We start from the raw sequence: 135,485 nt of genomic DNA, 5'->3' as shown, positions 1-135,485 counted from the left end.
TACAATGGTGAAACCGATACTTCACCAAGGAGAAAGTTCGGGAAGGCATGTAAAAGCACTAAAATTCTCCTAGGACAAGGCCAGCCTAAATAGAGGGAATCTGGCTACATAGAAAGTTCAAGGACAGTCTAGGCTACACGTGAAAACCTGCTTCAAAGAAGCAGAAGCAGCATGGTGATATGGTTCAGCTAGTAGAACACTCGTCACACATACTAGCATGTGTGAGTCCTGGGTTCGGTTCCCAGTGCTGTATAAAAATGGTCTTGGTGGTACGTTCTATAATCCCTGCTGTAATCAGGAGGAAAAGAGTCTGGGGTACAAGAGACTGTCTCAAAAAAAAAAAAAAACATATAAACAGCCGGGGAGCCGGGCGGTGGTGGCGCACGCCTTTAATCCCAGCACTCGGGAGGCAGAGGCAGGCGGATCTCTGGGAGTTCGAGGCCAGCCTGGTCTACAAGAGCTAGTTCCAGGACAAGCTCCAAAGCCACAGAGAAACCCTGTCTCGAAAAAAAACTAAAATAAAAAAATAAATAAACAGCCGGGGATATACGTGGGTGGCACAGCTCCTGAAGCATGAGGTCTCAGATTCTATTCTTAGCAAATCGAGAGAAAAACATAACTCTTATACTTCATCAAATTTTAATTGACCTCTTAGTAGCTGTTAGGGACTGTGGAATATAGTGGAGAGAGAAAACTGAAAGAAACGGACATGATTCCATGGAGGCTGGAGAGATGGCTCAGTGGTTAAGAGCACTGACTGATCTTCCATAGTACCCAGGCTCAGCTCCCATGGCAACTCACAACTGTCTGGAAATCCATCAGGTTACCTGAAACTTCCCAGGGCAAAACACCAATGCACATAAAATAGAAATAAATAAACAACTTAAAAAACCAAACATGCATGATTTAGACCAACCCCCGGGTGATTTCTTTTTTTTTTTTTTTTTATTTTCAAGACAGGGTTTCTCCATAGTTTTTGGTTCCTGTCCTGGAACTAGCTCTTGTAGCCCAGGCTGGCCTCGAACTCACAGAGATCCGCCTGCCTCTGCTTCCTGAGTGCTGGGATTAAAGGCGTGCGCCACCACCGCCCGGCAAGTGATTTTTTTTTTTTTGATCACTTTTCTTTAGATGGGTTCTCGCCAGAGCTGGCATGGAACTCACTATGCAGACTGAATTTGAGGCACTCACTCCTCCTGCCTCAGGCTCCAGACCACTGAGATCACAGAGCTGTGTTACCATGTCCTGCTTTGTGAAAGCTACTTTTTTCTTCTCGTTTGCTTGTCTGTTGGCACAGAATCTTACATAGCCCAGCCTGGCTTCACCTCCAACTCTGTATGTAAGATAAACCTTTAACTACTGATCCTCCTGCCTCCACTTCTCAAGCATGGGAATTACAGTCTTGTGGCTCCATGCCCCCCATATGTATGTATGTATATATATATATATATATATATATATATACACACACACACACACACACACACACACACACACACACACTCTGCTGCCGACAAAAGACTCAGACATTCTATGGGCTGGAGTTCTTGGCTGAATAAAAAGGAGAAAGTGAGGGGCCTGGAGAGATGGCTCGAGGGTTCAAAGCATTTGCAGTTCTAGCCAGAAGGCCCAAGTTCAGTTCTCAGCACCCAGGTCCAGTTGCTCTCAACGCCAGTAGCTCCAGCTTCCGGAAATCCAAGTCCTCTTCAGAACTCCAAGGGCACCTGAACATGCCTTTAGCATACACACAATTTCAGCACCGGGAGGGCAGCAGCAGGAAGTTCTTTGTCTGAGGCCAGCTAGGTCTACATAAGAAGTTCCAGGACATGCTGGGTGGTGGTGGCGGCACACACCTTAATCCCAGCACTCGGGAGGCAGAGGCAGACGGATCTCTGTGAGTTGGAGGCCAGCCTGGTCTACAAGAGCTAGTTCCAGAACAGGCTCCAAAGCTACAGAGAAACCTTGTCTCAAAACATCCCCCCCCCAAAAAAGGGGGGGACGAATGGGGGTAATGGGGTTGTGGGAAGCCACTAGAGAGGTAGCTCAGCTGTTAAGAGCACTTACTGCTCTTCCTGAGGACCTGGTTTGATTCCCAGCACCCACACTGAGGCTCACACTCCAGTTGCAGGGTTTCACACACCCTCATCTGGCCTCCTCTGGGGAACGAGGAACACAAGCAGTGCAGACACGCATGCTGGCGAAACATCCACACATATACAATAAAAATAAAAGGACGACGTGCTGGACGGTGATGGAGCACACCTTTAATCCCAACGCTCAGGACACAGACGCAGATGTGGATGAGGAGCTCCGAGCTGGAGACAGAAGCGGACACAGCTGTGGAGCTCCGGCTGGAGACCAGCCTGGTCTATAGAGTGAGTTCCAGGACAGACAGGGCTACACAGAGAAACCCTGTCTCGAAAACAAGCTAACATAAATGCAGTGAGTATAAGTGTGCCCTGTTCCCTCCTGTCTGTGAACGTAACGAAGGCTGCTGCCTCTTGCTCCCACTACCACACAGTCTCCCCTGCCATGGAAAAAGAAAAGCCGGAAAGATGGAAAAGTCACTTGTCCACCAAGACCGATCTGAGTTTGATCCCCAGGATCCACCGGCGGAAGGAGAAAAACAATTCTCACGGCTGTGTTCTGATTTCTGCTCAAGCACACACACACAGCAAATGTAATAAAAAAATTTATATAAAAAGCTTGGCTAACTTCTCTCTCCACTCTCCTTATTTGGAGTTAAAAAAAATTAATATAAAGGAAAAACAGGGAATAAAAAAGAGGTCACTGGGAGTGAAATAAGGATTTAATTTAGGGTGAGGGAGATGGCCCAACTTCTGTCTTCTATCCTCAGTGATAGGTTTTCTTAGCACTCACCTGAGATAAACATACACACTGACATCCACTACAAACACCCCATGAAGCTGCACTAACACACACACACACACACACATACACACACACACACCAGGAAGCTGGAGACTTCACTAAAAACACACACATCAGGAAGCTGCACTAAAACACACACACATACATACACACACACACCAGGAAGCTGGAGACTTCACTAAGAATACATACACACCAGGAAGCTTCACTAACACAAACACACACACACATACACACACACACACACCAGGAAGCTGCACTAACACAAACACACACACATACACACACACACACAACAGGAAGCTGCACTAACACAAACACACACATACATATATACACACACACACCAGAAAGCTGCACTAACACAAACACACACAACAGGAAGCTGCACTAACACAAACACACACATATATATACACACACACACCAGAAAGCTGCACTAACACAAACACACACAACAGGAAGCTGCACTAACACAAACACACACATACACACACACAACAGGAAGCTGCACTAACACAAACACACACACACACACACACACACCAGGAAGCTAAAGACTTCACTAAGAATGAGTTTGAAGCAATTAGAAAGGAACACCTTCCACAGTTGGTAGCAAGACCAACTTCTAGGAACTCAGCCAGATGCCACGGCTTCCAGGGGCTCTGGTCTTTTCTTCTCACCTGGCCTCTCCTTTTTCCCACTTCCAGAAAATGTGTAAGTACAGGTCCCCCCCCCCCCCCCCTTCAACTCGTGGGAAATTTCTCAATTGGACTGTAGAGTAACAGTTCTAGGAATAGGCAGGCCTCCACAAACCTCAGAAGTACTTCTACTGAATGGAGCAAGTGTTGGCACTTAATGCTACTGACCCAGGGCACAGCGACAGACCATAAAGGCCCGTCCTGGTGGGTTCTCAATATCCCATCCCCTCCAAATTCACCCTAAGCTTCCCAGCTGTTTCCATAAAGCCAAACTTTAGGAGTCTGATCTGTGGTCTAACCAGATAGGAAAAGACGAGGGAGCTTCCTCCACGTAGGAGTGTCTTTAGATGCGGCCCTATCACCCTGTAGCATTCCCCCAAGTCCCGGCAGACCCTAATGTCCTGGCTCTTTTAGATGGCCATGCAGTCCTTTGGGCCTTGGGGCAGGATTCCCATTCTCTGCCTCGCCATCTCCCTGGAATTTTCCACTGCAGCTGCCTCCGCTCCCAGACACCCCTCCCTGGGCAAAATTCCCGGCTCCCTGGCTCCCTCCGCCTCCCCTTCCCTAATCACACCTCATTCCCACCCCCAGGCTTGAGGCCCAGCCCACAGTCCAGCCCACTCCCCATGGTCCGTCCCACACCTCCCAGTAACTCTGGCGGCCCCATTTAGAGAAATGGGAAAGTAGGCCCTTTATGTGAAGGTGAACTAGAGGGTCCCACATCTCTTTCCTAGGCTGGAGAGAAACGACAGTGGAGGGGTTCGTCCCCTGTTGGGCTGGAGTTGGGGGAGTGGCCCTCCTCACATCCCCTTATAAGGCAGGGCAAGCAGTTAGGCTCCTGGATTGGCTGATTCAAATGAGCATTCCACCTGGCAACAGGGTTTCCATTGGTTCTCAGGAAAAATAGGAGAAGGTGGATGGAGGTTGTTGGTGGCGGTGATTGGAGGGAGGGGGAGGGGAGTGGAGGTGACCGGAGTTGAGGGCGGTTACCAGGGCAACAGGGTAGGAGCCCAGCAGGGTGTCCGAGACAGCAGGCGGGGCTGGAGGTGGAGTAAAGAGACCAACCCGGAGGGAGCGAGACGGGGCGGGCGGGGGGGGGGGGGGGTTGGAGGGGGAAATAAATGAAGCCAGAGAGGATACAGAGATGGAATATGGTGAGAGGTTGCTAAAGACATCACTCACTGAAATCTGAGAAGCACATTGAAAAGGGGAAATGGAAAGGTATCAGAGAAAAGGTGTACCGATTCCTGCCAGGAAAAACCAGGGTGGGGCTCCCACGATTTATGAGACCAAGACGGAGAAACTGAATAGTCAGAGAAGCCAGGAGGTGTGTACCAGGGACCAAAAGATGGTGTGTGTGTGTGTGTGTGTGTGTGTGCATGTGTGTGGTGGCTCACCCACATGCTAATGATGGCGATGGAGATCAACGATGGCTTCTTTCTTTTCTAAATTTTTTTTGGGGGGCACAACAATATGTCTCACTGTGTTGCCCTGGATGCTACCAAACTAATGGCAATCCTACTGCCTCAGCCTCCCAAGTGCTGGAATAGGTCAACTGGTCAAAAATGTCTTTATTAATGAAAATGATTTGGAAAGGTGAAGAGGAATGATAACAGATAAGAACGGGTGCCCCCACACACACCAAAGACAATCTTTTCCCAAAGCCCGGCCCTCTGCTACATCCACCTTTCCGACCTCGAATCCACATCCCAGCCCCTGCCGCCCCCTTCTGAGATCCCAGGGTTCTCAAAATGATCCACTGCTGCTGAACCTAGGGGTGAGGAGCTGAAGACGCGAGCCCTAGGGTGTGGCGGAAACTCCAGGTGTTTGCAAAGGAGGCCGTGAGAAGACAGAAAGGCTGGGGAAAAGGGCAGCAGAGGAGAGAGAAAAGCAAAGCGAGGAGGATAGAAAGGAGATTTGGTAATCAGCTAAGTGTACAGGGGCAGGTGACTGAGTCAGGCAAGACAACGGTGTTGTCTAGAGAAACGCACGCACGCGGCAGAAGGAATGAGGTGTAGATGGTTGGTTGTAAGGGAGGGGTCTTGGTCAGTAAGAATGAAACAGAAGGACCAGGCAAATAAAAGTGAGATGAGACATGTGACAGGTAAGAAGACAGAGAAAGAGGCAGTAGAGATCAGATGCCTCTGGCTCCCCTCAGATCAAGGAAACAGACGGGAAGAAACCCGCCAAGGACCACAAAAGTCAGGTCCAACCTATGAAAGGTCCGGGCTGTCCTTTGCATTTGCCCTTTGCTCCTCAAGGCCACCTAGAGAAAGCGGACAAGAGCGAGAAATGGAAGTGGCTCGGCAGCCTTGTTCCCCTTCTTTCCGCTTTTGGTTTCTCAAATACCTGCCCAGCTTTTCCATCTGCGCCTCCCCCCCCCCTACATTATGCCCCCTCCCCCGCCCTTTAGTAAAATTTCACCCGCCCTTTAGTAAAATTTCAGGGCTTCGAGGAGGTCAGCAGGAGTCTGGCCACCTCTCCAGTACGCCCCCAGGAGTCAGACTCCAGCTTCGCAGGCAGTAGTAGGCTGGCAATTGGAGCGGTGTCTCCCCGCTAGAACCCCACCCCTTCCCACCTCCTCGCCCCACTCCGCTCTCTCCCGAGCCGTCAGTCTCTCCAATGCCCCCTCCCGGTCTTGTCCTTCCTCCCGCCCCGCTCGCTCTCCCGCCCTTCGCTTTCATCCTCCTATCCCCACCTCTCCACCCTCCTCTTTCATCCCCCTCCCCTCTCCTCTCCTCCCCGCTCCCGCCTGCCCCACCCCTGGGAAGCCCCTCCCGTCGGGCAGCGCCGCCTTAAAAGCGGGTTCCCTTGCCGGGGGCGGCAGCGGCTGGTCGGCGGCAGCTCTGCTGGTGCGGGGGCGGCTAGCAAGACCGAGCGACCGCGACCGGAGCGCGCCGGCCACCGCCCGCATCACCCTCCCGCCCGCCCTCCGGACGGCTGCAGCTCTGCGGGTCTAGCTCGGGACCTACCCCCGCCCCACCCCGCGCGCCTCTGCCGCCTCTTGCAGCGAGCCTGCTTGCCGAGCGGCCGTCGCTGCCACTGTCGCCGTCGCCACCGCGCCAAGTTCCGGCCGCGGCCACCCTCCGCCGTCCAGGGCCCCTCCGCCTCGGCCCCGGGATCCCGGCTCCCCGCCAGCCCCGGCCCCGGCACCATGTCGGAGAAGAGCGTGGAGGCAGCGGCCGAGCTGAGCGCCAAGGTACGGGCAGGGGCGGCGGCGGCCCGGAACCCCAGCGGCCCCGGGATCGGCGCGGTCGTTCTCGCCCGGTCGCCCCCGACGGCCCCGAGCGGCCCTGGCGCCGGGTCCCCACGGACCCCGCTGCGCCCTCCCCCCGCTCGGAGCCCGGCGCTGCCTACCGCGCTCGGCGCCTACCAGCGCCCTCTAGCGGCCCAGCGCGCGTTGGCTCGGGCCTCGCCGCCCGGCCCCGCCACCCCACCCCTCTCGTGCCCCGCCGCGGCCCGGTCCGCCCTCCCGTCGGAGAGCGGGTCCCGCCTCCCGGGCCCGGTGTCCATGCCGCGGCTCCAGGTCTCTTAACAGTATGACCTCACCTTTCCTCCGCTAAGCGGTTTGGGATCCTCAAGTGTAAACAGGACTCTCGGGGGAGGCTACTCCTCGGCCCCTCCCCTCGCGGCCGGACCGTCTGTGCTCGTCCCCGGAGGGCTGCGCCTCTCCTGCACCCTCTTTTCTGCCCATCCTCATTCGTTCTCCCTCCACCACCGACTTCCAGTTTTCTCTTTATTGCCTCCCCTCATGTCGAATCCCTAAAAATCAAAAAGGTGGAGAGAATAGCCTTCGAAAAAGCCGAAGCTCAGCATCACCTGACCATACGTCAAGCTGTCTTTGCTCTCAGCAGCTACCTTTCCCGGCCTCATCCCTTTACCCTTGTCTCTCTTCCAGCCTTCCTCTAATTTCCCCAGGGATACTGCGGAGTGTCGCTTAGGGAAATTAATGCGGCCAAGCTTGGGGGCTGGGAGCCTTGTCTCTTTTTTTGGGGGGGGGGGGAGGCAGTATAGTTCTGGAGGCTCAAGTGGAAGCGGGGGATCTAATAGCATGAAAGGCAGTGGGAGAGGGGACATGTGAGATTTGACAAGGTGTGCCTGTGTAGCCCTCCGGTGGGTTGTGCGGTGGCATGTGACTTCACTGAGTAGGCGTCTTTGTATGTCTGAGATCCAGCGAGTGTGTGGGACTGCCCGTGTCAGTTACATGTGTGCATGTGGAGACTGAGATGTTCCGGAGGCATGAGGCCGCTTTGTGAATGCCGAGTGGCTGGCTACACTGTGGTCCTGTGAGAGTGTGCCAGAATGCCCAAACATTGGGCCATGTGTCTCTAGAGCGCGTGGGCGCTCCCCTGTAGAGTTGGTGTTAGCCTGTCTGAGCTTGTGTACCCGTGTAGAGGTCAGAGAGCTGCTCAACACTGGCGGCAGGTCTCATACCCTCCTGGAAAAGAGATCATGGGAGGACAGTGACCAGAAGGACAGGACCCGGGAGCAGAGGGGCCAGTCCTGTGGACTTTGGTCTCTGGAAGTCTCCCTTCCCCTCACCCCTCCCTCAACCCCGATGGGAAACTCAGGCCAGGGCCTGACACAAGCTATGCTGACTTAGTCCCTGCCTGGCCCAGGATGTAAGGGAAAGCTCACCTGGTAGAACAAGTGCCAGATCCACCATGTGACAGAAATGACAGCAAAGCAGAATGAAGAAGGAACCTGCCTGGAGCCAGAGGGCCAAGCGTTCTTGTGCTCTGCTCTCCTAGAGGGAGAAGAGAGCCGAGTGTCCCCAGGCCGGTCATTTGGCACCAAGTCCCTCTTCTACCCCAGTCTTGTTCAAGAAAGGACACGTCCTTCTGGGACGATCTACTTGTGAAAACTCCGACCCACTTGGGATCCTGCACCCTAGAGTTGCATACTAACATGAGATAAGATCATAGGAGAACGTGTACCTGCCAAGGAGTGTGATGGGGGAAAAGCAGAGTCTGCATGGGATAGGAAGGCTCCTCTGTCCAGAGGGGCTTACCCACCGGAGCAGTTCCCTCTGTCGGGGCACCTGCTGGGATCTCAGGATGAAGGGGAGGACAGTGGGGGGGAGGCTCTCTATAGGTAACACCCACCTTCCCATTCGGGCACAGACTTCGCTGTGCTGGCTCCTTCCTGTGTCTTTCTTTTACCAGACTTTCCCTTTATGCCCACTGAAAATGGCCACTTCTACTCACCCATCCCAGTGCATAGCCCATGAAGGTGGAGAGGAGGGGACACCGAAACTGTCCCGTTGGGGATAGGAACCGATGTGGAAACATGCTAGGGTGATCTTCACACCCCTGTGCTGCTTGGCCAAGTAGGAACGGAAGGATTAGGGAGACACAGACAGGGAAACAAAGACCTCAGAAGCTGAAGAGGACGCTGGGAGGGTGCCCAGGGGAGAGAGTACTTAGGCAAAGGCCCCTGAGGAAGACAAAAGGCAGAGCAGGGCAGGCAGAGAGGGTGAAGGGGGTGGAGCGTCGAAGCTGCCAGCAGATGGGGATTTGCTTTGTGGAGCTCAACTCTTAAGCCAGGAGAGGTCTGGAAGAACTTGACAGGGTGGGAGCTTCAGTTACTCCCCTTCCCCGTTTTCCAGCTCCCCTTGGGTCTTGGGGAAGAAAGTCTGGTACCAGCCAATTACGGCCCTGAGGACTTGTGTTTTGCCTTAAACTGTGGCCACTTTTCACTCAACACCTTTGACCTAGCTGCAGAGTTTGAGAAACAGACTGGGGGGGACTCAAGGTTGTGCACCCTTAGTGCTGAAAGGTGGCCTTCTGCCTTGCAGGACCTGAAGGAAAAGAAGGAGAAAGTGGAGGAGAAAGCTGGCCGGAAAGAACGGAAGAAAGAAGTAGTGGAGGTGTGGAGACCGCAGGCAGAAGATGGTCCCACTTTGTCCCAACGTCCTTCCTACCTTCTTTTGCCTTCCTGGGGGTGTGGGGGGTCCTGCCTTTCTCTTGATTCCCCCCTCATTCTTTCCCTACCCTGAGTCTTTTTTATCACCCAGTGGGTGGCCACACTGCCAGCCTAACCACTCTCCTTGTCTTGGTACCCACAGGAGGAGGAGAATGGAGCTGAGGAGGAAGAAGAAGAAACTGCTGAGGATGGAGAAGATGATGATGAAGGAGATGAAGAAGGTAGGGAGGGGCAGGGGAAGCTGGGCTGGAAAAGCTAAGGCTCATAGGAGCAGAGGCAGGGAGCAGTTGAAGACCAGAAGTCAGGCTGAGGGGAACTATGGATTGGTTGTGGGTCTGTGCCCGGAGCCGCCCATCTTCCCCATTGACTTGTTTCTGGCTCTTCAGATGAGGAAGAAGAAGAGGAGGAGGATGAAGGCCCAGTGCGAAAGAGAACTGCTGAAGAGGAGGTTTGACTGGGTTGGGACCCGAGGGACTGTCAAGAACATAGCAGGGCCCTTTGGAGTCGGACCCAGGTCCTTGTGGCACAGGCAGGGGCTGGAGCAGGGCCAGCAGGAAGAGGGGGAGGTCCCCTTTGTACAGCAACCTCAACTCTTATCCTTTCCACAGGATGAAGCAGATCCCAAGAGGCAGAAGACAGAAAATGGGGCGTCGGCATGAGCCCCTGCCTGTGGGCTTGGGGATGGGAGGCCCCTCAGGTCCTGGAGGTGGGGCAGGAACACACACATACAGGCCCCCTTCTCCTGGCTCCCTGCTCTGGCCCTGCCCCAGAGCTGTGACCCTTGTCCTTCCACCCAGCCTCATTTCCATCTCTCCAGACACTGCTCCTCCACCCTCACTGCCATAGGTCCAGCTCCTGATCCGCCTCACCTGAGCTCCCCAGCCGGCCCTCACTTGCTCCCTTGCATTCCTGGTTCTTCCCTGCCTCCCTCACCAGCCCATCTGTCCCAGCCCCTTGCAAAGCCTGTCCTTACCCTCTGCACCCCCAGCCTCTCAACCTGCCCTTCTCTCTCCTGCCTGATCCCTGGGTCTCCCTCAGATTCCCTCTCAGACAGCGCCAGGCCGGGGTGGGGCCGGGGTTGGGGTCAAGCCCCGAAGCTGCCCCCCTCCCCTTTTTGTATAATTTAATAAAGAAACGGTCGCGCTTCTGTTTTTAACCTGTCTCCTGATTTCCTGTGGTCCACTCAGTGCCTGAAAGGGTAGAGAAGGGGTGGCTGACCCCATATCCGGATGGCAGAAGATACAACTAGCCCTCCGGGGTGGACTAGGAGCCCAAGGTCGTCTTCTAGGGGCTGACCTATGGTCTGTTTTGGGTTCCTGGGGATGTTTCTCCTCAGCAATGCACACTATCACGTTAGCCCACACAAGATCTAGACACTGCTGAGCCCAGTGGAAACCTACTGGCTCTGTTGTGCTGAACCGGGCAGATAGAAACAGCTCTAGAAACAGGAAGTCCCGCCCCAAAGGGGAAGAGGCTGGCAGGCTTGGATTTCAACCTAGGGTTTGAAAAGAACTACCAAGCAGGGACATGTTTTGACAAGTGGGAAGTAGGGTCCTCTTAAGTCAAGCAGGGGATGGCTTCACAGTTACTTATCAGGTCTGTCTCCTTGTCACCTCTGATTTTCTCAGCTGGACTGAGCTGGGGAGTAAGAGTTGGCAGATTCCTCTAGTCCTGCCTCGGTTCCCATTATTTTAAAGCAGTCTGGCTATGCAGCCCTGGCTGGCTTCAAATTCACAGAGAACTGCCTGCCTCTGCCTTTCAAGTGGGAGAGAGGTCTGTTGTTTGTGGTGTTGTTGACACAAGGGATACCTTGTGGCCCATGATGTCCCTGAATTCACTAGGTAGCCCAAGCAAGCCCAGAACCAGTTCTTCCTGCCCCTACTTTCCAAAATGTTGGGTCACAGTTCAGTACTGCCATTCCTGACTCCTCAGTTTTTTCTCAAGTTTGCTCTGCTTCAAGATTTAGGCATTATTCCGTCTCCATAAACCCTTGCCTTCATTTTTTTAGTACAGAATCATTAGGCAGGGGCAGCTTTGAAGACGGCAAAGTATCATATGGTCAGAGCTGGAGGGAACTATCTGATGAACTCATCAGTTATGAGTACCTGCTGCCCTTCCAGAAGACCCGAGTTTGGTTTCCAGCACCCAGGTTCGGCAGCTCACAAGCCACCTGTAACTGCAGTTCCAAGGAGTTTGACACCCTCTTCAGACCTCTGGGCAGCAATCACCATCACAGACACATAAACAGAAATAAATCCTCAAAACAAGTATCCATTGTCATTCTCTTCCTAGAAGATGAAAAAAACCACTCCAGTAGTGCCAATAGTATCAGGACTAGGGCATGCCTTCATGCCCCCTAACCCTGGCAAGTTATTGAATGCCTGTGAGCCTCAATTTCCTCTGTATTTTCACAAGTTGCTTTATGGAAAATGTATAATACTATAAGTAGCATAGACTGAAGATTACCACCATGTAGCTACTATACTGTGCCACCAAACCCTTCCTTGTTAGATCTGCTAACTTGTGGTTCGGGGGTATTTCCTGTGTACCTGCCCAGGAGATGCGGAGTTCTCCTGGAACAAGTTCTTGGAAAGTTTATGGGAAAGAGCCCGTGAAGAAGAAAACGTGACTGCGGGGACATAAGAGGCAACTTAGAGATAACAGCTGTCGTTCTAGGCAGACATGCTTGTCAGAGAACCCAAGAACCCGGGAGAGGGGGGCAGAGGGGGAAGAGGTGAAGAGGGGGCGGTGGGGAGACCCGGGTCTGAGGAAGTAAACAAGAGGAGTACCACAACAGACGGAGGGCTCTGCTGCTGGGAAACAGCCCCCTCACACTTTCCACTGCGAATCGAAACCCTGAGCCCTGGGCTGGGGGGCGGGCAGTGGGGAGGGGAAGTGGGGAAGGTGGAAGGGAAGCAGAAGGACTTCAGATGCAGATGAGCATCCCAGCTCACTGCGTGGCCTTGCGTCTACTCTGCTCTCTGCCCCAGCCCTGCCCTGTCCCAGGGGTGTGTCTCCCTCCCACCCCCATCTAGCCAGCTTCCTCTGGTCTCCAGCGTCTGGTCGTTGGCCCTCCTCCCTCTCCAGACCCCCCACCCCCTCCTGGGGGTCGTCTTTACCCTACATTCTTTCACCCTGCCTCACCTCCCTCCTTGTAGAACTTTTGTTTTTCTTCTCCCAGGACCCCTTTCTGACCTCTCTTGGAGGGCTAGGGAGGCCCAGGCCATAGAGGAGATGAGGGAGACTCTGCTCCTAGGCCTTCTGCTTCTGAGACTGCTGTGGGAAGCTCCAGGTAAGATGGGGAGTGGGGAGAAGCCAGCAGGGGCCTCTGTGACCGGGTCTCTTTAGCACCATGATGGGCTTCTAATGCCTTGTTTTTTAAAAGGACAATCCTTCCAATCCTAAAGCCACCTCAGTCTCCCCTTGACAGGGAGGAATGATATTTCTCTCTCGGAACGCCGAGGCCTTTCTCTATTCTCAGATCTCTTGACTCATAGCCCGTGGTCTCTCTGTTGCTCCCCTAGCCGTGGTTTCAGAGCCTGGGAGAGAGGACTCCGTGGTGTGGGCCCAGGAGGGGGCCCCTGTCCATCTTCCTTGCAGCCCCCAACTCCCCCACCGGAATCCCGACCTTCTACGAAGAGGAGTGGTCACTTGGCAACATCAACCAGATGGGTATGCACCCCACGGTCGGGCGACAGAACCTCTCAATCCAGTTCTAATGGCATTCTGATAAAACCCCGTCCGATGGCCAGGCAGTAGTGGCCTTTAATCCCAGCACTCAAGACGCAGAGGCAGGTGGATCTCTGTGAGTTTGAGGCTAGCCTGGTCTGCAGAGTGAGTTCCAGGACAGCCAAAGAGAGAAACTGTCTCGAAAAAAAGAAAAAAAAAATCCAAGCCAGTTTTGTCCGCTCTGTGAGTCCCTCAGAAGCCAGTTGCTCGGCCTCTCCACACAGTCTTTTAGTGCCTTCTCTGCAATCTGTGGTCCATAGTCTGCCACCTCTCCAGCAGCAGATGGGGTGACTGGGGGTGGGAGGGGGAGGCTGCTAATGGTCGAGTGCTCTCTTAGGCGGGTTGCTTTATCCTCAAGAGTGTGTTTAGAGTGTATCTCTTTACGGCTTTTTTCAAATTGCCTCGGAATTCCTCAATCCTATTTCCCACTCCGCCCCTGCCCTTGACCGTCTCAGGGGGAAGCCCTTGCCTGGGAGGTCGGCCCCCCATCGCTACACGGTGCTGAGCGTGGCTCCGGGAGGCCTGCGCAGCGGGAGGCTGCCCCTGCAAAGCCGCGTGCAGCTGGACGAGCGCCGCCTCCAGCGCGGGGACTTCTCGCTGTGGCTGCGTCCAGCCCGGCGCGCCGACGCTGGCGAGTACCACGCTGTGGTGCGCTTCCCGGACCGCACCCTCTCCTGCCGTCTCCGCCTGAGCGTCGGCCAGGCCTCGAGTAGGTGGGGCGGGACAAAGGGAGAGGGGCTGGGAAGCAGGTCCCCGTCGCCCCAAGACAGGAAGAGCCCTGGCCCTCCCTGAGGGCCTCCAGAAGTGTTCAGGAAGGGGTGACCGCTTGATGGCAGGGTGGAAAGTGCCCCCCTAAAATGCATGCCTCTAGGCGGGAGTGAGGGGGCTACGGAGAAACTGTATCACATACCCCAGCTCCTTCCTCCGCCCCCCAACCTACAGCGGGAGTGCCCTCCCTAGTGGAGGTAGAAGAGGGAGGGCGCCTCTTCTTTGGGGGTCTAGAGTGACTCATTTAAGACATCCATAGCTCATCCTCAGGCAAGGTCTGCCCAAAGAACAGGCCAAGTAAAGTAAGTGAAGGCAGGAGACTGAGGAGTCCTGGGTCTCTTGTTAAACATCCCAGGTTTCAAGTACTGAGCTAGAATGGGAGGCTGTAAGGATAATCTGAACACAGCGTCCCTGTTTCCATGAGTTTTCAGCTTGCTTGGGCTGGCTGCATTGAGAAAGTGTTTCCATCTAGTCCACTGATTGGTCCTTTTTACTTTCTCACAGTGATCGCCAGTCCCTCGGGACCCCTCAGGCCGTCTGATTGGGTCATTTTGAACTGCTCCTTCAGTCGTCCTGACCGCCCAGTCTCTGTGCACTGGTTCCAGGGTCAGAGCCGAGTTCCTGTCCACAAGTCCGCCCATCACCACTTAGCTGAAAGTTTCCTCTTTCTCCCACAAGTCAGTCCCCTGGACTCCGGGACCTGGGGCTGTGTCCTCACCTACAGAGATGGCTTCAATGTCTCTATCACACACAACCTCGAGGTTCTGGGTAACTCTCCCAAGCTGTCTTTACTCTTGACCCCTTTCTGCCGCCCACCTTTTCTGACTCATGGGCCCCCCAAACAGGTCCTCCGCTGCCGTGTCCTCTGTGGGAGTCTTTTAGCTGCCATCTCTACCCTAGTTTGTCCCTTGGCTGCCCGTCCTTTGGTATCCTGCTGGCTCAGCACAGTCTGCGTTTTCCAGCTTCCCTAGCCTGTCTGTTTCTTTATTCTGTTTCTTTGTGTGTTACTCCCAAGTACCTCCTTCCTATCGTTCTCTGCCTTCCTTCCTCGAAGTTCCTGCCCTCTGTCCCACTGCATACCCACCCCTGGGCACTGATCTTGGCGTTTCCTTTCCCCCCAGGTCTAGAGCCCCTAGCTCCTCTGACAGTGTATGCTGCTGCAGGCTCTAGGGTGGAGCTGCCCTGTCATTTGCCCCAGGCTATGGGGACCTCTTCTTCACTCACTGCCAAGTGGACTCCTCCTGGGGGAGGCTCTGAGCGCCTGGTGACCGGGAAGAGTGGCAGTTTTGCCCTTCGACTTGAGACTGTGGGTCTGGAGCAGGCTGGGACCTACACCTGTAGTGTCCATCTGCAGGGGCGGCAGCTCAGTGCTGTGGTCACTTTGGCGGTCATCACAGGTCAGCCGCAGGTGGGAAAGGAACAGCTTTTCCTCTTCAGGGGAGAGTGTTGTTGTCAGAGACTGTGCGGATGGGCTCCATGATGCTGGGCCAGTCCACTCACGCATGATGTCTTCCCTTTTCAGTTTTTATGGGGGGGGGGGGGAGAACAAGCATATGATGGCTGCGTGTCCCTCAGCACATGTGGAGGTCACAAGACAACTCTGGAGTCAGTTTTTTTCCACCCACCTTTTTTTGGGGCTCTTGGGACTGAACTCGGGGTGCCAGTTTGCCTGGTAAGCGCCTTTTCTTCCATGACCCAGACTGCTGTGGCTTAGGCTTAGGATGACTTTGAACTCCTGATCCTTCTTCCGCTTTCTAAGCACTGGGGGGGACAGACAGATACTACTGTGCCTGTTAAATTATGGGCTCATTTCTTGTTTTGTTTTGTTTTTTTTCTTCTTTTCGAGACAGAGTTTCTCTGTGTAACAGCCCTAACTGTTGCTGTCCTGGAACTCACTCTGTAGACTAGGCTGGCCTCAAACTCGGAGCCCCAGCCTCTGTGTCCCAGAGTGTGGGAGTTAAAGGCAAGCACCACCGCCACGCCCGGTTAATGGGCTGTTTTTTTTCACCCCCATGATAAAACAAAAGAAAAAACAAAACCGAAACTGAAAATCTCCCCTTGACTCACAAAATAAAAATCCCACTTCTTTTCTAAGGGACTCCCCTACTCTGAGCTGGCAGAAGGTTGAGGAGTTAGAAACAGTAGGTAAGATTTTAAATGGTTCAAAGGAGGCAGCATATATTCTCAATTCCTTGCCTGCTTTTGGCCTGGGACTTGGTTAAAGCTGTGCGAGTTGACCTGGATTCCGAAGGAGTTAATAAATCAGTCCCTAGTCAGCAAATATTTGTTAGGGTTTTCCAAGACAATATAAAACAAAAACAGGCCAAAAAAAAAAATCAGAAAGTACGTGTTCATTGATTGGCAGCTACCAGCCACGATGATTAGCTGTGTCTGCAGTGGTCACCTGTGGCCGTCAGCCACATAGTAGGTGCTTGGTAGTGTGCACTGGAGCCAGACGTGGCACAGGGCTGTAATCCCAGCCCGTGGCGGCAGGCTCAGGAATTCAAGTATGTAGTGAGTTCCAGACCAGCCTGGACTACTTGAGATCCCGTCTCAAAACAAGAAACAAAGAAATATTGATTACATGACCAAGTAAACAAATTAACAAACAACATATCTCTAGGCTGTTAACCCTGAATCCCCCTCACCTTATCTATAACTCTGTCTGGACATATTATCTACCCCTCAGCTTCACTGGGAACCCCGTCTTTTCATGTCAGCCCTTTGCTAACTCAGTCTATGGGTAAGTCCACTGGAATTCCACACCCCCCTAACTCTTCTTTGCCGCATTCAGTCAGTCCTCAAAACCCACCCATACTTCTGCCCAATGCTAATGACCAGTGTCTTACTGGCTAAATATCTGCGGTGCTGAGCTTGGCCTTGAACTCCTGAACTCTTGATCTTTGGGCCTCTACCTCCAAGTGCTGGGGTTACAAGTATGACCCACCATGCCTGACCTCCAATGTCCCCTTCTTCCTTCTTCACTTCCTTCTTTTCTCTTTTGACACAGAGTCTGATGTATCCCAGTTTGGCCTGAAACTCACTACATAGTGGAGGATGGTCTTGAATTTTTAATTCTCCTGCTGCCATCTCCCAAGTGCTAGGATTATAGACAGACGAACAGCTACCACATCCAGTTTCTGTGGTGCCGGGCACCGAACCCAGGCCTTCATGTTGCCAGGTAGCTCTATCATCTGAGCTAAACCACCAGCCCTCCAGTGTCTTCTGAAAGATCAGCTGTGTTTAGCCACTCGGGGGGGGGGGGGGGGGACGTGATACTGTCATTCCTGCTTTACAGAGAAGGCGTGGTCTCAAGGTGGTACCACCGGGAGATGCTAGGCCCGGGTCTAAACTTGAAACATGGATGTCTGTGTCACCAAGTCTCCCACATGCTGTGCTCAGCAGGGTGCAGGCCCTTCGCCATTTGCCAGCTACCACCCTATTTCTAGTCAGCTTTGAGATGCTCTGCTTGTGCATCCAACAGTTGGTTACTTGTTTCTGTGAACATTCAGGAAGGGGTCATGATGTCCCCTCAGAGGTGGCACGGAGATGGCATTACTGGTGTGAGCAAAGTGATTGAGGCAAGGGAAGTTGTTGGGAGTGCTGGCGCTAATCCACCTGACTGATCATTGAGAGTCTGAGCCTTGTAGAAGACAGTAAGCTTGTGCGCATGTGTTTCTGTGTGAGTATGCACATGTGCGGTGTCAAAGGAGATAAAAAGAAAGTGTTGGATTCCCTGGAGCTAGTGTTACAGGCGATTGTGAGCTGCCAGGCGTGGGTGCTGGGAACTGAACCTGGGTCCCCTGGAAGCACAGTTAACTCCGATAACTTGGTAAGCCCTGAACCATCTCTTCCTTTTTATTTTCTTTAAAAATGTATTTTATAAAGCCAGGTGGTTGTGGCATACTCCTTTAATCCCAGCACTCAGGAGGCAGAGGCAGGCGGATCTTTGAGTCTGAGACCAGCTTGGTCTAGAGAACAGAGCAAGTTCCAGGACATCTAGGGCTAGACAGAGAAACCCTGCGTGAAACAAACAACAACAAAGGGATGGGTAGCGGTGTCCTATGCCTTTAATCCTAGCTCTCTGCAGGCAGAGCACAAGGATCTCTGAGTTTGAGGCCAGGGCTGTAATATAGAGGAACCATGTCTCAGAAAAAGAAAAGAAAAGAAGGAAAGGAAAAGAAAAATTTTATTATATGTGTATGTATATTTTTTTGGACTTGTACATCTGTGGCTGATGTCCCCAGAAACAGGAGGGGGCATCAGCCTCCTAGATCTGAGTTACAGACACGATTATGAGCTGCCAAGTATGTACTGGGAATCAAACTTGGGTTCTCTGGAAGAGCAGCAAGTACTCTTAATCACTGAGCCATCTTTCCAGCCTTGTTTTCTTTTAAAACCAAGGTCTCCTGTAGCTCAGCCTGACCTTGAATCCAGTGTGTACTGGATCTTTAACTTCTGATTTTCTTGTATCCACACCCAGTTTATGTGGCGCTGGGGACTGGACCCAGGGACTTCTGTATTCTGGGGAAGCATTCTGTCTGCTGAGGGTCAGCCCCAGCATGGATAATATTGCTCATGTGGCCTTCAGTACCAATCTGAGTTGAATATAATGTCTGAAGTGTTGGGAACATTTTGAGCAGGGGAAGTAATCAAACTAGAGTGCTGTTTTAAGATTCCTGTGGCCAGGTGGGACGTCCCTGTGATCCCAGTACTTACAAGATAGAGCCAGAGGATCAGGAGTTCAGGGTTATCTTTGGCTACCGTAGTAAGTTCAAGGCCAGCTTGAGCTATTTGAGACCCCAAGTCTCAAAAACATAAACAAAACCAGAGATAAATGTAGTCACGTCCTGTGACCTCTTCTCCTGAGGTTTTCCCAATCAGATCGCCAATGAGAGTAAGGTGACAGAGATGTGGGATTGTAACTTTGATAACCAAGGGGTCAAGACCCCCACAAGAGTTCTTTCTTCTAATTTTTCAGTGACTCATCAGTCCTTGGGGTTACCTGGCTCCCTGGGAAAGCTGATGTGTGAGGTGACCCCCGCATCTGGACAAGAAAGATTTGTGTGGCGCCGCCTGAACAATGGTTCCAGGAGTTCTCCGGGCCCTGGGTTGGAGATACAGGAGACCCGGTTCCTTGCTGAGCCTTGGCAATGCCAGCTTTTTCAGGGACAGAAGCTTCTTGGAGCAGCGGTGCACATCGCAGAGTCTAGCCCAGGTCGGAGGCTCCAAAATGCCGTGACCCCAACTCCAAAGCCATCACCTTGGTCATCTCCCAAGTCCTGTACCCCCACCTCTTCCCCTTCCCAGTCAGCGACCTGACTTCGAGCCCTCCAAGCCTGACCTGTTTCTGTCCTTAGCTGAACTATTCTGGACAAGTCCCTTAAACTCTCTGACCTCATTGAATCTGTAAAGGATGAGGGTGTAGCGCGGTGTCCTTTTTCATCCCCGACCCTAAGTCTAATCCTGCGCTTTCTTCATAGGTGCCCGCAGTGCAAGGAGAGCCTCAGGTGACCTTAAAGGAGACCATCTCTTTCTCCTTCTGATCCTCGGCACTTTCTCACTGTTCCTCGTGGTGACTGGGGCCTTTGGCTTCCACCTATGGAGAAGACAGGTGAGCCAGGGACACAGTTCCCTCTCCTCAGAGTGCTGTGCGGGACCCCTTCCTTGAGGAAGATAACCATGATGAATTCTGAATATACTCCCAGCGCCCTTGTACTGGGAATACCTTAGGGCTAGAAAGTTTAAAGGGGCCAAAAGGAGATCCTGAGCCAGATGGGGAAGGCTGGAGAAAAAGCGGTACGGTCAGGATTTGTCCTGTTCCTTCCTTCTCCTTCCTCTCCTCCTTCGTCTTCCATTGTCCTCTCTGTCTCTCCCCACAGTGGCTATGGAGAAGATTTTCTGCCCTAGAGAACAGGATTCACCCACCTCCCAGTCTGAGTAAGACAGAGGAGCTGGAGCGAGACCTGGAGATAGAGATGGAGCAGGAGCCAGAGCCGGAGCCGGAGCCAGAGCCGGAATTGGAGCAGGAGCCCCAGCCAGAGCCAGAGCCCAGGCAGCAGTGACCTGGAGCTGAGTGGCCAGCAGATCTCAGCAGCTCCAGCCAGAATAAATTCCCTGTCAGCAGCAGCAAGCCAGAGTCTGACTCTTTCTTGTCCAGGGACGGTTCCTGTCTTTCCCAGCCACTGGGGGCTCCCTTCTCCCACTCCAGCCGCCCAACCTACTTTTCTAGCCAATCTTTCTCCTCATTCCCTCGGCTGTCATTCCCTCTTCTGTTGCTTGCCTCTTTGTTTCTCTTCTCTGTTGCTCCCTTTCTCCCGAGCAATCCCTTTCCCCCACTAAAGCTCCAGAGATCACCCACGTCTTTTCCGTAGCCCTTTCTCCACGTTCTACCCACATTTTGTTGGCTGTCCTGGTCTCCTTTATGTGCTTGTCCCTTTTGCCCGACAGCAAGCTCAGCTGTACCTCAGCATTGTGCTTAGACTCCTAACTACAGTGACGGGAGACACCGGCAGGCAGACACGCACGCACGTGCACACAAGCCAGCCATGTGAAGTCCTCCAGGAGATGGGGGCCCCCTAATCTTCCTGGGTAACCAGCTGACGTTGCTACCTCTGCCCCATCCCCCATGTTTGTCATCCCTGGGTGACTTTTCTGGTCCCAGACATGACAACACACTGCCACCTAGTGGCCACTGCTTGTCACAACCCCCGAGGAGGTCCCCAGACCAACTGTCGCAGGCCTGACATCTAACACACTGCAGTAGGCAAGATGGAGCAAGCATGCAGGTGTGCTTTCGGGGTGTGCAGCACCGAGTGTGCTCACAGAATCTGTCACATGTCTTATTTATCCTGCAGAAGAGGGACTAAACAATACAAGTTTCAGGAAATACATCCCTGGTCCTGGCAAGGTTATAACCCAAGTATGACAACGGAAAGGCTCTAAACAAAGTCCGCAGGTAGGGATGGAAACAACCCACGAGGCAGCTGGGTGTTGCTGCAGCCGTGGGAGTCAGAGTCCTGGATTCTCACTCTCTTACTGCTGGTGAGGCTGTTGCAAATCTCTCTGACCCTTTTGTTTTCTAGCCTATTAATTGGGACAATGGCCAGGTACAGAGGGGACGGAGACAGGAGCATCCCCTTGGGTCCAGGAGTTTGGACAAACACTGGTAACATATGAGACCCCATCTTTAACATAATGGATGTAGAGGTGCCTGCCTATAATTCCAGTATGTGAAAAAGTTGGCTACCTAGTAAGTTTGAGACCAGTCTAGGCTACATCAGACCCTACCTAGTAAGTTTGAGGCCAGCCTAGGCTACATCAGACCCTACCTAGTAAGTTTGAGGCCAGCCTAGGCTACATTAGACCCTACCTAGTAAGTTTGAGGCCAGCCTAGGCTACATTAGACCCTACCTAGCAAGTTTGAGGCCAGCCTAGGCTACATCAGGCTCTGACTCAAAAATAAATTAATAGACTGAGTGGCAGTGGGGCACACCTTTAATCCCAGGACTCTGGAGGCAGAAGCAGGCAGATCTCTGAGTTTGAGGCCAGCCCAATCTACAGAATTCCAGGACAGTTGGGGCTACACAGAGAACTGTCTCAAAAAAAAACCCAAATTAATTAATTAGTTAATTAATAGAATCCTGGGCATGGTGAGGAATGTCTTAATCTCAACCCTTGGGAGGTAGAGGTAGGGAGATCTCTGTGAGTTTAAGTCCAGCCTGATCTACATGGTGAGTTCCAGGATAACCAGGGCTACACAGGGAGACACACAAACATATTTTAATTAAGAGATTTGGTGAGATGGGGCAGAGGGTAGAGGAGCATGCCTACAAGCTTGGTGACCTTATTCACCAATGCCTGGAACCCATGTAAAGAAGGAAGAAACAACCAGTTCCACGAAGCTGTCCTCTGAACTCCACACACAGCCACCTCCATATACACAGCGTGTGCGTGTACATAATATTAATAATAATAATAATAAATAGTATTAAGTAAGACAGTGATGGGGCTGAGGAGATGGTTCAGCAAATGCAGGGCAAGCCCGAGGACCTAGGTTCAGATCTGCATCACCCCTATTAAGACCCTTTAGGACTTCACTTTACAGTGTGCTCGTTCTTGTCCCTCCTTCCTGTGCCACTGAGTTCCCACAGTGACAGCGCTATAGTTCCAACCACGATCCTGAGTCTCGGGACCTCAGACTGCCCTAAATGGCTCATTATTCAGGCTTCGGGGCTCCCCCTCTCTATGACTTAACACAAAGTAATAGCTCTACTTTTCGTTCTCTGTCCCCACGTCTGTCCCTTGTGTCTCCATAGAGACAGATCTTCAACCTCCTGTTTGCGCACAGACACCCGGGAGGGTGTTTATGCCACGAGGAGCCTCCTGCAGGTGTGGCGCTCAAGCCCCTGACAAATAGGGTTATCTGAGGCCAACCCTGCCAGGAACTCCTTATTCACCACAGGGAGAGGTCTCAGCCTTGACCCAGAGACAGCTGCTGAGGTGGCTTCTCAGCAGCCCTGCCTCAGACCCTCTTTCCATGGTCTCAGTGGAAGCCACCATATTTTCACGGGGCAGGGATTTCCTGGAAAGTTCCGTGGGTGGCGTTTTTGTTTTGTACTAGGTAATAACCTATGCCCTTTGGGTTTATGAGAGTTGTCACAGGTTCACTGGGGTTCATGCAGGGACTTCCCCGTGTTCTTTCATGAAGGGAACAGAGGCAGAATAGAGGACCACCTGTTCCTCTGTCTCACGTAGAAGGGAGAGGAGCTAAGGCCTTGTTGTGGATAACAGTGCTGTGCTCTGGAGACTTTCTCAGAGGTGATGTTCCTGCTCGCATTCCCTCCTCACAAAGCCCAACCCTCTAGCCAGCAGGGTAACTTCTAGCCCTGTCTGTGTCCCCTTAATGTCTCTGGGAGCTGTATTAATTCGTTAGATGTCCCTGAGTGGTTGTTGGTTTATTTCCGTTTTTTATGGCATTGGGGATGAACCTATCAGTTCATCTATAAACTAGTGCTCTGGCCCGGGAGCCTGGAGAGGAAGGGATGTGAGGAGACATTTGCAGGGAGATTTAGGGAGTGGGTAGGGAGTCATCTCAGAAGCAAAGTGTGCATATTATAGCTATCTATTGCTACATTTAAAAAATCACCCCCAAACTTAGGAATCCTCCCTCTCACGGCCAGAAATCAGGCTAGCTGAATAGTTCTGGTACAGGCTCTAAGGTGTGGCCAAATCTGTGGTCAAGAGCAAGCGTGGCCTGGGCTGAGGGATCTGTTTCTTAAAAGACTCACTCAGGTGGCCAAGGGCCGGAGGCCCTTTAAGGCCCCTTCAGTGCCGTGGCAGCTGGCTCCCGTGTGACCGGCAGGGAGGATAAGACTAAAGCAATCCGTCTCATCATCCGATCTTGGAAGTGATAAGCGGCCACTTCTGCCCTTGTCTGCAGATCACACAGGCCAGCTGTGATCCAGTATAGGAAGGGGCAAGATAAATACGTGAACCAGGGGAAGTGGGATTGTTGGGACCACTTATAGCCCAGCTATCACGAGCTAGCTGTGCTTGGTTGACAGACAGCCTAAGAGAGGGGAGGGGCATTATTATCCATCCCTGGCCTTCTCAAGGACCTGGCAGTCTCCTCCCCCGTCAACTGTCCAGATGTGCTGGAGGCTGATGAAAGTAGAGCCTGTCAATCAGGAGGCTAGCCTGTAGACATTCAGGCCTTTAGCCGCTGCTTCTCCCACTCCTGAACTGGTTTATTGGTCTCCATGGGTCAGAATCAAACCAGAGAATTTTCTGCCCGATATCCCCAGCCAAGCTGAGGTGTTGGGGTTCAAATTTGAGCCCCTGCTGTGATCTTTCTGCAGAGAAGACAGAACAAAGGGCCTAGACTTCCTTCTGGGCCCCACCCGAAGATGGAGTCTTTTCTTTAAAGGGAATGAGGTTGGGGTGGGGTAGGTTCTAGCAACCCCACTGTGGCTGACAGTTTCTCCAGAGTCACAGGTGTCAGCTGGCTGAGCCTCGGCGGAGCCCCGAAATGTGTCACCCCTATCTTCTCATGGCTGGAGGAAGCCTCTGGGACCCCCCAGAAAGTGGCCATGGGGCTCAGGAAAATGTGGCCGGGGTGGAGGTGGAATGGGTCTTCCTAGGTACAGCTTCCAAAAAGGTTAAAAAAAAAAAGGAAAGCCTCTTGTAACCCCATCTAGGCCCTCGCTCATGCCCACCCGGTAGCTCTCTTACAAGAGTGTTTGTGGGACAGCAGATGGTCGCTGTAAAGAGGTCACCACAGGCGGCACCTGGCGCTTCACTTCTCCAGTGCTCTGGTCTCTAGAGCTGTCGGCAGCCTCTCTCTCATAATGCCGGGGCCGGGGGGCGGGGGCGGGGCGGGGAGGGGCGGGGGCTTCCCTTCTCTCCCTTTGGTTACCTCCCCATCTTTTAGCCAGGAAGCACAGAATCCAAGCAGCAAAAATAGCTCCCACCAAGAACTCGAGTTTACCAAAAACACGTGAGAGGATTTTCTACAGTTTTACCTCAGTGGGCCTGAGGATTGGATCCAACGTCTCATACAGGGAAATGCTCTTCCGCTGAGCTGTCTCCAGATGTATTTATTTATTCATTTGTTTCGAGGCAGTGTCTAACTAGGTAGCACAGGTTGGCCTGCAACTCCTGTTCTTCTAGCATGAGTCTCCTAAAACCTGGGATTACCTGTGAGCTACCCATCCGGCTTCTATTTTTTAGCTGATCTATCGAAACATTAAAAATGCGTTTATTAAGCTGGGTGTGGTGCTACAGGCTTTTAATCCAGCAGTCAGGGGGCAGAGTTGGCCAAAATCTGAGTTTGAGGCTAGTCTGGTCTACAGAGCGAGTTCTAGGACAGCCAGGGCAACTCAGAGAAACCCTGTCTATTTTGTCTCTTTAAAGACTTTGTTTTATTTTTTAAATTATTTTTTTCTATAACTGCCTATACCCATTTTCTTAAGCCTACATACATTTTTTTTAAAATACACTGTGACCTGTTTAGAGTCTTTTTTTCCTAAATCTGTCTTTATTGTGTATCTTTTATCATTTTCTGACCAGGAGAGTTTTTAAAATGCTAAGTGGGCATGACCAGGATCAAAACTGAGGCTTTGGGTGTTGACTTTCCAACATGGCGGAGGTACATTCATCACCCACTCTGGGAGCCATGCTCACTGCCCCAACTCCAGAGATGCAGCAGGTTCACATTGCCACCAAGAATCCCACTGCTGCCACCAAGCAGCTTGTAGCACATGGCCCACAAACCCCATTCAAGAGCCCCATAGCAGGACCTTTTGTTTCTTCTGCCAGCATCATCTAGGAAGAAGCTGTCTCTTAAAGGAGCCACACATCTGTTCACTGCCAGCAAACAGAGCCTATCTGAAAAAATGCAGCTATCAAGAAACTGTGCTTGACCCCCATTTTTGTGGATTTAGAAGCCCTCTTTTTTTTTTAAAGCCTTTTTAGGTCTTATGTGGATCCATGCCCCATGTTGGGTACCATTTTTAACTGGAGGCTCCTCTTCTGCCCACCAGTCCCAGAATATCTACCCTGAAGCTTAATATTAATTTCAATCTGTTTGGCTGATGCCTCAGGCTTATTACTAACTAGCTTTTACATCTTAAATTAACTAATTTCTATTACTCTACATAATGCCACATGTCTGTGGCATTTCCTCACATCTTGTTTCTCCAGCAGCTACTGTCATCTTCTAGACTCCGCCTTCTCTTCCCTTTATCTTTGCTAGGATTTCCTGTTTGGCTCTATTCTGCCTGGCTATTGGCCAAATCGGCTTCTTTATTAATCAATGGTGATAAAATATTTTCACAGCATACAAAAGGGCATCAACATCACAAGATAGCTTTGAATCTATGATAATCCTCCTGCTTCAGTCTTATGAATACTGAGATTATAGGCATGAACTGACATATTTGGTTCTCAGTCCAGTTTGTCTTTTGTGTATGTGTATGGTGTGTCTGCTTGTGTGTGCAGTGTATATGTCTGTGTGCCTGCTTATGAGTGCAGTGTGTGTATGTGTCTGTGTGCCTGCTTGTGTGTGCAATGTGTGTATGTGTGCCTGCTTGTGTGTGCAGTTACACATGCATGTACACATCAATATGAAGGCCAGAGGTCAACTTTGAGCATCTTTCCTTAGGAGCTGTCCACTTTGCTTTTGTTTTTTATTTTTGTTTTGTTTGTTTGTTCAACACAGTCTCACTTTATAGCCTTGGCTGACTTGAAGTTTGCCATCTAAACCAGGGTGATCTCAAATTTACAGAGATATAGCTGCTTTGGCTTTCCAAGGACTAGGACTAAAGGCATGTGCCACTATGATGAGTCTTACATTGTTTTCTGAGACCAGGTGTTGTACTGAGTCCTAAGCTTGCTTATTGGATTAGGCTGACTGGCCAGAGCCTAAGGGCCCCTTTATCTCTGTCTCCCTAGTGTTGAGGTTACACGTATGGGCTACTACACTAACTTTTCTTACATGAGTGAGCGCTCCAAACTTACATCCTTATGCTTGGTTGCAAGCTTTATCTTACTGAGCTGTCTTTCTAGGCCCCTCAGCCACAATTTTTTTTTATTGTTTTTATTGAGCTATATATTTTTCTCCACTCCCCATCCACTTCCCTTATACCCTCTCCCATGGTCCCCATGCTCCCAATTTACTCAAGAGGTCCTGTCTTTTTCTGCTTCCCATGTAGATTAGATCCATGTATCTCTCTCTTTGGGTCCTCTTTGTTGTCTAGATTCTCTGGGTTTGTAAATTGTAGGCTGGTTTTTCTTTGTGTTATGTCTAAAAACCACTTATGAGTGAGTAAATATTATGTCTGTCTTTCGGGATCTGGGTTACCTAACTCAATATGATGTTTTCTAGATCTATCTATTTGCCTGCAAATTTCAAGATGTCATTACTTTTTCTGCTGTGTAATACTCCATTGTGTAAATGTACCACATTTTCCTTATCCATTCTTTGGTCAAGGGGCATTTAGGTTGTTTCCAGGTTCTGATTTTGACAAACAATGTTGTTATGAACATAGTTGAGCACATGTCTTTGTGGTATAATTGAGCATCCTTTGGGTATATACCCAAAATTGTGTTGCTGGGTCTTGAGTTAGGTACTGATATCCAAAGGGGCTATACCAGCTTGCACTCCCACCAGCAGTGCAGGAGTGTTCCCTTTACCCCACATCCTTTCCAGCATAAGTTGTCATCAGTGTTTTTGATCTTGGTCATTCTTACAGGTGTAAGATAGAAACTCAGAGTTGTTTTAATTTGCATTTCTTTGATGGCTAAGAATGTTGAGCATTTCCTTAAGTATCTTTCACCCATTTTAGATTATCTGTTGAGAGTTCTCTGCTTAGGTCTGTACCGTGATGTGGGATTCCACTTTGTATGCAGTGAATATCATTGGTTAATAAAGAAGAAGATGTTTTGGGCCGGTGATAGGGCGAAGTAGAGCTAGGTGAGGAAAACTAAATCGAATACTGGGAGAAATCAGGCGGAATCTGGAAGAAGCCATGTAGCTCTGCCAGAGACAGACGCCAATCGGAATCTTGCTGGTAAGCCACAGCCACAGCAAATGGTGACGCACGGATGAGTGGAGATGGGCTGGTGTAGGATATAAGCCAAAAATATGCTTAAGCTATTGGCCAAACGGTATTGCAAATAATATGGTTTCTGTGTGATTATTTTAGAGATTATTATGCAGGCTCCCATAACAGTATGCCATTTTTTATTGGATCATTTTCTCTTTTGATGACCAATTTCTTGAGCTCTTTGAATATTTTGGAGATCAGTCCTCTATCTGATGTGGAGTTGGTAAAGATCTTTTCCCATTCTGTAGGCTGCTGTTTTGTCTTGTTGACCGTGTCCATTGTTTTATAGAAGCTTCTCAGTTTCAGGAGGTCTCATTTATTAAATGTTTTTCTCAGTGTCTGTGCTACTAGGGTTATATTTAGGAAGTGGTCTCCTGTGTCAATGTGTTCAAGTGAACTTCCCACTTTCTCTTCTGTGAAGTTCATTGTGGTTGGTTTTATGTTGAGGTCTTTGATCCATTTGGACTTGAGTTTGGTTTTTTATATTTTTATTTTTGTTGTCTTTTGATTTTTATTTTTTTTCCAAGACAGGGTTACTCTGTGTTGCTTTGGAGCCAGTCCTGGAACTAGCTCTTGTAGACCAGGCTGGCCTTGAACTCACAGAGATTTACCTGCCTCTGCCTCCCGAGTGCTGAAATCTATTTTTATTCTTCTACATGTTGAGATCCAGTTATGTCAACACCATTTGTTAAATATGCTTTTTTTTCCATTTGATATTTTTTGCTTCTTTGTCAAAAATCAGGTGTTCACAGATGTGTGTGACCCACCCAGCAGGTCCTAAGTTACTCCAGGGTCTTGAAGAGGCACTATCTGAAAGACATGGGAGGAAAGAGAAATGGACGCCAAGCAGTATTTTGTCAAGGCATCCGTTTATTGAAGCAAGTTTCATGTCTTAAATACTCCTCAGAAAGGAGTTGGGCAGGGGGAACTGAGGAAAGGGAGAAAGGAAGGAGGGGCTCGGTAGCTAGGCAACTAAGTGGGGCAGTTTGGCAGCTAAGCAGGGCAGTTGCAAGGTCAGTGGCTAGAACACCTGCTGTTAGTGATAAGCAGCAAGTCCTGAAGACGCTCTGTGGTGCTTCCCAGAGCTTGAGTCTCCACGGTCAGCACGTAATATTTTGGCTAACTTTAAGTTTTCTGTCTCAAAATTTTTACTTCAAGGCCCTGTGAGATGTGAGAAAGAAGAAGTCTGAAATGGCTCCTGACATGTGTGGATTGATATCCAGGTCTTCTATTCAGTTCCATTGGTCCTCCTGTCTGTTCTTATGCCAATACCAGGCTGTTTTCAGTACTGTAGCTCTGTAGTAGAGTTTGAAGTCAGGGATTGTGATGCCTCCAGAAGTTCCTTTATTGTACAGGATTGTTTGGCTATCCTGGGTTTTTTGTTTTTCCATATGAAGTTGAGTACCGTTCTTTCAAGGTCTGTGATAAATTTTGCTGGGATTTTGATGGGCATTGCATTGAATCTGCAGATTGCTTTTAGTAGGATTGCCATTTTTAGTATGTTGGTTCTACCTGCCCAAGAGCATGGGAGATCTTTCCATTTTCTGGTGTCTTCTTCTATTTCTTTCTTCAAGGATTTAAAGTTATTGCTATACAGGTCTTTTACTTGTTTGGTTAGAATTACTTTAAGATATTTTATGTTATTTGTGTCTATCATGACGGGTGATGTTTCTCTGCTTTTCTCAGCCCATTTATCATCTGTGCAAAGGAGGGCTACTGTTTTCTTCAAGTTAATCTTGTATCCTGCTACATTACTGAAGGTGTTTATGAGTTGTAGAAGTTCCTTGGTAGAATTTTTGGGATCACTTATGTAAACTATCATATCATCAGCAAACAGTGAGAGTTTGACTTCTTCTTTTCCATGTATCCCCTTGCTCTCCTTTTGGTGTCCTCTTGCTCTAGCTAGGACCTCAATAACTATATTGCATAGATATGGAGAGAGTGGACAGCCTTGTTCTGTTTCTGGTTTCAGTGAGATCACTTTGAGTTTCTCTCCATTTAGTTTGATGTTGTCTGTTGGCTTGCTGTATATTGCCTTTATTGTGTTTAGGTTTGTTCCTTGTTTCCCTGCTCCCTCCAAGGCATTTTCATGTTGTATTTTGTTGAGGACTTTTTCTGCATCTAAGGAGATGATCATTTGGTGTCCTTTTTTCCCAGTTTGTTTATATGGTGGATTACATTGACAGATTTCCGTATGTTGACCCATCCCTGCATCTCTGGAATGAAGCTGACCTGATCATGGTGGATGATTTTTCTGATGTGTTCTTGGATTCTGTTTGCCAGTATTTTATTAGTATTTTTGCATTAATGTTCATGAGTGAGATCGGTCTGTAATTCTTTTTCTTAGTAATGTCTTTGTGTAGTTTGGGTATCAGGGTAATTGTAGCCTCAAAAAAAAAAAAAAGAGTTTGGCAATGTTTCTTCTGCCTCTATTGTGTGGAACAATTTGAGGAGTATTGGTATTAGTTTTTCTTTGAAAATCTTGTAGAATTCTGTGCTGAGACCATCTGGTCCTGGCCTTTTTTTTGGAGGGGGGACTTTTGATGACTGTTTCTACTTCTTCTGGTTCATCTATATTGGGGTGTTCAAGTTTTGCTGTTGTGGAGCCACTAGTTTTTGTTGGCATCATTGTAATGGATTAAGTAAAATGCTGTGAGTAGCTGCCATGGCAGAAACGCTGCAGGTCCCCAAGCCGTGGCAGTGGGCAGTGGGTCCCGAGAGCAGCCAGTCCCAGGCAGGGATGGCGCAATTCCCAAGGGCTGCATTGGGCCATGAGGGGCAGCAAGTCCCATGAGGAGAGACAGACAGATGGGCATGCCATGAGACCACGCCACAGGCGGGCAGAGAGTCACATGGCGGGACAAGAGACAGAGACATGGATAGGCATTCCATGCAGAGTGAGGTTGGATATTTATTTAGTGGGTTATGAAAGGAAAGGGGAGAGGGTGTAGGGGGAGAAAGGAGGAAAGCAGAGAGAAAGAGAGAGAGAGAGAGAGACAGAGACAGAGACAGAGGGGGAAGGGAAGAAGTGGGGAGAATGGAGATAGGAGACAGAAGCTGCCTCTTAGTGGGAGAGAAAGAAAAGAGAAGGGACTCAGGTTGGAAGCTGAAGATCAAGAAGGAGGGGAGTGGGCGTTGCTTGTCTCTTAAAGGGACAGAGCAGACCATTATAATCATGTTGCTCTTTATGGTGTTGAGTGTGTTCTTACCTTTTCTACCCATCTTTTCCTCTGATTGGTGTAGTTGGGACTGTGTCTTTGATGATCAGTCTTTCAGGTGCCAGTGGATCCAAGGCCCAGATGGGGCCACTGTTCCACCCACCCCGGAGGTCACTTGTCACTCCCAGGGGTTGCTCTGCAATCCTGGAGTCGTCTGGGCCTGCTCCCATGGAGGTTGGTGGCTTGGGCCTGGTCCTGTGGAGGTTCCTGGCTTGGACCTGGTCCCACAGAGGTCTCTGGCTCAGAACTGCTCCTTGGGCAGTTGCTCCCTTGTAAGAGTGGGTCCTCTACCAAGGCTGGGCAACCACAAACTAAGCCTGTTTTTGTTTTTTGAGACAGGATTTCTATGTGTAGTCCTTGTTGTCCTGGAATTTGCTTTGTAGACCAAGCTGGCCTCAAACTCACAGAGACCCTCCTGCCTCTGCCTCTCAAGTGCTGGGATTAAAGGCAGGCACCATCATCACCTGGCTCAATTTTTAAAAAACTATCATTCTGCCCCCGTTTCCGTATCTATGCTTGGGGAGTAGTGCCCACGTCCTGCCATTTTTGGTGTTTTTTTTTTAAAGCTTTATTTTCATTTTATGTGCATTGATGTTTTGTCTGCATGTATGTGTGAAGATGCCAGATCTCCTGGAACTGAAGTTACAGACAGTTATGAGCTGCCTTGTGGATCTGGGATTCAAGCCCAGGTCCTCTGGAAGAGTAGTCAGTGCTCTTAACTGCTGAGCCATCTCTCCAGCCCCTCCTGCCATTCTTGTAAGGATTAAATAAACATAAATCAGCTGGGTGATGGTGGCCCATGCCTTTAATCCCAGCACTCGGGAGGCAGAGGCAGGCGGATCTCTGTGAGTTCGGGGCCAGTCTGGTCTACAAGAGCTAGTTCCAGGACAGGCTCCAAAGCTACAGAGAAATCCTGTCTCAAAAAAACCCAAAACAAACAAACAAACAAACAAATAAATAAATAATAGACATCAATCACACGAAACCTGTGGCTACATCAAGTGCTCACCACAAATCTTTCTTCCGCTTTTCTTGTCCTTTCTAGAAGGCCTCTCAGAGGAAACCAGCTTTCCTGTCCTTGACTCCCAGGAGCCCACCTGTCCAACCACTCACAGCCTATACCCCGGAGTCAGCCCACAGTTTGCGAACTGTTGGGTCTAGAGCTAGAGCCAGGCCTGAGAAAGCTTTGCTCTACCCAGTGGCCTTACAGAACACTTCCCTGTGGTCATTAGAATAAGAAGATGTTATAGCTGGTTTTCTTACTCTCCTTCAGAATTTTGACAGAGCTGGCCACTCTGGGCTCACATCCTGTCATTATGATATCAGTTATACTGCTGAGCAGGCCATGGTGGTGCAAACCTCTAATCCCAGCACTTGGCAGGATGATGGGGAGTTCAAGACCAGCCTGGCCTGGGGAGTGAGTTTCAGGCTGCACGAGAGCTTGTCGGAAATAAACTTCTGCTGGTTCAGCTGAACCTCTGAGGGTGGCTTCAGCGCTTCCTAGATGAGGTGGGTACCCCCTGACTTTCCTTCGTTCCCACCCCTCCCTATTACAGCCGGTTCATTCTCGTTCACTTCACTAGTACACCCCTAAAGGCGGTTAGGTGGGAGACCTACTGCAGTAGGCCAACCCTCTTCCGCTCACTCACTCATTCATCCATTCATTCGTCATCAAAGAGCTGGGACCTAGCAAGCCCCCCATTCGTGTGTGTGTATGTGTGTGTGTGCACATGGTAGGAAGTTATGGCGTTTCATGAGGACAGAGTTTAGGTGGGGAGCATGAGGAACTTCCAGCGATGGATGGTGGTGTTGATGATATTACTATGTTAGGGAAAAGTTCCACGCTGCCCTAATTTAACAACAAGGGCCGGGAGATGGAGAAGAGCAGCAAGGGAAGTCATTCAGCTAGCAACACCAACACCACAAAAATATCCTGCAACTCTGAATGTATCTGAATGAATATCAAAGGTTTGATATATACAAACAGCAGGTGGCTGACTGCCAAGAGTCGTTATACTTTAAATGCTCACATTTTCCTTCCTCTGCTTATAAAAATGCTTGCCAGGCTGTGGTGCCTGTATTCGGGGAGTAGAGGCAGGCAGATCTCTGTGAGTTCGAGGACAGCCTAGCCTACAGAGCTAGTTCTAGGCCAGCCAGAGAGACCCTGTTTAAAAATAATAATAATAAACAAAACAAAAAAACCTGCTCTTGGACAAGAAAGTTAAAGAAGGTGTGTGTGTGTGTGTGTGTGTGTGTGTGTGTGTGTGTGTGTGGACAGACTACAGTGATTGAGTGGAACCCCGTTATTTCGTATATTAAAATTGGGGGTGTGTACATATGTGTGCACACACACTGGTGTGCACACAGGTTAGATGGGCAATGTCAGATGTTTTCTGTGGCATTCCACTTAGGTTTTTGAGACAAGTTCTCCCAGTGAACCTAAAACAGGCCATTTCAGTTAGGTTGGTTGCCAGTGAGCTGTGGGGAGTGATCTCTGCCCCCAGCACTGGGCTTAGGGGTGCATACATACAGCTGTGTGGGTGCTGGGGATTTGCACCGAGTCATTTTTCTTTCCCGCAAGAGCACTTATCCACTGGGCCATCTCCCAGCCCTAAAGCTTTTCTCTTTCTTTCTCCCTCTCTTTCTTTCTTTCTTTCTTTCTTCCTCTCTCTCTTTCTTCCTCTCTCTCTTTCTCTCTCCTCCTCCTCCTCCTCCTCCTCCTCCTCCTCTTCCTCCTCCTTCTCCTTTTCTTCAGAGTATGATTCATACCTGTTCTAGCACTTGACAAATAGAGGCAGGAAAATTGCCATAATTTGAGATCATCCTGATCTACATAATGAATTCCAGGCCAACCAGAGCACTGGCTGTTTTTTCTGAGGACCCTGGGTTTGATGTCCAGCACCCAAAAAGCAGCTCCTGTTCCAGAGGTTCTGATGCCTCACCTGACCTTCGTGGGCATGCATGAACAGGTATGCAGGCAAAACACCCACACATATAGGATAATCCTTTACTATTATGATTATTATTATTTAGTTGTATATATATGCCACATGTATACAAGTGTTTGCTGGAAGCCAGAAGAGGGCGTCAGATCCCTTGGCGTGGGAGCTGCGGGCATTTGCGAACTGCCAGATGTGGATGCCGAGAACTGACCTCAGGTCCTCTGGAAGAGCAGCAAATGCTCTTAACCACTGGGCCATTTCTCCAGCCCCCCAAGAATTAAAAAACAGGGGTGTGGTTGCTCACATCTATAGTCTTAGCACTCACTCAGGAGGGGAGGAAGAAAGACCAGGAGTCTAAGGCCAGCTTGATTACACGAGAGTCTGAAGTCACATGAGATCCCGTTCAACAAAACAAAAAATGAAAACAAGTGATTTAAAAAAAAAAAAAACTTCTTGGCTTGTAAAGCCTAGTGAGTATATTTTCAAGTGCTGTTTAACTTTCCTCTGAAAGTCTTGAGAATGTGCCGTTTCCTAGCAGGAGTTGGTAATGATTCAATAAACCCTTTTATTTCTAGAATCTCTTGGTCTCAAGAGTTTTGCTGTAAGGTTAAATCAATAGAGCACACCTGTAAGCGCGGCACTTGTGAGGCCAAAATGAAAGGATTTGATCTTTTGTTTTGCTTTTCAGCAGGGTCTTTTGTTCAGGCTGGCCTCCAATTTTCTATATAAGCATAGGATGACCTTGAACTTCTGATGCTCCAGCTTCTACCTCCCAAGTAAGTGCTGGGACTTTAGGCATGTGCCACCATGCCTGGTTTAACAGAAAGAACTTCTGAGTTAGAAGCCTATATAGACTGTGTAGAGAGACTGTTGAGAAGGTGAAAGATTTCAGTTTAATATAGTAAATGTACTTAATTCCACAAAGGTGTGCATTTTCAAATAGTTTCAATGTGGGCTGGGATATAGCTGGGTGATAGAGCTCATAGTTAGCATGTATTCAATCCTCAATCCTCAGGACCAAAAATTAATATATAAAATTTAAATGGTGTAGAGCTGGGTATGGTGGTGCATGCCTGTAATCACTTGGGAGGCAGAGGGAGGAAGATTAATAGTTAAAGGCCATCTTTGGCTATGCATCAAGTTCAAGGCCAGCCTGAGCTACCTGAGACCCTTTTACCTACAAAAAAAAGTCATTACCACCACAAGAAAAACATTTAAATGGCTAAAATGGCGAATTTCATGGTATGTATGTATATATATATTATGTATACAATATTCTGTCTGTGTATATGCCTGTAAGCCAGAAGAGGGCACCAGACCCCATTACAGATGGTTGTGAGCCACCATGTGGTTGCTGGGAATTGAACTCAGGACCTTTGGAAGAGCAGGCAATGCTCTTAACCTCTGAGGCATCTCTCCAGCCCTCCATGGTATGTATATTTTACCGCAAGAAGTTTAATATCAATTTCATGTAAATTAATTTCAGCATATACAATATATTCAATAAATGATATAGATTTAAGCTATGATTTAGGAAATAATTGGTTGAGAACTTGATAAAACAGGGGCTGGAGAAATGGCTCAGTGGTTAAGAGCACTGACTGCTCTTTCAGAGATCCTGAGTTCAATTCCCAGCACACACATCACAGCTCACAACCGTCTGTAATTCCGGTTCCAGGGCATCTGACACCCTCACACAAACATACATGCAGGCAAAACACCAATGAACATAAAATAAAAATAAATCAATCCCTTTAAAAAAAGAAAAACTTGGATAAGACAAAGAGCCGAAAAGTTGTGGCCTACGCCTTTCGTCCCAGCATTCCTGAGGCAAAGGCAGGCAGATCTCTGAAATCTCGGCCAAATCGAGAAATAGATAAAAACAAAACAAAATCATATCCTGGCCAGAGTCTGAAATAGTTCTTGTCCAGATAACCCAAAGTCAAAACCTCATCCACTCAATATACAGGAAGTAAACGACACTTGGACTTGATTCTAAGAAAGTAGCTCCTAATTCTGGAAAAAGTCTGTTCCTGGGCTGGAGAGACAGCTCAGAGGTTAAGAGCACTGGCTGTACTTCCAGAGATCCTGGGAACATCGTCTGCAGACGAAGTTGCGATGGTTGCTGTGAGTAAAAGCGCTATATTCCTTGTGGGTGTTACAAGCCTAACTACACTTTTTTTTTTTTTTTTTTTTTTGGTTTTTTCAAGACAGGGTTTCTCTGTAGCTTTGGAGCCTGTCCTGGAACTCCCTTTGTAGACCAGGCTGGTCTCGAACTCACAGAGATCCACCTGCCTCTGCCTCCCGAGTGCTGGGATTACAGGCGTGTGCCACCACCGCCCGGCCTAACTACACTTTTAATATTTCTCTTTTATTATCATTATTATTTATTTTATTTTATTTATTTATCATGTATACAATATTCTGTCTGTGTGTATGTATGCCTGCAGGCCGGAAGAGGGCACCAGACCTCTTTACAGATGGTTGTGAGCCACCATGTGGTTGCCGGGAATTGAACTCAGGACCTTTGGAAGAGCAGGCAATGCTCTTAACCACTGAGCCATCTCTCCAGCCCCTATTATCATTATTTTTAAATAACTAATCTGTTTTAGCAGCCAGTACTCTTAACTGCTGAACCATCTCGCCAGTTCCTTACTCTATTAAAGTCAGCATGCAAAGTGATGGGTTTCAGTATGGCATTTTCGTACATATTTGTTATTATACTTTGTTTGTATCTTATTCTCCCCCCTCCATGCCCATCTTTCTGAAGTAGCCCCCTTTTCTCTTTTTAATGTGTGTGATGATATTTTGCCTGCATCTCTGTGCATCGTGTAAGTACCTGGTGCCTGAGATGAGAAGATGGGAGTGATCAATCCCCTGAAGCTGGAGTTACAGACAGTTGTGAGCCACCAGGTGGGTTCTAGGAATCAAACCTGGGTCCTCTGGAAGAGAAACCAGTGTGTTCTCAACCACTGAGCCACCTCTTCAGGCCCAGAACCAGCCAAATTTTTAGAGTAGGGAGTGGCCAGACCATATGTGCACCGTTTATAGTCAACACTCTGGCTGCTGTGTGGAACATGACCTGGAGGAAAGTGGGATAGAGCGCCATGGCCAGCCCAGCCGTGGGTATCAAACAGACCTGGAGAGAAAGGTCACGGTGGGCAGAGATCCAAGACTCTGGATTCACTTCAAGAATGAACAATTTTTTCCGGGCATGGTTGCACATGCTTTTAATCCTAGCATTCAGGAGGCAGAGGCAGGGATCTCTGTGAGTTGGAGGCCAGCCTGGTCTACAAGGCAAGTTCCAGGACAGCCAGGGCTATGCAGAGAAACCCTGCCTCAAAAAACAAACAAGCAAAAAGATGGACACTTTACTTTTCCCACCTTCGTTTGTGCACTGTTTCTTTAGCTACCAGAGACTGCATTGCAAGCAGAACTTGAAGAAACAGCATCTCTGCCCCTTAGATGAGTTCTTCCTTCTGCACTCCCTGCCCTGTGGCTTTGTCTTGCGCCAGAGGACATTCCTCCTAGGTCTTATCTGTAATTGCAGCTTTCCAAAGTCATGCAGTCAGGGGGCCACATCTGGGTCGGGGAAACAGCAACTCACTTGGACCCCAACGGGACAGATGGGAGACTGAGGCAGGAGCTACTGCATAGGGTGGCAGTGGCACCCAAGCCTGGAATGGTGGTACAGGGTGGCCTGGAGAGATTTTTGAAGGCATTTAGAAGGTGAAGTCACAGGATTCATAAATAGATACACTAGATACACGAGGGGCTGGAGAGATGGCTCAAAGGTTAAGAGCCCTTCCTGAAGTCCTGAGTTCAATTCCCAGCACCCATATCATGGCTCAACACCATCTGTATGGAATCTGATTCCCTCTTCTGGAGGGAATCTGAAGGAATTTTGCATGGAGGCAGAATGTTGGATCCATAATAAATAAATAAATAAATAAATAAGTAAGTAAGTAAATAAATAAATAAATCTTAAAAAAAATAGATACACAAGAGGGGTCACACACTGAGGAAGTTAGAGTGCTTTCAATGTGTTTGGTTTGATAGCTTGGATGGCAATGCCTTCGCTCAGTTTTTAACCTGGGACATCTGCTAAGTTAATCTGGAACTAGCCTGAGAGGTGTAGAAATTGCTACGTCTGTGTCTTAGTCACTGGTCCATTGCTGTGAAGAGGCACCATGCCCAAGGCAACTCTTATTAAAGAACTGTTTAATTGGGGGCTTGCTTACAGTTTCAGAGGATTAGTCCACTTTCATCATGGTGGGGAGCATGGCATTGGAGCAGTAGCTGAGAGCTACATCCTGATCTGTAGAAAGAGAGAGAGAGAGAGAGAGAGAGAGAGAGAGAGATTGTGTGTGTGTGTGTGTGTGTGTGTGTGTGTGTGTGAGAGAGAGAGAGAGAGAGAGAGAGAGAGAGAGAGAGAGAGAGAGACGGGGGGGGGCTGGCATGGACTTCTGAAACCTCAAAGTCCACTCCCAGTGATATATTTTCTCCAACAAGGCTCTCTCTCTCTCTCTCTCTCTCTCTCTCTCTCTCTCTTGTTTTTTTGAGACAAGCTTTCTCTGTGTAACAGCCCTGGCTGTCTTGGAACCTTGGAACTAGCTCTGTAGACCAGGCTTGAACTCACAGAGAGTCCTCCTGCCTCTGCCTCTGAGTACTGGGGTCAAAGGCAAGCGCCAACTAAAACCCAACTAAGATCACATCTCTTAATCCTTACAATCCTTTCAAATACTGCCACTCCCTGGTGACTAAGCATTCAAATATATGAGCCTATGAGAGCCATTCTTACTCCATCACATTATGGTAAACATGCAAGCGGAGATGTTCACTGGGAAGGCAGGTATCTACCCACAGAACTTAGAAGAGAGCTGGGCTAGAGAAGAGTTAGGTGAAATTTTGAAGGGAGCGGGCAAATGCACTTGGCCATTTGACTTCAGACTCCATTTTAGCTGTAGGGTGAAATAAAATTCAGGTTCCCCGGCCCTGGGAACTAAGAACTTTCCAGGGGCCGACCAACCTCTTCCCTAAATCACAAAAATAGTCATTATGCATCTTGAGTTCTCTAGAAACATGGCTATTCCTAACCACAGAAAGAACAAATGAATCTGATTGCTTGGACTGAACGGCTTGCATTATGTGTTGGTTGACAATGATGGAACAGGTGAGGAAAGTCCCTAATCTTTGATTCCTGATTGTCAAAAATTGTAACTGTAACTTGGCAACAAATGGTTGTGAATTTTGTGCTTACAAAGCCCACTTCTGCCTCTGTTCGAGGTTGTCAAGAGAAACAAAGTTCTCGAGTCCTAGTCTTGCAGCCCTGATTGATCACTTAGGTGGTGATTTAATAAAATCTTTGGAACCCATAAGTGTTATCTCTCTTCTTCATCTTGATGCCTAACAGGCTAGCAACGGTGTTAGCAACGGTGTGGTCCATGGTCACTCTGGTTCCCTCAGGCATCCACAGTGTGGTCATGGTTACTCTGGTCCTCTCATGATGTGGGAGGGTCTTCTGTTTTGTGTTGATTTCATTGGTTAATAAAGAAACTGCCTTGGCCATTTGATAGGCCAGCCCTTAGGTGGGTGGGGTAGACAGAACAGAATGCTGGGAGGAAGAGGGAAGTGAGGCAATCGCCATGCCTCTTCTCTCTGGGTCAGATGCCATGGAGCCAGCCACCAGGTCAGACATGCTGAATCTTTCCCGGTAAGCCACCACCTCGTGGTGCTACACACATTAATAGAAATGGGTTAATTAAGATGTGACAATTAGCCAATAAGAGGCTGAAACTAATGGGCCAGGCACTGTTTAAATGAATACAGTTTGTGTGTTGTTATTTCCGGGCATAAGCTAGCTGTCGGCCGGGAGCCGGGTGGCAGGAATGCAGCCCACTGCTCCTTTTACACTCTCAGGCATCCACAGTGTTGTCATGGTCACTCGGGTTCCCTCAGGCATCCGCAGTGTTGTCATGGTCACTCAGGTTCCTTCAGACATCCACAGTGTTGTCATGGTCACTCAGGTTCCCTCAGACATCCGCAGTGTTGTCATGGTCACTCGGGTTCCCTCAGACATCCACAGTGTGGTCCATGGTCATTCTGGTCCTCTCAGACATCCGCAGTGTGGTCCATGGTCATTCTGGTTCCCTCAGGCATCCACAGTGTGGTCCATGGTCACTCTGGTCCTCTCAGGCATCCACAGTGTGGTCCATGGTCACTCTGGTCCTCTCAGGCATCCACAGTGTGGTCCATGGTCACTCTGGTTCCCTCAGGCATCCATATTTCAACCCAGGCCTTCTCTGCCACAGTGGACCAGATACATAGCCCCTACTGTTCACAGCTCTGGAAGAGGCCACACTGCACAGAGGTGTGGAACAAGAATCCTTTTGTGGCATTGCCACAGCTGCTTTCAAGTTGTCTCTAAAGGAAGAAGGGTTGTGTTTGCCCACCTGTCCAAACACAGTGACCCTGCTCTTCCTGTCAGAGAGGCCGTGCAGTCTAAATGGCTTAGCCATACTTTTCCATAGAGGAGACACATACAATTCTCATGCTGTTTGCATCTCGGCAGCGTGCTGCCTACCCAGTCCCCAGGAACCAAGGGAGTAAAAACCAGACAAGTACTGCGTTTGCTGCTGTGGAGCCCTGGCTGTTTCCCTCCAGGCTCTTCGTCATCTCTTAACAGCTGACTCAGTGGGTTTATTGGGCAATATATAATCTCATCTAAATTTTCCACTGATTTAATTTTTGCTAACTTTTCTTTTTCTTACGTGGTATTACTATGTAACCTAGTCTGGCCTTGACTTTGTGATTCTTCTGCTAAATCTCCCCAGTTCTGGGCTTATAGCTATGTGGGCCCTAAGCCCTGCCTCGTGCTGGCTGGATCTGATTGTGTCGGCCTGTTTCTGGGCCCCCAAACAGACAACAGTGTCATTCCAGGCTCTGGCCCAATTCTGTTTCTCTGTTTCCAATGACTTTGGTCGTTTTAATTTGTCAATTTCCCCAATAGCTGGGGTGGAAGGGAGGGACTCCAGAGGGCTGGCCCACGTCTAGCGTGCAGCGGAGCCTCACTACCAGGCTTCCTGTTTCTTCACTTACGGGCATCTGTGAAGACATAGCAAAACCCTCTTCCTCAGGAGGCACCTGCTGGTAAAGCCTCTCCTCCTCACACAGACACACCTGTGCCAGAAGCTGAGCCTAGAAGGGCTGGCCAGAGGTAAGAGCAGCGCTGGACTTCATTCTGGAATGGGTGGCAAAGGTGGCAGCAGAGGCGCCGGAATGTTCTGGATGCAGCTCTCTGTGCCTAGCTGTGTTTCTCTCAGAACAGGTCAGGAACCATGATCTCCCACTGGAATCACGAGCTTCGAGAGGTTAAGCAGTAAGCCATGGTCATCCTTGCCCACCCACCGGGGCGGAACACAGAGCTCAGAGCAGCAGGCGCTCAGGGAAGCACCCTGACCAGAATGCAAGATCAGAAAGGCGATGGCCTAGAGAGACAAGGGAAGGCAGCTGGTGGGGGGTCATGGTGGAGAGGCGAGGCTGGGAAGAGAGAAAAGGCAGAAACAGTTACGGAGAGAAGGGAAGGCTAGAAAGCATGGACAGATGTTGAGTATGGAAGAGGCATAAAAAAGGAAAAGAGGAAGAGAAAAACCAGGACCATGTGCAATTTTTCTAAATTCTGCCCTAGTAATCTTCACCAAGGGTCAGACCCTCAAGAACAATTTAAACCATGCGATCTCTGCAGCCTCTTCCAACTCTTTTGCAATTATGTGAGCTCTTTAACGTTTGTCCTTCTCTGTGAAGGTTTAGGAGTTTGGTTTGTATTTTGTTTTCAGGTCTCACTCTGGTGTCGCTTTTGCCTCAGCCTCCCCAGTAGCGGGGACCAAGGCACATGCCACTGAGCCTGGACTGATATTTAGAATCTTTGAAGTGTCTAAGGGGAACTCTGTTGACGTTAGCTTGAGTTAGGAAGGGAGGAAGGGAGATCCTCAGAAAGTATTAAAGCTGGACTCTTGCTCTGGAGAGCGGCAAATGGATGCTTCTTTCGGTACACAAGTCGTCAGGACAGCTGATTAGACTGCCGACCCTGGTGCTCTTGGTGGGAAGTGGGCATGAAGCCAGGCTCTATTTCTCAAGGAGGGGTGCACTATCCAATTCTAGCCCTGTCTCCACACTTTCAGACCTTTCTCTTCTCTTAGTCTTGAAGTCACGCTGTGCCCCAGAAAGTCCTTCAGTTCATAGAGTTATTCCCAAAGAGGTCCCCTAAGGTTCAGTCTGATCCTTCAAAATGGAATAATTCAAAGACTTTACTGAGTGCACAGCACTTCCCAAATGTCCTGATCTTGAAGGGCACAGTGTTTTTTGTTTATTTGTTTGCTTGCTTGCTTGTTTCTGTTTCTGTTTTTGGTTTATTTTATTTTATCTTTTTGGCAAGCAAGGCTCAAGAGCCTGATGAGGGAAGACTGCTGTTATTTTTTGTTCTTAGAATTTCTGGTGCTGCCTTAGATTCTGTAGGTTTATACAAAATGGCTGCCTTGCACTGCTGACAGAGGGCCCCTGAAGAGCTAGAAAGGCAGGAACCACTTTCCCTTTTCAATCCTAGGCACTCTCAGAAGAGGGCTGCCTCTGCAGGCAAATTCTCCCCCACCATCTCCCAGTTCTCCGCAGAGACTTGAGGTGGCCTCAGGCCTTGCTCTTGGCCACAGGGGAGAAGTGGCAGCGCTTGGAGTTGGGTGGTCAGGTCTGGTACCCAACCTGACGCTTAGTAAATGCTCGTTGGATTGAATAACTTGGATGGAGATGAGAAATAAGACCAGTGTGGGGAGGATGTGGGCGTCGGGAGGGGGAATGTTGCATGCTGTTTACAGCTCTGTTTAGTGCTTTCAGAGAGAAGGGAAGGAAGGGGTGCAGAACCCCAATCCACCCTCCATCATGTGGGCATCTGAGGCAAAGGAGAGGGTGACAGAGGTTGCAGCCGCTGAACCACAAGGGTCGCTTAGAGGGTCGCATCTCTAGGAAGTGTGTATGAAGCCCGGCAGAGTTGAAGGGTTGTGTGGTAGGGGCCACTTCCCACGACTGGGCTAGAGTGGGCTGACTGGGGGCCGTGAGGGGAAGATAAAAGTGTCTGTGGGACCACAGACTGTCGCTGTGGTGGAGCTGTGCTGGGACCGTGCCCTCCTCTCCCGTCTCTGGGGGCCCTGTGAGGGTAGCAGGAACCTCAAGCATCCTGAAAGGTGTGTGGTAGGCATTGTCATTTTCATCACGTCCCTGTGTGAGCCCTCTCTGCATCTTTTGTGTCCCCTGCAAGCTTCTTGCCTCCCAGAATCCCTTCATGTCTTTGCCTCTCCTCTATCATTCCTGACAGGCCCTGTGTGCTTTGTGTGTTGGTGGATGCTGGGATGGGTGGCTGTTGCTTTAATGACCTCTCTGAGTCCTTTCTCCTTCCCTCGAGGCCTCTGTGCTTTGTTTCCAGAAAATCTGCCTACTGTCCTTTGTCCACTGTGTCTCTCCTACTCTGCAGCCAGTGCCTCTGCATCCAGTCCATCCTCTGCAGCTTTGCCGCACATCAAAGCTTTGGAAGACCCGCTGGCCTGCAGGAAGCCAGGCTGCTTGTTTACAGTGTAGAAAGAACTATATCTCAGTGGCATCTAGAGAGGGGAAAGAGGAGAAAGAAGAGACGGGAACTCCAAGAAGAGAACAGTGAGGACAATAATGGTTGCAACCCAGAGGAAGTCACCCCCGGAGCATAAGCATGGAAGAGAGAGATTCAGAAATGCAGATGTGAGCAGAGAGAGGGGGAGGGGAACGTTGCAACCAGTCAGTCTCTGCAGCTTCTCCCAGGGGTGAGGTACACAGGATGCTACCGCAGGAGGTACAGCACCCCTGGGGAGGCTGAGGATGTGGGAATCAAAGGCCAGGTCTCTCGGGTGGTAGCGGAAGCCTACAGCACCAAAGTAGGCTGTGGCTGGAAACCCACAGCCTCCTCCACTAAGCCAAAGCCCGGAGTGCACTGGGGTGATGCCAGGAGCTGTAGACAGAGATAGCTCTCTGCAGAATCTTGGAGTGAGGGGGAAAGAGTGGCTACCATCTGGGGAAGAGCCAGGAATGCCCTCATTCCTCAAGCATCTTTACCAGGACCAGGGGAGTTCCGATCCCGTGGAGGGAGAGCCCATGCAGACTGTTTCTCTGTTAGCTTCTCTTCCAAGGCCACATCTGCCGGGAAAGGTTCTCCATCTGGGTAGGGGGGCAGTAGGAAACCCTTTCGGGGCTACACTGCCTCTACAGCTCTCATCACCACACCCTTCCCTTAAATGCTCTGCAAGCCCCACCCCAAGCTAACAGAGCCAACTTGTAGGCACCCTCAGGACTCAGGGACAAGTTTCTTACTCCCCACTTCCCCAGACTCCTCTTCTGACCACTTCTCTTTCTAGCTCCTTGTTTTCAACAAAATGTATTCTCTCTCTCTGTCTCTCTGTCTGTCTGTCTGTCTCTGTCTGTCTCTCTCTCTCTCTCTGTGTGTGTATCCATCATCTATCTGTCTCTTCTTCTGAAGCATCTATTGCGTTTCAGGTTCTGGAGAATTCCTCTTTCACCAAGTGGAAGATCTGAACAGGGTTATTTCTTAGCTTCCCCCAAACCTTATTGTTGGATCAGCCCCAGCACCTCCTCTGAGTGCTGTATCCCTGTCAAGAATTATGTATTTGTGGTCAAGATGGCCCAGTGGGTGAAGGGTAAGTGTTACGACCTGAGTTGAGTCCCCAGCACCACTAAAGATGGAAGGAGAGAACTAACCCAGAGTTCCCTGACATTCTCTCCTCTCACTCTCCCTCATAACACAATAATAATTAAAAAATATGTGTTAGAGCCCAGCCGGAAACCTACCTCAGATGGTCCAGGGACTGCATAGAAAGGGAGTTACTACAGAGTCAGGGACAGGGACAAAGAGACCGACCAGCATGTTGAGGGGCACAGACACTAGCAACAACAGCGAGGCATTAGAAGCAGGAATGGTGTTTCTGGAAGCAGGAAGAGCCTAAACTGTGGATAAGGGCTAACAGACAGCAGTTGGAATGCGACAGGGTGGAGGGAGGGTGGACACACAGCTATTGATGGTGAACACACCAGAGCATGGAGAGAGAGAGAGAGAGAGAGAGAGAGAGAGAGAGAGAGAGAGAGAAGGAAAATACACTCTCTCTCTTGCTAAGACACTCCCATCTCCTTTTTGCATTTCCTCTGGGAAATGCCCCAAGTGGTCCCTAGAGGGCCAACCAGCCTTTCGGGGAAGTTTGGGCGTAGACGATGGAGAAGAAGAGCCTTTCGGGGAAGTTTGGGCGTAGACGATGGAGAAAAAGAAACTGCACGCTTGCAGATGACTTGGCTCCGTCTGGGCCAGGGCTAGGTGTGAATACACACTTAGTGACTGGCCTTGCTTCTCCTCCCTCCCTTCTCAGGTTCCCTTTCTCCCCCTTTCCTTCCTTCTTCATGGCTACATTTTTGTAGTACTGAGGATGGAACCCAGGGCATGCTGAGCAAATCTGTACCACTGAGCTACAGCCCAGCCTGCAATGACCCAGTTAAGAAACAGAATTCGTGAACTGCATGCAGTAAGACACAACAGTGAGTTATTCTCCTCTGTCCATCCTACGTGGCCTAAGCTACACAGGCGAATTATCCAGTCTCTGCGCTTGCACCAGCGCCGGCCTTGTGGCGGCTCAAGGCAGCCTGGCCTGTTCAGACTAGCGGGGAAGCGATTACATGAATCCTTCTATCTTAAGGCAGACGATGGGACATGGCCAAGAGAGCGGCAACAGGGAACTGAGTTCACAGAAGGCAGGGTACTGTGGAGCAACACAGGAAGGATAAGACAAGGGGAGAGAAAAACCAGGTTCGGGAGGAAGAATAATAAGAAAGTCTTCACGAATATCTTTTCTCATCAGCTCTGGACCAGATTCCTAGGGAGTTTCTAACAGTCACTTACTCCTCCCACCTATGTTTTAACCTATGAGGGCCAGCCAAGCCGTTTCTTTATTTTTTAACCAATGACCTTCCTCCATCATGAGACCCACTATAGCCTGGGCCCCTGGGTTGCAATTCGTGTGTGTGTGTGTGTGTGTGTGTGTGCGCGCGCATGTTGTGTGTGTGTGGTGTGCGTGTATGTGCGTGCACGCGTGTGCGTGTGTGCGCGGGTTGTGTGTGTGGTGTGCGTGTATTGCGTGCACGCGTGTGTGTGCATGTGTGTGTGCGCGCGTTGTGTGTGTGTGGTGTGCGTGTATGTGCGTGCACGCGTGTGTGTGTGCGTTTGTGTGTGTGTGTTTGTATGTGTGTGTGCACGCGTGTGTGTGCGCGCGTTGTGTGTGTGTGGTGTGCGTGTATGTGCGTGCACGCGCGTGTGTGTGCGTTTGTGTGTGTGTGTGTGTAATCAACAGTGGTTGCAGTCACCTCCAGAACAGAGCAAGTCTCAGCTCTCCTGGCTTGACGTTAAGATTGATTGTCAGGCCCCAACACAGACATCGTCTGTCAGCGAGCTCCCTGCACCTGCTGTCCCACGCTCTCTTGGTTCTCAGAACATCTGGCACACCCCACACTTCAGAGGCACTGAGAATGCTCCTCCCCTTTCTCCTCCACCTGAGTGTGTTTTAGGACTTGAATGTTCCTGGGTCTTCTAGAGGCTTGTGAACACGCCAATGTGAACCCCATGTGTCAGCTTTGGAGCCCTAGGTCTGGGGTGGCTCTGTGGATCTGTTTCTTACAAACACGGTTTCTCACCTGTTTTCCTGGATATGTGGCAGCAAAGAATCACTCTTCCTGCACTCGGGAGGCAGAGGCAAGCAAATCTCTGTGGGTTCAAGGCCAGCCTGGTCTGCATAGTGAGTTCTAGGCCAGCTGCGGCTAGTAGTGAGAACAGCTCTTACCCTATAAGGCTTTCTTTTTCCTCGAGTCTGTTGTCCTCTTTCCCACCTTCTACCTCAACTGCCAGCTTCACTTACAGGTGACAGTCCTTGGCTTTCTGCTGACCCAGACTTCATAGGCTTTATACGGTCTGTCTGTCTGTCTGATACTGACCAGGAAACGAACCTTCTGGGCATTTGTTTTGTTTTGTTTGTCTCTCGGCCCTACAAGTCCTTATCTTAAGACAGGCAAAGTAGTGGTACATGCCTGTAACCCCAGAATTTGAGAGGTCTGGGCAGGAGGGGCAGGAATTCAAGATTATCTTTAACAAAAAGAGATGAGAGAAAGAAAGAAAGAAAAAAAGAAAGAAAGAAAGAAAGAGAGAGAGAAAGAGAGAAAGAAAGAGAAAGACAGACAGACAGACAGACAGACATCAGGTCCCTCGGCTCTCTTGCCTTCCAGCCGTCTTAGGGAGGCTGTGCCCTCTGAGTGGAATCACACCTTGGCTTTCTCAGGTTTATCCTTTTTCCTGCAACCAGAACCACCTTCTCTGCCTAAAACTATCTCCTGGCTCCTGAGCCTCCAAGATCAAGGCCTAGGGTCTCCGCCTACACCCCGGGGCCCCAGCTCCTGGCTCTGTCGCCTCCGTATTTGCCATTTTCTGAAACCACTTTCTGTTTCCATCCACAAATAAGTCACTCTTGGCCAGGGCACAACATTGAAAAACATCTGAAGATTTTTTTTTTCTTTGAGACAGGCTTTTTCCATTGCTTTGGAGCCTGTCCTGGAACTCGTTTTGTAGACCAGGCTGGCCTTGAATTCACAGAGATCCACCTGTCTCTGCCTCCCGAGTGCTAGGATTAAAGATGTGCCCCACCACCACCTTACTTGAAGAAAATTTTTGACAGGCTCTTGTGTAGCCTAGGTTGGCCTCTAACTCTCTGTGTAGCTAAGGGTGACCTTGAACTCCTGATTTTCTGCCTCACTCTACCTCCTGGGCTGGAATTATTGGTATGCACCTCTCTGCACCGCAGCAGCTAGTACCGCTAATACTCCTGGTACTCCTGAACCCAGGGCCTCCCATACTAACTGAGCCACATTCCCCATTTTAATTTTCTGAATTTTTTTTATTAGAACATTGCCGTTCTCACCACAGTGATTTAGTGGTAGAGCACTTGACTCACGCGTGTGGCCCACCTTGATGGGGGAGAGTCTTCTGTTTCGTGTTAATTTCATTAGTTAAATAAAGAGACTGCCTTGGTCCTGATAGGACAGAAAATTAGTTAGGCGGAGTAAACAGACCAGAATGCTGGGAGAAAGAAGCTGAGTCAGGCAGTCGCCATGATTCTCCCACTCCAGACAGACGCAGGTTAAAATCTTTCCTGGTAAGCCAGCTCGTGGTGCTACACAGAATATTAGAAGTGGGTTAGATCTATATGTAAGACCTAGCCAATAAGAGGCTAGAACTAATGGGCCAGGCAGTGTTTAAAAGAATACAGTTTCCGTGTAATTATTTCGGATAAAGCTAGCCGTGCGGGCGGCCAGGTGCCAGGAATGTAGCCCGCCGCTCCTATTACAACAGAGTGGCACTCACAACACCACCTCAGCAAAGAAAATGAGTAAACCGGGCTAGTGAGAGGGCTTGGTGGGCAAAGTGCCTGCCGCCAAGCTGGCATTTGTCTAGACCCCTGAGCCCCCCACAGCGGAAAGAGAGAACGGGCACACAGGTCGTTTGCTGACTGCCGCACAAGTGTAACATATACAATAGATAAATGAATAAGTAAATAAAGTCAAAAAATAATTAATAACAAGCTTCCCTGCCCACTTCAGTAAGCGATGTGTTTTGTTTTCAGCCGGATGCTTTTCTTTCTTTCCTTCTTTCTTTCTTTCTTTCTTTCTTTCTTAAAAAAGTTTTCCTTAGACAATCTTGTACGTGTGTAGAATGCATTCTGATGGCTCATGCTCCCCACCTTCATACCTTTCTCCCGCCCCTGTCGAATACTCTCCTCTCCCCAGCAAGTCCCCTTCTCAAGTTGTTTTTGTTTTGTTTTGTTTTGTGGCCCGCCCAGTTTAACTAGGGTAGTCCCAGAATCGCTCTGGAGCTGCCTGTCCAATGCATGGACAAGGCACCAGTGGCCATGCCCAGAAACCATGACTGTCCCTCCTCCAGCAGCTGTCCGCTACCCATAGTTCCTCAGGGAGAGGCAGGGCCGTGGCCTCCTGAGCTCCTGCCCACCCACGACTCGGCCCAGTCTTGCACAGGCTGGATGGTTTAAAGATGACAGAGGCCTGGGCTATCAATTGCACTTGGTCTTTGAGCAGCTTTGCCTTTGGCAAGTAAACAGGAGATGCAACAAACCCAGAGGCCTGAGGACCCAGTTTAGTGACAGAGCTCTTGCCTAGCGGGTGCGAGGGGTTGAGTTGCATCCCTGGTACCATAAAACAGAAAAAGAAGCCAATGGTGGGGGGCTGGAGAGATGGCTCAGTGGTTAAGAGCATTGCCTGCTCTTCCAAAGGTCATGAGTTCAATTCCCAGCAACCACATGGTGGCTCACAACCATCTGTAACGAGGTCTGCTGTCCTCTTCTGGTCTGCAAACACACACAGATTGAATATTGTATACATAATAAATAAATATTTAAAAAAAAAAAAAAAAAGAAGCCAATGGTGCCGCTGGGTGCGAGGTCTAGCTGTAAACATATTAAATATTTGAAAATGACAGCTACCAGGACTGGGAGAGTGTAGAAGTGCTAGAGAGGTCCATGAGAGCCTGGAAGGGAGGATAACAAAGGTTTATTTATTTGGGGATAAACTCACAGTAGGGGTAGCCAGCCACAGTCCTCTGCGTGCACTGGGAACTGAAACCAAATCCAGCAGAGAAAGGACCACGCATGCTGTTCATCTGCACTTGTAGTCCATGAGACCACGCCCTAAGTAGGCCAGTATCTTAAAGGCTATTGGCTGAAGGAGCTCCCACAGCGGGAGAGTGACTCAGTAGTAGGACACCTGCCTACCGTGTGGGAATCTGTAGGTTCTAGGCCCACAGAGGAAAAACAAAACAATTTTTTACAGTATCAGTAAAGATGATACGGTTTGTAGGTGAAATAAAGCTACCTGGAAATGGTTTACCAAACTTTCTGAACCTGGAACTAAATATGTATACATATATGTATGTATGCATGCATATATATGTCTATATTATTTTATTTACATGAAATGAAATTGTCAGTCTATGCTTATACTTTAGTTTTATAATTTACTTTATGTGTATGGATGTTTTGTTCTCTGTGTGTGTGTACCATGTGTATACCTGGAGCTGCGGGCCTGAGTTCCAGACAGGCCACCAGTGAGTGCTGGGATTGGACCCAGTTCCTCTAAAAGAGCAGCCAGCATTCTTAACCACTAGGCCATTGCTCCAGCCAATGTTTATTTTTTATCTATCTATCTATCTATCTATCTATCTACCTATCTGGTTTTTTGAAACAGGGCTTCTCTGTAGCTTTGGAGCCTGTCCTGGAACTAGCTCTGTAGACCAGGCTGGCCTCGAACTCACAGAGATCCGGCTGCCTCTGCCTCCCGAGTGCTGGGATTAAAGGCGTGCGCCACCACCGCCCGGCCGCCAGTGTTTATTTTAAAGCCCAAGTCTAACCAGGCCAGAGATCTAAACTAAAAAGAGATGTTTCTCTATCAGAATCCAATAGCTTCTTTTATGAACGACTTGTCCAAAGCTCCAAATCATTCATAATATTGTCTCTCAAAACTAGATGGATGTGTATGTATGTGCAAGTATGTATGTTTGAGTTAGCATATGCGGGGCATGAGTATCCATGCCAGCTTGCTCCGGGGAGCCCCTATCTCTACCTCCCAGTTGCTGGGATTGTAGTTGCTGTCCTGGCTTTTAAGTGAGGTCTGCGGGTTCCAACTCCAGACCTCACATTTGCATGGTAAACATAGTATCCACTGAACAGTTCAAAACTAGATATTTCCATTACCTGTTTGATGGCTTTGGGGGAGCCTAGGCAGTTTGGATGCTCACCTTATGAGACCTGGATAGAGGTGGGCGGTCCTTGGGCTTCCCACAGGTCAGGGAACCCTGATTGCTCTTCGAGCAGATGAGGGAGGGGGACTTGGTCGGGGGAGGGGGAGGGAAATGGGAAGCGGTTGCGGGGAGGAGGCAGAAATCCTTAATAAATAAATAAATTAAAAAATAAATTAATTAAAAAAAAAAACAAAAAAAAAAACCCTAGATATTTCTAGGCTGGAGAGATAGCTCAGTGGTTAAGAGCCCTCTTCTGGCTTGCAGAATCTTGTATACATGACAAATAAATAAATATTTTTTTAAAAACAAAACAAAAACAAAACTAGATATTTCTGAAGCAGAAAGATCAGGAAGAATTATTTTTCTGTTTTGTTTTGATTTTTTTTACAGACAGGTTCTCTGTGTAGCTCTGGCTGTCCTGGAACTTGTTCTGTAGACCAGTCTGGCCTGAACTCAGAGATCCACCTGTCTTTGCCTCCCAAGTGCTGGGATTAAAGGTGTGTGCACCACCACCTGGTAATAATTATTTTTATTAAAAGACCAGTGGGGGGGCTGGAGAGATGGCTCAGAGGTTAAGAGCACTGGCTGCTCTTCCAGAGGTCCTGAGTTCAATTCCCAGCAACCACATGGTGGCTCACAACCATCTGTACTGAAATCTCATGCCCTCCTCTGGCATGCGGGCATACATCGAGGGAGAATGTTGTATACATAATAAATAAATCTTTAAAAAAAAAAAAAGACCAGTGGGTTCCTGACCTTTGAGACAGGGTCTCATATAACCCAGGTTAGCCTTGAACATGCTTTGTAGCTGAGGCTTGCCTTGAATTCTCTCTCTCTCTCTTTTAACTAAAAATATATTTTAAGGTTATGGGTGTTTGCCTGCGTGTACGAATGGGCACCAACTGAGTGCCTGGAGCCTGCTGGAGGTCAAAAGAGGGTATTGCATCCCCTAGGACCATAGGTAGAGATAGAGCCACCATGTGGGTGCTAGAAATCGAACCTGATTCTCCTCAGGAGCAACATGATCTCAACTGCTGAGTCGGCCCTCCAGCCCCTTTAATCTCAGTTTTGAGATGTGGTCTCACTATGTAGTCCTGGCTGGCTCTGGACTCTTGGTTCTCCTGCCTCAGTCTCCTGAGTACTGAGATTACACACGTGTGCCTTTGTGCCAGGGTAGGAGACTAGAACTCTTCACGGGAGTGCCTGAGATTGTGGTTTGTATTTGACACCCATGATTATACTGATTTCTGTGTATATGTAATACGCTGCTATTGCTTAGGATGTTAAAACTGCTATTGTGCACTGGGTGGTGGTAGTGTACAGCTTTAACTCGAGTACTCTAGAGGCAAAGGAAGGTGGATCTCTGTGAATTCGAGGCCAGCCTAGTCTGGAACAAGTTCCAGAACAGGCTCCAAAGCTACACAGAGAAGCCCTATGTTGAAAAACAAAACAAAACAAAAAATTGTTCTTATGCTACCAACATCACACAGTCTTAATTTGGCACTGAATATTGCGGTACATTACTGCAGGATGCCTGCTTCCTGTATGCAAATAAGGTTATGGGGCGAGTTACAAAGGCCCTGAGGGAGAGAGGGGTCTTGTATGTTCCACATCCAAGGAATGCCGAAGACTAATGACGTCTATCTGCCTCTGCCCCTGCCGTTTTTGCAGACTCCAGTCCCCAGCGACTCAAGTCCGTCGACCTCAGCAAGGCCACAATGAACCAAGGAGTCTCTTTTAGGCACTTGCTCCTGGTGCTGCAGCTGGGTAAGTTCTCAGACTTGAGGACCAGCAGCAGATGGTGCAGGGAGATGGGCAGATGGGAACACGCAAAGGGTGGGGCGCGGAGGGAGCCGGCAGAAACACTGAAGCTCGCCCTTCTTTCCTATCCAGCTCAGCTCCCAGCCGTCCTTCAAGGGAAGACTGTGGTGATGGGCAGAGAAGGGAACACGGTGGACCTGCCCTGTAAAAGTTCCCAGGGGAAGAGCATGTTCTTCATCTGGAAGCTCTCTGACCAGACAAGGATTCTGGGGAATCAGAATAACTTTGTGACTAGAGGTAGGATCCCCTGTCCCCCAACCCAGGGAGGAAAACAGTTGAGTGAACTTGCAGGAAGAAGCCCAATGTCCCGTGGTGGCTAGGGTTGACAAAAGTCTCAGTGGTCCTCTACTCCGGGATTTCCTTTCTTCAGCTGCTGCTGACGAATGGCTTCTGGTAGGATCTTTTGTTGTTGTTGTTCTTTTAATATTCATGACTTTAGTGGACATTGGAAGACTCGTCATAGAAAGTATATGATTTCAAGAGTATTATTACTACAGACCGCGAAGACGATGTGGTATTTTGTTTACTCCCATTAAAAGCAACAGCCAGTGACACAGAGTGCTTGCCTAGAGCATCTAAGGGTCTGAGTCCCCCCAAAAAACAAACAAAGAAAAAAAAACTCCAAAACCAAAGCCAAGTGGTGGTGGCATACACTTTTAGCCCCAGCACTGAGGAGGCAGAGGCAGGTGGATCTCAGTAAGTTCAAGGTCAGCCTGGGTACAGGGTGAATTCCAGGACAGCCAGGACTACACAGAGAAACCCTATCTTGGAAAACCAAAACAAGCACTCTCCCCCACCAAAAAAAAAGCCCACAAAATACAAAAACAATAGTTCATGTCCTCTGATCTTAGCATTAGGACTTAAGACAAGAAGGTGGTAAGTTTTAGGTTGTATACCAAGATTGTCTCAATAATAAATGCAATAAATTTATTTAATCTTAAAAGTGAACACATTCTGAGTGAGTTCCAGGACAGCCAGGGCCACACAGAGAAACTCTGTCTTGAAAAAACAAACAAAAACAGAACAACAACAAAAAACCCTGAACACATTCTAAGATGCTGTATAAAGTAGATAGATTTGGCTAAACTATGTGCGTTGTCCCTGCACAGCTGAAGTTTGAGAACAGCCCCAGTCCAGCCTTTACTGGTCTTGGTAGGCAGCTGAGGCCCCACCCCAATCTTTCATGCCCGTATAGAAGCAGAGCTGGGTCTGGAATGCTGGCCCCGGGGAGGGGGAGCTCTAAAGAGCTGTGTTCTAGGCAATGAGCTCCTGCTTGATGTCTAGACAGGCATTTTAAAGATGGCTCTGTATTCCAATGTGTATAAATACACGTTCCTGGCTGGTGGGATGACTCAGCAGGTTAAAGGCGTCCGCTGCCACTTCGGCTAACCTGACTTTCAGTTCGTGACCCACCTGGTCCGCAGTTTGTCTTCTGACCCCCGTGTGTTCTCTGTAGCTGGCTTGAGTGGGAACGCTCACATGCCCTCTAAATAAACTAGTAAATGTAGTAAAAAAAAATTAAAAATACTTATAAATATCTGAAGTAGATATGTATTTCTAGCTTATTTCTTTTCTGTAACTGCTAATTCTTTATTCATCTCTACTATGATTTATTTACTTACTAATCCCATATTGTTGGACATTTAGGCTCTTTTCAGCTTTGTTTTAACAAGAGGATCTCAGGGAATACCTTTGAACTCATTTTGCAAATACCTTTTTTTTTTTTACCCCCTTAGAAGCAGAATTCTTCTGTTGCCCTAGCTGTCCTGGAACTCGCTTTGTAGACCAGGCTGGCCTTGAATTCACAGAGTCACCTGCCTTTGCCTCCAGACAGTCCTGTGCTGGGAAAGGCCTGCACCATCACCCTTGGGCTCATTAGGTCTTTAAGGTCAGCATAATCTACTTCCGGGCTAGATTTGCATCCAGGACTCTGCTGGGTAGAGCCCTGTTCCCTTGGCAGAGGCCAGGTAACCTGTTGAGACCGAGATAATGGCTCTGAGGATCCCTGAATCGCTGGTGGGGCGATTTTTCTTCCCCTTGAAAACAGCTCGTATTTATCCCTAAGTAGTTCAACTGTCTACCCTTCAAATCAAGGATCCACAGCCTTCCTCCATTTGACCCCTTCCATCATTCTATGATCCCTTCCGTTCAAACCAGCAGTGTGTCCGCCCCTGAGCTCTCACTGACTGGAACACATTTCCTCATGTTTAGAAGTTGAGTAGACTGATAATCTTCCAGATCTTTAAGACTGGGTCCTTTGCGCTTAGAAATCTCTGCAGCTAAATATTCAGTTTTGTTATTGTGAATTCTACCTACACAAAACAGTAGAAAATTAGCACAGTTTGGTCAGCTCCTTTTTCACTTTGTAATAAGAATCATTGCCAACAATGCAGGCCTCACTTCTAAGATCTGGAGCCCAAAGCTTTCTAGACATGTGGAACAGGCTCAGTGAAAGACAGCCTTCACTCGCTAAAGACTAGAGAAGAAACCCAATCTAGAAAGACAGAAACCTCTTAGAAAATGACTGCCCTCAGACAACATCAGAGGCAAAACTGTGTCCCGTTCCCTAATGTATGGCAACACTGAGCAAGGAGCCACACTTCCTCCTCTTAAGACTGGAGTGGAGAGTCCAGACACCTCTGCAGGGACGGTGCCCTCGGAGGTGAAGGTGAGAGCTCTGAGAGCTCGCTGTTCACGCTGTTCACGGGCTCCTGCAGTGTTGGTAGAGTGTCAGAGAAACTGGCTCAGCCCGCCTGACAATCAAGAACACCACTTCCTGTAGGCGGAGGTGTCAGAGGAGGCCTAGTGGACAGGTAGGATTTCCATCATCCCCAGCAGCAATGGTACAGGCTAGCGTTTCCACTCAGTCCCGTAGTAATGAGGGACATGCCCCTCAACGGTCAACAGATGATGGCAGGAATTTGCATTTCTACCTATCTGCAGTGTTGAGGAGGTTCGCCACCTTCCCTGAACAAATGTCATCATCCAAAGGAGTCAAAATAGAAAGTTTAATACAAGCCACCCATCTTTTTGCTGTTGTTGTTATTGTTGTTTGTTTATTTATTTATTTATTTTTTTGAGGCAGGGTCTCTGTGTAGCTCTGGCTGTCCTGAAACTTGCTGTGTAGACCAGGCTGGCCTCACACTCACAGAGCTGAGCCTGCCTCTGCCTCCTGAGTGGCTGGGATTAAAGGCTTGTGCCAGAAAACCCAGAACAATACAAAATCTTAAAGAGTCCAACAACAAAGTACTTACAACACAGCACTCAAATCTCTAAATGTCCACATTGCTTTTCTCCCTTTCCTCCTTCCTTCCTTCTTCTTCCTTCTCCTTACACACACACACACACACACACACACACACACACACACACACACACACAAATGCAATGATTTTTTTAAAAAAAAAATGTTCAAACACTCGGAAGGCAAGAAAAGGAACACTGAAACAGGTGACTGAAGGACATAGATTGGTTGGTAGAGTACCTGCCTGGCAGACAGGAAACCCTGGCTAGACTCTTAGCACATAGGAAAGCCTGGGTTAGACCCCAGCATATCATAAGCTGGGCCTGAGAGGCTCAGAACACCAGGACTTCAGCTTTGAAGCAAAAGGATCAGAAGTCCAAGGTCATTCTTAGCTACTTAGCTACACGAGGAGTTTGGGGCCAGCCAAACTCAAAACAAAACAAAAAAGAAAACTAAAACAAAGTAACAGGCACAAGCCCTAACATATCAACAATTACATTAGGTATACATGATCTGCATACATCACAATAGTCTACATGAATTGTAACAGTCTGCACACATTATAACAATCGACACACATTGTAACAGTGCACAACATTTTAACAGCCTATACCCTTTATACCAGTCTGCACACATTGTAACAGTCTATACACATTTTAACAGTTTATATATATTAGAATGGTATACACCACATAATAGTCCACACGCGTTGTTGTTGTTGTTGTTGTTATTATTATTATTTATTGTAAGACTAAGTCTCACTACTTAGCCCTAGATGGCCTGGAATTCACCATGTAGACCAGCCTAGCCTCAAACTCATAGAAATCCTCCCTGCCTCTGCCTCCTGAGTGCTGGGGTTAAAGCTATGTGCCACCACACCTGGCCATTATTTCTATTTATGTATTTGCTTATTTGGGGCTGTGCTGGAGGTTTGAATCTAGGGTCTCCCACATGTAGGGCAAGTGCTCTACAGTTGAGTTTTATTTCCAGCTTGCAGACATGTATTAACAGAGAGCATTGAGGGGACGGCTGTAGCTCAGTGGTGGAGTATGGATTGAGTTCTAGGTTCAATCCATGGCGCCTCCAAAAAGGAAGACAGCATTCTTGAAATTCCAAGTTATAGAAATGGACAACAGAAAGGGATGAGGGTCCCTGAAGAAAAAGGAGGTAAGCCAGGCAGTGGTGGCACACACCTTTAATCCCAGCACTCGGGAGGCAGAGGCAGGCGGATCTCTGTGAGTTCGAGCCCAACCTGGTCTACAACAGCAAGTTCCAGGACAGTTAGGACTGTAACACAGAGAAACCCTGCCTCGAATAAAAAAGATGATATTTTAACTTTCTTTCATTCATTCGTTTTGTTTTTGTTTTTCAAGACAGGGTTTCACTGTGTAGTCCTGGCTGTCCTGGAACTCACTCTGTGGACCAGGCTGGTTTCTAACTCACCAGTGATCTGTCTGCCTCTGCCTCCCATGTGCTGGGGATAAAGGTGTGCCTGGTGTACCACAGTTTTGTAAAATATGACTATTGAGATAAACTGGGAAGAGTCTGTAGGATTTCATGCTCTTATTTCTCACAATTGCATGTGACTCTACATCTCTAACTAGAATAACATCAGCTTCCGTAAACTGAAAACAAACACCCATAAAGGACCTTGTCAAGGATATTCTGCTAAGTGAAAGCTGATCGGTAGACTTGTCATAAAATCCCATTGGAAAGATTGCTTTCAACTCTGTATGAATGTGTCTGAGTGCAGTTGCTAGAGGAGGCCAGAAGAGGGCATCAGATAACCTGGAGCTGAAGTCACAGACTTGTAAACCACTAGACAATGGGTTCTGGAACCAAATTTAAATCCTCTGCAAGGGCAGTATGTGCTCTTAACTGGTGAGCCATCTCTCTAGCTCCATTTTAATTTGAAGATTGATTGTATGTGAACATGTTTGCATGAGTCAAAAAAAAAAAAACATGGAAAACTCTATACCAAACTGTTGATAGAACTAGAACGGTGGGCAGAGATGTAAAACTTTTGTTTAAATGACTAACCCCAAAAATAAAATTATCTTAAAGCAGCTTTTATGATGTATGTTATGGCCAGGTGGTGGTGGCACACGCCTTTAATCCCAGCACTTGGGAGGCAGAGGCAGGCAGATCTACAAACTGAGTTCCAGGATAGCCGGGGCTACACAGAGAAACCCTGTCTCAAAAACAAACAAACAAACAAAAAAAAACCCAAAACAAACAAACAAAAAAAAAGATATATGTTATGAACATTTCCCATTTCATGAAATACCATATAAAAGTATTCAGTGCCAACTCTAGTCGCCCATGGAATAACGGAATAACGTCCTCTAGTACATAACCATGGTGGTTTGATTAAGGATGACTCCCATAGGCCCATGTTTGAGTGTTTAGTCCCAGGGAGTGGAGCTGTGTAGAGGATCAGGAGGTGCGACTTTGCTGGAGGAAGTGTGACACTGGGAGTGGGCTTTGAGGGTTCAAATGTCCATGCTGGCCAGTCCCAGCCCTCTCTCCTTGCTGTCTGTGGATCGATCAGGATGTAGAATTCTCAGCTGCTTCTCCAGCACCATGCCTCACGGTGTACCGCCATGCTGGCCGCCATGCTCCCTGCCGTGGTGACAATGGACTAAGTCTCTGAGGCTGGAAGCAAAGTCCTAATTAAATGCTTTCTTTTGTAAGAGTTGCTGTTGTCATGGTGTCTCTTCACAGCAATAGAACGAAGACAATAACCATTATTATCATTTTCTGTCTTTTGAGACAAGGTCTCATTTGGTAGCCTAAGTTGTCTTTGAACCTACAGTAATTCACCTGCCTCAGGCTCTCAAACGCTGGAAATAAAGGTATGTGCCAGTGATATTTAATAATACCATAACTCTGATTTTTATTTCAATATAAGGTCTTACCATATGGCCCTACTAGCCTACAACTTCCAATGCAGCCTAGGCTGGCCTTGAACTTGTGATGCTCCTGCACAGCCTTCGAGACACTGGGCTTCCAGGAGTGCATCACCACACCCAGCTAATCACAATTTGTGAGCCTAAATTTTGGTTTGCGTTTAGAAAGCATTATTGTGTGTATTTGTGGGTGTGGACACGTGCGAGTCGCTGGGCACATGCTGAGATCAGAAAACAATTTTGGGAGCCTGTTCTCTTCTCCTACTGTGGACTTCAGGGATTGAACTCAGGCAGCAAAGCTCGTGGGCAAGGACTTTTACCTGCTGAGCCCTGAAACCATTTTGTTGTTGTTTCTGAGGTTTCTCTTTTGTAGCCCTGGTTGCCCTGAAACTTGTTACAATGATCAGGCTGGCCTTGCTCTCATAGATATCTGCCTGCCTCTGCCTCCTGAGTGATTAAAGTCACACTCAGCTAAAATTATTATTTCTTATTTATTCATTTGTTTGGTTTTTCGAGACAGGGTTTCTCTGTGTAACAGCCCTAGCTGTCTGGAACTAGCTCTGTAGACCAGTCTGGCCTCGAATTCACAGAGATCTGTCAGCCTCTGCCTCCCAAGTGCTGGGATTAAAGGTGTGCACCACCACCCATCCAAGATAATGTTTTATAAACTAGAGCCTGATAAACTTTATTTACTTGTTTAGATACAGGGTTTCTTGTGGCTGAGGATGACCTTGTACTTCTGACCCTCCTGTTTCTTGTACCTTCTGAGTTCTGGGATTACAGAACTGTAACAGCATACCACCTAGTCTGTGTGGCCTTGTGTGGTGCTGAGGATCAAATTTAGGTCCTTGTCCGGCACGCTGTGAAGGAAATCTCCCACATCCGCATCCTGAGCTACATCCAAGCCTTGTTTGAAACAGTCTATAGCCTAGGCTGGCCTTGAACCCATTATGTTTACATGTATGCTTGAAGGCCAGAAGAGGGCACCAGACCTTATTACAGATGGTTGTGAGCCACCATGTGGTTGCTGGGAATTGAACTCAGGACCTTTGGAAGAGCAGGCAATGCTCTTAACTGCTGAGCCATCTCTCCAGCCCAACCTGGAAGTCTTGATTCTCTTTTGTGTTCGATTTACAGGCAAGCTCACTTTATTGGTGCTAGGACCAAAGTCAAGATTTTGCACATGCTAGGCAAGCACTCTCTCGACTGAGTTACGTTCCTAGGTCCAAGTGTATAAACTTAAGAAACCACTGAGCACAAACTACACTCTAGATGGCATGAACTCTAGTCAACGTTACCGTGTGCTTCTGCCCCCGGCATCACGACCAGCATCGGACATGTGTGTGCACTTGTTTGTGGGTGCGGGGGCACACATATCACAACAAACACATGGAGGTCAGAGGACAGCCCCATGTGCTGGTCCTCACGGTCCTCCATGCCTGAGGCAGGCTCTCACGCTGTTTGTCACTGTGTGTGCCAGGCTTACTGGCCTGTGGGCTCCCACACATTTTGCCATCTCTGCCTCCTTACACTGGTGTAGGAGTAGCTGGGATTTATAGACATGGGAATTTGAACTCAGATCCTCGCGAGTTCGTGGTAAGCGCGTCACTTACTGAGTCACCTTAACTTTTTTTTCTCCTAATTTGATAGTTTAAAAATATGTTGTTTTAATTTGCATTTATTTCCCTCACCTGTGAGATTAAAACACTTTCTAAAAATTCCTAGTCTTTTGTGCTAACACTTTTGTTCAGTTTCTATGATCTGATTTCTGTAGCAACAGTTCCCTTTCTAACTTCCTGGTTGTGTGTGTGTGTGCGGGTGCGAATGTACGTGTGTGTGTGTGTGTGTGTGTGTTCAGGTGTGCTCACCCTGTATATCTTAGTGGAGATATTGGGTGTCTGCTTTACATGGTTACAGGAGATTTGAACTCAGGGCCTCACAATTGTGCAGCAGATTCTTTACCCATTGAGCCCCCACCCCCACCCCCGGGTCCTTCACTTCCTGGTCTTTAACAATGACAATGTCACCCTCTCATTGCTTCCACTTGTGTGGAAGGGGTTTGCCCTTTTTCTCTGCTCCAACCTCTCATTTCTCAGCTGTCTCCAGCCACGGTCCCTTCTTTCTTCCACTCTTGTTTGGTTTCTCCTCTTCAAGGCCCTCTTGTCTGTCTCCTGGTCATTCTGTCTCTTGGATTTCTCTTTCTGCTGCTGCGGTACTGACTTTCAAAGCATCATCCCCCGCCTAGGACCAAGACTACCCGCATCCACTGGACACTGTCCTCTCTGCACCGGTGCCCACAGCTCCCCAGCTGGAAACCTCCATACCCAGACGTCTTTGACAGCTTGCCTTGTGCTACTTCCTTATGCCAGCTCCCCTTCCTGGAATATCCTTCCCCCGCATCCATTTTTCTGTATTTAAACTTTTCCCCCCTGTGGCTGGGGAGACTGCTGGTGCCTGAGAGGACCTGAGTTGGAAACTTCATCACCCATGTGAAATATGGAATAGTGTTACCACTGCAATCCTGTGGCTGCACAGGGCAGAGACAGGAGGATCACCGGGGCTTGCTGAGCACCGCACTAAGCCCAGGGTTAGTAAGAATCTTGTCTCAAAGTAATCAGGTGGAGAGTGATAGAGCATGCGTCTGATGCCCTCCTTCGGCTGCCTACACACTCATGAGCACGTATAAAAAACACACACCAAAAAATTTGAAATATTTTTTTTTATTGTGTTAGAAGATGAACACAGGCAGTTGTGCTACCACTGAGCCACACCCCTAGCCTGCCTTGTTTTGTTTGTTTTTTCAAGACAGTTTCTTAGTAGCTACGGAGCGGAGCGAGTCCTGGAACTCATTCTGTAGACCAGACTGGCCTCAGACTCACAGAGATCTGCCTGCCTGTGCCTTCTAAGTACTGGGATTAAAAGCATGCACCCTTACCGCCCAGCTATATTTTTCTTTTTAAAAATAATTTTATTGATTATTGGGCTGGAGGGATGGCTCAGTGGTTAAGAGCACTTTCTGCTCTTGCAGAGAACCTGGGTTTGGTTTCCAGCACTCACGTAGGGGCTCCCAACCATCTGCAACACCAGTACCGCGGGATCTGACACCCTCTTTCAGTTTCCATGGGCACCAGGCACACAAATAGTGCACATACATACACGCTGTCAAAACACTCATACTTTCAAAAGTAAAAGTAAATCTTTAAATTTTTTTTTATTTATCCTGGGCAGTGGTGGCGCACGCCTTTAATCCCAGCACTTGGGAGGCAGGGATTTTGGCAGGCAAATCTCTCTGAGTTTGAGGCTAGCCTGATCTACAGAGCAAGCTCCAGTACAACCTAGGCTACTCAGAGAAACACCCTGTCGCAAAACCCTATATATGTGTGTGTGTACATACATATATATATGCTTTATTATTATGATTACTTCAGTGTGTGTGTGAGTGTGTGTGTATGTTCAGAGAACAAGTTTTAAACTCAGTTCTCTACGTCCACTTTTCTGTCGGTTCTGGTTTGCATTATCAGGTGACGACTTTAAGCCATCTCAACCCCCACCCCCATCCCATCACACACACTCTTGGTGGTGGTGGGACAGAGACCGAACCCAGGACCTCGTGTGTAGTAGTCACGTTCTCTACCACTGAGCTACTCCCCCAGCCAGGCTTTTAAGACTTAGTTCAATACCACTCTCCTCGGCAAGTTTGTTCCGGATTTGCCCAATCTCTTAGTCACTCTGCACTCTCTTGAATTGCCTTTGCCAATTCCAGGGCAGCATGGACAAATGGGGTCGTGATTTTCTTCAGCAGGATCACAGGCAGGCATGAAAGGAGACACATTTCAGGAGAAGGCACTACATATTGTAAACAGTTAAATCTGGAGTGATAGGAGGTTATTCACACGAAGCTAACTGTCCCTGGGGCTGCGAGAAACATGAGCCTAGAGGAGAGAGAGGCTGGGCTTGGAAGTTCATTTGCAGCAATAACAGAGACATTTAGTGGGGTGGGGGTGGGGAGAGCGGAAAGAATTTAGGGTAACAGCAAACAATAGTCTAAGACACAGAATAGGAAATGGGACCTAGCTGTAAAGGAGAGGAACCAGGAAAGGTGGACGGGGCTGGTGAGACAGTTCTGCAGGTCAGGGCACTTGCCACCAAACTTGATGGCCTGGATTTGATCCCTGGGCTCCACACAGTAGAAGGAGAGAACCAACTCCGCGAGGTTGTCCTCTGAGCTACTCACATGGGATCACATATAAAGACACACGCAGAGAGGAGAGAGGGAGAAAGAGAGAGAGAGAGAAAGAGAGAGAGAGAGAAAGAGAGAGAGAGAAAGAGAGAGAGAAAGAGAGAGAGAGAACTGAGTAAGCAACGCCTTCAGGATGTGTGCTCAGTAGTGTGCTCTGCATCTGGAAAGCTACAGAGAGGACTTTTCCCTTCACGGTGGCCCCTGGATAAGCTGATAAGTGTATTCAATTTGATGGGATCTGGACCCACCAACCTAGGAGACATGCCACCAGGGAATTTGGGAGAGACTGTGTAATCTCTGTGCGTGCCTGAGAGGACTTGCCATGGTCAGGTACTGGTGAGAGGACCTGCCCACCATGGGCGGTGCCACTTTATAGGACAAATTCCCAAGATGTCTAAATTTGAGCAGTTGTTCCAACGCTGAGTGATAGTGTCCGTATCTGCACTGTAGGCAAAGCAGTCTGGGTTTCCCGGAATCAGTGTGAAGATTCCTGGAGGCAGCGCACGTAAAGTGTTCAGCCTGTAAGAGTGGGTGCTGTCCAAATGAGCATATTGTTTTATAATATTTTTGAGCTAGTGGGATACTGTTCCCATCACGGAAATAGATATGATTTCTCATCGTCTGGGGTTCCCTGAGGGATGAAGCGAAGACCCTGCTGCTCAGCCCAGCAGAACTGTGGACACTCTTCTCGGCAGGGCACCAGGGCACCTCAACTTCCTTTGTTCGGCTTCTGTTCACAGCTCAGTCTGAGCGGTTCAGCCGTTTTGATTCGAGAAAATCCTCGTGGGATAAAGGATCGTTTCCTCTCGTCATCAATAAACTTAAGATGGAAGATGCAGGCATTTACATCTGTGAGGTGGAGAACAGGAAGATAGAGGTGGAGCTGTTGATGTTCAGAGGTGAGCGGGGGGGGGGGGGGGAGCCCTGGGACATAGACACCCCCCCCTTCCACTCTTGCTCTAGACCGAGACCTGACCTGAGCTCATCTCACAGACTGTTCTTCTCAGCTAACAGGGGAGGGACAAAGACTGAGAGAGGAGGAAAGAAAAGGAAAGGAAGGGAAAGGAAAAAGGGAAGGCAGGAAGAGAGGAACCCTGCCTTGTGCTGGGAATATGCATTGGGGAGTAAGGGGAGGGAGGCACTGTTGGGCGAGGGGATAATGGACTCTTGTTTTCCTTTCTTCTTCCTTTATCCCTGGAGATGCTGTGTGTGATGCAGGTCTTCTTCTTCCACAGTGACTGTCAGCCCGGGCACCCACCTGCTACAGGGGCAGAGTCTGACCCTGACCTTGGAAAGCAGCCCTAAGGTCAGTAACCACTCAATGGAGTGCACGTGCCCGAGGAAGATCAGTTTCAAGAGCTCTAAAGCCATCACCATGCCCAACCTAAGCATTCAGGATGATGGCACCTGGTCCTGCAAGGTAGCTGTGAACAAGCAAAGTGATACATTGTCCATAAAGATCTCTGTGCTGGGTAAGAGGCTCAGGAACTCCTAAGTCTTAAGTTGGTTTTAGGAGCTGCTGGAGCGGGTGATGGGGGTGCACAGACCCTTCTCTAGCTGTGGTTTGTCCTCAGGACGCTTCCACTTTGGGGGGGAGGGGGCGTCCATTACAGCCACCTAAAAAGTGTACAAGAAGGAAGGCATGGGAAGTGGGAGGTGAGAGATTCCAGGGGCCACAGTAGAGAAGTGGCAAAGGCACTCATCCTTGTCACTAATCTTCACTCCTACTGAGTTGACAGATCCGTTTACTCAGGAATACTACCTTCAGCAAACCAGTCAGTCATGTAGGGCATCTGCGTTGCCTCTCTATACCCCGAGCCAGGCGTCATGGAGAAGCCTGGACACAGATCCTGTGTGGTACTGTTTTAAATCCCAACTCTGCCCCCCACACAATCCTTTATTATTATTATTTTTATTTTTTTTAAACATTATATTTATTTATTATGTATACAATATTCTATCTGTGTGTATGTCTGCAGGCCAGAAGAGGGCACCAGACCTCATTACAGATGGTTGTGAGCCACCATGTGGTTGCTGGGAATTGAACTCAGAACCTTTGGAAGAGCAGGCAATGCTCTTAACCACTGAGCTATCTCTCCAGCTCCCTTTATTATTATTTTTTTTTAGATCATAATATCATTAGATCATCTCTTTCCTTCCCTCTTCCCAACCCTCCCACCCCCATTCTCTTTCATATTCATGGTGTCTTTTTCTTTGTTTTACATATGTGCATATGTGTGCGCATGGGCACACACACACACACTTACTTGCTCAGTCTGTATAATGCTGCGTGTATGCACATGTTTTCAGAGCTGACCATTTAGTACTGAACAGTTAATTGGTGTGCTTTTCTCTGGGTAAAATTCTTTCTCTGCTCTCAACATTCCTCGGTTGCCTGCAGCTTTGTTTTGTTTTGTTTTGTTTTTCTCCTCTTCCACGTTAGCATGTCCATAGGTGTCATCCTGGTTCAGATCAGGTGTAGGCAGCCACATTGGTGAGATTCTATGGGTGTAGTTTCTGATATTTGTAGGAGACACGACCTCACAGCAAATGCTCGGTTCCTCTGGCCCTTCTAATCCTCCCACAGCCTTTTCTGAAATCATTTCCGAGCCAGAGGTGAAGGAGTTGTGTTGTAGATTTATCAGGTGGGATTGGGCTCCACACCTCTGCAGTTAAAGGTCTCCATTTGTTACAAAGAGATGTTTCCTTGATGAGGGGTGAGACCTACACTTACCTGTGGGGATAAGGACAAATAATTAGAATGTCATTAGGGATTATGCTGGTTTAGTAAAGTGGTGGTTGTAGCTTGTGAAGGTTTGAATAAGAATACCCTCAGTCTGGCGGTGGTGACATTAATCCCAGCACTTGGGAGGCAGAGGCAGGTGAATATCTCTGAGTTCGAGGCCAGCCTGGTAAACAGAGCAAGTTCCAGGGCATTCTCTAAAGGTTCAGAGAAAAAGAAATAGATTGCCTTCATAGGCTCTTATTTCTGAATGCTTAGTCACCAGGAAGTGGCACTCTTTGAGAAGGGTTAGAAGGATTAGGAGGCGTGGTCTTATTGAAGGAAGCGTGTCACTGAGAGTGGGCTCTCTGCCTGTTTGCCTTTGGATCAGGATGTAGCCCCCTCAACCATAACCCCAGTGCCAGCCTATTTGCTGGCATGTGTTCCCATGATGATAACCCTGTGAGTTTGAGACCAGTCTGGTCTACAGAGTGAGTTCCAGGACATCCGGAGCTGTTGCACAGAGAAACCCTATCTCGAAAATCTGAAAGAAAAGAACTACAGTGTATAGCGTCTAGGCCGGTGCCTGTCCACAGCAAGCCTTATTTTCATGTTGACTGGAGGATGCTGAACAGAGGTCAAGTTGTTCCTGGACTCCAGGGGTCCCAAGGAGAGAGAAATGACAACTTGTGGTGGGCAGACTGAGCTGATCCCTGTGCCGCATGCTTGCTCTGCATACACTTCCTCATCTTCCTCTCCCTCCTCGCTCAGAGTTATTTCTGTTCCCTTCTCACCTCCAGGTTTCCAGGAGACATCAACCACAGTCTTTCAGAATGAGGGGGAGGCAGCGGAGTTTTCCTTCCCCCTTAACTTTGATGATGAAAACCTGCAGGGGGAGCTGAGGTGGAAGACAGAGAAGGCCCCCTCCCCCCAGCCTTGGATCACCTTCTCCCTGGAGAACAAGAAGGTGTCCCTGCAAAAGACCACGGGCAACCTCAAGCTCCAGCTGGCAGAAACTCTCCCACTCCACCTCAAGATACCCCAGGTCTCACTCGAGAGCGCTGGCTCTGGGAACCTGACTCTAACTCTGGCCAAAGGAACACTGCATCAGGAAGCGAACCTGGTGGTGATGAAATGTAAGGAGTGGGCTGAGAAAGGGCAAGCTGGGGTCAAAGGAAAAGAGATGGTCCAAGGCTCTCCATGGCCTGTCAGGTTCCAAAAGGGGAAGGGGGTGCTCTAACCCTGCTTGTCTGCCTAAATGAGTCTCCAGGTTGCTGTTGGTTTTGCTTTTTTTGGGGGGGGGGGTGCTGGGGACAGAAACCAGGACCTCATGCATGCTATGCACAAGCTATTACTGAGAGGCACCCAGTTCTGGAGTGGTTTTGAATTGAGGTTGAAATCCACACATCATTCCCCAACATTTATAATCTGGCCTGGGATTGGCTCCACTGAGGATCGGACTAACAACTAGAATCCAGTTCTTCCTCTGCCTGATGGCCTGTGGCCCTGGCTGAGCTCCTTCAACCTCAGACCTGCTTGCTCACCTTTTCTTTCTTTGTTTCTTGGGTTTTTTTTTGTTTGTTTGTTTTTTGTTTTTTTTTTTTTTTTTGTTTTTGTGAGACAGGGTTTCTCTGGGTAGCCCTAGCTATCCTGGAACTCACTCTATAGACCAGGCTGGCCTCGAACTCGGAGATCTGCCTGATTAAAGGTGTGCACCACCACCGCCTTTATTTTTATTTTATTTTATGTCTGTGTGAGGGTCAGATTCCCTGGAACTGGAGTTACAGACAGGTGTGAGCTGCCGTGTGGGTCCTGGGAATTGAACCCAGATGCTCTGGAAGTGCAGCCAGTGGTCCTAATCACTGAGCCATCTCTCCAACTCCTTAAGATTTATTTTTATTTACGTTATGTGTTTACATGTGTGTGTGTGTGTGTGTGTGTGTGTGTGTGTGAGAGAGAGAGAGAGAGAGAGAGAGAGAGAGAGAAGATGTGTGCTGTACAGGTCATGATAGAGGGGGCCCAAAGAACATTCGATGCCCCGGAGCTTGAGCTTGATAGACGAGCTGCCATGTGGGTCCTTTGGAAGAGCAGCAGACTTTTAAGCTCGCAGCAATCTCCTCTGCCCCATCATCTTTTTAATATGGCACAAAGTCTTTGCACATAGCAATGGTTGTAACTTCAACCTTGTGTCTGAGTTATTTGTATTTAACTCATCATTACACCAGCTCTACAAATAACAGTGGTGAACCCTGACACTAGCATATGCCGGGCCCCGTGCAAACACTCAGGCATGCAAACGTTCCATTGCTGCTTTGGTACAAGCGGTTAAGCGGTTTGTCCAGGGACATACTGTATGTGTCTCTGCAAACGCCAGGGCTGGCGGAGTAACGGTCCTGTGCAGCAAGAAGAAAATCTGGTTCAACAAGACTTTGGGTTCAAATCCAAGGGGAGCTCAGTCCCAGGCTGCTTCTCCCTGGCAATTACAAGAAAACACAATTCAAGGAGCTAGAAGGACACTCACATGTAGGATCGTTTTCCCCATTCTATGGAGTCACCTGACTTAGAGCTCAAGAGTGCAAGGACCCCTGAGCAAAAGGCTCCGTGTCTCTGCTTCTTCTTCTGCAGTGGCTCAGAAAGACCACGCTTTGATCTGTGAGGTGAAGGGCCCCACCTCCTCCAAGATGCAACTGACCCTGAAGAAGGAGAATCAGGAGGGCAAGGTTACCAAGGAGATGGTTCTCCAAGAGCTGGCCCCTGAGGCAGGGCTGTGGGAGTGTCTCCTGAATGAAGAAGATAAGGTCAAGATGAACTCCAAAATCCAGAGTAAGGAATCGATTCCTAAGGCTCACGCTAGGCCTCAGTCTCTTCAACTGTGGAACCTTCCCAGAGATTAGCCAAGCTGACCCAAAGTTACAGCTCCTTAGCTCCTTTGACATGGAAACAGTATGTGCACTGGCCTGAAGACACAGGTCCTGGGCTCCATACAGCCTAGGAATGAGGCCTTCCTGGCTAAGAGGTACCCTCTTCCATGGCCATGGCTTCCTTCTAAACCTAAACACACAGGGCCTGACAGCAGGTCCCAGGCTTCTAGCTCTCTAGAGAACTGTGTAAGAAAAAACTCTCCCTTCCCTGTTCTGTACCCCTAAGGCCTGGTGGCCTTTGAGAACCCTGTATCCTCAGCCCTTCTATCTGACCTGGGTGCACAGGCAAGACTCTTTCTCTCTCCCTCTCTTTCTCGCTCTCTTTCTTGGCAGTGCTTGGGGTGGAACCCAGGGCCTCCCTCCACCAGTGCTATATCCCCAGCCAAATACCTCCCCTCTCTCCTCTCTCTCTCTCAGTTTTATCCAGAGGGCTGAACCAGAACCAGCCAATGTTCCTGGCTGTCGTGCTGGGAGGCACCTTCAGCTTTCTGGCCTTCATTGGGCTCTGCATCCTCTGCTGTCTCAAGTGCCGGCACCAACAGGTAAGTGAGCTCCCATCATCCCTCACTGGGCCCTCCCTTGAGCACAGCATCTGTACAAGCTGAGCACCATCTGACTTAGCACTCCCCACCCCCACCCAGCCCTTGAAGTTCCTCAATGTACACACAAGGCCTTGCCTCTGGTCCCGTCAGAAGGGAGACACATAAATGAGCAGAGTGAATGACAGGACAGGTGGCTTGAGCCACAGTAAATGCTTCTTCTCTGCCAGCTTCCCCCTCTCCCCCCTCCAAGGGGCACCTCCCTCCTGGAGGACTGGGACCCTCACAACTCCTCTCCTTGTCCCTGGGCAGCGCCAGGCAGAACGGATGTCTCAGATCAAGAGGCTCCTGAGTGAGAAGAAGACCTGCCAGTGTCCCCAGTAAGGATCTGGGCTGAAAGGGAGGAGGGAGAGGGAGGAGGGAGAGAAAGAAGAGGGGGACAGAGTAAGGAGAGAGAAGGGGGAAAGAGAAGAGAGAGGGAGAAAAGGAGGGAGAAAGGAGGGGGAGAGAGAAGAGGGGGAGGGAGAGAGGAAGGGAGAACGGGAAGGAAGAAAACCCATGAGGGAGGCAAAATGAAGGAGTTGAGAAGAAAAGGAGGTTCAAGGAAGAGTGAGCAAGTAAATGGGGTAAAGAAGAGGTCATGGGGCGGTGGGCCTGTGGCATGTCTGGACAGGGGTGGCAGAGGCTGTGTATGTCTGGACAGGGGTGGCAGAGGCCTGTGTATGTCTGGGCAGGGGTGGCAGAGGCTGTGCATGTCTGGGCAGGGGTGGCAGAGGCTGTGCATGTCTGGACAGGGGTGGCAGAGGCCTGTGTATGTCTGGACAGGGGTGGCAGAGGCTGTGTATGTCTGGGCAGGGGTGGCAGAGGCTATGGCATGTATGTCTGGACAGGGGTGGCAGAGGCTGTGGCATGTATGTCTGGACAGGGGTGGCAGAGGCTGTGGCATGTATGTCTGGACAGGGGTGGCAGAGGCTGTGGCATGTATGTCTGGACAGGGGTGGCAGAGGCTGTGGCATGTATGTCTGGACAGGGGTGGCAGAGGCTGTGTATGTCTGGACAGGGGTGGCAGAGGCCTGTGTATGTCTGGGCAGGGGTGGCAGAGGCTGTGCATGTCTGGACAGGGGTGGCAGAGGCTGTGGCATGTATGTCTGGACAGGGGTGGCAGAGGCTGTGGCATGTATGTCTGGACAGGGGTGGCAGAGGCTGTGGCATGTATGTCTGGACAGGGGTGGCAGAGGCTGTGTATGTCTGGACAGGGGTGGCAGAGGCCTGTGTATGTCTGGGCAGGGGTGGCAGAGGCTGTGCATGTCTGGACAGGGGTGGCAGAGGCTGTGTATGTCTGGACAGGGGTGGCAGAGGCTGTCGCATGTCTGGACAGGTACTACAGTGCTGTCCGTTGGTACCACTGTGCTCCAAAACAAGAGTGGGGTCTGGGAACCCACAGCACACCGTGGGGTTGGGAGAATGGATTTGCTTCCTTTATTCTTTTTCTTCCAGCCGGATGCAGAAGACTCAGAATTTCATTTGAGGCTGAGGCCCCTTTGCAGCCGACCACCTGCGTTTTGGCTGCTGAGGCCTGTGGACCAGAAGAATGTAGCAGACCCATTACTCTGGCCTCCTGCCCTCCTCTTCCAGAACTGGCCACTGCTCCTCTCTCTATTCCCAAGCCCAAAGTAGATCTTGCTCTCTGATTTTCAGACACTTAAACACACTTTGTTTTTCCTAGCGTCCTTTTCATCAAAACCTCAGCTCTTCCCTGACGGCTGTTCAGAACCTCTTTCCAGTTGTCTGGATCTAAGGGCAGTGCCCAGAACCAAGCATGGGTGGTGGGGCTGGCGTGTGGAAATATTCAGCACAGTTCACAAGAGAGGGCCCTAGGACCAGACTGAGTGGGGACTTGTGTCAATCAAGGCACAGATGGAGACCCAAAGGCTGCTGAAATCAGCCTCAGCTCCCCATACTGCCTGCTTCTCACTTTGTGAGAGGACCAGACTCACATTCTGGCCAGTGTACCAACACACACCCAGGCCACATACCTCTGCACATAGCCATACACTTATCCATAGTTAAATAAGCCAGTTTAATGTCCTTGCTATTCAACCCTAATAAGAACCTTATGTGTGGGCAAGCAAAAATGGTTCAGCTGTAAAAAGCTCTTGCTGCCAAGCCCGAGGACCTGTGTTCAATCCTGGAGGGTGGAAGGAGAGAGCTGAACATTGTCTTCCACTTGTGTGCCATGGCCCTCGTGTACACACACACACACACACACACACACACACACACACACACGGCAATCCTACGAGCTGTCGGTGATGACCAAGATGGCAGAAATGACCAATCATCTCCAACAAAATGGAACTAAGGCTGCATGACTGCCCAAGGTTGCAGAGCTAACTACTGTAGATGTCAAGATTAACTCAAGGCTCCTGATCCCTGGAGCCACTATCTGCGACACAGGAGTAAATGCCAGGCAGATCTTTGGAGCTGGTCACAGGCACCCAGTAGGCACCTTGGGAGCATAGAAGCAGGCACACCACATGCAGGATAGAGGGTCTCTAGATCGTGAGGAGGTGGAGGAGCCGTTCTTGTTTGAGTCCCTCTGTGACCACTGCTGTTTGTGGACTCCTTTACTGGAGGACAAAACCCCAGTTCTGTTAGAGCAAGGCCAAAAGAAATGTGCAGAGCCCGCCACTCAGTGTGTGCAGAGCCCGCCACTCAGTGTGTGCAGGGCCCGGAAAGGGAGCCGTGTTCTGGTGCCTTTTGAGAAGATCCTTGGAGAAGCTGACCATGCCTTTCCTCTTTGCCAGGCATCCAGGGAGGTCAGGGTTATAAGAATTCTCCCTGCCAGGCTTGATCCGCTTCTCTCAGATGCTCAGCTTCCTTGGCTTCTGTCACTCTCCTGCCTTAGCGCCTCCCTTTTTTCTTCCGACCCCATTCCTTTTTTTCCTCCTTTTTCCCACATGGCCTCTTCCAGAAAGTGCGCCCCCCTTCCCCAATTGCTGCCAGGCTCCTCATTGCTTACTTTTGATTTGTTGTCACTGCCCACTCCTGCTCCCTCAGCTAACAGAAAAATAAAGGCTATAAGTAAAATGCACTTCGTGTGTGTGTGGACGCACGTGAGTGCGTGTGTAATGTGTGTGTGTGTGTGTGTGTGTGCGCGCGCGCATGTGTGTGTGCGCGTGTATGGGAGGGCATTTACTTCTCTGGAGATCCAGGAATCTTTGGGCCTGGCCCAGAAAGAAGATAAAGTTGCCCGGAGAAGGAAAAATTCTCTAGAGGTTGTTTTCCCACCTCCTCATCCCAAAAGTCCTGCGTGTGACTCTGCAGTTCACCGAGAGACTGTGGTGTGATGTGTCCCTCCTGCCGTCTTTGTATGGGAGAGGAAGAGGACATGAGAAACTGTAACGTGTGTGGCAATTGTGTGTGTCCTCATCGTAAACGTACGCTTGCGTTCTGGGAGGAGAAAGAGGGGTGCACAGGTGTACCAAGAGCCCACATCCGTTTTGATCCATGCCACCACCTCCCAACTTCACAAGCGGTCTTAGCTTGCTGGCATCACAAGCACCCTTAGCTTCCAGCAGCCCTTCTTCAGGTGCTGCCCCTCTGAGCTCTACCCAAGAACAGCCCCCACAAGGATGCACACAGTGACACGCGGTGACACACGCTTCCTCCACCCCGAACAGCTAGCTCCTCAGTCCCTAACAACACCAGCTGCCTCCTCGGGCTCATTCGTGTTGAAAAAAAGGGACAGGGTGGGGGCAGGACACCAACTGCTTCACCAATGAAGCCCGCTCCCCGCCGTCCTCCTCGCCCCCTCCCTCTCCGCTCCTTCCTTGCCCCTCCTCCTCTAAGTCACCGCCGTCCAGTCCCTCGCCACCCCCGACCCCAAGACTGGCCAGCGGCTCCCTAACCCCGGGCTCGGAGGCCGATGACCCTGGGAGACAGGGGCCTCGAGGGGCCGCAAGCTAGTGCGCCGCGGGCTGAGCCCGAGAGGCCGGACTGGAGTGGGGGGGAGGAGGCCGGGAGGGAGGGAGCGAAGGAAGGAGGAGGGCTGGCGAGCTGGAGCCGGCAGGCGGCGGGAGCCCGGGCGAGCCTCGTCGAGAGCGCGTCTCCCCAGCGGAGAAGGACGCAGCCAGAGGTAAGAGGACCCTTGCCCGGTCCCCCGCGAGTCTCCGCTCCCCCCCCCCCACCCCGCCCAGCCAGCTGCCTCCGCTCCCCTCTTCCCCGCCCCCTCCTCCCCAGCCACCTGCTGTTTCTGCCCTGGAGAACACCCTAGGTGACAGGAGGGTGGAGCCACCTGACCTTATCCCACCAAGGCGAAGGGCGAGGGACCCCTGTCGGCCAGGAAGCCCCCGACAGCCCTCCTCCCTTTCCTTTATCTCTCTCTGTCCTTCATCTCCTTCTGTCTGTCCTTCACGTCTTTCTTCTTCCCTCCCTTTCTGACTCTCCCTCTCTCTTTCATTTGGAACCACCAACTGGGTCTGGGGGTGGAGGTGGGGGTGAGGGTGTGTGGGAAGGGGTCGAAAGGCTGTAGGGGAGAGCAGTGGGGGGCATCCGAACCTATTCCTTACACCTCCCCCTGGCTGTCCATTGCCATGGCAACTAGGATGTACTGGGCTGGAAGTGGGGGGGGGGAGACAAAGCTGGGGGTTGGACTGGGACCTCTTGGGGAGAGGTAGGGCCTAAGGTTCCTCCTCGGGGGAAATAGACGTTGGCACAGCTGTGCCCGGCTCCCCAACCCACCCGTTTGCCCCGAAGCCGTTACGCCTGTCCTTACAGCCTCTCTGTTCAGCGTTGACTTGATTTCCTAGTGTCTTCCCCAGGTCTCACTGGATAGTGTCACTAAGATCAGGGCCCTTCTCCTCCTTCCCGTCAGAGGGAAATTGAGGCTCGAGGGGCCAGAGGAGGAGACCCAGGGTCTCTTAGCGAGGACAGTATATGAAGGTCCAGCTCCTGTTCTCAGGCTCTCTGTCCTGCTGCTCCCCTACCTCCATAATCCTCCTTCCCACGCCCCTCCCTCCAATGGCTCCTCTCCAGGGGTTTCTGAACCTTCTATTTTCAGATACTACCACTTTCCCCCTCTTTCTTTTCTGCTCAAACTCTCCTCCTTCTCCCTAGTTCCCCCTCTTTCCATTTCTGGATGCTTCTGATGTCAGTGGTTCCCCTGCCTTCAGGTTCCCTAGCTACCCCCACTTCAGTCCCAGCCTCCTTTTTCCCATTTTCCTTGGGCAGCTGAATGGTTGAAAACCCAGGCTTAGAGAAGGGGGCCGAGCAGGAAGGCTGTAGGTCTAGGAGAATGGCCTGCAAGAGAAGGGCTCTTGCTTTGCTGTGAGCCCGCAAGAAGGAACACATCAACTGTCCTATCAGCAACTGAAGAAGGATCTGGGGACGCGCAGACAGGGGTGGGGAGCTCTGAGCACAGGCTATTATAAGAAGGAACTTTGGAATTCCAAAGCAGGAAGAAAGGGCTAAAAAAGATGGAGACAGTGAGACTTATCCCACATAGTCTGCAAGTCTAGGAGGCCTTATCCGTGTGGTAAGTGGGCATCCGATTTAAGGCTCTGAATGACCCCAGTGCCCCTCAGCCATCAGTCCTTTCTAGAGAAAGGAAGGGCACGGGTGAACTAGAGTACAGCACAGGCCTAATTCTTGCCCCCTGCGGCTGTCTGCTCTTCCCACACAGCACATCCAGGTGACTGAGCTCCACCCCTCAGCCCTGACTGGTCAAGACTCCCTGGAGAGGCAGATCTGGAAGTGCCAGCATGGGAATCAGAGGTCCCTAGCCAGTTTCAGAGATGGGGAAGCAGCAAGCTTGCTCCCCTCATCAGTGACAGCAATAATTAAGAAAAAGCCCCACCAACATGGAGGCTGAGGACCATTACGTCTATTGAGTCTCTGCCTTCTGCTCTGCCCTGCCCTGCCCACGGCCTTAGCTGGGTCCCTCATGCAATGCTGAGCAGTAAAGGAGACTTGGAGTCAGCTTGCCTGGCTACAGGGCAAGGATTGTGGGCATCATGGGGGTGGGTGTGAGCGGGGCTCCAGGGTGAGACCTAGCCCCCGCCCCCAGGAGTTCAAGGGGGTGGGGGTGGGGCTGAGACTAGGATGGCTCGGGGTGCCCTGGGGGCAGAAGAGGCCTCCCTCCGCTCAAACGCACTGTCCTGGCTGGCCTGTGGGCTCCTGGCCCTGCTGGCCAATGCCTGGATCATCCTTAGCATTTCGGCCAAACAGCAGAAGCACAAGCCACTGGAGTTGCTACTCTGCTTCCTGGCGGGCACGCATATACTCATGGCGGCTGTGCCCCTCACCACCTTTGCCGTGGTGCAGCTTCGGCGCCAGGCGTCCTCTGACTATGACTGGAACGAGAGCATCTGCAAGGTCTTTGTGTCCACCTACTACACGCTGGCCCTGGCCACCTGCTTCACAGTGGCCTCGCTCTCCTACCATCGCATGTGGATGGTGCGCTGGCCCGTCAACTACCGCCTCAGCAATGCCAAGAAGCAGGCCCTGCATGCCGTCATGGGCATCTGGATGGTCAGCTTCATCCTTTCCACACTGCCCTCCATAGGCTGGCATAACAACGGCGAGCGCTACTATGCCCGAGGCTGCCAGTTCATAGTCTCCAAGATTGGTCTTGGCTTTGGTGTTTGCTTCAGCCTCTTGCTTCTTGGGGGCATTGTCATGGGTTTGGTCTGCGTGGCTATCACTTTCTATCAGACACTGTGGGCCCGGCCCCGGAGGGCTCGGCAGGCCCGGAAAGCTGGGGGCAGTGTGGGAGCCAAAGTGGGCGGGCTGGGGGGCTTGGGTACCCGGCCGGCTTTTGAGGTGCCAGCCATTGTGGTGGAGGATACTCGAGGGAAGCGGCGATCCTCATTGGATGGCTCAGAATCTGCCAAGACGTCTTTGCAGGTCACCAACTTGGTCAGCGCTATCGTCTTTCTCTACGACTCACTCACCGGGGTGCCCATCTTGGTGAGACTGAGGTCCCTTGACCTGTTCTTAATATTCAGGTCCCCTCAATTCTATCGGCCACGCAGGAGCTCCCTCGTGTTTCCGCCATTGTCCTTTCCTCCTGGCATTTGTGGTTCCCTGTCTCTATCACCCATCTCTAAGCTCCCACTACTCAGTCTCCCAGCTCCATCATTTCTGTTTCTAGTCTGCCGCTCCATCTCCTATCCTGCCCCTCCAGTGTTCAGCCTGGCGCCCAGCTGCCCAGAGGCGCTATCTAGTCCCTAATTCCCTTTGGCAATCACAGTCACACTATCCAGGCCCCATCTCTGGGTTTCCCCCAATCTTTACGTTTCTTGCGGTCTCAAGTCTCTCTGTGCTCTCTGTCTCTGTCTCTCTGTATGTCTGTCTCTGCCTCTGCCTGTCTCTCCCCAGCTCAAACCCCCAACTCCAGGGTTTTGTCTATAGCATTTCCTGACTTTCCTCATTCAGGTCCTCCTTACTCCCCCCACCTCCCTTCCTACTCTCCTGCATTAGGGGTGGGTATCGGGCTTAGGTGGGGACCCAGGCTCTCACACCTGACCAGTCATTCCATCTCCCCTGCCAGGTGGTGAGCTTCTTCTCTTTGAAGTCTGACTCGGCCCCACCGTGGATGGTGCTGGCTGTGCTGTGGTGCTCCATGGCACAGACACTGCTCCTGCCCTCCTTCATCTGGTCCTGTGAGCGCTACCGCGCAGACGTGCGCACAGTGTGGGAGCAGTGTGTGGCTATCATGTCGGAGGATGATGGCGATGACGGTCAGAGGAGGGATGGGGACCTCTATTTTCTGTCCTTTCTACTGCCCTTCTCCTTGAGGAGATGTGCTGCCCTGGGGTGCCCCCTACTGGGCTGAACTGGAGCCAGTCCCAGTCTCCCCATAGCCTGATTATATTGCCTTCCCAGGCTTGCTTCTTTCTGCACTGAGGGAGCTTTCCACTAGGCCTCTGCTCCTCTGTAGAGGCCTACACTGCCCAGCTTGGGCTGTGCCAAGTAGACTTCCAGAGAAAAGATCCTCAGTCCTAAGACAAAAAATGTGTGACCTTAGGGAAGCCAAACTTCCTGAAAGAGAGTCCCTGATCTTGGGACAAATCTTGGAGAAGAACAAGCAAAAAAAAAAAAAAAAAAAAAAAAAAAATCTGTGTAAAGGACCGGGGTCTCAGTGACTGTAACAAAGCCAGCCATTCCCTTGGTCCTCCTGGATCTTGGGATGGGGATGGGGAGGTGGTGAGGGTTCTCTGCCTGTGACCACTCTGCTATTTCTCTCTCCTAGATGGAGCCTGTGATGACTACACAGAAGGCCGAGTCTGCAAAATTCGCTTTGATGCCAATGGGGCCACAGGGTCAGGGGGTCGGGACCCCAGCCAGGTGAAACTGCTGCCTGGACGGCACATGCTGTTCCCGCCTCTCGAGAGAGTACACTACTTACAGGTATGGGGCAGGAAGATCCCCTCATTCTGGTCCCCTGCGCCAATACTCCATGGCTCTGGACAGCAGGGTGCCCCCAGGGGACAGATGAAGGAAAGACCAGGGAAGGAAAGGTTCCCTAGGGTCTCTCAGAACCAGGTTTGCCTGCTAGAGCAAACGCTTTGCAGAAATGGAAGCGCTGAAGCCGTCTTGCAGAGTCTCCCTCTTTGCTTTCTGCCACCTTTGTTTCCGCAGCACCTCCAGGTCTCTCCTCCTCCTCTTCCTAGGTCCCTTTGTCCCGCCGGTTGTCCCATGATGAGACCAACATTTTTTCTACTCCTCGGGCACCAGGCTCCTTCCTGCACAAATGGTCATCATCCGATGATATCCGGGTCCTCCCAGGCCAGAGCAGAGCCCTTGGGGGCCCTCCTGAATACCTGGGACAGAGACACAGGCTGGAGGATGAGGAGGATGAGGAAGAGGCTGAAGGCGGGGGCTTAGCCAGTCTTCGCCAGTTTCTAGAAAGTGGGATTCTGGGGTCAGGTGGGGGACCCCCACGAGGCCCTGGTTTCTTCCGAGAGGAGATCACCACTTTCATCGATGAGACACCTCTGCCTTCTCCAACTGCCTCACCAGGACCCTCTCCTCGTAGGCCCAGGCCACTGGGTTTTTCACCTCGACGCCTCTCCCTTGGGTCTCCTGATAGCCAAGCTGTTGGGCTTCCTTTGGGGTTAAGTGCGGGGAGACGCTGCTCTTTGACAGGGAGCGAGGGGAGTTCAAGGGCTTGGGGAAGACCCTGGGGCCCAGGCAACCCCATCTTCCCTCAGCTGACCCTGTGAGGTTACATGAGCCTGCTTAACTCAGAGGAAGGGGCATGGGTGAGTACTCCTCATTCTGGCCCTGAGCCTATGGCAGCTGCCTCCAAGGAGATGGCGCTAGATCTGGGCTCTAGGGCCCCAGCTCTCTCCCATCCAAGTGACCAGACACCCTACTCACCCATCTTCACCCCTAGCAAAAACGTATTAAAGGCTGAAGTATTGCCATGGAAACCCTGGTCTCCAGCGTCTGCGGTAGCAAAGGGTACTGTCGGGGTTTGGAGGAGGAAGGGTGGCTCATAGAGGACAAGATGGAGAAAGGATAGGGGAAAGAGGCTCAGAAGGAGGACGTTCAACACGCAGACAGGAGGAACGGACTCGGGGCACGTGACGCTGGGGTGGGGCCCTGGACACTGGAGTGTGCTAGTTTGAAATGCGAAGGATCTGTGTGCAGATTAGTAGACGAGTTCAATCCTCTTCTCCCCTAAATGCGCCCGGGTGCGCACTTGCTGGGTGAAAAATTTTGGGGCCAGAATGAAGTCCCAAGCCCGGAGTCATCCCTTTCCGCGATGCCTTCCAAACATCCTTTGATGGGCTGGCAGAAATGTGGGTTAGATACACGTGTGAGGGGCGTCCACAGTTCTTTTCCAGGACCCAAGGATAAATGGGAACAAAATTATCCCCACACCACAGGCCTCCCAGATCCCCCATTTCACCCTTCTTCCTCCTTTTCCTTTTCTTACCCACACTAGACCTATTTGTCCCTCGGAATTCTCACTCCGTCTCACTTTGGTTTTCCCTGTGGCAGGCCTAGGCCCAGCAGGCTTCTTTGGCTTTACTTACTCCTCTTTTCCTCTCCCTCCTCCTCTCCATCTTTCCTTCCTTCTCCTCCCCCTGACCCCCCCTCCTTCTCCCCTCCTCCGGGCTCCGCATTTCCCTTCGGCAGTGGGCCCCGCGGCTCTGGGCACCATGCTCCGGCTCCTGAGGTTGCTGCTGTTGCTGCTGCTGCCTCCCCCAGGGTCCCCCGAGCCTTCCGAGCCCCCGGGCCTGGCCTCATTGTCGCCGGGGGCGCCTCCCCAGGCCCCCGACTTGCTCTTCGCGGACGGGCTGCGAGCCTACTCTGCCGGGGCTTGGGCACCCGCGGTGGCGCTGCTGCGAGAGGCGCTGCGGAGCCGGGAGGCGCTGGGCCGCGCGCGGCGGGACTGCGGGGCGAGCTGTGCGGCCCAGCCTGACGCCGAGCTTCTTGGCGCCCCGCAGTCTGCCTCCGGACCCCGGGCCTGGGAGCCGCTGCTCCTGCGAGCCACGCTCCGTCGCGCCGAGTGCCTGACCCAATGCGCCGAGCGCAGGTTGGGCCCGGGGGGCACAGCGCGACTCCGCATGGGGAGCGTGCTGCGGGATGCCTTCCGCCGACGGGAGCCTTACAACTACCTGCAGAGGGCCTACTACCAGGTGCGGGAGCCCCCGAGGGTGCTACCCCAAGCCAAGGGGATGTCTTACTTGGAGCTGACCAGGAGAGGGCAGGATGCTCAGCGTCCGGTCTCAGGGGTGGAGTCGTGGGGGGCGTATAACGGGCTTCTACACTTGAGTGGGTACCATCAAAAACGGTGGCCAGGACTTGTGATGGTCGCAGAGGTAGGGCCAAAAGAGAGGTCAAGCCGGAATGAAGAGGAATGGGAGTAGGTCGAACGCAGAGGGAGGGCTCCGCAGTTTTATTTTAGCGGATCTCAGTGAGTGAACGCAGCCTCTTCCTAAGTATGAAAAGCAGATGGTGAGGGCCCAAACCAGACACAGCAGGATAGGAAATGTGTGTGTGTGTGTGTGTGTGTGTGTGTGTGTGTGATGTTCAGGAGTGGGAGTCTGACTGTGAACCTTCTCTCGGGACAGGACGAAGCTTCGGAAAGGCTGAATGAGGGAGGTTAGGTTTGGAGAAGGAAGCATGGTTAGGGCTGGAATCTGACTCTGTTGCAGGAGACAGCGAACAGCTACCAGGATGGTAGTGAATGCCTACGTGGCTGGAGGCGGGAGGGGCTCTAGTTACACACACCTCAGCTCAGGGTCCTAGAGGCCTGCAGATTCTGCTCACTCAAGGTCTTCTGCACAGCCCCATCGATTTCGGCGGCCATTCACTTCATTGTCTCCCAAACCGAGGCTCTGAGGGCCTCTGCCCATGGCCCACCCACACCAAAGCTTTCAGACAGCCTTTCTTCCTGTACCAGAGTTCTGGGAATACCACCTTCTGGCTTCCAGGGGATTCGCTAGTTCCTACCTGGGACAAAGGCTGGTGAGGGGACATAGGTCTGAACTCCCTACCCCCCCCCCCACGCGCCTCGGGGCTCTGATGTCTCATCCCTTTGGCTCCTCAGTTGAAGAAGTTGGACCTGGCCGCTTCTGCAGCACACACCTTCTTTGTGGCAAACCCAACACACTTGCAGATGCGGGAAGACATGGCTAAGTACAGAAGAATGTCTGGGATCCGCCCCCAGAGCTTCCAGGACCTGGTGACACCCCTCTATTGGGTGAGCCTCTCAGTGCTGACAGCTGCCAACTCTAACCATCTGCAGCTATGGCATCAGGAGATCTGGTACTGTTTCTCAGTGGCCCCGGGTGAAGAGTCTTTCACTAACTTTCTCTGTGGCCACTAAAGTGTGTACTGTTCCAACGCTCTGATTCTGAGGCCACGCTGTTCTTCCTCCGGGTCCATGCAGCGGGATTAACCGCTGAGCCATCTCCCTAGCCATGCTCTCTCTCTCTCTCTCTCTTTCTTTTTTTTTTTTTTTTGACAGGGTTTACCTGTGTAGCCTTGGCTGACCTCGAAATCACAGAGATCCGCCTGCCTCTGCCTTCCAAAAGCTGGGATTAAAGGCGTGCGCCACCACTGCCCAGCCTATCTTTCTTTTTGAAACAGGTTCTGACTGTGTAGCCCTGGCTGTCCTGGAACCCACTATGTCAACCAGGCTGGCCTCAAAGTCCATGAGATCCAATTGTGTGCCAGGATTAAAAGCATATGTCACCATGCCCTTCGACCTCCCAATCTCATTGATAACCCACCACCACCCATCTTGCTCTCTTTCCCCACAGGCAGCCTATGACACTGGCCTGGAGCTACTGGTACAGCAGGAGGTGGTACTGGCACTGGCCAAGCTGGAGGAGGCCCTCCAAGGGAGCCTAGCCCATATGGAGAGCTGTCGTGCTGGCTGTGAGGGACCCGAGGAACAGCAGGTGTCTGAAGAGGAGGTGGAAGAAGGGAGCCAGGGGGGCCTGTATGAAGCCATTGCAGGTGAGGGACTGGACTGTGTGCTACGGGAGAGCACGGATGCTAGGGGGGGAACATGCACGGCCTATGGCTCTTTTGTCTTCTCTCCAGGACACTGGATCCGGGTCCTGCAGTGCCGGCAGCACTGTGTGGCGGATACAGCCACCCGTCCTGGTCGCGACTTCCCTGTCCCTGACTTCATTCCCAACCAGCTGAGACGACTGCATGAGGCCTATGCTCAGGGTCAGCCTGGGAAGGATGAACCCTGGGAGTGAAGATGTGTCTCTGCTGCCATTCTGAACCCTATCTGTCCTTCCTTCTTCTCATTCCACTCTGCATTGAGAGTTTCACTGTTGGGGGCCATGGGGATCAACGCTTCAGCATGGAGTCCTCTGGCACCATGTGCGGAGCTCAGAAGATGGGTCACTGGGCTCCTTCAGCCCTCCTTGCTTCTTGCCTTTATTTTCTCCCCTCTTCCTCTTCTTTGGGCTCTGCCATTGAAGGTATGTTTGAGGATGCTTTTGGAAGTGAGTTCATCTCCCAGTCAGGCTGGGGCTTCTTGGAGTTGGCAGCCTTTCTGGTGACCCTCAGCTTTCTTTGTTCTGTTGTGTTTGCTGCTGTCCCCCTCCCACTGCCCTCCATCTCCAGTGGGGAACGTGTCTAAGGCCATGGAAAGTATCCTGAGTGTCCTGCTCTTCTACCCAGAGGATGAGGCTGCCAAAAAGGCTCTGAACCAGTACCAAACTCAGCTGGGAGAGCCAAGACCTGGCCTGGGACCACGAGAGGTAATCCCTCACCCATGCTCACTGATAGGTAGGGCTTGGAGCAAGCCAAACACCCAAGAGTGTACTCCGTTCTTGCTTCTTTATTTATTTTACTTGATTTTTTATTTGTTTATAATTACTTGTTTATTGTATTTTATTGCATGTGTGCTCTATATATGTGCCCTCACAGGTCAGAAGAGAGCATGGATCTGGGCGTGGTGGCACACGTCTTTAATCCCACGCAACTCAGAAGTTAGAGGTAGGCAGATCTCTGTGAGTTTGAAGCCAGCCTGGTCTACAGAGTGAGTTCTAGGACAGCCAGGGCTATAGAGTGAAACCCTATCTCAAAACAAACAAACATGAACGACAACAATGAAAAAGAGGGCATGGGATGGGATGGAATGAAGATCCCTGGGATGGAGTTGTGAGTCACCTTGTGGGTGCTGAGAACTGAACCTGGGTCCTCTGCAAGATCAACATGTGCTCTGAACTACGGAACCATCTCCCCAACCCAAATTTATTTATTTTTTTGAGATAGGGTCTCAATGTGTAAATCTGGCTGGTATGGAACTCTAATAGACCAGGCTGTCCTGGAGCTCACAGTGATCTGCCTGCTCTGCCTCCTGAGTGCTGGGACTTAAAGTGTACAAGCCACACTCAGCTCATTCTGGCTTCCTACCCAAACTCTTTAGCCACCGAAAGGACACCCAAGTCTAGGTTCTGACTTCTGCCTCAGCTCCCTGCCCCCACCCACTTGGGAGTCTATCCAGCACTATTCTTTCCCCTTAATCTCATGTCTGCCTGTCTGTGGGCGTGAATGTCCACACACACACACACACACACACACACACGCACTTGTCCACACACACAGAGTCTCTCAGGTCCTCTCTTACACATGCACACACACACACACACACACAAGTCTCTCAGGTCCTCTCTTACACACACACACACACACACACACACACACACACACACACACAGAGTCTCTCAGGTCCTCTCTTACTCTGAGCCCAGACACTCTGAAATGTAAGCCATCCGTCAGACTTGGTGGTGGATCTTAAGAGCTTGCAAACGTCCCCTAGGTCCTGGGCTGTCCTGTTCTCCAGCTTTCTCTTCTCCTCTCCTTATGTCTCCATTCCCCTGTCTACCCTGCTCAGGACATCCAGCGCTTCATCCTGCGATCTCTCGGGGAGAAGAGACAACTCTACTATGCCATGGAACACCTGGGCACCAGCTTCAAGGACCCGGTAAGGAGTTGTGCTCCTCTCCCCAGGGTGAGGCACAGTGATGCTGGATGTTCACATGCCACTGCAGTCAGCAGCAGTGTCCTGCTTGCCCACAGCCCTGCAGACTTACAGAACTCTGGCATCTCAGGTTCCCAGGAACCTGAACGGTGTGCGTACAGTTAAAAAAGGTCATGGGATCACGCATGGCTAAGAAGCGGGTTCTCTGCCACAAATACCCTCTGGTTGCCTGTTTGCCCTTATCCCAGTTTCTTGACCTGTAAACTGTAAAGATCACACATGTTCCACAGTCCTGTTGTTGAAGCTATGCCATCTGATAAAAAAAAAAAAAGTACAGAAAGCATCATTGCTCCTGAATCCATTACCCTCCTTTAGTCACGGGCCCAAGTCCAGTCCCAACATTATGAAGCCAGTACTTAGCATAGTGCAGTAGTTTTGTTGACTCTTTGAGGACCTGGATGACTTAGTGATGAGCTTGCCCAGCACATATAAATGCCCAGGGTTCTAGCTTCAGCATTGCAAAAAGGAAAGAAGGGAGGAAGGAAGGAAGGAAGGAAGGAAGGAAGGAAGGAAGGATTTTGGACCTAACGTTCTTTGTTGGAGGAGCAAATGGGGCTGTCCTCACATTTGATGGGTCTTTAGCTGTTGTCCTGACCTTTCCGTAGTAGGTGTCAACAGTACATTGATAGCTCAATCGTCTCCAGACTTTGTCTAATGTCCCCTGGGGAGTCAAATCTGCCTCACAGAGAGCTGCTGAATAAAGGTGAGGGCTGTAAAGATGGTCTAAATCCTACTCTGCCACTTACGAGGGTGTGAAGTCCACCCTACTCTCCGACCTTCCTGTGTCTCAGAACCCTCCCCTGGAAAGGAACGTGTCAGAACTACCTGTTCCATCAGAATTTAGGAACTATTACGAACTCTAAGCCACAAAATCTCACTGCAAGTATAAAGCTTTTAGCACTTGGCAAACAGTAGGCGTGATGGAAGTCGTTGTTTATTACAGTCTGGTCTAGAACTCAAGGCACTAGACACTGTCATCTGTGAGGTGGCCCTGGCATGGGTTCAGGACTTTTTCAGTTTGCCTTCCTCTCTGCAAGCTGGAGGACCTAAATATGGACCTTCAGATTCTAAAGTCAGGAATCCCAGGAGCTAGGCACAAGGGTGATGGCCCTGTTCTTGACACTCACAGGATCCGTGGACCCCAGCAGCTCTCATCCCCGAAGCTCTGAGAGAGAAGCTCAGGTAGGTGGGGGCCTGTGGTGGGGGCCAGTTGGCCCAGCCTGGGAGGTGGCAGGATGGGTCTGTGCTGTGACGACTGAGTATGTCTCTCACCCCTGAGAGAGGATCAAGAGAAGAGGCCTTGGGACCAGGAGCCTCCACAGTCCAAGTCCTTGCCTTACTGGAAGGGTGAGTTCCTTAGTATGTGAGGAGTTAGGGGGCAAGAGCTGGGAGCAGGGGTGAAGAGGTAGAAAGGCAGGGTGGAGAACATCAGGAGGCAGAAGTGAGGGCCTGGAATCTGCCAGCTACAGCCCTTCATATGAGCACTGGTGAGCTCTGCCCCCCTTTTCCCTATAGATGTCCTTCTCCTGGAGGGTGTGACCCTCACCCAGGATGTCCTTTCCCCTGTAGATGTCCTTCTCCTGGAGGGTGTGACCCTCACCCAGGATGCCCAGCAGCTGAATGGGTCGGAGCGAGCCGTGTTGGATGGACTGCTAACTCCAGCCGAGTGTGGGGTTCTACTGCAGCTGGCCAAGGTATGATGGTGTGTGGTTCAGCCACCTGGCTAGGGACCCTCAGCTTCAGCCACCTGCTCCTTGTTCTTGGCCTGTGCCGGTGTTCTATCTGCCTCAAGTTTCTCTCTCTCTCTCTCTCTTTCTCTCTCTCTCCAAGATTTATTTATTGTTATGTGCACTGATATTTTGCCTACATGTATGTCTGGGTGAGAGTACCAGATCCCCCAGAGCCAGAGATACAGCAGTTGTGAGCTGCCATGTGAGTGCTGGGAATTGTACCCGGGTCCTCCAGAAGGCCAGGCAGTGCTCTTAACCACTGAGTCATCTCTCCAGCCCCATCAAGTTTCTCCTAATGTCTGTGTTTTATCTCAACTGTGGAAAAGTTTTTTTTTTCTCTTTTTATTTATTTTGATTTTTGTATAAACATGATGAGCTTATTCATGATACACTCTTCATATTATCTCATTAAAGTCAATAGCTAAGAAAGTCTAGTTTAAGCTATATTGATAATGTGAAAACAGGCATACACATGAAAACAAAGCCTCCCGATTTTAGAGATCGTCTTACCGTGGAATGTCCTTTAAACATTTTTAGTGTCAGTTCTGGGTGAGACAGGGTGGCCTCTTCTGGTGTCATTCAACAATCCTCTTGCCCTGATCCTGTTCTGATGGTGTTTCTCCTGTCTACGGTGTCTATGGTAGGATTCCTAAAATGGTTCATTTTGGCGAGGTGGTGGTAGCACACATCTTTAATCCCAGCAACTTGGGAGACAGAGGCAGGCAGATTCCGATATGATCATTATAATCAACTATATTTTTGGTTTTTATTTTTATTTTTTTTAATATTTATTTATTATTTATACAATATTCCATCTGTGTGTATGTCTGCAGGCCAGAAGAGCACATCAGACTTCATTATAGATGGTTGTGAGCCACCATGTGGTTGCCGGGAATTGAACTCAGGACCTTTGGAAGAGCAGGCAATGCTCTTAACCACTGAGCCATCTCTCCAGCCCTTGGTTTTTATTTTTTGAGACAAAGTTTCTCTTTATAGCCTCGGCTGCCCTGGAACTCACTCTATAGACCAGACTGGCCTCAGACTCAGAGATGTGACTGCCTCTGCCTCCCAAGTGCTTGGATTAAAGGCATGTGCCACCACTGCCCAGCTATAATCTACGGTTTTTATCTTGTGTGTTCTGGTCTGCAGGTGCACACATGTACATGCAGGTGTACAGCTGAGTTGTATGTGGAAGCCTGTAGCTGGAGGTTTCTTTCCTGCCTGCAAGTTCCTGAATAAATACTCAGAGGCTTAATACTAATTGCAAGCTCTTTGGCCTATTAACTCAGGCTTATTATTAACTAGCTCTTACATCTTAAATTAACCCATTTCTATTGTTCTGTATTTTACCATGAGGATTGTGACTTGTTACCTCACATCTTGTTTCCATGGCTACTGACATCTCCCTGACTCTGCCTTCTTTCTGTCTCTCTGCTTGGATTTCCCACCTGGCTCTATTCTACCTGGCTATTGGCCAAATCAGCTTCTTTATTAACCAATGAGAATAATACATATTTACAGTGTACAAAGATTGTTCCACAGCATCCTTCCTGTTTTCATTTTGAGACAGGGTCTCATGCTGTGGGCCAGGCTAGCCTTGAATTAATTCAGAGTCCACTTGTTCCTGCTTCTTGAGTGCTAGGATTAAAGGTGTGAGCTACCAAACCCATTCCTTCTTTGTAGCTTCCTGGAGCACTTTCTTAGAGAACATGTTTCTGCTTCCGGTGACCATATTCGAGACAAATATCTAAATTGTTCTTAACTTAATAAGGTCCTAGGGCCTCCTTTCCTACCCCTGTCAGCTTCAATCCCGTATCTGTGTTGGGAGCTGCCATCCAAAAGATCCCATCTAAAAGGCTGGGGCTCTCCACGGGCATCATTTGCTAGTTCTGTGAATATGGATGAACTCTGGACTGCTAATGCCCACAGAGGACTGCAGCAGCTTCCGGAGCTCCCGAAATGGTCCAGGGTGCACAGCCTGGAGCGCCCTCAGCAGCCCTGCAGGCGCCATATTCCTCTACTTCCTTGTCCTCTTAATTTAGCTGATATAGATAGCATGGGTGCTCTTATTTGAGACTGGGACTTGCTTTATTGCCCAGGCTGACCTTAAAATCAGGATCCTTCTATCAGTATCCCAGCTAAACCTTGGAATGGCAAACCTTGCAGGCACGTCTGGCCAGGGTGGATATGCTTTACAAAGAATAGGAAGAAAAAACAAAATTGAAGCACATAGACATGGGTGTATGCGCACGAAAAGTTCCTTGGTTACCTGAGAATTCAGATGGCACCCAGGCTTCCTTTCCCAGGCATTTCATCCTCTCCTAGCTTGTGCTGAATGACCCACGCTCACATGCCAAGGCTGTCATCTCAGGAGGCTTCACTCTGGGCTCAGAGTCATTCCCTCCATTTTCATGGAGCACCTGCTGTGAACTAGAAGTGGCTAGATCCCGGGGTGGGGGGAGGGGAGGAGGCAGATGAGCAAAGACTGCCCTTTAGAGTTATGTAATAAGGAGGGAAACCAACATGGAGACATAATTGGAGCAGGTGGTAAGTTCGGTAAAGAAGTGTGTACTATCTAAACAGAAGCACTGACAATGCCGAGTCCTAAATGGCTTTTCAGGGAGCTGATACTCCCGTCTTGCTGTGGTTTGCAGTGCTGGGGCAGGGCAGAGTTGTCAAGCCCAGGCTATTGCAAACTACCAGGCACTTTGCCACACCCTCGGCTCCTCATGCTAGCCTTACCCATTTTGTTGTCCTTCTAGCTGCTGGGAAGGCTTAGGAGGGAGAATTGCTTGGGATCGGGAGTTTGAAGCCAGCCTGAGCAACATAAAGAGACCCACCCCATCACAAAGGAGAGAGAGAGAGAGAGAGAGAGAGAGCAGAGAAGAAGACAAAGAGGAAGGAGGAGGGGCTAAAGAGACAGCTCTATGAGATGGTCAGGAGCACTGACTGCTCTTCTAGAGGACCAGGGTTCGATTCCTACCACATAACAGTTCACAACCATCTGTAACTCCAGTGCCAGGAGATCTGAAACCCAGACTTACATGCAGGCAAAACACCAATACACATAAAAAAAATGATAATAAAAACTTAAAAAAAAAGAAGGAATAACAAAGTGCTTTCTAGGAACTGCAGGAAAACATGGGTTAAAAGTGTATGCCAATTTAAATAAACAGTTACCTGTTTGTTTATTTAAATGTCTGAGTTAGTTCCCCATGTGTAAACTGGGATTTATAATGTTTTTATCTTGGTGTTTTCCTGATAAATAAATTTGAACACTGTGAAGCCTTTAGGAGAGTAAAGAAAGCACCCAGGAAGCTGAGCAGCTGCATTATGCTGCCTTTTATCAAGAGGGGTTATGGGTAAGAGGGCGAGCGTTTGAGTGATGGCCTATGGGCGAGAGGGCCTTCTGTTCCCTCCCCGGGAGCCTCAGCTTTATTAGTAGACGGTGGACAGTTGCTGATGGATTTCAGCGTGGACAATCCAATGCAGCATCCTGTGGACTCGGGAGCCCCCTCTAGTGGCAGTCTCTAGAAGAGACTGTGGCCTTAGGTTCTGGTTGTATTCAAGGAAATGGGGAGAGGCTGGGGAAACATGAGAGAGACGAAGGAACACTAAGGAATAAAAGTTAGAAAAGCTAAGGACTTAGTCTGCAGGGGATAAATTAGAAGACGACACCAGGGGTAACCTCAAGATGGCATTCTGTTTCTTTTCTATTTTTGTTTTGGTTTTTCAAGACAGGGTTTCTCTGTGTAGCTTTGGAGCCTGTCCTGAAACTCGCTCTGTAGACCAAGCTGAGCTTGAACCCACAGAGATCCACCTGCCTCTGCCTCCCGAGTGCTGGGGTTAAAGGCACGCCACCACCACCTGGCTTTGTTTGTTTTGTTTTGTTTGGGGGTGTCTTTCCATTTCGTAACGCAGTCTGGCCACGGGCCCCTCACATTGGTCTCCATTTCATATATTCCAGTGGCATCTCTGCGACATTTGGTTTCAATCCAGATGTCCCCTCTTTAAGTAGCTGTGAATGAACACTTGTAAAATCGTAACCCCGCTTTAATTTTCTTCATATCACTTATCACCATCTGAATTGGTTTTTCTATTGATTTGTTATCTTAAAACACAAACCCTAGGGGCTGAGGAGGTAGTTTATTTTATTTGGTGGAGGGCTTCCCTAACATGCACAAAGCCCCGGGCTTGATCTCTAGCACCACATAAACCGAGTGTGGTGGCACAGTCTGTAACCAGCACTTAGGAGACTGAGGCAGGAGGATCAGGACTTCAAAATCATCCTTAGCTACATAGCAAGTTTAAGGCCAGCCTGGGCTACATGAGAGACCAACTCAAAAAGCTAACAGTCAATGCATGTAAACAGATAGTTTGGTGTATAGCCAGCTCATGTGGAGACTGCTTAGCTTTGGTTAACCCCTAGGTTTGATCCCAGCACTGCAAAAGAAGAGGAGGTAGAGGTAGGAGCTAGACTACTTGGTGACTAGGTGGACTCTCGGGAGTGAGGTTTTTATGTAGGGATAGCTAGGGAGTGGGACTTACACAGAGACTCAACAAATCGGCTAGAGAGTGAATATCTGAGGGGCATGGTGGTTCATTCACTCCTATGACCCCAGCACTTGGGAAGCTGAGGCAGGAAAACTGCTGCAAATGAGGCCAGACTAGGCCACATACTGATTTCCAGGCCAATACAGAATGATACCCTGTCTCAAAAGAAAAAAAAAATCTCATAAATAGACATCCAGACCAGGGGAGAGCCAAGGAGAGATGAGTCACGGGAGGCAGTTGGGTAATAGGGATCCAGCATCAGAGGCAATAGAATCAGGGAGCCCAGAGGTTCTCCAAAATAAATAAATAACGGCCTGTCAGATTTCCTGTTAGGGTCCTGCTTGCAGAAGGACCCCATCTCCCTGGGAAAGGGTGACCCAGTACTTCCTCCCCTGAACGCCAACTCTGTCACTCTTACCATCTCAAGGTCCCTTCTTCCCCACTGTGGGGTGCTCTCCGGGTAATATCCACATGGTCCCCGTGGGAAGTAGCAGTTCAGGGCTTTTTTGAGAATGATAGTCCAGAAAAACAGGCCAGGAGCCATTTTCTGGGAAAGGGCCATAGCTCAGGAAAAAGTCACAAGGGAATTCTGGAAGTTCCTAGTCAGCTCTGGGGACTGAGAAGGTGAGAAGGAGAGCCTGGGAGCCCTGGGAGCCCCGAGGCAGCGAGGTGTGCCAGGAATGCCTGACGGGAAACCTTCCCATTTAGGATGCAGCTGAGGCTGGAGCCAGGTCTGGCTATCGTGGCCGCCGCTCCCCTCATAGTCCTCACGAACGCTTTGAGGGGCTCACAGTGCTCAAGGCTGCTCAGGTAAGAAAGGCACTCTGGCCTGGTCTGACACCCAGGACTTGGGAAGAGGGGCTGTCTCAGGAGGCTGGATTCCAGGCCTGGGCTTCTATGAAGGAATTCTCTGGGGACCAGAGATCACTGCATGCTTGGTCCATTGTTGAGAAAGGGTGTATCGGTGACCTGGAGTCCTGGTGTTGCATGGGTTTGCTGGAAGGTGACATTTGGGCTACTGGACAGACGGTAGACACACGTAGAACAGTAGCGTCAGAGACACAGGTGCTAATGCTGGACCTACTTTTCCCACCTCTCCCTGCCTGCAGCTGGCCCGGGCTGGGACTGTGGACAGGCTGGGTGCTAAGTTGCTTCTGGAGGTGAGCGAGCGAGTGCGGGCCTTGACTCAGGCTTACTTCTCCCCGGAGCGGCCACTGCATCTTTCCTTCACCCACTTGGTGTGCCGAACTGCCATAGAAGGTAACCATCAGGGAACCCCATCTGTATGGGTGCCATCACCACTGCAGAGAGCCCTCTGCTGGCCTACTGGGGACAGGGAGCTTCTCCGTTGGTCACCCCAGGAGCTCCAGGCCCATGGTGGGGACCCTGATTTAGTCACTCGATCGGTTACATCCTAGGTGAGCAGGAGCAGCGCATGGACCTGAGTCACCCGGTCCACGCAGACAACTGTGTCCTGGACCCTGACACTGGTGAATGCTGGCGGGAGCCCCCAGCCTACACCTATCGAGATTATAGGTGGGTAGCCTGTCTGGGGACTGGCAGGTAGGCACACAAGGCCCAAAGGCTGCCTTGGCAGGCCTGGGTCTGGGTGGGGCTCTCACTGCCTCCTGTCTTCTCTGCTTTCCAGTGGGCTCCTCTACCTCAATGATGACTTCAAGGGAGGCGACCTGTTCTTCACACAGCCCAACGCCCTCACTGTCACGGTAGGGGGTTGGGGCAGAGGGCCCAGCTGTGGGGTCAGGATTCAAAACAGAAGCTCTCAGAGGCAAATGCAGGGAAATGGATGGGGCCACCTTAACCCTGTCCCTTCCGGCCTCTCTAGTCCTGCTGGCCACTGGACCACATTCAAGGCTTTCTGCAGAGGTTTATTGAACCTTGCAGGAGATCTCTAAATGATCCCCCACCCCGCCTTGGCGGTTGACCTTGCCTCCTCAGGGTGTCTGAGCACAGCCAGGCACAGGATACACACTTGTAGTCCCAGCTGTTGAGGAAGCTGAGGTTGGAGGAGCCATTAAATCCAAGACATCAAGGCCAACCTGGACAATTTATCAAGATACAAACAAACAAACAAACCAGGGGCCAGCGAGGTGGCGCAGTGGGTGAAGTGGTCACCCCCAAGCCTGGCAGCCTGAGTTTGCTCTCTAGAACTGACATGGTGGAAGGAGAACCAGCTTCACACGTTGCCCTCTGACCTCCACAATATGCTGCACCATTCACCCTCTCCCAATAAACGTAATAAAGACATAGAACAAAACCAGAACAAGGAAGGGCTGGAGAGAGGGCTGGGGGGTGGGGTGGTGGTGGCTCACAGCCACCTCTAACTCCAGTCTTAGGCATCTGACACCCTCTCTGGCTTCTGTAGGCACCAGGAACACGTGGTACAGACATGCACATGGAGACGAGCATGCGCATAAAGTACAATTATAAAATATATTAAAAAATAAAACCGTCTGAGGACTTAGCCCTTCCTCCCCCATGGCCAGGCAGCAATGGAGCTAGCTAGTAGCACAGGCTAGCACAGGCTAGCACAGGCACTGACAGGTCCCTCAGCCTAGACTTCACAGTGGGGTTCTTAACACGTTTGAAACTCACTTTCCTAACTAAGGGTGACAGTAATAGTACCGATCCTTATGGACATTATTCCTATTATAATCATTATTATAAACAGGGGCTTGCTACATAGCCCAGATTAGCCTTGAATTGACTATGCAGCTAGCCCTGGCTGCTCCTGAACTTAAAGTAATCCTCCTGTCATGGCCTTCTGGGTGCTGAGATTATAGACATGCACCACCTCAAGTGGTTGACTTTTGTTTTTGGAGATAAGGACTCATCGTGTAGCCCTGGCTGGACTGGAACTCACATGTAGACCAGGCTGGCTTTCAACCACAGAGATCTGCCTGTTTCAGCCTCTCGAGTGCTGGGATAAAGGCATGTGCCACCTTGCCTGGCTTTGCACCTGCCACGGTGCACATGTGGAGAACAGAATGCAACTTCAGATGTCACCCTCACCTCCTGCCTCTTCCTCACATCTGGGCATGGGGCACTGGGATTCAACTCCAGTACTTCATCTGGCTTTTGTGTGGACACTGGAGACCCGAACTCAGATCCTTATACTTGCACAGCAAGCTCTTTACCCACTGAGTCATCTCTCCAGCACTATGAGAAGTAATTTTTTTTTCCTTTTTTTTTTATTTTTTTTTTTTTTTTAGTTTTTTGAGACAGGGTTTCTCTGTGGTTTTGGAGCCTGTCCTGGAACTAGCTCTTGTAGACCAGGCTGGTCTCGAACTCACAGAGATCCGCCTGCCTCTGCCTCCCGAGTGCTGGGATTAAAGGCGTGCGCCACCACCGCCCGGCTGAGAAGTAATTTTTTTATTTATTATGTATACAATATTCTGTCTATGTGTATGCCTGCAGGCCTGAAGAGGGCACCAGACCCCATTACAGATGGTTGTAAGCCACCATGTGGTTGCTGGGAATTGAACTCAGAACCTTTGGAAGAGCAGGCAATGCTCTTAACCTCTGAGCCATCTCTCCAGCCGGAGAAGTAATTTTTAAAAAATATTTTATGTGTGCATCTGTGTGTGAATGTGCAAGGGGTGGGTGAGGGTGCGTGCCACATACAGCTCGTTGTAGAGAACAGAGGACAACTTGTAGGAGATGGTTCTCTCTTTCCACTATGTGTGTTCACACGTGTGAACATATGTGCTCAGGTTGTTGGGCTTGGTGGCAAGCACCTTTACACCCTGAACCATTTCTCTGACCCTATAAAAAGTAATTTATACCATATGCTTAAAAGAATGAGGGGGCTGGAGAGATGGCTCAGCGGTTAAGAGCACTGCCTGCTCCTCTAAAGGTCCTGAGTTCAATTCCCAGCAACCACATGGTGGCTCACAACCATCTGTAATGAGATCTGGTGCCCTCTTCTGGCCTGCAAGTATACATGCAAGCAGAACACTGTATATGTAATAAATAAATAAATCTTAAAAAAAAAAAAATAAACAGTTAATGAATGCTAGGTGTTGCCATTCTCCTAGTCCTTGATCATGGAGACTTCTATACCTGGGCCTAGAAGTGGGAAGAAGAGGAGCAGGCATGGTAGTATATACGCCTGTAAACCGATCGTTAGGGGGTTAGGCCAGCCTGTGCTACCCAGAGGCATTCTGCCGTACTCTTCACCCTAGAGGCATAAACACAGAGGAACAATCGCCTTCTCTGTACTCCTGTACAGTCTAGGATTTTCCAGGAGGAAATGCATCTAAGATCCTCATCACCTTCCGTCCCATCTGGGGCAGCTCCGGGGCCCTCGGATTGCTTCACTCCAGGCTCATGGGCTTAGGCAGGAGAGGTCGGGATCCAGGACAGAGAACCCCCAGGAGGCACCTGCCCCCTTTGGCTTCCCTCTCCTCCAGCCCCAGTCTTGCATTTTGTCTTCCTGAGTCAAAGCCAGTTCCTGAATGAGGGTGTGAGGAGTAACAGACACGAAGTCTGAGGCTGTGTCGTCCGTGTCGTCCGTCCCCCCCCCCCCCCCCCCCCCCGGTCAGGCTCAGGTTCGCCCTCGATGTGGGCGCCTCGTGGCCTTCAGCTCTGGTGGTGAGAATCCCCATGGTGTGTGGGCTGTGACGCGGGGACGGCGCTGTGCCCTAGCACTGTGGCACACGTGGGCACCTGAGCACAGGGAACAGGTAAGGAGGTTTGGGGTAGGAAGATGTGAAGGGGCGGGTGGGTGGAAGGTCACTACGGGAGTCTGTGCAGGAGTGGGGCTCACAGTGAAGCCGTTGGGTGGCTGAGATGACCCAGAGAAGGTGGCCACAAAGGACTGAAAAATAGTTTTATCCCCGCCCCCCCCCCCCCCAGGAGTGGACAGAAGCCAAAGAGCTGCTGCCGGAGGAGGAAGAGGAGGAGGAAGAGGAGGAAGAGGAAGCAATTCTCAGCAGAGATCCTTCCCCAGAACCCCCAAGTCATAAGCTTCAGCGGGTCCAAGACAAAGCTGGGAAGCTACTCAGGGTCCGAGAGGAACTCTGACTGCTGAGCCATCTTCAGCTTGTGAGCGAACCGATGAGAAGGCCCAGTATGACGTCAGGGACAGCGCAGCAGGCCCTGTGTGACATCTGACATCAGGGACAGCGCAGCAGGCCCCGTCTCTTCAGTCGATCATCCTGGGGACCTATGAGGACCACCAAACCCTGGACTCACAAACTTACTACACAGACTTAGCCTAGAGCCCACCAGGCCTGGAAGCCAGGTCTGGCCCCATCTAGGGACAAACAAAGATCATTATGCCTCCCTGAAAGGCATGGCAAGGATTGAAGGCTAACTGCTTCTAATACAGAAGACACAGAGGAGACTATCCCATCCTCTCCCAACCTGTGCAATAAAGAACATGAAAATTCCCCAGCCAGGGCCTGGTCTGGCGTATCCCAACTTCTCTAGCTGCTGGAGGTGGGGGTGGTCAGGGCTGGTCTGGGAGGAGACAGGTGGTGTCTTTGGGCCTCCCAGAGGCGGAGCCAGGAGGGCCTGAGATTTGTCAGGGAAATCTCAGCCACCTGCTGCCTCATGCAAATAGACCCACGTGCCCCATCACCACCACCGCAGCTGCTCCTTGGGCTCCAAGGTTAAGCCCTGTTATCTCTCCCTGAGTAAGGGTGAGAGGGTAGCCTTATTCCTTAGCTCCGACCTTCACTGTCCAGCAAGACCCCAGGAGTAACGTGGGCAAGCATGAAGACAGACCCCCATCCTAGGAGCAGGATAAGGGTTCCCTTCTCTTTATAGTCCTTTCTTTGCCCGGAAGGCAGGGGCACATCAGCCCAGAGTCCCCCTGAATCTCCTGTCAGCTCCCCCGGCTAGGGGCTAGGATCAGGCCCAGGGGCAGCTGGCCGGGGCTTGTGGAGAAAAGGATTATCCGGATCAGCCCTTTCTAATCTCAGCTTCTGCCTGGACCCTCTCCCCCACCATCCGCATGAGGGAACATGGTTTGGGGTGTTGACAACAGGGTCACCTATCACCTTTCTCTCCTGGCTCCTGGCCTGCTTGCTCAACAGGCCTGCACTGCCAAGATCATGACCACAAGTTAGGGCTAGGGCCTGGGGGCCACTGGAGCTGTGGCTGCTCTTGTTCTGTTCTCCTCCCCAAACCAGTAATCCTCACAGCTTTGCTCTGATCCATGGGCCTGATGCTCTTATCTCTGCCGGCACGCTAACCATGGAGGCACCCCTTTATTCCCCCCTTCTTGTGGCTGGATGTGGGGGGTGCTCTTCTCTGGCTCACAGACCTCCTCCCCACCCCTCCAGGTTGGCCCACGTCTCTGGAAGCCATCCGCCTCCCTCCCTGGCCTCTCCCCCACCCCTGCCAGCTCATTTCATTTGCCTGACGTGGTTGTCGTGGTTGTCGTTGGCCTTACCCTTCCCTGTCTGTTTCCCCCTCCCAGTCGGGGCCAGGCCAGGCCAGCTCCCCTGGCAGCAGAGGGGGGCAGGTGACAGGCACGCATCGCAGCTGAGAGACTCAGGAGGCGCCTGGGAAGCGGAAACCTGGGAGAAGTCCAGCCACAGCCCAAGTAAGAGGGAGCTGGCCGGCTCTGCCCTCTGGGATTGGGGGCCCACAGGGAGGGCTCAGGCAGGTCTGGAACTGATGTACAGGACCTAACCCAGGAGGAGGGGAAGCCCCCCATCACTTTTCAGGAGTGGACTAGGATGTAAAGGACAGAAACACGGTCCTATGGGGATTCCCCAACACCTATTTCATGTTCCTGGCAGGAGCCAGAACCGCCCCTCGATCTGTGCACCATGGGGGAGATGGAGCAGCTGAGGCAGGAAGCGGAGCAGCTCAAGAAGCAGATTGCTGTAACCCCAGAGCCCTCGTCCTGGGGACCCTGGCAAACAGAGCTCAGGACATGTGGGAGTGTGGCCTGGGAGGGACTGGGGGACTGGGTCACTCTTGGGTGACACTTTAGAGACCTCTGATCTACAAGGATTCAGAGACTTTAAATTTGAAGCTCACATTTGAGACCAGCGCCCAACTGCAAAGCCCCATGCCCACCCACGTGTGAGGTGCATGTGCATGCCCCCTACCCTGCCACAGCCTCCCTGATGCCCGCTTTCCCTGCAGGATGCCAGGAAAGCCTGTGCGGATACCACCCTAGCTGAGGTGAGACTTTCACCCTTCTGAGGCAGGACATGAGGGGAGGGAAGGGGAGGGAGAGGAGGGAAGTGCTTCATGACCAGTGACATACTGTTGCCTGAGCTTTTAGCACATCCTGTCCTTGGAGTGAGGAAAGACACTCATGAATTAATTTAACAAACGTCTATTAAGATCTGCTCTAGGTCAGGCATTATATTGGATGCTGAAGACACAGACACTGGTCTTATCCCCCTCATCCTTAAGCAGTAAGGACGGAGGGAGCATGCAGGATTTCTCATAGACTCGAACTGACAGTTGTCTAAGACTGCATTATCAATTCTAAGATGTTTGCTTCTTCACAGATTTCTCTAAAATTGAGATGCATTTGACAATACATAATACCTTGTTAGCCTAGTGTTTCTTTCTTAGTGACAGACAAAATAATACTGTTTCTTAGAACTGACAGTAAGTATCAAGCCATGCTAGGTGGCACAGGCTTGGAATCCAGCCACATGGAAGGCTGCGGCAGGACTGAAAATTCAAGACTTGCCTGGGCTGCAGAATGCTTTTGAAGCCAGCCTGTCTCAAAATAAAAAGTAAAAAGTTCAGCTAGGACAAAAATTTTAAGAAGAAGACATGAAGTTGGGTGGGGGTAGGAGGTGAAGGGTGGATCTGGGAGAAGCTAGAAGTCGGGGCGAATATGATCAAAATTCATTGCATACATGGATGAAATTATCAAATAGTTAATAGAAATAGTGTATTAAAAAAGAAAGAAGTAAAAAGGGTCTGGGATGTATGTCAGCGGCAGACTTCTAAGCTAGCATACCTAGGTTCAATCCCCAGGTACCGAGGGGGAAGAAAGAACATAGAACCGATTGTATTAAATATGTCCGTAAGAGTAAACATCATGAGAAAAGCAGTGTTAGATGCTTAAATACATAATTCTGTACGATTCCCATGGCAACTCTGTAAGATAATAGGCTCAAGGGAAGGTGTGATTTGCCAAAGTTGACAAACTATGACAGACCACCTCTGTGGACCCTGGCGGCTCAGCAGATGGGAGTCTGGTTGTGGTTGGAGGGGCAGTTCCGGATGATGGCAATGCCTCAGAGCCCATGAGTGCTGGCTGGGTGCCACTGATGTGTGAAGACAGGCACCTGACAGTCTGGTATCCCCTGTGTGTCTCAAGATAATGTTCAGTGACCTCATGCCAGCAACTTGAGGTTGATCTAGGTGGGAATATCTCCCTACTAGCGATTCCTCCTCTTCAGTCTGGAGACACTGTACTAAACACTTACCTCTACCATTTAGCAACTTGCCAGAAGCTATCCCAGCACCTGTCTACCACAGGAGGCCCGGTCGCTCTAGGCTGGGGACCTCTTGAGCAGTTTCTGGTCCCCAGAAGGAGGTAGAACAGAGCAGGGGCTGTGGCAGACACGTGAAACCCAATACCCCTTTCTCTGCAGCTTGTGTCTGGCCTAGAAGTGGTGGGACGAGTCCAGATGCGGACACGGAGGACATTAAGGGGACACCTGGCCAAGATCTATGCCATGCACTGGGCCACTGACTCTAAGTGAGGATCCAGAGGTGTCTAAAATGGAGGGGAGTGGGCAGGGAGAAGAGGTGGGGATGACACAGGTACCCTTTCTCCAGGCTGCTGGTAAGTGCCTCGCAGGACGGGAAGCTGATCGTGTGGGACACTTACACCACTAACAAGGTACCAGCTTTCCTCCATCCTTCCTAGGGTTGCATGCCTAATCTCTGTGCCGTTCCCTGAAGCCCAGGTCCCACCCGCCCCAAATCTACCCTCTCTGCAGGTGCATGCCATTCCACTGCGTTCCTCCTGGGTCATGACCTGTGCCTATGCACCATCAGGGAACTTTGTGGCGTGTGGGGGTCTAGACAACATGTGTTCCATCTACAGCCTCAAATCCCGTGAGGGCAATGTTAAGGTCAGCCGGGAACTCTCTGCTCACACAGGTGAGAAGACCTCTTTTCCTGTGTAGGGGTCACGGAAATCCAGGCCCCTGTCCAGTTGTGACCCTGAGCCAGAGCCCTGTCCTTCTAATCACCTTCAGGTTATCTCTCCTGTTGCCGTTTCCTGGATGACAACAACATTGTGACCAGCTCTGGGGACACCACGTGGTAAGGGTTGAATGCCACGGGTGCTGAGGACTGGAAGGTCGTTCTGTGCTGAGCAACTGTGACATTTCTGTGTGATGGGCTCCTTTTCTCCTGACAGTGCCTTGTGGGACATTGAGACGGGGCAGCAGAAGACGGTGTTTGTGGGACACACTGGAGACTGCATGAGCCTGGCCGTGTCTCCAGACTACAAACTCTTCATTTCGGGTGCTTGTGATGCCAGCGCAAAGCTCTGGGATGTGAGGGAAGGGACCTGCCGCCAGACTTTCACTGGCCACGAATCCGACATCAATGCTATCTGTGTGAGTGTTCCTTCGTGTGTGCCCTCGAGGAACTAGCTACCTTAAACCCCAGGATACATCTCTGACCCACTTCCACACCACTTCTAAGCCCTTTCCTTATTATTTCTAGAAATAATCTTACCTTTATAGGATAGTTAGAAAAGCAATGACAAGAAATCCCAAGTCTGTTTCACCCCATTCACTGTTACCACTCTGCCACGCTTTACAGTTGTCTCTAGACATTCCAGCACACACCCTCACACATGCGCACTTAGCTCCTCCCCTGCTCTCTGTCAACAAGTGCCCTACCAGCAAGCTACACCCTAGGTCCTCATTCCTGGGTCCCTTGAGAATAGATGACTCATATCATGGCTCTGTGCCTCTCAAATACTTCTTGGAGGGCAGAGGTGGGTGTTGGATCCCCTGGAGCTGTTGGAATCACAGTTATGAGCTGTCATGCAGGTGGGTGCTGGCACCCATCTGAACTTGGGTCCTCTGCAAGAGCAAGTGCTCTTAGCTGTTAAGCCATCTTTCCAGCCCTAAATCATAAATTAAAAAAAAAAAAAATCCCCGAAGACAAGGTCTCACTATATAGCTCTCTGGCTGGAATTTGCTATATAGACCAGGCTGGCCTCACATTCAAGAGATGTCAGCCATGACCAATTTTTAATTTTTTTTAAAAAAAATTATTGAGTGTGTGACTAGTCAGAAAACAAATTTTAGGACTCTGTTCTCTCCTTCTGGGGATCAACCTCGGGTCATTAAGCTTGTATAGCAAGTCCTTTTCCCCACGGAGCCATCTGGACACCCCCAGTCATTAACCCTATTACTTTATCTTCATACTTTTTTGTTTTGGTTTTTGAGACAGTGTCTCTCTGTGTAGCTCTGGCTATCCTGAAACTCACTCTGTAGACCAGGCTGCCCTGGAACTCGCAGAGACCTGCCTGCCTGTGCCACCACTGCCCAGCTTATACATTTTATTTTTGTCATGATAGAGAATGAACCCAGGTTACGCCTAGAGCTGTATCTCCAGTCCTGCCTTTCATCTTTTGAGACAATCTCAGAGTTGACCATGCTTTACCGGAGCCCACTGTCTCACCCTGGAAGGCTAGCTTTAAACTTGAGGCAATTCTCCTGCCTCAGCCTCCCAAGTGCTAGGAGTACAGGTATTAAGTGGCCATTCCCAGCTACAGTATAAGTTTTATGTGTATGAGTGTTTTGTCTGCATGTGTGCCTGTACACCAAGTACATGCCTGACACCTGCAGTCCTCTGGAACTGGAGTCACAGATGGTTGTGAGCCACCATATGGGTGCTGGGAACTGAACCTGGATCTTTTGCAAGAGTAACCACTGGTCTTAACTCCTGAGCCATCTCTCCAGCCCCAGCATAATTTGTAAGAACCAGGAAATTCAATATTTACAGAATATTGCAGCTCATACTCAAATGTAATCATTATCTCATAAATGTCCTTACTACAAAGTTTTTCTACACAAAATCCAATCCAGAAACATGTAGATTATCTCATAAATGTCCTTACTACAAGGTTTTTCTACACAGAATCCAATCCAGAAACATGTACATCCTTGCCATGTCTTCTGTCTCTAGATTGGAACCATTTTTCTACTTTTCTGGGGTCTATGATATTACATCACCAGTTTTCTATAATTTCCCTGCAAGTACACTTGTTATTCTTCAGAATGACGTTCAGGTTACTTGCCTGGACCTCGTGCTGTTCCCGCACACCCTGGACTAGTCTACAGGATAATCACAGAAGTCTGGTCTTTCAGTCATGTGACCCTGGGAAACCCTGGTGCTCTTGCCTGCCTGCACTGCTGCAGTCACAGCAGAGGGAGCCACAAGAACACAGCAGTGATCACCCTACCAAGAAAGAGACAGGCAGAGAGACCAGTGAAGTGGCTTCCATGCCCCATGGGAACCAGGAACCAGGAAAAAAGGCGAGGCTGCCCCAGGTCTGAGTGCTGACCACTGCTTATCTGTATTCTCAGTTCTTTCCCAATGGAGAGGCCATCTGCACTGGCTCAGACGACGCTTCCTGCCGTCTGTTTGACCTGAGAGCAGACCAAGAACTGACTGCCTATTCCCATGAGAGCATCATCTGCGGCATCACGTCAGTAGCCTTCTCGCTCAGTGGTCGCCTGCTCTTTGCAGGATATGATGATTTCAACTGCAATGTCTGGGACTCTTTGAAGTGCGAGCGTGTAGGTAAGGGTCTGCCCCAGACATTCCAGCCCTCCCGCCTTTCCTCCCAGTTTCTTTAAGGGGACCCTCTTCCTGCTATTTCCCAGTTGTTGCCTAACCTGAGCCTTGGAAACCAACACCATTTGCTTTGGAAACTAAGACCAGATTCCCCAAACAGAAAGTGCTCTAAGCAGCCCTTCTGCCTCGTGCCGTGCCTGCTCCTTCTGGTCACCCCAAACCAGTGTATCTTAAGTGTCCAGACCTTTGTGTACCTGAAGTTTAAGCGACAGCCTCAGGGAGGTGTGAATAAGAGTAAACCAAAGGTCCTGGGCCTAGCCTAGAAGCTTTTCTAGGATTGGCTGTCTAGAGTGGAAAGACAGCCTGGCTTCTATCAGGAGAGACCAAGAGCTGAAAGAAAATAATACATACTCCTGAATCAGACTCCAAATCCTATTCAGTTGATTACTTTCCAAGTTGCCTTTTCTTTCTTTTTTTTTTTTTTTTTTTAAATCCAGAAACAAAGAACCCCGTCCTTGGATCTATCAAAGTAACCCTGCCCTTCCTCACAGCTTATTGATATTACTAACCAATTTACCCTTGCCCTACCAGAGACTTGGGCTCTGGACAGAGGAACTGGCCTGACGAGAAACCTCTCTCCTCGGGGCTAACCCTCCTTCAGTTCCTTAGTTCCCATCAAGGCAGAGGCTAGCCTCCCCGGGCTGGAGCTTCTGCACATCACCGGCCCTCACACACCTGGGAAAGTAGACTGACTTTTCCTCTCTTCCTCAGGCGTACTCTCTGGCCATGACAACAGAGTCAGCTGCCTGGGGGTCACAGCTGATGGTATGGCTGTGGCCACTGGTTCCTGGGACAGCTTCCTCAAAATCTGGAACTAAGGAGGCTAGAAGAAGAGAGGTGGGAAACCATGAAGATTCTCAGCTGCTTCCTCCTATATTCATCTCTTTATGGTCAGTCTTCTATAGCCCAAGGGCCATTCCCAGTAAACTTTCTTTTGAGAGCAGTAGGGATTATGGGAGTGTGCCTTTGGAAGCATCAGGGACACAAGGGCAAAGAACTGCCCCATTTCCGCCATGGCCTCCCCTATCCAGAGCCCTCACAGCTTCTCCCTTAATAAACAGGAACAGACCCTCTCAGCCTCTAGGGTCCTCTTGAGCTACCCATAGCCTTTGTCCAGACCAGGAATGGTCAGGGTGCTCAGCTCATGATTGTGGATGTCACTACTAGTCTCCTGGCCCCTTCAGACTTTCTCCTTTTCTACCTTTCCCCCTTTATTATCACCTAATAAAACGTAGCATCCTGTGTTGCTAGCTTCCACCCCTTTGTGCTACAAGAAGACCTAGGTCCTGCTAACGGACAACAAGATATTACAGGTGCTAGGATAAAGGTTAAATACTAGGTAGACTGTGGGCAGGAAGAAGGATCAAGGCAGAAGCTGAGGTTTCTTAGGGAGCCTGAGTGGCTGGGAGGCACACGACAGCTTGCTGCAGACAACAATCATGTGTGCATGCCTGCATAGGAGCTGGATGATAAAGGGCCGTGGAGGCCACTAAAGAGTTTCAAGTGGGGTATTACCACGATCTCTAAGCTTGTCAGGAAAATTGCTCTTCTAACAGTTTAGGGTGGTAAAATGGAAAGAGACTGGCCCTCTAGAGACATGAAACTGGTGCAAGGATAACAGGCCTGGGCTGAGTGTGAAGTTCACTAACAGAGCATTTGTCTAACATGAGCAAAACTCTGGGTCAATTCCAGCAAAACACACACACACACACACACACACACACACACAGAAAAGACACAAGAGATCAGAAACATGGAGTCACCGAGATCTAGTGATCATACTCACAGATATGTCATTCTGAACAGAAGAATTCAGTATGATGACCAAGGCCAAGACTAATGTTCAGGCAGATAGGTGGGTGAGGGTCTTCCCAATCCACAAGGACGGGGAATAGCCTTAGGGAAAGAAGATCATAAACTTTATTTTAAGGGAACTAACGCTGAGTGTTTATGTGGCAGCTGAATAAAAGTCAGGGTAAGAGAGGGACCTGAAAATTACCAGAAGCAACTAAGTAATAGCTAAGCCCCAACAAAAGGGGAAGAGGAAAGAGGGGCCAAGGGCAGAGCCTTGGAGAACATCAAAACTTAAGGCATAGAAAAGAGGCTTAGAAGTGGCAGTAGAGAGATATCCAGGGCTCATAGACCCCAGGCTACCATTCTACACACACAGAAGACCCAATGTAGCTTTGTCTAACTTCCTAAGGCATCATTTAAAACCATCTCCTTTAATATGAAAAGAAACACACAAAACAAAACAACATCCAAGTACCAGAGGTGGCAGCCTGGGAGGAGCCTGACTTTGCTCAGTGCTCTTGGGGAAAGAGACTATCGCCAGACGCTGGGTGAACCCAGCGTGGACCTAGCTCTCCATTAAAGCAAAGTGTTGATTTTCCTTGTCATGGTCCTGGTTTTGCTCCCATGCTCCTCCAGTTTTCAGGAATCTTCCAGTTCCAAGAATGACTCCTTCCTTTAGGTCCTTACCATTCTCACTTAGAGGAGAAGGTCGTTTACCCTGCAAAAGGCAGCATGTGAGCCAAGGGCCAGGGCACATGAGGGAGAGGGGAGAGTGGGGCGAGGGCTCCGACTACAATGCTGGATACGCACAGTGACAGCTTTCTCCCTCTTCCTTTACCTGTCGCAATGTCAAGGTCCCAGGGGAGTTGTCATCCTGCAGGACGGTGAGAGGGGATCTCCCTAGCACCTTGCTGTTTGCTTTCCGTCTACTGCGCTTAGAACCTAGAAGAAAGGTTTAGTCCAAGTAAGGACTCAGAATTGGGCTCAGTTATTCTTCCTACACTATCCCAGGATGTGATTCTAGCTTCTTTCCCCTCCATCCTGCTCTTCAATTTTGTACCTGAAGACTGGGGAGTCTCAGGATCTCTTGAGGGCATGTCTGAGTTCTGGCTGGCAATTATGGTTTCTGTGGATTGTTTAGCTTCCTCCTTGGTAAACACCTGTTTGGAGGGGAGTTCAGGCTGGCTCCAAGGCAGCAACTGGTCCTCTAGGGATAACTGAGTCTCCAAAGGCAGGTCCAGTTCAGAAGATAAAGGTGTTTGCTGGGGTAGAGCTAGCTCTGCAGGGGAGATGGACTTGGAAGCTTCGGTCTCAAATACTTCACTCAGTTCTCTCATCAGGGGACTCTGAGGGTCTAGAGGGAAGAAAGAAAACAAGCTGTGGCCTTCTGAGACAAACCAAGGAGGAAAACAGAGAGGAGAATGAAGACCCCTGCTCAGATGGGGGAGGGAGTGGAAAGAATAAAGTCAAGGCAGGAGAAAACAAGCTATGGAGATTGAGAGGGAGCTGGGGTGGGGCTGGGGGGGGTAAAGTGTGAACACAAAAGAAGGGCTGGGGTTTGGCCCAACTGGGCTAGGGCAGCTGGGCCTGGTAGCACATGCCTGCGATTCTAGCACTCACATGCTAAAGTAGGACTGCCTCACTTCCGGAGCAGCCTGGGCTACAGTGTAAGACCTTGTCTTAAAAAACAGTCAGGCAGTGGTTGGCACAGGCCTTTGATCCCAGCACTTGGGAGGCAGAGGCAGAGGCACACTCTGTGAGTGTGAGTTCAAGGCCAGTCTGGTCTACAAAGCGTGTTCCAGAACAACCAGGGCTGTTTCACAGGGAAACCCTGCCTCAAGGGTTAAAGAAAGGAAGAAAGGAAAAAGGGCCAGCTTAGTGGACAAAGGAGCTTGTTACCAAGCTTGACCTGAACTGGATCCCCTAAAGCTGCCCTTTGACCTTCACACATGAGCCATCAGGTGTCTGTCCATACACATAAATGTTTAAAAAAAAAATTAAGTGAGGGGTTCAGCAGGAGGCTGGGGCTCCTGGCATGCTCAAGACCTTTGGCTCAAACCCCAGAGCTACAAAAAGAAGCAAATAACAAAAACCAGTAAAACAAAAATGGTCTCGACGGCACCCTAGATAGGTGTCAGTTTCATCAGATCCTCCCCCTCCCCCGGGTCCATCACTTACCTGCAGCACCGATCTTCATGGGTGTCCGTGCAATGCCAAGAGTAGGAGAGCGGGGGTCTGGGTCCTGGGCTAGCTTAGGACTGCTCGGCTGCTCTGTTGGCAGACTTGGCTGCGGGGAGCTCTCCACCTGTCAATACCGTAAGGTAGAACAAACCTGGGCCCGGAACTATCTCCTCCCCATATTCCCAGCCAGAACTGCTAATGCTCATGGATATGCAGCCTGTCAGATGCAGATTAAAAAAAAAAAAAAGAAAGTTGCCAGGCACAGTAGTGGCACAAGCCTTTCATTCCAGGGATTGGAAGGCAGAGGCAGGTCTGAGTTTGAGACCAACCTGGTGTACATGGTGAGTTCCAGGTCAGTCAGGGCTTCACAGTGAGACCCTGTCTCAAAAACAAACAAACAAACAACAACAAACCCCAGAAAGTCAGTAAATGAAAAAGAGACCATAAATTTGAAGGACAGAAAGGAAGGTTTTGGAGGGAGAAAAGGGAAGACAGAAATGATGAGATTAGGGCTGGAGAGATGGCTCAGAGGTTAAGAGCACTGACTGCTCTTCCGGAGGTCCTGAGTTCAATTCCCAGCAACCACATAGTGGCTCACAACCATCTGTAATGAGGTCTGGTGCCCTCTTCTGTCTTGCAGGCATACACACAGACAGAATATTGTATACATAAAAAAAAAAAAAGAAAAGAAATGATGAGATTATATCAGAACCTCAAAAAATAACAAAAGAAGGGTAGGTGAAGAAAGTAAGGTTCCAGTGGCAGGGGGATGAGGACAGGCACAGAAACAGGCTAGAGAGAGGCCCACGAATTCAGACAGCTTCTCTTCATTCTCCACCCCAGCCCAGCGTACCTGAATAGGAGTGCGCTGGATACCGGCGCTAGGTGAACGAGGGTCTGCTACCCGAGCCAGATGCTTGTTGTGTGGCAGAGGCCGCGCTGGAGTGCCTGAGATGCTCTGAGTAGAGCCCATCTCCACGAGCGGTGGGGACGCCCGGCTGTGTAGACAGAGGAAGGGACGCCCGTCAGGAGCGACTCAGTTTACAGCCGTGGCGGACCTCTAACCCCAGACCCACCCGATCGTCCCAGTTTCCAGCAGAGGAACCTCAGGGTCGCTGGCCCAGAAACCTCTGAGGGGCCAATGAGCGGAGCTGTCTAACAGCGCATTCAGATCTGCTGGAGCCTCGATTTAGCCACTAATTAGCATAGCTTACCGAGCCCCAGCTCGACCTCGGGGAGAACACTATCAGCTCGAAAAACAACTCCCAAAGCCAGGCGTTTCAAACTTCCCGCCACGCCCCCTGCCCTGACCCTATTGGCTGGGCCGAAGCAGAATCTCATAGGCCAGTTGTGGGAAACGCGCCCTCCAGACCGGAAGGCCATTAGTCTGGAGGATGTCTATCACGAGAGCTGGCCAATGGGGTGATGACCAGCTTGTGCCTCGGTGAGCCGAGGGGGACTTTTGTTCCGTGTCCGCCCGTCAGCTGTAGGCGTGAGACCCTGGGTGCTTCTCAGCTTTTCGATTTTATTAAACAAAATAGGGCGAGCGAGTTATTCTGCCGTACGCGCAAAACTGACTGGAGGCTGAGTTAGGATGGTTTGCCTAATACGAGACAGCAATCCTTATTGGTTGACGAAGTTATCACTCACATCTCTCAAAGTCTGCCTCATTGGCTACTGCTTTTCAAATACCCAGAAGACAAGTGCCCTATTGTCTTCCGATTGGACAAGTTTCAGTAATTCATGGGGTTAAACAGCCCAGTTTCTACTCTTCACTTAAAGATTGGACGAGTCCTTGAATCAGTGGACCCGCAGCTGCGCGCCCACCCCGCGGCTCCACACGCGCGCCCGCCCTGGAAGAGCGCGATTGGTCCTTTCGACCATCAGTTGTGCCAGGAGAGGTTTTCATTGGCGTTCGCTAAGAGTGGGGCGGAGGGCGGAGCACCAGGCGGCAGGCTGAGGCCAACTGCCGTTCTCGCGCGTCTTGCCTTTAGCGCATGCGCCTAGCGAGTCGTGCTCATTGGACGCGAGAGCAGGAGTAGGGAGGGACCTGGGACAGTGGGAGCTGCCGTGTGAGGAGGAGCTGCTGCCGGTGTCATGGCGGAGCTGAGTGAGGAGGCGCTGCTGTCAGTGTTACCGACGATTCGTGTCCCCAAGGCGGGAGACCGGGTCCACAAAGACGAGTGCGCATTCTCCTTCGACACGCCGGTAAGCCCATTCCCAATGCCCGCGGCGACCACGACTTCCTTCCATCGCCATGGTCATTCGGCCGGGCCTGCAAGCCTTGGGCTACCGCCTCCTTGCGATGCACCCTGGGAGTTGTAGTTTTCCCCGCGACTCTCTGCTTTTGCTTTTCATTATCTGAAGCTGTAGTGTGACTACCATTCCCGGAAGCTACAGCTCTCGGTTGGCCCATTCCTAGTCTGGTGAAGCATTATGGGCATTGTAGTTGCCCCTGTTTCTTGTTACCATTCTACGATAGAGTTGGAACCTGATCGGCGGACTACATCCCCCAGGAGACACCCAGAAAAAGCCTGGAGGTGGTCTTGCACGTTGCGCATGGCTCTCCGGGTTTTGTAGTTTCATGTGGGAGGACTAGGGGCGACTCCCCACTGTTCTGGGTAGGGGTTGAGGTTGGGAAGGTGTGGTCCTCATCTTCTAGTCTGGAAGAGGGCTGTGAAGAAGTCCAGTTTTGGCGAAAAACTGAGTTAAACATCCTCCACTCGTGGTTAATTTGGATAGTGGATGGGGAGGAGGGTCACTGGTAGGGGGGAGGAAAAACGCCCAGTGGAAAGATCTAGTCGTTTCTTCTCGGAAGTGAATTATGGCCGCGTCCCCCTCCCTTTTCCTCCGTCCTTCACAGGTTACCGAGACAACCCTTTTTGAAGTATTCCTGGAGAGGGTTTCTTTCTCTGGAGGATGCTAAGGCCCTTTTACCATCTTGCTCCCACTCTTGTCTAGTTAGACAAAGCCGCCACCCACACCGTGCTTCACGTTCTGCAGGCTCCACCTCATACCTACCTCCCTTCCCGCAGTTCTGCCTCCCTGTGTCTTCCTCAGCTGAAGCCGAGCCCCCGGGCCCGGATTGAAAGGGCTGCAGTTTGCTTGGGATCCGCCCCCCTCACAGCCCCTCCCCTCAAGCGGTTGTTGGGCCTTGCCCAGAGCATTCAGACAGACCAGCTCATGGCCTGAAAACTGCAAGTCAGAGTGGAAGGGCTCCATTTAGTGCATCCCCAGCGCTGAGTATAGTAGCCTGCTGTAATGCCCACTTCAGGACCAGTACTGTGATTTGTGGTCTGCTTGCTTTGCTGGGCTTTGATCTAAGCCTCAGATAATGCTATGCTCCTCTCAAGTTGGCCTTGGTAGAAATAAAGGAGGACTGCTGGCGTAGAGCGCCGGTGTTTTCAATCCGGGCTGAAAGCAGCACCTTTTATTTTCATCGGAAGAGTTAGTTACTTGAGAGTGCCCACTTTCCTCCCAGGAGGGAAAGTAGACATCAGTGGGTCTGTCTTTACTACAGCAATTTAAAGTTGTTCTTGTCTCCTCCTTAGTAGCTACTTTAAATGACCCAGAAAAGGTGAGGGTTTTTGTTTGTTTGTTTGTTTTGTAATTTTCAAATACCTTCCCTTTTTCCATTCTAAATCTCAGAGCCTTCCTGATTTAGTAACAAACTATGCAGTTTATCTTCTGATTCTCTGTCTGGAAGAAAGAGAGCGTAGTTGACCTTTGGTGAGAAATGCTTTGCCCGTGAACACTGCATTGTCCTAGTGTACGGTGCACTGGTCCACTAACTGTCTTAGATAACGACCTAATTTCACTAGCACAGTGGGAAGTGTTCAAGGCCACGAAGCTTTTATTCCAGGAAAAGGACGCCTTTGCTCAAAGCCCTGGGTCTGAGACCAGACTCTCTATTCTCCAGTCTCCTCTCCCACTTTCTCACTGTTACAGAGGCAGCCATGCTTACAAAGGCACTGGCAGACCGGCTTAGCTTTCCCTCCTCGGGATGCAGGATGGCCTTTGTTGTCCCTGTTCTTGAGTTTTTTGTAGTCTAGCTAAATCAGCCAGTGCTGCCAGAGTGTTGGTGGAATAGATATCTCAGCCAGGTGTGGTGGTAACACACCTGTAACCCCAGCCAGCCCCCCGGAGGCTGAAACTGGACAAAAGTTTCCATCATCGTAGGCTACACAGTGAGTTCCATGCCAGTGTAGGTTACACAAGGGGACTGTGTGTTAAAAATAAACAAAAGTAATAAAAAGGGCAGGCTTTGAGGTTGCAGGTTGATGGGGCTTCAGTGGAGATCTTACTGAGGAGAGGGATGGGATACGGGTAACTAGTAAAACGATGGACTTCATGACCTTGATAATCTAGGTTCATGTTTAGCTGTGAGTCCCAAACAGGTATTTTCCTCTAGAGCCAGGGTTTTCCTCTCGTAGAGTGTGGCAAAGGAAAGGTCTAGCTGTTGTCAATCTCAGGGTTAGGTGTATTGCTTGGTGCTGTGTGCTCTGCCTCTCTGGCCTAGGAGGTCTGGTTGGTGATCGGTCTGAAAGTGTAAGCCTTTTTTTCTCCCAAGAAGGACCTCCTTTTCTTCTGAATGTAGTCCCTGACACTGCCAGCCCCATTCACTTTCTGGATCTCCTGAGCCGAAGAAGAGGTGAGCTTCAAAGCCCACTCAATAACGAGCCAGAAGATCAGTGACTGAGGGGTGTTGTTCAGCTGCCTCATGTGCTTGTTGGCTGTTTTCAAACTCCTAGAGGATGCTGGGAGATCTTCAGCCATACATCATGCCCCAGAAGGATGGATAAGTTGCTAAGAGCCACACAGTGTTAGGAAACCTATAGTTTCTGGCTCTAGGTCCTTAGTTTCCCCACATGTCCAGGCTTCACCCTGCTTGTGTTTTCCCACTTGTGTTGCCCTGCAGGAGTCTGAGGGTGGCCTCTACATCTGCATGAACACATTCCTGGGCTTTGGGAAACACTATGTGGAGAGACATTTCAACAAGACAGGCCAGCGCGTCTACCTGCATCTCCGGAGGACCCGGCGACTGGTAGGCCCAATGGCTAGGGTATGGGCTGGGAACATCCAGACACTTTACACAGGTGCCTGTTTTGTATGTCTGTTCCTTTTAGTGAGGGTTATTATTGCTATGATGAGACACTATGACCAAAAGCAAATTGGGGAGGAAAGGATTACATTTTTTTTGGCATATTCTTCCACACTATGGTCCATCATTGAAGGAAGTCAGGACAGGAACTCGGAGAGGGGAGGAACCCGGGAGGACCTGATGCAGAGGCCATGGAGGGGTGCTGCTTATCAGCTGGCTCAATCTGCTTTCTTACAGAACCCAGGACTACCAGCCCAGAGGTGGCACCCACAATGGGTGAACCCTCCCATATCAGTCATTAATTAAGAAAATGCCCTACAACAGTGGTTCTCAACTTTCCTAATGCTGTACCGCTTTAATGCAGCTCCTCCTGTTGCGGCGACCCTAAAACAGTTATTTTCATTGCCACTTCCTCACTGGCTTTGCTGCTGTTCTGAGTCGTAATGGAAATATCTGATATGTGACTCCTGTGAAAGGGTTGTTTGACCCCCACCGTCACCAGAGGGGGTGCAGCCCACAGACTGCCTACAGCCCCATCTTACGGAGGCATTTCTTCAATTGAGCCTCCTCCTCTCTGATGGCTCTAGCATGTGACAGACTGACACAGAACTAGCCAGCACGCCTCTGACTCCCCCACTGTCCTTGGCTTTTCTTTCACCTGCTTTCATTTCTTTTACTAAAACTTGCCATAATTGTTTTTAATCTTCATTCCATTGTCCAGTTAACCATTCCTTTCCCTCCATCTTCCTCATTTGTTCTGTGTCTGGGCTCATGACTGCTCCTGACCCTCCTTTTTTCTTTGTTTTTGTCTTTTTGAGACAGAGTCTTACTGTGTAGCCTTAGCTAGCCTGATACTCATAGAGATCCTTCCTCTGCCTCCTGAATGCTAGAGAACAAAGTCATGTGCCATCACACCCGGCCCTCTGAACCTCTTTTCGTTGCAGAAAGAAGAGGACACTAGTGCAGGCACTGGGGACCCACCTCGTAAGAAGCCCACCCGGCTGGCAATTGGTGAGCTACCTGCTAGGAGAGCCCTAAACCTGATCATTGACTTTAGCGCTCTGGAGGAGACAAATTGGAGAAGAGACAATGACAAATAGTAGTTGCCCTCCTTTCTTCCTCTTCCCTGTCCTCCCCAGGTGTTGAAGGTGGGTTTGACCTTACCGAGGACAAGTACGAATATGACGAGGACGTGAAGATTGTCATTTTGCCAGATTACCTGGAGATCGCCCGGGATGGGTTGGGGGGGCTTCCCGACATTGTCAGAGATCGGGTATGATTCTCTTACCTACCCAGAGACTCTAGGGCAGGAGGGGCTGCTGTGGTTGTGGCTTGGACAGCACTAACAAAACTGGAGACCAAGGATAGAAAGGGTCTGTAGGGTAATAGTTGGGTCCTGCTGACTCTCTGCTCCTTCTAGGTGACCAGTGCAGTGGAAGCCCTACTCTCAGCTGATTCTGCCTCCCGAAAGCAGGAGGTACAGGCTTGGGATGGGGAAGTCCGTCAGGTGTCTAAGCATGCCTTCAATCTCAAGCAGTTGGACAACCCTGCTCGGATCCCTCCCTGGTGAGGCCTGCCTCCTCCCATATCTGGGCACAATCCCTAAATGAAGGGTAAAGAGGCCAGCCACCCTTGTGCTGGAGCTGGTCAGAGAGAGGGTAGGGAGCAAGACCAGAAAGGAGAAGTGGGGAAAGACGAACAATGCAGGGTACAGCCAGAAGAGAGAAGAATGGTCTCTTGGACTGGCTGGGGCCTGCAGAGCCCCTTCTCACTGCCACCCTCATAGACCCCCAACCCAGAATTCAGCTAATTTTCTTCTCCCTGGGCTAGTGGCTGGAAGTGCTCCAAGTGTGACATGAGAGAGAACCTGTGGCTCAACCTGACAGATGGCTCCATCCTCTGTGGCCGACGCTACTTTGATGGCAGTGGGGGCAACAACCATGCTGTGGAGCACTACAGGGAGACTGGCTACCCCTTAGCTGTTAAGCTGGGCACCATCACACCCGATGGAGCTGGTACTCTCCTGCCCCTCCCCACTTAATGTGTTCCACTTACTCATTTCATGTGACATGAATAATACATAACTGTGTCCCCTTGATACAAAAATGAAAAGATTTAAAGTTTCACTACTACCTTTCACAATCCTAGTCCCCTTCATAGAGACAGCCATCATTATCTGTTTAGTAACTCTTTCCAAGCCTGTCTTAACTGTAGTAACTTGTGGTACAAGGGCAGAATCGGAATCAGCATTAAACTGGGTATGGTAGTGCACTAGTATATCTGTTAGCCCAGTGCTTGGGAGGTGGAGGCAGGAGGATCAGAAGGTGAAGGTCATCCTCAACTACATAATGAATTTGAGGTCAGCCTGGGCTACATAAGACCTAGCTCCAGAATCAGAGAGAAAAAGAAGAAACCCTGCACACGCACCCGAACACACACATGCATTTAAAAAGGAAATCACAATCCCACCCTCATCCTATTTGACCCTCTGCCCTCTGACAACCAATCCCAGGTGGGTTCATTCCTCACTAATGCTCAAGTGAGCCGAGAGGGGGATCCTTACTGCCTGTTCTGTGCCCACCCACATTGTCTGCCTTTTGCTCTAGACGTGTATTCATACGACGAGGATGACATGGTTCTGGACCCCAGCCTGGCAGAGCACTTAGCCCACTTTGGCATCGACATGCTGAAGATGCAGAAGGTGAGTGCCCCCTCTTCCTGTTAGTGCCAGATTCTCTTTCCTGCCTCTGTGGCCCTTGTGTGCCTGAAGCTAAGGTTACTCAATCCCCAAGATGCATGGATTTCTCTTGAAGAGAAGTCTACAGTCAACTGGTCATTCCATGAATACTACCAAACACTTGTTACATCCGGGGCCCTGGGTGAGTAAAGTAGATGTGTTCCTTGTTTCATAGACGTGGCCTAGGAGCATGGCGGGTCCCAGTCATGTTCACGAATGAATGAATAATTGCAAACTACTGGTTTGAGAGTGGTCTGAGCGATGGGCAATGTTGTGACACTACCGTAGTTTGTAGCAGAGGCCCTGGGCTGGCTAGGGCATCAGGACATTCCTCTAAGGAAGTGTTCTTCAAGTAAAGGTGAGTTGGAATGACTTTAGAATGGGAAAAAACATTTGGGCTAGTGGAATCTCAGTCATTGCACTCCCTTATTCAAGCAAAGGCTTGGTGACTAATAGATCTAGGATGGTTGCCATTCTGGATCTTAGACACTACTTGATATTTCATGCCCAGACTCCTAATTCTGTAAATCCTGGACTATGTCTTGCCCTAGACTCTGGGAGACTTCAGGGCTGAGTTTCTTGCCCAGTCTGAAGCCCCTTTCCCTGCAGACGGACAAGACAATGACTGAGCTGGAGATAGACATGAACCAGCGGATTGGTGAATGGGAGCTGATCCAGGAGTCGGGGGTGCCACTCAAGCCTCTCTTTGGGCCTGGTTACACGGGCATCCGGAACCTGGGGAACAGCTGCTACCTCAACTCTGTGGTCCAGGTGCTCTTCAGCATCCCTGATTTCCAGAGGAAGTGAGTGCTTCTCTTTACTGTGTTCTGTGGCTATGTGCCTGCGCAACCTGAGTATGGCTTAGTTTTTCCACACTTTTTAATTAAGGAGGACTGTGAAGTTGAGAGAATTATTAGTTAACTGAAACCAAATACCTCTTAACATCTTCGCTCCTCTCCTGGTTGCCAGTCTCTTTGCACACTGGCCTCGGGCTGTTCTCATATCTGTTTGCCTGCTCTCGTTCTTAGAATAGCCCCTGTTTGGGCTGGAGAAGTAGCTCAGAGGTTAAGAGCACTGCCTGCTCTTCCAGAGGTCCTGCGTTCAATTCCCAGCAACCACATGGTGGCTCACAACCATCTGTAATGAAATTCACTGCTATCTTCTGGACTGCAGACATACATGCAGGCAGAACGCTGTACATACTAAACAAACAAACAAACAAACAAATAAATAAATCTCTTTTTTAAAAAACAAAAAGAATAGTCCCTGTTCTACTATGGCAGGTGTGCTATGAAGGGAACATATTATAAAACTGCCCTTGCACACAAAAGAACAAAAGAATATGACTTCTGTTTATTCTGATCCTGGGCTGGAGTCTCATTTCTTTGGCTTTGCCTTGGGAAAGAGGCCAGGAAAAATGCCTTGAGCACAGTGCATGCTCTCCTTAGTTGAGAAGGGAGGATGGATAGGTTGCTGCAGAGAAATTAACTATAACTCTAGGGAAAACATGATCCTGGGATTTGTAGATGATTTAGTCCTTTGTCCTGCTATTCTTTTTGCCTCCTAGGTATGTGGATAAATTGGAGAAGATCTTCCAGAATGCCCCATCAGACCCTACTCAAGACTTCAGCACTCAAGTGTATGTAGCTAGGACATTTGTACAACGGCTGTTGAGAGCATCACAGCTTTCTACTTTTCTGCACCATGCTCGCCTAGGGTGGGCCTTAGTAGAGACCCGGACAGTTAGAAGCTGTGGAGCTGTGGGCTGTCTCTTGAGCTGAGTTCCTATGCAGCCTCAGGTGTCCCCATCCCCACAACACCACACACATTTTTAAGAGTTGTTCAAGTAAGGTCATGAGCAAGGGGAAAAGATGCAGACAGCTGCAAGGATCATCAGTTGACTGACACTAACTAGTTTTCTTGGCTGTACCTGCAGGGCCAAGCTGGGCCATGGCCTTCTGTCTGGAGAATACTCCAAGCCAGCCCTGGAGTCAGGTGATGGGGAGCAGGTATCAGAACAAAAGGTAATTTTAGGATTTTATCCTTCTCAGATTTTAGAATTATATAGGGAAACTAAGATCTGGGAGGTGTCCAAATTAGGTCAGTTGGTGGCTACTGAGTCTCTGTCTTGGCTCTGCCTAGGAAGTTCAAGATGGCATTGCCCCTCGAATGTTCAAGGCCCTCATTGGCAAAGGCCACCCCGAGTTCTCCACGAATCGGCAGCAGGATGCCCAGGAATTCTTCCTTCACCTTATCAACATGGTGGAGGTAAGGATGGGATGATGGCAGAGAGGCTAGTATTGGTTCACCCATTTGCCTTCAGTTTGTACCCACTTACTTCCTCTCCTTAAACCCAGTCCTGTAATTCAGCAGTTTGTCTGCACTTAGCCTGCCCTCAACTAGTGGTTGCACCTGAGGAAAATAGTCAAGACAAGTGCTGGTCTTTACCCGTGATCCTTCTTGTGATAAGCCTAAGTAAGCTTAGAACAACAGCAACAATAAAAGACAAATGAGGGCTGGGAGGTGGGGCACAGAGGTAGAACACTTGCCTGGCATGCACGAGTTCCCAGTTCATCCCCAGCCCAAGAATACTTACTGCTTAGAAAAATACAGGTAGAGTATTATGGGGGCCAGAATTGGGGTTAAGGGTGGTTGGTTAGGGGAAGCTTTTACTCTGTCTGCATCCCTGTTCTCCTAGGTGACTGTCTTGTAATCCACTGTTGTTCCCTACTGGCTCCCTAATAAATTTTTTGAGCCTCAATTTGTTCCCTGACTGCCTAGACTTTCCTATCCTGACTGTTTCCCATAGAGGAATTGCCGGAGTTCTGAAAATCCAAATGAAGTCTTCCGCTTCTTGGTGGAAGAAAAGATCAAATGCCTGGCCACAGAGAAGGTTAAGTACACTCAGCGAGTTGACTACATCATGCAGTTGCCTGTGCCCATGGACGCAGCCCTTAACAAAGGTAACTTGCTTGCTCAGCAAGGCCTTGGTATGAATGAAGGCTGGGGGTCTGAAGCAGGGCCACAGTGGGAGTGGGCTTGTTAGCACTGTCGTGATGAGCAGCAGCAGGATACATGGGCCATGCGTCCAGTGGGCTTTGGTAGGGTAAAGAAACAGGAATAAAGGGTAAAGCTGAACAGAGGACAAGGACATCCTCTAAGAATACACCACCCAATTCTTTCACCAGAGGAGCTTCTAGAGTATGAAGAGAAGAAGCGGCAAGCTGAAGAGGAGAAAGTACCACTGCCAGAACTGGTTCGGGCCCAGGTGCCCTTCAGCTCCTGCTTGGAAGCCTATGGGGCCCCTGAGCAGGTGGACGACTTCTGGAGTACAGCCCTACAGGCGAAATCAGTAGCTGTCAAGTATGTCCTTTGGCCTGGGTTTGAGCTGCAGGCCTTTGGTGGGGTAATCATCAAAGACGTATTTGTCTCTTGGCTGTTTGCTCATCCCTTTTAGTTGAGATCTCAGGATTAAATCCCCTAGACCTGGGGGTTTGTTCCTGAGGGGACCAGGAGACCCCAGCAGGATAGACACGGGTGATGACTGTGTCTGTTACCTTATCCTTTCCTGACACTTCCTCTTTGATAGTGAGGGCTTTTTTCCAGTATGGCCTCTGCACATCCTCCCCATTATGCCAGAGCATAGGCACTTGTGTCAGCTGAAGGGTCATCGGACTTGTAGCAAATAGCTTGCTTTTGGCCACTGGCATGACCTAGAGAACTGAAGAGGTGCTTTAGTTTTAGGACCAAGTCCCCAGCTTATTGCTGCTTCTGCCAAATAGTCCTCTTCCTGGCTCTTGCAGCTCCCTAACCCCTACTCAGGCGAGAAGAGAGGGGAGTATCTTCTGGGATCCTGGACTTTTACTAGAGAGTCCAGATCCAGGTAGAGGAAGGAGCATCCTGGGGTACTAGCACATTTTCTCTCTGCAGGACGACACGGTTTGCCTCCTTCCCTGACTACCTGGTCATCCAGATCAAGAAGTTCACCTTTGGCTTAGACTGGGTGCCCAAGAAACTAGGTATGCTGGTTGGGGTGAGGGTGGTAATGTGGAAAGCCCTAGAACAAGATAGTCTTAACATGTATCAAGGAAACATTCTTTGTATGTTTCAAAATGTATCTAGTTTGAAAAGATGGATTAAAACTTTTTTGGGGTTTTTTGTTGTTGTTTGTTTTTAAGGTAGGGTCTCATAGTGTAACCCTGCCTGGCCTGAATTTTTCTCAAATGCTGGGATTAAGGGCATGTGCCATGATTCCTAGCTAAAGCCATTTTGACAGTTGTGATTTACAACTGATTTTATAGTTATAATTTTTCTAGTTGATAAGTTCTTATTGTGATAATCTTGAAGCAGATCTTACAGATCTTTGTCTCTAACTTGACATAACTGGTTTATCTTGATTTTCTAGATAAGGAAATTGAGATCTACAGATGTGTAAGGTGATTGTGAGAGGTCCCTGGCCTGTCTGTAGCTCAGATGGTAGTAGAATTAGGACTAGAATATAGGTCTCTTGACTCCTAGATTTCCACATGTGTCCCAAGGTTGGAACTACGAAGAGCAGTTCAAGAACATAGGACAGAAGCCTGAGGGTCTGCTGTGCTTGTGCTAATGAGCATTAGGGAGCTGCTGAAGTCACTCTTTTCCTGCCCTTCCAATTACAGATGTGTCCATTGAGATGCCAGAGGAGCTAGACATCTCCCAGTTGAGGGGCGCAGGGCTACAGCCAGGAGAGGAAGAGCTGCCTGACATTGCCCCACCCCTGGTCACTCCGGATGAGCCCAAAGGTAGCCTTGGTTTCTATGGCAACGAAGACGAAGACTCCTTCTGCTCCCCTCACTTCTCCTCTCCGACATGTTAGTGATTCTTCTTCCTGCCTGTCTCTCTCCCTTACTAATGGGGGAGGGCTTCTCTGCATTTTCCACCATCCTTTATGTTTCTCCTGTCCTCCCTGTCGAATTCTCTCTGTACCTTTATTGGATGTGAAGACTGGCTACAATACTCCCAGCTGCATTCTTAAGATGGATGTCTGTAGCCTTGGCTAATCTCCTATATCTTTGTTGTTTCCTTGGTTTGGCTTGGGGAGGGGTATTATACTTCCTAAATGGCAGAAAATCAATCCCCTTTGGGATACCAGGTCCACATTTTGCTTGTGGTTATTTTTAGTTCTGATAGGAATACCTGTCTGTGGAAGAGAAAAACGTGTAGGTAATTGGGAAAAGGCTAGAGGCTTGGCATGTGAGAGGATAAAGGAACACATAGAAACAGTAGCAGTAAGTCATAGTGCCTGCCATTCTACCACAGCGCCCATGCTGGATGAATCCGTCATCATACAGTTGGTGGAAATGGGCTTCCCTATGGATGCCTGCCGGAAAGCTGTCTACTATACAGGGAACAGTGGGGCCGAAGCAGCCATGAACTGGGTTATGTCACACATGGATGATCCAGGTAGGCAGAGGTGGGTAGCGGGATGGGACAGTGCTTCCATCCATCCCCCTACCCCAAACACTCATCCCTTCTGCGTCCACAGATTTTGCAAATCCCCTCATCCTGCCTGGCTCCAGTGGGCCTGGCTCCACTAGTGCAGCAGCTGATCCCCCCCCAGAGGACTGTGTGACCACCATTGTTTCCATGGGCTTCTCAAGGGACCAGGCCCTGAAAGCTCTGCGGGCCACGGTATGGCTGCCCCAGCTAAGGACTTGGAGCTTGTGGGGAAAAGTGGGGGTGGGAGTAAGGTTGTATTAACAGCTTTGGTTAGTGGTACCAAAACCCAGTGTAGTGTGGTTGACGCTGGCTGCCCTCGTGTGATTGTGATAGCCACAGTGTTGGTGAGCCCGCCTGACTTGGTAGTAAATGTGATGCTTCCCTCCTCTCAAGAACAATAGTTTAGAACGGGCTGTAGACTGGATCTTCAGTCACATTGACGACCTCGATGCAGAAGCTGCTATGGATATCTCAGAGGGACGCTCAGCTGCTGACTCTGTCTCTGAGTCTGTGCCAGTGGGACCTAAAGTCCGGGATGGTTCTGGAAGTGAGTGTCTCCAAGGGTCAGGGCAAACCTGGGGCTATCTGCTGCACCACGCCCCTCACCCTAGAGCCCTATCCCCCATCTGAGGGTTAGAAGCTTTGCCTCTCTGATGGGAATTGTGAGGGTGGAATTCTAGGAGCGGAGATACCCTTTGCCCTTGTTCCCTGAAATTCTCGTCCTGAGTTTGAGCTGTTACTGTCGCACGGAACATTGTATTTTCTCCTCTGCTTTATCCTCCTTTTCTTCCCCAGAGTATCAGCTCTTTGCCTTCATCAGTCACATGGGTACTTCTACTATGTGTGGTCACTATGTCTGCCACATCAAGAAGGAAGGCAGGTAAGTGGCTAGCAATATGCACTGTGAGTGAAGAGGTGCTGGTGGGAATGAGGAAGGGCAGCCTGGAAGTCTCTAGAATATTTGTGGGAGAAGGCAGGAAAAAAATGCCTCCACACGGGTAGGCAAGCCGTACCCCAGGGCTTACTCTGGTTATTTGCTTTTGTAAGTGAAATTTTACTAGTGCATAGTCATCTGCTGGTTATGAGTTGCCTGTGCCAGCATCAAAGTTAAACAATTGTGGCAAAGACTGTCATTACTCAGTGAAAATGCTGGCTAATCAATAGCTGTGTGGTGGCTATGGCTGCAGTGCTAGCATTGGAAATGGAGCCAGTGAACCAGTAGTTGAAGCCGATTCTTGGCTCCATGGTGAATGAATTAAGTGAGCCTGGGCTGTATGAGACCCAGTCTCCAAAGGGGATAGGGTGGGCTATAGAGATGCTCAGTGGCTAAGATCACAAGACCTGCTTCAGTTCTGGGCACCCAAATGGAGGCTAACAGCCATCGTACGTCACTCTACTTCCAAGGATCTTGCACCTTCTGGCCTTCATGAGCACCATTACTTATGTGCAGACACCCAAAGACACACACATACTTTAAAAATCCTTTTTTAAAAAAGAAAAAGGGCTGGAGAGATGGCTCACTAGTTAAGAGCTCTAGCTGCTCTTCCAGAGGACTTGAGTTCAATTCACAACAACCATGTGGTGGCTCACAGCCATCTGTAATGAGTCTATTTCCGTCTTATGGTGTGCAGGCAGACATGCAGGCAGAACACTGTATACATAATAAATCTTTAAAAAAGAAGAAAAGGAAAGAAGGATAGAAAACATTGGTCTCTCTGGTTTCTCCAGTTTCACAAGAATGGATGGAAGATGATTATAAAAAATACAGTCCAGGCTGACAAGATCTTAATGAATAAAGGCACTAGCTGTCAATCCTTACGGCCTAAGTTAGATCCCAGAATCAGAAAACTGCCCTCTGGCCTCTAAACACACCATGGTTCAAGTGTATATTAGTGCAAAATAAATAATTGTAATATTTGAAAATACAATCTGGCTAGGCATGGTGGTGCACACCTTTAATACCAGCACACAGGAGACAGAGGCAGCTGGAGCTCTTTCAGTTTGACACCAGCCTGGTCTACAGAGTGAGTTCCGGGATAGCCAGGGCTGTTACTCAGAGAAAAGGGGGGGGAAAAAAAAAAAAACCTGGCCAGATGTAGTTGTATACACATCTAATTCCAGCATTATGGATGCAGAAGTAGGTAAATCCTTGAGTTTGTGTCCAACCTGGTCTACTGGTATTCCAAGACAGCGGAACTCTTGAGGTCCTGTCTCTAAATAAATACATAATATGACATCAAATGGGAGCAGACGCGTGTGGGGTTTTGAAGCTCCTTTCAGACTCCTAGCTGGAATGTAGATTTGGGGATCACAACATAGAATGAAGAAAGTTGGGATCCTTGCCCAGAAACACCTCAGGGATCTCAGGTGGGCACGAGAGATGAACATGATGCAACTTGACATGCCCTTTATTATCCTTCTCTGTCCCTCCCACTTCCCAGGTGGGTGATCTACAATGACCAGAAAGTGTGTGCCTCCGAAAAGCCACCCAAGGACCTGGGCTACATCTACTTTTACCAGAGAGTGGTCAGCTAAGAGCCTGCCCTCAACCCTTACCACTTTGGGCAGGGGACAGACCTTCTGGCATGAGGGCAGGGTTTGAGGGATGGACTTCAACCCCCTGCTCTGTACCCTTTTTCTTTTTGTCCCCAGCAGCTGGAAAGAGCTGGAGGCTATTGGAGAATGGCCAAGCAAAGAGGAGGGATACTCAGTAGACTTTGGGGATAGAGCAGGGATGGGACAGGAAGGGGCCAACTGCCTGTCCACACTGGGACCTTGTTGCTTCCTTCCCCTTCCCTGGAATCCACAGTGCTCTCTCTGCTTCTCTGTGATGGCCCAGCCCCTGGAGTGGGGAGGGGTCCTATCTGTGTGTGCGTGAGTGTGGCTTTATGCATCCCCTGGGGAGGGAGCGACTGTGTCCCCTCCCCTTAAGTGTTTGCTCCCTTGTGGTTGGGCAAAGAAGGATATGAGGGAAATAGGGCCACCTTCCACCCCTTGCCCTTCTGCCTCCTCGGTCCTCTGGAAAAATGCCAAAATACATGATGTGAATAAAAGTAATGACTAGCTGCTTTTGTTTGTTTCTTTAGGGGGAACTTACTTTCCTTGGGGAGCATGTTCAGAGAGGCCCAGCTGCCTCCACCCCTGGGCAATTCTGTCTCTAGTTCTAAAGTGCTTAGAAAACGGACTGTGTGTGTGTGTGGGGGGGGGAGTGTAATAAGGGGGAAAGTCCAGAAGAGTGACTGCATCCCCCCACTGCTGACCATGGAATTTGATCTGGCCCCACTGTTACTGGAGAAATGGGGTCTAGAACAGGCGGTGGCAGTCCATATTAGCAGCCTTACAAGACAGCAGCCCATCTGCCTCTCCCCTCACACACAGACACACACACACACACACACGTATCCAACTCTACTCCATTTGGCCAAGACAAGAGGTCCAGTAATCACCAGCGACGTTTGTGAAACACTTGGACCCCTTACCTTGTGATTGCTGAAAAGGCTCCCCAACCATGGCTCTGCCTTGTGCTGTGGGGGAAGGGGACTTTCAGTTGGAAAGGCGCTCTCCGCCTCGATGAGACTGGTTCAGAGCCCTGTTGCTGTCAGCTCCACCGGGAATACCCTTTGGTCTTCTAAAATCACTAAGTTGGTTTCCCTGAGCGCAAGGCTCAACATAACAACTGTCGAACAACAGGCGGGACGTTTGAGCCCCCGGAACCCCTTCGAACGTTGCTACAAGAAAGGAGAAACGTCAGAATATCGAAACACCGGGAGGTGGATAGGCAGAGGGGGAAGGTCTAGCAGCAAGGGGCCGGGCTAACCATGGCGGAGGGCGGGGAGAAGGAGGAGTTCTGCTTCACAGCGCTCTATATAAGTGGCCAGTGGCCCGGGCTGTGTGCTCGTACTGACCTTCAGCCAGTCTGCTCCAGCGCCATGGCGCCTTCCAGGAAGTTCTTCGTTGGGGGCAACTGGAAGATGAATGGAAGGAAGAAGTGCCTGGGAGAACTCATTTGCACCCTAAATGCGGCTAAGGTGCCGGCAGACACCGGTGAGCTCCATTTGGGAGCGGCGGCTCGGCGGCGGGGGGGTGGGAGGAGGAGAGCGGGGGAGAAGATCGGGCGTGGCAGCACCTACTCCCTTTCCGAGTGGACCTGGATGCTGGCCTGGGGACATGGGCCATTTGGTGTCGGGAAGCAAAGAGATGTGCTGAGGTTGGAAAGGCTTCTAAATGGTGCCCTGGCCCCGTGGAGCAGGAAAGGGATTCTTGGAGTGGGGGCTGGGTGGAAGGTCGCCCCTGGGAGTGCACCGGGGCTGCACCAGCTAGGGGCCACGGTTAAGAAGCGGAACCATTGCCGGGTGGATAATCAAGGAGAGGGGCACGTGTCCTCCAGAGTGTGGAGGAGGAAGCTGAGCTTGCGCGGGCTCCCAGCTACCTGCCCCCTTGTTCTCTAGAGCCGTGCGTCTCTGCACGTAGCCTGAAACTCCTCCCCCGCGTCGCAGCTAGCTTCGGCCTCTGTGCTGGGGGCTCCTACTTCTCTACCCCTCCACAGCCTGAGCCACTGCTGCCTTCCTCTAAGGGACTGGGCAGGTGCCAAACATGCTGAACCGTTTGGGAATGAAAAGCTATCCTACCGCTCTCTTCAATCTGGAAATAGGAAAACACGAGGTCTCTGGGAGCTGCTCAACTCCCTGCTGCTCACAGACTCTATCCTCCATCCTTCCGCCTCCTACCCACCTAAATCAGAGAACCTTGAGAATGACCAAAGGGTGTTGATGGTCTGCTCGTTTATTTCCCAAAGAGCCCAACACAAACTCCAGTAACTGGCCTGTCTTCTTAAGCTAAAAATCCTTGCCGCGTTGGAGAAGTGGGGATGGGCTATTTTAGAAAGGATTGGCCCCCGGAGAATGCTGACTCTAGGAGGTGCCCATTCCCAGAATAGCCTGAGGAAATTAGAGCCATGGCTGTTAAAAGAGCAGAGGGCAGGGTAAGGGCCGTGGCCTATCAGGAGCATTAGGAAAGCTTTGGGATTGGTACAGGCCCTGCCTGGGCTGTGTAGTAGACAAAGGTCATCTTTCTGGAATGAAAAAGGGAGGAAAATAGAACCAAGAAAGCGAAGGCATGACAGTTAGCCTGGAGAATGAAGGCTTTCTTTGATCTCATTCTCAGAGGTGGTTTGTGCACCCCCCACCGCCTACATCGACTTCGCCAGGCAGAAGCTAGATCCCAAGATTGCTGTGGCTGCGCAGAACTGCTACAAAGTGACCAATGGGGCCTTCACTGGGGAGATCAGGTGAACCCGAGGCAGAGAGGGGCGTAGAGGGCAGTTTTCTTGTAGGCTCCTTGCTGAACCTTGGTGTTTATCTGTTTGTTTTAGCCCTGGCATGATCAAAGACTTAGGAGCCGCATGGGTAGTGCTGGGGCACTCGGAGAGAAGGCACGTCTTTGGGGAGTCCGATGAGGTTGGTAAGCAGGAGAGGAGGTAAGGGATGCTTTTATCCGAGAGGGCTGGCTCACTGTATTTTTTCTTCAACAGCTGATTGGGCAGAAAGTAGCCCATGCCCTATCCGAGGGGCTCGGAGTGATTGCCTGCATTGGGGAGAAGTTAGATGAAAGGGAAGCCGGCATCACCGAGAAGGTTGTTTTCGAGCAAACCAAGGTCATCGCAGGTATCTCTGGAGAAGGACCTTTGAGCCTAGCAAGGGCTGCCGAGATGGGTGGGGAGGTCAAAAACCCTGCCACCTGCCTGATTGTGTTGAGCCAGGAAAAGAGGGTGACTTGCGTGGTCCTTGCCACTTCTGTTCCTGCAGAAGGCGGAAACCCTACCGTCAAACGTCACTAGGTGCTGGTGAAATGGCTCTGTGGGCAAGGGTGCTTCCAGCCAAGGCTGAGGGCCTGTTTGATCCCCCAGACCCACATGGTAGGAGAGAACTCCTGCAAGTTGTCCTCTGGCCTCCATATGTGTGCCACATGTATACACACACTCACATATAAATTGTTTAAAAAACTAGGTGATGAGAAAAGGCTCCCCAGGGGCAGCAAGCCATTACTGTTACACCCTAGAGAGCTTTGCTGGGCAGCTCCCTCCTCTTCACTGTTTTCGCCCTGGTCTCTGTCCTGCAGATAATGTGAAGGACTGGAGCAAACTGGTCCTGGCCTATGAACCTGTATGGGCCATTGGTACTGGCAAGACTGCAACCCCTCAACAGGTAACTGCCCAGGAGCCCCAGGGGTCCCCAAACTCTCCAAGAAGTGTGACTTCCCAAGGATGCTCATTTCTAGACCTTGCTATTCTCTGATCCCAGGGCTTTTCCAGAAACTAAACCCTGTCCAAGCACCAATGGGTTTTGTTTGTTTGTTTGTTTCTCTTTGAATGAACAGGAAAGGTCTTACTTGGTCTACCTTCTCTTTCTAGGCCCAGGAAGTGCATGAGAAGCTTCGGGGTTGGCTGAAATGCAATGTCTCTGATGCGGTGGCTCAGAGCACCCGAATCATTTATGGAGGTGAGTGGGTCTGGCCCTGGCCAGGATGGAAATGGGCTAAGATCAACTGAGGCCCCACAGAGGTAGGGTTTAAGTGGATTACCCATCCCTGACCGAGCCGCCTTCCTGTTTCTGTTACAGGTTCAGTGACTGGAGCAACATGCAAAGAGCTGGCAAGCCAGCCTGATGTGGACGGCTTCCTCGTGGGCGGGGCTTCCCTCAAGCCTGAATTTGTGGACATCATCAATGCCAAACAATAAGCACCATCCATGTCCCCTGCCCTCTGCCAGGCCAGGACTAGGTTGCCCAGAAGCTTAGGAACAGCTCCTACCAGTCACATGCTCCTGATGTCATCTGCCCCATCTTGTGTCCTAATCCACGCTGGTACCTTCCTGAACCTTTTCCACCTCCCTGTAATGGTTGGGACCAGGCCAATCCCTTTACCACCTAAGAATGAAATACATCACCTGTTTCACCAAGGCTCGGGGAGGAGGGCGGAACGAGTGGAACTGATTCTGTCCCTTCAGGTGAGGCAGGAAAGTGAAATCACCTTTCCTTCCCTTCTCAGTGTATACTGAAGTCGAGATCCTCTGGCCCTAAGAGGCCGGGCATGTTCCCCTCTCCCACAGTGCCCAAGCCCTAGTATCATGTTTGTGAACCATCTTACATGTAAGGGAAATAAACACCTGGCCCTAAGCTTTGCAGTTTGTCACCTTCGTCGCGTGTTTCCATATGATTTCTTAGACAGTGACAGGACTCTGGGGGAGGGGGTGTAACAAAACAAAACAGGCTCTGACAATACCGCTCATTTTTTACTTGAAAAACATCTCTTGTGGCACGCTGCCACAGCCCTTAGGTCCACTTCCTTGTCTTGGCCCTCTGTAAGGGCCAAGCTTCTCCTTGCCTTAGCTTCACTGACTTAAGTTTTGGTCTAGGCCAATGGTACCTCTCCACCTGTCGCCACCGTGCTGATGGTGGCCAGGTGCCCGCACAATCTGGTGCCAAAGGGTCATTTGTAGAGCAGGTAGCGCTTCATGGCAGCGGGCAAAGGCAGGGTGGAGATTTGGCCAAGCCGGGTATCCCCCAGCGCATGGCGCACACACAGGCGGCTCAGGTGCAGAAGGGATTGTGGTTCCTCGGCTGAGAGAAGGAAAGCAAGGTTAGTAGAGATGCATTTGCAGTCAGACATCCTCAAACTCTAAGGTCCCACTCAGGCTCCTTATTCCTTCAGGTCTGCCTGCACCTGAGGAGATCTGAGGCTCTGAATTTCCACACCACACAGCCAGTAAGGCCTGGGAGTGAAGCTAGTTATCCAAGTGACAAGCCAAAGTGACTTAAAGCCCCCTTCCTGTGGCCCAAGCGTGAGTTTCCATCCCAAACCATTGCCAGGAGTGGCAATTCTCTCCCCACACCTAGGCCAGGTCTCACCTCTTCTCTCGCCCATGTAGCGGATGCGGACCTGGCACTGGCCCCAAACAGCGCTTACAGAGGGATAGAGGGTCCTGCCCTTCAGTCCACGGAAGGCTGGTCCCAGGTACGTGCCCCCAATAGAGTAGCCCAGAGTCCCCTCCTCCATGTCGAGAACCACCAACAGTCTCTCTGGCACCACTAGCTGCTCACCCTGAGGTCCGGCTGGGTATTGGGGGGCCTCCAGGCCCTTACTCTGGTGATACAATTTGCCCCGCCCAATATCCCAGCCCCACGACTCGCCGTTGCTGCCCAAAAGCGCCGCGTAGTGGTCAATCTGCAGCGGGGCGAGGGCAGTGGCCACGCCCACCACGGCGTGTGTGCCCCTCTGCTCCAGGGGCCAGCTGATCTCCCAGGCATGCAGGCCCCTCGAGTAACCCTTCTTTCCCCGGACCCCATCGGTGCTTTGGGCCACAGGGCGCCGCTCGAAGCACAATCCCCCTTCCTTGACATCGATGTTCTCGGAACAATCCTTGGGATTCCAGCCGTGGCACCGTTGGGCCCCTAGGTCAGGAGGGGGTGCAGACAGGAGCTCCTCCAAGCCCTCGGGAGGGGAGAAGTCAGAGTACAGAGCATGGGAGGTGGGGGTGCTGCTGCTGCCCCTTGCAAGGGCCGTCTGGCCCATGAGGTGAGCAGCTGAAGGGATCCTCGAAACAGACCTGCTGGGGCGTCTCTCTTCTGAAAGTTGAACTCCGGATCGTCCCCTGGAGCGGTGTGGAAAGAGAACCGACTGTGAAGCGCAGCATCTTTCCCTCCGCTCCCGTCATCCGTTCACCAGTGTGTGCCAACCAGCCTGCTTACTTTTGGTCCCCCAACCCTCCTGGATCCATCACTCTGCTTTCACCCCATCTGCCCCGCGCCCCCCTCCAAGATTCTCACAAGTGTACCCCTCAGACCTCACCAAGGGCCTTCCCCCTTGCCGTCCCTAAGCGTCACCTCGCTGGGCTCTCCAGCCCGCGGGGACCTCGGCCGAAGCACAGACCGACACGGGTAGGGTAAGGTAGACGCGCCCCTGACCCGCCACCGCTTCCGGCTCCAGCGGGCACGCCGAACGCCCGCCCGCGCTCCGCCCCGGGACTCGGTGGGTAGTTAACCCTCTCGTCCCCGCCCAGACCGCGCTCGCCAGCCACGCCCCCCGTGGGTACCTCACCCGCTGCAAGAGACCGAGGCAAAGAATCTGTGGTGATGCCAGTCGAGGACAGGAGCGCATGATTTGTGGAGCCCACTCTGGATGGGTAACCTCTTGTCCCCTCCCAGGACTCGATCTGCCCCGACGCGAGGCTCTTCACCACTTAATCTTTCCGACGCCACCTGAACAGCAGCGTGCCCCGCCCCGCCCCCGCGTCCCTGGCTAGAATTAACCCTTTGATGACATCATAGCCTTGGCTTCTCCAAGGAGAGTGTTCTCCACTGGAGACCTTTGTGCTACCTGTACGAGTCATTCCGAGACCCTAAGAGTAAGAGGCATTGACACCCTTTCTGAACTACTGCTCCCACTTCGTAGAACGTGGGGACTGTTTCTTCCCTGAGTCTCCCTATGACTCTGAAGTGGTAGCCATTCATCCTCCTGCCTCAGCCTCTTGAGACTACTAGTGGGTACCTCCTCTCCTGGATGTGCTTCAAGGATCAGTTTTGAGTGAAGCCAGATCATTAGCTGCATTATCATGGAGATTGCCATTGAGTTTTGACCTCCTCAAATGCCTATTGATAACAGTTCAAATACCCCACAATGCTACAGGTAACTTTAACTCTTTTTTTTTTTTTTTTTTTCGTAATAGGGGCTATGTAACTTTGGCTGGCCTAGAACTCCCTAGACATTGATCGGCCTGCCTCTGACTCCTAAATGTTGACCTAATTTTAACTTTTTTTTCGTTATTGTTTGGTTGGGTTTGAAATAGTGTCTTGTAGCCCATCCTAGGACAAACCTGGCTGTGCAGCCAAAAGATGGCCTTCGATTCCTGCTCCTCTTAGCCCCACTTTCAAGTACTTGGATTATTGGGGTATGAGTCACATATGGCTAATTTTAACTTTTTAAAATTCATGTGTGGGGTTGCTGAGATGGCTCAGGGGTTAAGAACAGTGGCTGTTCTTTCTGAGGACCCAGTCCAGGTTCCAGCACACGACCATCCATACATCCCAGTTCCAGGAGAGTTGATGCTTTTTCTGACGTCCACATGAATGTGGCACAGACACACAGTCACAAAAGAAAAAACAAAAAACGAATACGTATGTAAAATAAACGAATCTTTTTCTTTACAAGACAGTGTTTCTCTGTGTAGCCCTGGCTGTCCTGGAACTCGCTCTGTAGATCAGGTTGGCCTCGAACTCAGAAATCTGCCTGCCTCTGCTTCCCAAGTGCTGAGAAGCACCACCATCCAGCAAAACAAAGTAATCTTAAAAAATAAAATCTAGATGTAATAATATCCTAAATTGTGGGGCTGGAGAGATGGCTCAGTGGTTAAGAGCACTGTCTGCTCTTCCAGAGGTCCTGAGTTCAATTCCCAGCAACCACATGGTGGTTCACAACCATCTGTAATGAGATCTGGCGCCCTCCTCTGGTGTGTGGGCATACATGGAGGCAGAATGTTGTATACATAATAAATAAATAAATCTTTAAAAAAAAATAATAATATCCTAAATTGTGTTTGTGATTGCTTCCTTTTGGATGCTGGGAATTAAACTGAAGTCCTGTTTACTAAGCAAGCATTGCTTTACCGTTCAAATATGTTACTTGGTGAATTTTACACGCATGTGCACACTTGATTGACACCACCAACAAAGTAAAAAACTTCACTAGCATTCCAGAAGGCTTATTCTTACTTACTCTTTCCCATGGACATAACTGGTAAAATTTTTTTGAAGGGGATCAGGATTTTTTTTTTTTTTTGGTTTTTTTCGAGACAGGGTTTCTCTGTGGGTTTTTTTTTGTTGTTGTTGTTTTGTTTTTTTGTTTTTTGTTTTTAGAGACAGGGTTTCTCTGTGGCTTTGGAGCCTGTCCTGGAACTAGCTCTGTAGATCAGGCAGGTCTTGAACTCACAGAGATCCGCCTGCCTCTGCCTCCCGAGTGCTGGGATTAAAGGCGTGCGCCACCATCGCCCGGCCTTTCTCTGTGGTTTTGGAGCCTGTCCTGGAACTAGCTCTGTAGACCAGGCTGGTCTCGAACTCACAGAGACCCGCCTGCCTCTGTCTCCCGAGTGCTGGGATTAAAAGCGTGCAGTACCACCACCTGGCCGGGGATCAGGATTTTTAGCTCTGTAGAACACATCACCAAGTGGGGCTGGAAAAAGATGGAAGACTGCTTTTCAACCAAGGCTTTAGGTTTCCATTTGGGAAATAGAAACACAGTTGGGCATTTTCCCCAGGAAGATAGCAATGGGAGTTACTGAGTACCAGGCTCAGCAGCGCCCTCCCAGGGTTCAGAGCAGGACGTCTACAGCAAGCAAAAGCTGGCTAAGAGATCTGAGGGTAAAGAAAATAAATTAGCTCACATAAGTCTTTTTATCATGTCTCATTTATTCTTCCTATGCTCTCTCCAATCTTCTCTTGATGTTTCCCTTTTGATGTTCCTCCTTGCTGTTCCTCCACATTGTTCTTCCTATCCCACAAGGTTTCTAGTTTATACTCCCACAGACATAGTTAACAAACATGCATTAAATTTTTTTTTATTTATTTTATGGATATGAGTGACCTGTCTTTGGGCACACCAGAAGAGGGCACCAGATCCTATTACAGATGGTTGTGAGCCCCCATGTGGTTCTGGGAATTGAACTCAGGATCTCTGGAAGAGCAGCCACTGCTCTTAACCACTGAGCCATTTCTCCATCCCCAAACATGCATTTTTTAGGGCTAACAGGATGCACAAAAGACTGACAAGGTAGGCACCATGTCTCAGAAGGGGCAAGACTGTGAAGATCCCTGGCAGATACTAGGAGTATTAGGATGGAGGCCAAGATCCCAGTGCTGTATCTGTTGTCACCCAGGTGACACTCGGGAATTCCTTCTCTGGAGCTGGTGTAGCGACCCAAGCCCTTTTCCTGTATATTTCAGGGGTAAAGGTGCAAACAGTTAATTTCCTAGACTAAGACCTTGTGTCAAGTGAAAGGTGAAGGTAAGTACAGAATATTAATAGCTTGTTAGGGTAGAGTAAGGGTTAGTCCATTACACCTTCCTGAGTCTTCCGCTAGGGAATTCAGGGCCACCCAGACCTGTTTGTCAGTAAGAGCGGACATACTGTCTCTCTGCTCAGTGCTCAGGGCTCCTTTCTTGTCAATAAGTCCTACCAATAAGGATAATTATGGTGGACTAGCTGTATGTAGATTTGACTGAGAGCAAAGGTTTGGCTGAGTGAATGCTTTCACGCCAGGGCCCCACAATGTGGGAGAAGGTATACAGTTGCCAGTACAGGAAAGTCAGGTTTAAAGAGTGCTTTATACACTGCTGGGATATTTGGGGATGAATCCCATGATGGAAGGGAGAAATGTCATGCTTTCACAAGATTCCTACAGAATTGACAATGACTATCCAAACAACAGTTGTTCCTGAAGCTCTGCCAATTGGGTTCTCCACCGGACCATACCCGTGTGAATCTGTTCACGATCTACCGCTGTATTTTCACTGTGTGATACTTGTGGTTCACATCGAGATACCTCCTTCAAGCTGGAAGACAGCCCTTTTGCCACTGACTCTAATGCACTAGATCCACCTTGGTGCCTGTTCCCCCAGACATAGCCTCACTAACAGTCTAAGTCCTTTCTAAAACTATGAGTCTATCGTTGGCTAGTCTTGAACGTCCATCCAAAGGCTACCTTGTCTAGCAGGAGCTTTGAATGGTGACTTAAGACAGAACATTAAAAAAAAAAAAAGATTTCATTTTCTGTGTGTGAGTCTTTTATTGAGCGCACTCATGCATGTGTGTATGTATACCATACACTTTCTTGGTGTCCAAGGAAGCCAGAGCAGGACACAGGGTCATCTGGAATTGGGATTATAGACGGTTGTGAGCCACTGTGTGGGTGCTGGGAACCACACACTTGTCCTTCTGCAAGGGAGCCAAGGGCTCTTAACCTTTGAGCTGTCTCTCCAGCCTGAAGACAAAACCTTCCCTGTGGTCTCATTCCTCTGGTCTCATTGGGGAACGTACCCAGAGCCTCGTGACCATACTCCACTACTGAGCTACAAGCCCACCCTGAATCAGAGTGCCGCCTTGACATTCTATGTAGCCTTGCATTTCCAGTGCTGAGCATTTTCTGGTTCATGTCTTCTAGCAAGAAATACAAGAGATCTATACGGCTTTGGATTTTGGTTGGTTTGGGTTTCATTGTTGTTTGCTTTTTAGTTTTTAAAATTATATTTATTTTTGTGTGGATGTGGTTGTGTGTGACACAGTCTGCAATGTGTGGAGGTCACAGGACAATTGTGAGGCAGCAGCTCTGTTTCCACCTGTGAGTCCCAGAGGTGAAGCCAGGCGGCCAGGCATGGCAGCAAGGGCCTTTACCAAGTCGCCATCTTACAGCCTCTGTGCATATGTGTTGTTTAATGTACACGGTGTTCTGCCTACATGTATGTCTGTGCACCATATGGGTGCACAGCTTACGGAGACCAGAAGAAGGTGTTGGCTCCCCTGGGACTAGGGTTACTGATGGTTGTGAGCCAACATGTAGGTCCTGAGAATTAAAAATGGGTCTGCTTTCGTGCTGGAGAGATGGCACAGCAGTTAAGAGCACTGCTTGTTCTTCCAGAGGATCCGAGTTCAATTCCCAGCATCCACATGGCCACTTACAACTATCTGTAACTCCAGTTCCAGGGCTCTGATACCTTCACACCAATGCACATAAAATAAAGTTAAATAACTTAAAAAGAAAATGGGACTGCTAGAATGCTAGAAGAGCAGAGGATTCTTAATCACTGAACTGTCTTTCCAGTCCTTGTTTTTGTGTTTGTTTACTTATTTGATTTGTTGTTGTTGTTGTTGTTGTTTTCTGGGGGACAGCATCACATGTAGCCCAGGCTGGCCTCTGACTAGTGCGTAGCCAAGGATGACCTTTAACTCTTGATCGTCCTCCAAGTGCTAGGATTACAAGCATGTACCACCATGCTGAGCTGCCAATTTTCTTTAAAGATGAATCACTTGAACTTCGGTGGAACTGTAGTAACTTTAGAATTGGATGACCCTCTTTTACAAATGTCTTTAATTGCATTTATTTTTGTTTGGAACAAAGGGAACACTGGTGAAGGTCAAAGGGCAACCATGTGGGTGCCAAGAATCATACTGAAATCATTAGACGTGGCCACAGGTGCCCTTCACCTGCTGAGTCACCTTGCTAGTCCACTTTTAGAAATCTCTTGACTCTCGAATACACATATGCTGATGTCTTGAAATCATATTTAGATATCATATATATAATTTAAATCCCATGCATATACACGTACAAATATGAAAACCTATATATATGCATGCACATACACATATGCATACATATAGACATACATATAAGTGTGTACATGTACATATACACATATGCATATAGATACATATATGTGCGTGTATAATATATATTAAAACAAATATACATGCATGTTCATATGAAATGGGAGCTATTGGCCCTTGTTTAGTAAGCCAGTTTTTTTCCAGATTGAAAAGATTCTGTTTCTTTGCTTGGATAACAAATGAAGTGCTAGCCAGGCGGTGGTGGCACATGCCTTTAATCCCAGCACTTGGGAGGCAGAGGCAGGTGGATTTCTGTGAGTTCGAGGCCAGTCTGGTCTACAAGAGCTAGTTCCAGGACAGGCTCCAAAGCTACAAAGAAACCCTGTCTCGAAAAACCGAAAAACAAACAAACAAACAAACAAACAAAAACAAATGAAGTGCTTGGACTGCCTTCAGACAAGGTACCTTAAAGCAGTATAATCTAAATAAAAAAAAAAAAAGCAAAACAAGACACACCTAGCCTTGGTCCAGCACTGGGCTCAGTAGAACATAGCTCAGTTTCCATCTTACAGGCTGGCCAAGTTCTTCCCTGTTTAATAAGACCACTGTTGTTCACATTCATGTCTGTTGTAAAACTGAACCTTTCATTCTCACGACAGGTGATTCCAGTTTTCACAGACTCGTACAGAAGGTTCATATACCTTTAACTTGGGAGCCAGAACATTTGCTGAGAGACTGTGTCGCCTATATAGGACAGGGAAGCCGCACCAATGAAATTTCAACAATATGTTTGCCTAAATAAGGCCTGAACAATGACACCACTGACGTGCCACGGAGAAAGGGGGAAATCTTACGAGGCCCCACCCCTGTATGAAGAGCTAAAGGCAATGAATGGCTGCTGAAAAAGAATCAGTCTTCCCCAGGGTTCTCCAACGCCAAGGGGTCAGTTCTAAAAACACGTACATACGAGCGATTTTAAATGAACTCAGCAGGTTGTATTTATATGTTTGTGTGTATATCAACAATGAAAAACAAATAGTATTATGTAATATGTAAAACAAACCAGAAAGGATTAAACCTGAAAGGAAAGCCTATTTTCCGAATTCACCAATGAGGACGAAATGGCAACTGGGCTGAGGTTGAGAAACCTGGATTACTGGCCGCCCGCAGGCCCCGCCTCTGGCTCCGGCCCCGCCCCCTCCGCCCCTGGTGCTAGTCCCGTAACCAAGGCAACGCACTGGCAGGATGGAGTGGGAAAGCTGACTCACTCAAGCTGACGGTCACGTGCGTGGGCGCATAGTGTGCGCTCCGGAGGACTGGGGGGTCTCTCGAGTCCTCAGTCGGCTCCAGAAGTCTGCCACCTCGAGCCCTCCCCTGAACTGCAGCTCGTGCTTTGGGAGTTAACACTCAGGTCTGGAATGTTCTACCAGAGGAAACCTGGGTGGGGATGGGCTGGAATAGGGAAGTCCTTTTGGAGGAGAGCTGACCAAGGAAAGCCGGCGAGGTGAGCAAGGGTTAGAAAAAGCCTGGTGTGGTGACGCACGCCTGTAATCTTAGGTATTTGGATGGCCAGAAGGATGATGGAGAGCTTGAAGCCAGCCTGGGATATATACCAAGACCTTAGCTAAAAAAATAAAAATAAAATAAATAAATAAATAAAATAAAAAATACCCGAGCCGCGCGAGGTGGCGCCCTCCCAGCACTCAAGAGCCAGGTGGATACAGAGCCAGTTCCAGGACAGCCCGGCCTACACAGAGAAATCCCCATCTCAAAAATAGACAGATAAACAGATAGATAGCTAGGTAGATAATAAAAACAGAATTATACAGACGAGTTTTGTCTGCAAGCCAGAAGTAGGGAGAACCAAACCTGAACCAAGGGTGGAGGGAGATTTATGAGAACATCTTAACCGAAGCTTGCCTTACCCTCAGTTAGTTTTGAAGACTCAGTTGTGGCAGCCTGATAAAATGTTTACTTGCTCTTCATCTGCTGATCTTCCCCCACAGTTAGAAATCTCAGTATAGCGGGGGTGGTAGATCATTGGGAGGGGGCTTGCCTAGCACATACTAGACCTTG

General features: G+C 49.9%; 10 protein-coding genes across 16 annotated transcripts in view; 8 read left to right on the top strand and 2 right to left on the bottom strand.

Moving 5' to 3' along the window:
* The window catches only part of Ptms (parathymosin), a 12,950-nt gene extending 2,279 nt beyond the window's left edge, over window positions 1-10,671 (top strand). Inside the window, exons 2-6 of the mRNA XM_041636071.1 lie at window positions 6,198-6,789; window positions 9,388-9,459; window positions 9,658-9,736; window positions 9,902-9,963; window positions 10,124-10,671. Coding sequence (XP_041492005.1) covers window positions 6,198-6,789; window positions 9,388-9,459; window positions 9,658-9,736; window positions 9,902-9,963; window positions 10,124-10,174 — 856 coding nt within the window. The 3' untranslated portion in view covers window positions 10,175-10,671. The remainder of the gene's footprint in view (window positions 1-6,197; window positions 6,790-9,387; window positions 9,460-9,657; window positions 9,737-9,901; window positions 9,964-10,123) is intronic.
* Window positions 10,672-12,465: 1,794 nt separating this feature from the next.
* On the top strand, window positions 12,466-20,133 carry Lag3 (lymphocyte activating 3). The gene is made up of 9 exons (XM_041643034.1): window positions 12,466-12,523; window positions 12,697-12,807; window positions 13,040-13,195; window positions 13,669-13,953; window positions 14,517-14,780; window positions 15,134-15,409; window positions 18,994-19,230; window positions 19,496-19,626; window positions 19,895-20,133. Exons 2-9 carry the CDS (start codon window positions 12,750-12,752, stop codon window positions 20,075-20,077), a joined length of 1,590 nt encoding a protein of 529 aa, XP_041498968.1. The 5' UTR covers window positions 12,466-12,523; window positions 12,697-12,749; the 3' UTR covers window positions 20,078-20,133.
* A 20,743-nt stretch (window positions 20,134-40,876) lies between these two features.
* Cd4 (CD4 molecule) lies at window positions 40,877-72,186 on the top strand. The gene is made up of 10 exons (XM_041641154.1): window positions 40,877-40,995; window positions 52,378-52,473; window positions 52,600-52,764; window positions 63,661-63,819; window positions 64,156-64,392; window positions 66,443-66,778; window positions 68,268-68,465; window positions 68,981-69,105; window positions 69,415-69,482; window positions 70,600-72,186. The coding sequence occupies exons 2-10, from the start codon at window positions 52,425-52,427 to the stop codon at window positions 70,628-70,630; spliced, it is 1,368 nt and encodes a 455-aa protein (XP_041497088.1). The 5' UTR covers window positions 40,877-40,995; window positions 52,378-52,424; the 3' UTR covers window positions 70,631-72,186.
* A 645-nt stretch (window positions 72,187-72,831) lies between these two features.
* Window positions 72,832-78,539, top strand: Gpr162 (G protein-coupled receptor 162). 2 transcript variants are annotated; one of them, XM_041643916.1, is made up of 5 exons: window positions 73,109-73,240; window positions 74,786-76,071; window positions 76,655-76,844; window positions 77,357-77,514; window positions 77,778-78,539. In XM_041643916.1, exons 2-5 carry the CDS (start codon window positions 75,205-75,207, stop codon window positions 78,327-78,329), a joined length of 1,767 nt encoding a protein of 588 aa, XP_041499850.1. In that variant the 5' UTR covers window positions 73,109-73,240; window positions 74,786-75,204; the 3' UTR covers window positions 78,330-78,539. The 2 variants fall into 2 exon arrangements, with proteins under 2 accessions (XP_041499860.1, XP_041499850.1); XM_041643926.1 differs by lacking the exon at window positions 74,786-76,071 and having other exon boundaries at window positions 72,832-73,240.
* Window positions 78,540-78,717: 178 nt separating this feature from the next.
* P3h3 (prolyl 3-hydroxylase 3) lies at window positions 78,718-95,344 on the top strand. Of its 2 annotated transcripts, XM_041644749.1 has the most exons (16): window positions 79,685-79,754; window positions 80,274-80,586; window positions 80,669-80,821; window positions 81,384-81,582; window positions 81,670-81,801; window positions 82,207-82,343; window positions 83,483-83,572; window positions 84,759-84,811; window positions 84,909-84,976; window positions 85,199-85,323; window positions 90,622-90,723; window positions 91,023-91,173; window positions 91,332-91,449; window positions 91,562-91,637; window positions 94,476-94,616; window positions 94,789-95,344. In XM_041644749.1, the coding sequence occupies exons 2-16, from the start codon at window positions 80,473-80,475 to the stop codon at window positions 94,954-94,956; spliced, it is 1,827 nt and encodes a 608-aa protein (XP_041500683.1). In that variant the 5' UTR covers window positions 79,685-79,754; window positions 80,274-80,472; the 3' UTR covers window positions 94,957-95,344. The 2 variants fall into 2 exon arrangements, with proteins under 2 accessions (XP_041500673.1, XP_041500683.1); XM_041644739.1 differs by lacking the exon at window positions 80,274-80,586 and having other exon boundaries at window positions 78,718-79,754.
* An 858-nt stretch (window positions 95,345-96,202) lies between these two features.
* On the top strand, window positions 96,203-102,992 carry Gnb3 (G protein subunit beta 3). The gene is made up of 10 exons (XM_041637089.1): window positions 96,203-96,484; window positions 96,684-96,770; window positions 97,036-97,074; window positions 98,514-98,620; window positions 98,701-98,764; window positions 98,865-99,027; window positions 99,126-99,192; window positions 99,290-99,491; window positions 101,478-101,694; window positions 102,460-102,992. The coding sequence occupies exons 2-10, from the start codon at window positions 96,714-96,716 to the stop codon at window positions 102,564-102,566; spliced, it is 1,023 nt and encodes a 340-aa protein (XP_041493023.1). The 5' UTR covers window positions 96,203-96,484; window positions 96,684-96,713; the 3' UTR covers window positions 102,567-102,992.
* A 962-nt stretch (window positions 102,993-103,954) lies between these two features.
* On the bottom strand, window positions 103,955-107,063 carry Cdca3 (cell division cycle associated 3). The gene is made up of 6 exons (XM_041637101.1): window positions 106,938-107,063; window positions 106,577-106,721; window positions 105,721-105,847; window positions 104,603-104,896; window positions 104,381-104,484; window positions 103,955-104,260 (listed from the first exon to the last, which is right to left on the bottom strand). The coding sequence occupies exons 2-6, from the start codon at window positions 106,694-106,696 to the stop codon at window positions 104,108-104,110; spliced, it is 798 nt and encodes a 265-aa protein (XP_041493035.1). The 5' UTR covers window positions 106,697-106,721; window positions 106,938-107,063; the 3' UTR covers window positions 103,955-104,107.
* Window positions 107,064-107,741: 678 nt separating this feature from the next.
* On the top strand, window positions 107,742-121,613 carry Usp5 (ubiquitin specific peptidase 5). 2 transcript variants are annotated; one of them, XM_041641161.1, is made up of 20 exons: window positions 107,742-107,931; window positions 110,642-110,767; window positions 111,769-111,835; window positions 111,964-112,097; window positions 112,245-112,390; window positions 112,655-112,839; window positions 113,431-113,525; window positions 114,171-114,364; window positions 115,129-115,200; window positions 115,498-115,585; window positions 115,704-115,829; window positions 116,371-116,524; window positions 116,750-116,924; window positions 117,492-117,580; window positions 118,220-118,342; window positions 118,860-119,003; window positions 119,086-119,231; window positions 119,433-119,586; window positions 119,835-119,919; window positions 121,481-121,613. In XM_041641161.1, the coding sequence occupies exons 1-20, from the start codon at window positions 107,821-107,823 to the stop codon at window positions 121,572-121,574; spliced, it is 2,508 nt and encodes an 835-aa protein (XP_041497095.1). In that variant the 5' UTR covers window positions 107,742-107,820; the 3' UTR covers window positions 121,575-121,613. The 2 variants fall into 2 exon arrangements, with proteins under 2 accessions (XP_041497095.1, XP_041497090.1); XM_041641156.1 differs by having other exon boundaries at window positions 118,220-118,411.
* A 1,309-nt stretch (window positions 121,614-122,922) lies between these two features.
* Window positions 122,923-126,211, top strand: Tpi1 (triosephosphate isomerase 1). Its single transcript, XM_041635057.1, has 7 exons — window positions 122,923-123,083; window positions 124,203-124,326; window positions 124,411-124,495; window positions 124,570-124,702; window positions 125,157-125,242; window positions 125,449-125,536; window positions 125,657-126,211. The coding sequence occupies exons 1-7, from the start codon at window positions 122,969-122,971 to the stop codon at window positions 125,773-125,775; spliced, it is 750 nt and encodes a 249-aa protein (XP_041490991.1). The 5' UTR covers window positions 122,923-122,968; the 3' UTR covers window positions 125,776-126,211.
* Window positions 126,212-126,331: 120 nt separating this feature from the next.
* On the bottom strand, window positions 126,332-128,279 carry Spsb2 (splA/ryanodine receptor domain and SOCS box containing 2). 4 transcript variants are annotated; one of them, XM_041639670.1, is made up of 3 exons: window positions 128,133-128,279; window positions 126,944-127,686; window positions 126,332-126,655 (listed from the first exon to the last, which is right to left on the bottom strand). In XM_041639670.1, exons 2-3 carry the CDS (start codon window positions 127,605-127,607, stop codon window positions 126,525-126,527), a joined length of 795 nt encoding a protein of 264 aa, XP_041495604.1. In that variant the 5' UTR covers window positions 127,608-127,686; window positions 128,133-128,279; the 3' UTR covers window positions 126,332-126,524. The 4 variants fall into 4 exon arrangements, with proteins under 4 accessions (XP_041495604.1, XP_041495602.1, XP_041495599.1 ...); XM_041639668.1 differs by lacking the exon at window positions 128,133-128,279 and adding an exon at window positions 127,879-128,003; XM_041639665.1 differs by lacking the exon at window positions 128,133-128,279 and adding an exon at window positions 127,919-128,063 and having other exon boundaries at window positions 126,333-126,655.
* Window positions 128,280-135,485: the final 7,206 nt, after the last annotated feature.

The sequence above is a fragment of the Microtus oregoni genome, unplaced genomic scaffold, assembly GCF_018167655.1.
Source record: "Microtus oregoni isolate MIOR12 unplaced genomic scaffold, Mior012 000002F_ref0000024, whole genome shotgun sequence".
NCBI classification, from domain to species: Eukaryota; Metazoa; Chordata; class Mammalia; order Rodentia; family Cricetidae; genus Microtus; species Microtus oregoni.
This window is presented reverse-complemented; position numbering and strand designations above follow the sequence as displayed.

Excerpts from the sequence above, each read along its gene's own strand:
- Spsb2 (XM_041639670.1), bottom strand. The coding sequence starts at position 127,607 with ATGGGCCAGACGGCCCTTGCAAGGGGCAGCAGCAGCACCCCCACCTCC. Across the intron at positions 126,656-126,943 it reads CTACATGGGCGAGAGAAGAG|CCGAGGAACCACAATCCCTT; the intron begins GTGAGACCTGGC and ends TCCTTCTCTCAG.
- Gpr162 (XM_041643916.1), top strand. The coding sequence starts at position 75,205 with ATGGCTCGGGGTGCCCTGGGGGCAGAAGAGGCCTCCCTCCGCTCAAAC. Across the intron at positions 76,845-77,356 it reads GGAGGATGATGGCGATGACG|ATGGAGCCTGTGATGACTAC; the intron begins GTCAGAGGAGGG and ends TCTCTCTCCTAG. Across the intron at positions 77,515-77,777 it reads AGAGAGTACACTACTTACAG|GTCCCTTTGTCCCGCCGGTT; the intron begins GTATGGGGCAGG and ends TCCTCTTCCTAG.
- P3h3 (XM_041644739.1), top strand. The coding sequence starts at position 79,275 with ATGCTCCGGCTCCTGAGGTTGCTGCTGTTGCTGCTGCTGCCTCCCCCA. Across the intron at positions 79,755-80,668 it reads TGCAGAGGGCCTACTACCAG|TTGAAGAAGTTGGACCTGGC; the intron begins GTGCGGGAGCCC and ends TTGGCTCCTCAG. Across the intron at positions 84,977-85,198 it reads GTCCTTGCCTTACTGGAAGG|ATGTCCTTCTCCTGGAGGGT; the intron begins GTGAGTTCCTTA and ends TTTCCCCTGTAG.
- Tpi1 (XM_041635057.1), top strand. The coding sequence starts at position 122,969 with ATGGCGCCTTCCAGGAAGTTCTTCGTTGGGGGCAACTGGAAGATGAAT. Across the intron at positions 123,084-124,202 it reads TAAGGTGCCGGCAGACACCG|AGGTGGTTTGTGCACCCCCC; the intron begins GTGAGCTCCATT and ends TCTCATTCTCAG. Across the intron at positions 124,496-124,569 it reads TCTTTGGGGAGTCCGATGAG|CTGATTGGGCAGAAAGTAGC; the intron begins GTTGGTAAGCAG and ends TTTCTTCAACAG.
- Lag3 (XM_041643034.1), top strand. The coding sequence starts at position 12,750 with ATGAGGGAGACTCTGCTCCTAGGCCTTCTGCTTCTGAGACTGCTGTGG. Across the intron at positions 13,954-14,516 it reads GAGCGTCGGCCAGGCCTCGA|TGATCGCCAGTCCCTCGGGA; the intron begins GTAGGTGGGGCG and ends ACTTTCTCACAG. Across the intron at positions 14,781-15,133 it reads ACACAACCTCGAGGTTCTGG|GTCTAGAGCCCCTAGCTCCT; the intron begins GTAACTCTCCCA and ends CTTTCCCCCCAG.
- Gnb3 (XM_041637089.1), top strand. The coding sequence starts at position 96,714 with ATGGGGGAGATGGAGCAGCTGAGGCAGGAAGCGGAGCAGCTCAAGAAG. Across the intron at positions 96,771-97,035 it reads AGCTCAAGAAGCAGATTGCT|GATGCCAGGAAAGCCTGTGC; the intron begins GTAACCCCAGAG and ends CTTTCCCTGCAG. Across the intron at positions 99,028-99,125 it reads GGAACTCTCTGCTCACACAG|GTTATCTCTCCTGTTGCCGT; the intron begins GTGAGAAGACCT and ends AATCACCTTCAG.
- Usp5 (XM_041641156.1), top strand. The coding sequence starts at position 107,821 with ATGGCGGAGCTGAGTGAGGAGGCGCTGCTGTCAGTGTTACCGACGATT. Across the intron at positions 119,004-119,085 it reads GTCACACATGGATGATCCAG|ATTTTGCAAATCCCCTCATC; the intron begins GTAGGCAGAGGT and ends CTGCGTCCACAG. Across the intron at positions 119,232-119,432 it reads TGAAAGCTCTGCGGGCCACG|AACAATAGTTTAGAACGGGC; the intron begins GTATGGCTGCCC and ends CCTCCTCTCAAG.
- Cd4 (XM_041641154.1), top strand. The coding sequence starts at position 52,425 with ATGAACCAAGGAGTCTCTTTTAGGCACTTGCTCCTGGTGCTGCAGCTG. Across the intron at positions 52,474-52,599 it reads GCTCCTGGTGCTGCAGCTGG|CTCAGCTCCCAGCCGTCCTT; the intron begins GTAAGTTCTCAG and ends TTTCCTATCCAG. Across the intron at positions 68,466-68,980 it reads GATGAACTCCAAAATCCAGA|TTTTATCCAGAGGGCTGAAC; the intron begins GTAAGGAATCGA and ends TCTCTCTCTCAG.
- Cdca3 (XM_041637101.1), bottom strand. The coding sequence starts at position 106,696 with ATGGGCTCTACTCAGAGCATCTCAGGCACTCCAGCGCGGCCTCTGCCA. Across the intron at positions 104,897-105,720 it reads CATGAAGATCGGTGCTGCAG|ACCCTCAGAGTCCCCTGATG; the intron begins GTAAGTGATGGA and ends TCTTCCCTCTAG. Across the intron at positions 104,261-104,380 it reads GGACCTTGACATTGCGACAG|GGTAAACGACCTTCTCCTCT; the intron begins GTAAAGGAAGAG and ends TGCCTTTTGCAG.